Here is a 144,179-nt window from a genome sequence, read left to right on the forward strand (position 1 = left end):
CGTACGTTACTCTATTGTACTATGTTATTTTTTAACTATATGCTATTACCCTTGGCAAAACCTGCAAGTTTACTAGGTCCCTGAAAATGTCATTCTTGAGTGTATATCTTAGATATTCCCTTGTTCTTCTTCTGTGTATAGATATGACAATTCTGTTGACTGTATTACGTTGTTTACCTTATGGAATATGTATTGTGGCTGAACTGAATGTATCTTGTGTGAATGCCCACTCGGGTAATGTATTAGCTAGAGTTTGTCAGGTATACCATATTCAATCATATGTAAACTGTTGTATATCGTCGTGTACCTTGGAATATGTATCGTCACTAATGTTGTACATGTATATCTTGTGTAATGATTCCATATCATGTTCATCTAATGTTCTTCACGTATATGTACCTCTACAACTGACAGTAAATCTTCTCTAATAATTGATTGTAAACATTCTATTGTTGACATTTTATATTTATTCTGTGGCTGTCTAATAAACTGACTGTTTATTCACTCAGGTCGTGTGTTGTTATGTGGTTTGGTGTATAGTGAAACCTCTACTAAGCGAGCTGATTCCCCAAATCCACGCATCGTCAATACTTCACAAGCATGTAATACGCTATACATTTTTGATCAAATACATCGTCAATACTTCACGAGCATGTAATACACTATACATTCTTGTTCACACACATCGTCAATACTTGACGGGCATGTGATACACTATACATTTTTGATGATATACATTGTCACTACGTCATGGGCGTGTAATACACTATACATTATTGATCACATACGTCGTCAGTACTTCACGGGCATGTAATATACTATACATTCTTGATAACACACATCGTCAATACTTCACAGGCATGTAATACAGTATACATTCTTGATCATATACATCGTCAATACTTCACGGGCATGTAATACAGTATACATTCTTGATCATATACATCGTCAATACTTCACGGGCATGTTATACACTTTACATTCTTGATGGTATACATCGTCAATACTTCACGGGCATGTAATACACTATACATTCTTGATGATATACATCGTCAATACTTCACGGGCATGTAATACACTATACATTCTTGATGGTATACATCGTCAATACTTCACGGGCATGTAATACACTATACATTCTTGATCATATACATAGTCAATACTTCACGGGCATGTTATACACTTTACATTCTTGATGGTATACATCGTCAATACTTCACGGGCATGTAATACACTATACATTCTTGATGATATACATCCATTATTCGTCAATACTTCACGGGCATGTAATACACTATACATTCTTGTTCACACACATCGTCAATACTTCACGGGCATGTAATACACTATACATTCTTGATGATATACATCGTCAATACTTCACAGGCATGTAATACAGTATACATTCTTGATAACACAAATCGTCAATACTTCACGGGCATGTTATACACTATACATTCTTGATCATATACATAGTCAATACTTCACGGGCATGTAATACACTATACATTCTTGATCATATACATCGTCAATACTTCACGGACATGTAATACACTATACATTCTTGATGATATACATCGTCAATACTTCACGGGCATGTAATACACTATACATTCTTGATGATATACATCCATTATTCGTCAATACTTCGCGGGCATGTAATACACTATACACCCTTGATGATATACATCGTCAATACTTCACGGGCATGTAATACATTTTACATTCTTGATGATATACATCGTCAATACTTCACGGGCATGTAATACACTTTACATTCTTGATAACACACATCGTCAATACTTCGCGGGCATGTAATACACTATACATTCTTGATCATATACATCGTCATTACGTCATGGGCATGTAATACACTATACATTCTTGATCATATACATCGTCACTACGTCATGGGCATGTAATAACCGGGTGCGGGTGTGTTAGCCTAGTTGTTAAAGCGTTCGCTTGTCACGCCGAAGACCCGGGTTCGATTCCCCACATGAGATCAAAGTGTGAAACCCATTTCTGGTTTCCACCGACGTGATATTAGTTAAATATTACAAAAAGCGGCGTAAAGACACACTCATTTACTCGTACATCGTCACTTCTTCAAGGACATGTAAATACTCAAAGTTCATACACATACTGAACACGACAATTCACGGCTTCTCAAGTCAGTTTCAAGACTTTTTGTGGGGTTATCAGAGTTAGTGTGTCAATATATTCCTCAAAGAGTGGACATCTTGTGTAGTTCATTACAGCTGAAATCGCTACACGTGTAGTCGTTTACTTTTAACATGGGAACACAGATAACGTGACACGTGTCATGTGTATGGGGCAGTGTATTGTAATGCAGGTTGTCTACCGTCATACTGCCTTGTATAGTAACATGTGGATCGCGGTTTGTTCGCCAAGTCCTAATTTCCAGTGGTAATCATAGGGAAGAGGGATTGGCAAAAATCCTTAAACGCCGGAAATGAAGAGATGAGTGCCATTTTGCCTAAGGTGTAATCTGTCAAAAGGATTAGCAATGACATGTGTAGTCGTTTACGAAGGTTTTGTACATAGTTTACCGAATTTCATTATTACTACCTTTAAAAAAGCTGAATGAAATAAACACTCAAGTTGTCGAGCTTTACAAGGTAACACAAAACACTAAGAATTGCTTTCTAAAAAATCAAATATTATTTTGGTTGGGTATACAGGTAAGTTCCTGTCGTGTGACATGAGAAATGTATTTTGTCAAACGTGCCCAGTAGGCACACGACATTGTTTCAGGGTTGAAATTTGGTTGAAAAACATTCCAGCTTCATTATTATTTTAACATTGTCCTTTCCATATATGTAACTACGAGGACTGGCTGAAACGTTCTAAGCCTAGCTGTGAAAGACCCGTACCAAGTCGATGGTTTTCATTTATATCTCCACATAGTCCCCTTCCAGGTTTACACACTTTTGCCAGCGATGCTGCAAGGCCTGGATGCCAATCAAGAAGAAATTTTCTTCAGCCACCCTAAAAAAGTCATTCACAGCGGAAATGACGTCATCATTACTAGGAAAATGGCGACCGGCTAGTTCCTTTTCATTTTGGGAAACAGGTGGAAGTCTGACGGTGCCAATTCGAGTGAATAAATGACGTCGAAGCCACAATCATGGATCGCTGACATGGCAACCACCGATTTGTGAACAGCAGCATTGTCTTGATGGAACAGGACTCCTTTAGTGAGCATTCCCCGTCGCTTAGCTTTGACAGCTTCACGCAACTGTCTCAGTAGGTCAGCATAATATCTTCCATTGATAGTCTTGCCTTTTTCAAGATAGTCAATCAGCAGAATACTCTTGGAATCCCAAAAGACGGAAGCCATCACCTTTCCAGCTTGGCCTTTTTAGTGTGTGTGTGTGTGTGTGTGTGTGTGTGTGTGTGTGTGTGTGTGGCTGGTGATATTCCGGATGCTTCCATTGTTTAGACTGTATTTTGGTTGAAAGTGATGAATCCAGGTCTCATCAAAATCCAGGTTACAAATCGGGTCAAAAAATCATCGGGATCTGTTTCAAAACGGCATAAATTGTCACGGGACTTCAGGAATCTGACACGTTTCTGATCCGCTGTCAAGAGCTTTGGCACCCATCTTGCAGAAACTTTTGTCATTCCCAACTCGTTGGTGATAATGTGCTCAACCTTCGCATGAGAGATGCCCACAACACTGGCAATATGTCGAGTGGCCAATCGTCGCTCAGCCATCACCATGTCATGCACCCGGGTACTGTTTTCCGGAATGGTTGCTGTTGAAGGCATTCCTGGACGCGGGTCATCGTCAAGGCTCTCTCTGCCACGCTTGAATTCCGCAGCCCACTTCTTTACAGTGGAAAAGGAAGGGACATCATCCCCTAAAGTGGAGACCATGTCAGCATGTATCTGTGTTGGAGTTAGCCCTTTCAGTTGCAGGTACTTGATGACTGCCCTATAGCCAATTTTGTCCATTTCTGGTGATATCAATGGGTAGGTTCACAAGATGGTCTGGTACAAAGACAATAATAACACTACAGTTGCAGTTCTTATGTCTATGATTCATTAAATGATTGTACTTGTTGGTGGCAAAAGTTTGTTTCAATCCGATTGAGATATCCCACTTAAGCTTAAAGCTTTTCAGCCAGCCCACGTATGTTGAAATCTGATATTGTTTACAACATTGATTCAATTTGGTCTTTCGATATTTATAAATGTGTTGCAATCTGACATTGTTTACAACATGGCTGATAGATATTTTAAAATACATGTATGTGGAAATCTGACATTGCCGTCAACATTGCTTCAACAGTGGCCTTTTGATGTTTGAAAATATGGTGAATTATGACATTGGATGATCGATACTGAAAATATGTTGATATCTGACATAACTATTGCTTTCAACATTCATTAAAAAGTGGCCTATGGATATTTGAAAATATGTTAAAATCTGACATTTATTTTCAACATTGATTATTCTGTATTGAAAATACGATGAAATAAGACGTTATTGTCTTCAGCATTGGCCTTTCGATATTGAGAATATGTTTAAAACTGACATTACAATTACTTTTCTTAACCACAGGAATTAATATTGACATTGAAAAGATTATTTTTACGAAACTGCCAGGACATCTCGCATTTAACCTGAACATTTCCGGCGTTTATTTAGGCATTGTAATAACTGTCGGTAATAATTGTATCCTTTAACTTCGGTTCATTCAACATCATGGTTGGTTGGTTTGTTGTTTAACGCCGCACTCAGCAATATTCCAGCTATATGACGGCGGTCTGTTACTAATCGAGTCTGGACCAGACAATCCAGTGATTAATATCATGAGCATCGATCCACGCAATTGAGATCGATGACATGCGTCAACCAAGTCAGCGAGCCTGACCACCCGATCCCGTTAGTCGCCTCCTACGGCAAGCATAGTCGCCTTTTACGGCAAGCATGGTGATGCTGAAGACCTATTCTACTCCGGATCTTCACGGGTCCCATCATGGTTGGAAGTGCAGAAAGCTTAGTTTAACATTTCAAATAAATTAATACGGCAGTTAATTATAATACTTTGAAATGGTAAACTGAAGACTAAGCAAGACTCTTTAGTGAAACGGGAGCACGGGTGGCCCAGTCGTCTAAGGCGCCGCGATTCGCTGTGCAGCATTGCGTCCCTTGGGCACGCCAGAAACTTATGATTGTGGGTTCGAATCCCGATTATGTTTCTAGGTTTATGTTTCTAGGTTTGTCAGCACCATACTCGTGCTCGTAGGTTTCACGGAAGTGGTAATCGTCCGAGACCTGCATCACTTCTGGCTTTCCTCCCACATCAAGCTGACACGCCGCGATATAACTGGAATACTGTTAAAAGCGGCGTTAAACCCAACTCACTCACTCACACTTTAGTGAAACGGACATAAACTTGGACAGAGAAATTAATCATTTAACAGTACTGTGAGTCAGGGTGCAAAACCAGTTTGCTGGCCAATATGTTTCAGCTTTATAGTAAAAGCCACATCCTGGCATCTGACCACATGACCAGATCACATGATGACGGTGGGGCAGAAGCCTCCATGTTTGGTCCAGACCTCACGGTTTACTTCATGTGGCAGAACACAGAGATGTGTTGTATTCTTTACATCATTACTGTTTCAATAAACACATGTTCATATTCGAATGAAGTAATTGTTAATGTAGAAAAATTTGATATTTGTGTACTATGCAAAGATTTTTTTTCTGTTTGTATTTTTCTGAACCTTATAATCATCTACCATGATTTAGTATTCAACGATATACCATGTATATTGTAATAACGCTATAACCCTACAACGGACCATTTTTTGCAAACGAAAAATGGAAATAAACTTGATGAGAGAGAAATGTGATTCTTGCCTCTCTCTCTCTCTCTCTCTCTCTCTCTCTCTCTCTCTCTCTCTCTCTCTCTCTCTCTCTCTCTCTCTCTCTCTCTCTCTCTCTCTCTCTCTGCAATGGATTGCACTTACTTAATTGAGAAAGTGTAGTGGTCACTTGTAACACTGGTCCGGACCTGGTGTATTTCCATAAGGACAAGTAAAATTAAATAAATGCTAGTCCAGTGGTAAAGTGTCGTTTTGGGGACAAACAAGTAATCTAAGTTTGTACGGCTTTTGAAATCAGCTAAACCAGTAACCTAAACAATGTGTGTGGTGTAGTGGTTACCATCTTGACTGTTTCTCATTCTAATCTCACGCGCTCACTTGTTGTATGGACATGATAAAGTATCTACAATTTAGAACCTTATTTTGTCTTGTAAAGATCCAACAGGACCAACAACAAACAAACAAACAAAAACAAACTCTGCTGCGACTACAAGAGGCCGGGCAAACTGTGGTTACAATATCAGGCGGGAAAGGGAAGACGTACTTAAGCAGACGTGACTGCTTCTGTGTGTCGGACGAAGCCATGGAGAATGTTTCAGCAGGGGACCTCTGCCTGGATCACACCGGGTGGGTTCTGCCCTGATTACCTCCGATGGGACAAGAGATTGGTGGACCTGGTCCGAAACATGTATACTTCATGGCGGCCAGAGGCGTCCATAGAGTGAGCAGACCATGGGCAGGGAGCAGCGTCCTGGGTGTTCTCGACCAAGACCCTGAAAGGGAAACGAGCGACTTGCTCACGTTGCTTGATAGTACTACATACATCCGTCCACAACATCGCATGTTCTTAAAGTGATTTTATGGCTGATTCTATCGATAATATAACTGATATATTAACCTGTACCGGTACCACGGTAATTTGATTTAGCAGAGTAACGCAGGGGACTTGCTATCATGGAAAGCATATTCGATTATCAAGCAATGTTTAGAATTATTTTCATGTTTTACAGATAGATATGTATGTTATTCGTGCACACCAGACAAGCAGCTGGAGTTCTTGGGATGATATTTACTCTGAACCATAACTGTCTTGTGTTCCAGAATTATTCATTGTACTGTTCAATAGCTGGGACGTGAAGCACTGTCTTCATTCTTCTTGATTTCCCAGTTCCGTCAGTTCTTGTTATGCAATGTTCAAATGCAATAATGTCTATTTTCATATATCTGTGTATTAAGCAGAACGGCATTAAAGTTGTGGAAAACTCATCTGTTGTAGGCCGGTGGAATGTCGACTCATCTGTTGAATGCCGGTGGACTGGCCACTCATCTGTTGTAGGCCGGCGGAATGTCCACTCGTCTGTTGTAGGCCGGTGGACTGTCCACTCAGACATTGTAGGCCGGTGGACTGTCCGCTCATCTGTTGTAGGCCGATGGACTGTCCACTCAGACATCATAGACCGGTGGAATGTCCACTCATCTGTTGTAGGCCGGTGGAATGTCCACTCATCTGTTGTAGGCCTGTGGACTGTCCATTTATCTGTTGTAGGCCGGTGGACTGTCCACTCAGACATTATAGACCGGTGGAATGTCCACTCATCTGTTGTAGGCAGGTGGAATGTCCACTCATCTGTTGTAGGCCGGTGGAATGTCCACTCATCTGTTGTAGGCCTGTGGACTGTCCATTTATCTGTTGTAGGCCGGTGGACTGTCCACTCAGACATTGTAGGCCGGTGGACTGTCCATTTATCTGTTGTAGGCCGGTGGACTGTCCATTTATCTGTTGTAGGCCGGTGGACTGTCCACTCAGACATTGTAGGCAGGTGGAATGTCCACGCATCTGTTGTAGGCCGGTGGACTGTCCACTCAGACATTATAGACCAGTGGAATGTCCACCTGTGTGTTGTAGGCCGGTGGAATGTCCACTCATCTGTTGTAGGCCGGTGGACTGGCCACTCATCTGTTGCAGGCCGGCTGAATGTCCACTCAGACATTGTAGGTCGGCGGAATGTCCACTCATACATTGTAGGCCGGTGGAATGTCCACTCAGACATTGTAGGCAGGTGGAATGTCGACTCATCTGTTGAAGGCCGGTGGACTGGCCACTCATCTGTTGTAGGCCGGCGGAATGTCCACTCATCTGTTGTAGGCCGGTGGACTGGCCACTCAGACATTATAGACCGGCGGAATGTCCACTCATCTGTTGAAGGCCGGTTGAATGTCCACTCTTATGTTGTAGGCCGGTGGACTGGCCACTCATCTGTTGCAGGCCGGCTGAATGTCCACTCAGACATTGTAGGACGGCGGAATGTTCACTCATCTGTTGTAGGCCGGTGGACTGTCCACTCAGACATTGTAGGCAGGCCGAATGTGCACTCATCTGTTGTAGGCCGGTGGACTGTCGACTCATCTGTTGAAGGCCGGTGGAATGTCGACTCATCTGTTGAAGGCCGGTGGACTGGCCACTCATCTGTTGTAGGCCGGCGGAATGTCCACTCATCTGTTGTAGGCCGGTGGACTGTCCTCTCAGACATTGTAGGCCGGTGGACTGTCCACTCAGACATTGTAGGCAGGTGGAATGTCCACTCATCTATTCATCATGTGTAAAATGCTGACTGTATTTATCATTCCAATACTCAGTCGTTTAAATCGCAGAGTATCAGAGCGTTGATCAGGGTAATTCATCATTTCATTTGTTACAACTTAGCACTTCAGTTCTGATGTATAGTATAGAGTGCTGGGTCGGACTAGGTCGGACTGGGCCAGACTGGGCCGGACGAGTGTCGAGATTACTGACGTGGAGTCACTCGGATCGTCAGTCGTGGTTTACACCAGTTATAAAAACTACGTTGTTTGCCTGTACCGACACTGTAATAAATTATTGTCACTGTCTGCCTATCGTTGACGACATCTACGTAGAAGTGTTTGTTGTTTGTGCACTTTTGTTTTCAGGAATAATTAGAACATGAAGTCTTACTGAAGTGTAGTTTGGATAAATAGATTTATGTGCATGCATGGAGAATCTACCTTTTTAATTTTCGCTGACACTGCAGTCTCAGTACTGTCTGTGTATATGAACAAAAAAACAAAACATTCATTTCGTTCGAAAAATTATTTTGAGTGATTTTGTACATGTTTGAAATAAGGAAATACGGATTGTTGAACTTACGTAGCAATATATTCCAGCTCTCGTAGGGACTCCTGTAAACAATCCGTCCTGCCATGCAGTTCAGTTGTTAACAGCACGGACAACTACCAAAGCCGTCAGGGTGCGATGACATACAATCTGTCAGGTCACACAGTGAAACCTGCCGATCTTCATTTCAACCGAGGGGACACAGGTGGCCCAGTCGTCTACTAAGGTTGCGTAATTAGCTTAGCACAGTTGATCCCTTGGGCACACCAGAAACCGTATGATTGCATGTTGGTTCGAATCCCGGTCCGCTAAGATTATGTTTCTAGGTTTGTCAGCACCATACCCGTGCTCGTGGGTTTCTTTAAAGTGGTAAACGTCGAAGACCTGTATCACTTCTGCCTTTCCTCTCGCATTAAGCTGACACGGGGTGGCATTACTGGAATACTGTTCCAGGCGGCGTTAACCCCAACTCACTCACTCACTCATTTCAGTCGACTATTACGACAAGCATGAGGTGTTGAAGTCCTATGTTACCTTGGTATCCCAACGTAAATTTGAACTGTTTTTTTTTAATTTATTTTTTTAAACAAAACATGACATTTTATTTATAAGGTGTACCACAGATCGACACGCCTATATACAGCAAGGTCGTGGTGATGGCTACTCGAAACTATTCTACAACTATTCTACAGATTAATTCAGTCTTATAACGTCTTTGATATGTGTACGCACGCACGCACGCGCGCGCGCGCAAACACACACACACACACTTAGAGAGAATGTTACTCTTTGTTAGGTTTAAAGGGACTACATCAATCGTTATATTTTAGTCTTTGACGTATTTTAAAAATTGTTTTGGATATTTTAGTCATAAAGCTACTTAGGATTTATAAGTATCGGTAAGTATAAATGAAATAAATATTAACCAATGGCAGTTAAGCAATCCATTATCTCCGCGCTGCAACGAGGCCGGTATTGACTTCCGGACATCAACACATGCTAGGAGATAACACGGAATATTTATCAAAAGCCGCCTAAACTGACGTTTTTACGGTTTGTTCTGTCATGATTTATTTTTCCCTTGTTTTTAATAATCATGTACTTGTGTCTGTTGGTGTGGATCTGTTACTGTGGTTAAGGTTAAATTGTTTCGGGTTATTACGGCCGCCGCAGTGAGATCTTGAGTTGATGGTGCCATTTTTGGTGTTTTAGAATTTGGTTTATTTAATTTTTGTAACCTCATTCCTAGTCCGTACAGTGTGGGCAAATGCAGGATGTACTTATAATATTTCAGGTCGGTGATACCAGCTGATTTAGAGGTGTATTTTGTCCAGCATTATACACACTAACACTACAATTATTATAATTATGAGGCTATTTAAAATATTAAATCCGTTTGGAAGAGTTTGATAACATAATCATATTCGGAAAAAGTGTATGCTGTGTTCAAGGCGACAAAACACACCTTACCAAAATTACTGTTACCATTGTTACAATCTCCATGAACTACCAACTGACCAAGATTGCAGTGTCTACTATTTGTCCTGTCACAGATTTCATAATCACAAAGTCTTTCTCTGATTTCGTTACTAACTAAGTACAGCAATTATTTTTTTCCTGAAGAACACACACACACAAATCAAACGGATCTTTGAACACAATCATACTGAAATATTAGTATGAAATCAGTCTAGGCAGATGCATTCATCTTTATCAGCTGCTACATTTGAGAGCACATAATAAAGAGCTGTGACTATCGTATGTCTATGTTAAAGTATGGGAGTTACGAATGTCGTAGCGTTAAAATCGCTTTGTGCAAGTGGACTCTGAATTATTTGTTTTCCAATCTTGCTGTTCCAGGAGCACAATGTCGACATGTTTAGTGTGCAATCTCACTGTCAATTCCCCGGAACAGCTGCAGCAGCACATGAAGGGAAAGGCTCACAAGAAGAAGATGATGGCTGCAGGAGTGTCTGAAGAGGGTAAGATCAGTTGTCTAGCACAGTGTTTGAAACAGTTTTAAGATCTATCAAGACAGTAGGGCGGGTGACCCATAAGTGTTGCCTGCCCATCTTCACAGTTACCTGCCTACAGACATTATGAATATTGAAAAATCGCAAAAAAATAAAAGACAAATTGTGTCTTGATTCAGTTGAAATAATGTAAACAACGACTTGAGAATAACATCAATTTTCACAGTTTTCAAGTTAGGCTCCAGAAACAAAATACAAACAGATGATGACCATAATATATCTGAATAAAACTGAATACATAAGTAGTCTTAAAATGATCTACCAAACAGTCTGGCAGGTGGAGGAAATGTCATGCAGCATGTCAAGTTACCAGCCTCAGGCATGCAGATCTTTAGGACACTGGTCTAGCATTGTTGTGTTGGCAGAACCATGTTCCGTGCCCCTCAGGGATTGTGGGGATGAATGGGCCCCCAGTATCCCATACTGGTTGTAACAGCTCCCAGTACTCTTATCTTTGCTTATCTAGAGTCTGCTGCTGAGCTCGGTGGTTTGACTGACCCCCTGGTCTCATAACTAAAGACTTTAGAATGGTACTTGCTGACACACACACACACACACACACACACTGACACACACACACACTGACACACACACACACACACACACACACACACACACACACACACACACACGTCGCTCAACACCTTGAAGATGTCTCCCTATAGTGAGTGGGGGCGGTAGTGTAGCCTAGTGGTTAAAACGATCGCTCGTCATGTCGAAGACCCGGGTTCGATTCCCGACATGGGTACAATGTGTGAAGCCCATTTCTGGTGTCCCCGCCGTGATATTGCTTGAATATTGCTTAAAGCGGTGTAAAACCATACTCACCTATAGTGAGTGAGTGAGTGAGTTTAATTTTATGCCGCTTTTAGCAATATCATATTATGCCAGCAATATCAAGGCAGGGGACACTAGAAATGGTCTCCTTGTAATATCTCTGACTGGTGTAAATCAAAATTCACTCCCCCATTCACTGTTTTCTTGGCAGAGTACTCTGTTGCTTTGGTATATCCACAACAGTCATCCCATTTCCAATTCAGTACATGGCTGAAGTAGGGCAGAGTCATGAGGTGGGGTCAGATACAGCATCATTACCTGTATGGTTATTAATAATCAAGTCGTGTGTGCACTAGTGCAAATATCAGTTCACACGCTTCAGCATATTGTGTTTGTAACCCGGACCTCATTTTTGACGTCATTCGAATCTTATTCGGACATAAGGTTTGAATTACATCACACAAGAAACTACATTACAGCTGAACATGCTCAAGGTTGTTGATGTTATTTAATAATTGTGGTTTTCCAAGATGGCGGTCGTGATCAGTACATGTTTCTAAAGCTTTGATATTGTTTCTAGGATCGACAAGTGCAGCAGCAGTAGGCGCAGTTTCACAGGGACAAGAGGTGAGCCTCCCCGATAGCAGCAATGGGGCTCCGCCCACACAAGTATTGCAGGGCGACTCTCTTACCGGTACTAATGGAGTAAGTTCAACTTTAGGAGGGTTGAAGATGTGATGGCCTTTCACAAGACACAGGGTCTTAAGCATTCAAGCACTAACACTTGCTGAAAGTGACTGTGTTGTTGTCAATTGTGGCTTCTTTATACTGAAAGTGAAGCCTTATCTATATCACAGCCACAGTATTTCTCACCAATTAAACTTTCAACGTCACTTTATATATGCAAGTACAGTAAGGGATAGTCCCCATTTACTAGGGCTAGTGAATGTTTCTAACTGCCATCTTCCCAGCCAAGGGATTTTACTGAGTATATACATCCAGTTTCCACCCTTGCTGAACCAAACTGGAATTTATGGGCTCAATCGTAGCGCCACCCATGGCTATTACGAGTTGTCCCTTCTATGTCCCTTCTGACTAAGATCAGATTCAATCTCTCGCTTGCATTTGCTTAAAACAAGATGGTGGTGCCCAGTCAAGACGATCTGATTGTGATCAAAATCTGTATTGTGTTAAAACAGGTCTTACTTTGTGAAATGCTTCAGATCATGTGAGCACCTTGATTGAAAACATGAAAAGATCTGGTATATATCTGTTGACACCGAGTTGGCGGTACACATGTTTTTCAAATCCTGCAATTGACCAAATATACACGTCAGCTTACGAACCGGATGTCAATTTCGTTTTGCGAATTTGATTGGACTATGCATAGACTTGTTAGACTCCATAATTCCAACCTAATTCGGCAAGGGTTGAAGCTGGACTTTTATATAGTCAGTTAACTCCCTTGCCTCGGTAAGATGCTAACTTCTGGTCAAAAAGTTTTCTCCTTATGGTGGGATGTGGAATAACCTACCTTTCCACTCATCACTCGAAAGGCCTGGCTTCAATTAACCACATTGGTACAATATGTGAAGCACATTTCTGGTGTCCCCTGTTGTGATATTGCTGGAATATTGCTAAAAGTGTCATAGGATCCTATTCACTGGCTCACTTTGTAATGCTGTGGTGTGACTTATTATTTCACTAATAGTCTGGCAGTGTGAAGAAGCGGAAGTCTACAGAGGGGGCAGAGGCAGGGATGTGTTCTCTCTGCAACATCGTCTTCAATTCCACCGTGCAGGCCCAGCAACACTACAGCGGCAGCAAACACTTCAAGAGGATGAAGATCGTCCATGGCAACGTAGAGAAAACACAGGAAGAAGGCAGTGGTGGTAAGGGAGATAACCGTGCAATAACTTTGTTGAAAATACAGTTGAACTGAAAATCTAGCTGGTTAACAAACCATGTTCAGCATGTACAGAGTAACAACTCCGGTAAACATGGTTGGATTAACAAGACCATCTACACATTTAATGATGAGGAATACAAATAACCATATACTTTTATACTGTGCTACAGACTCGTTAAATTTATGCCACAAGTACTTAAAACTTAGTCATATCATGAAGAACATCATGATACATATATGCATATATATAAGATAGCTATGTGATAAATCACAAAGAACAATGAAGAATGAAGTCTGCTTTGTTTCATAATAACACATTGTTCTATCTTTATGTCATTTCTTTGTACGGTTTTCAAAAGCTATACAAACTTTGATTACTTTGTTCGTCCCCAAAACAACACTAGACTAGCAATTATTTAATTTTACTGGTCCTTAAGTAAATACACTAGACTCGGACCAGCAGACCAGTGTAAGTGTCAAACACTGCTCACGTTACTATGTTCTGACTAAATGCTGAGGACTAACATTAACATCACAGTGACCATAAGAAACATACGTGTCAAAGTTCACCTCCCACATTCTGGTAATTTCAGAGACGTTTACAGAGGCAGAAATGCATACTTGCAAGTCCCTTGGTAAAAGCCTGGCGAACACTTCTACCACTGATGATATAGTTAAGTGTTTCTGACTGTCATGATACTATTGTAAGAGTAGAAATATGTTGATAGTACATGAATCATACATGTACCAGTGTCTGGTGTTGCAGAAGCTGTGTCTACCAAGACGAGCGGCATGTTATACTGTGGCTTCTGCAAGATACAGGTCAACTCGCAGGAGCAGCTAGACAAACACAGAGAAGGTGGGGAGCAGCAAGCTGCGCATGTGTTGTTAATGTCCCACACAATCAATCCGGTCTCCCAAGTTCTGTACACCTGTAAAATGGTAGCATTCTGTTCTGTTATTCTAACAAATATTTGGCTCTTGGGCAATGAAGTTTAAGATGTATTGTGGCAAATTTGTTTGTTTAGTGCAACCAGGGTCAGGCATTGTATTTATTTCTCAGAGTGAGTGAGTGAGTGAGTGATGTTTAACGCCGCTTTGAACAGTATTTCAGTTATATCACGGTGTGTCAACTTTATGTGGGAGTGAAGCCAGAAGTGATGCTGACGTTTAAAACTTTATGGTGCAGACAAACCTAGAAACATAATTTGGGCAAATCAGGATTCAAACCCACAATCCTAGGTTTCTGGTGTGCCCAAGGGACACAATGCCTTTGCGATGGCTTAGCCATTTGTGCCCCCTTCTCTTCAAGAGGTAAGATGATTCCATGTGAGGGTAGAGGGACCGAGAACATGATTAATGAATAGGTTTCCTTATTTTCCGTCAATGGACATGAATGATTAAAGTACACCCCCAGGGGCCGGGTTAGAATAGGTGGCCTCCACCCCATTGCTGGTTGTAAGACGGGTAGTCAGGGCCGGTGACCTGGCTGATGGCGTTTGGAATGTTGCTAATGTTTTCAATCATTTCAATCCTTTCAATCATCTGTGGAAACAGCTAAAATATTGCTGACTAGGGCATTAAACAACATTCACTCACTCATTTCTTGAAATAGACACCCGTCTTCAGCAACCCATGCTTGCCGTAAAAGGCGACGATGCTTGTCATAACATGATAAGAGGCGACGAACAATATCAGGTGGTCAGGCTCGCCGACTTGGTTTATGCATGTCATCGATCCCAATTGAGTGGATCGATGCTCATGATATTAATCACTGGATTTTCTGGTCCAGACTCAATTATTTACAGACCGCCGTCATATAGCTGGAATATTGCTGAGTGCGGCATTAAGTAACAAACAAAAGTAAAGAAATAGACACAATTTAGACCTTGATCCTGCTTTCACAGACAAGATAACTTTATCCTGCAGGTGCCAAACACAAGAAAAACCTTGAAAAGTTAAAGACAGTGGCTCCAATTAAGAAGGGGAAAGCGACGCCGGACCCTACTGCTGTCAAGGAAAGTGACATCCCGATGACATTACCATCTTTTGAAACATATCTCTCTACAACCTTCGTGAAGGCCAAGGATCAGACCAAGTCCAGTATGCCATCTCTTGACTCCTATCTTAAAAGTTGAACCTGCGGCAGTGAGGTTTGTACTGATATAGTGTGTCATTTCACTGCCTGAGCACTGAGACTGTCGTATGTCCTGTACCTTACAAGGGCTGTAAAACTAAGATGGCTTTTTCAAGATTGCCTCCAGTTTGTGAACAGCTGGGTTTGTACTGGTTCTACGGTTGTGTGCCTAAATCAGCAGGGACCTGATTTCACTGTGTAAGCACTGACTGTCGTACTTCCTGTACTTAACGAGAGCTGTAGAACTGAGATGGCTTTTTCAAGATGCCTGCTAGTTTGTAAACTGCCAGGTTTGTAGATGAAGACTGAACTAAAAACAAGAACCCCCTTTCACAAACTGATCCTAGCACCACGATGATCGGAACTCCTATACTTTAACACAGACTTGCGAGAGTCTTAGTGCTACAGTTGACATGGTTAGACATGTAAGAGTCCTCGGTCCTTCAGCACATATTTTTCACAGGCTGGAAGAAGTCCCTGACCTGCCTCACTTCCCATAGGCTGACAACTGAAACTGAAACACTGTCAAATCACCATCACCAAACCCTATCACCCCAGCTGTAGTTTTGTTGTGGCAGTGATAGTGTGACTCTTTGTTTAACTTGAGACTTCCATCTGTTCTTACAGGAGACATTACTTAATGTGAGTTTGATCATTCCTGAATCATTGATAGTCAGTTTTATACAAGCTAGTACAGCCTTGATTGATCTCATCAGTACTTACAATACCATGTTCACCCATAGTTTCCAATGCCATCAGACCACTTCTGTGGTGTAGTGGATTGAGTGGAAGGTTGGTGGTTCGATCCCCAGCTGTGCCATACCAAAAGACTCTGAAAGATGGTACTTGTTGTTGCCCTGCCTGGCGCTCGGCATAAAGGGGCTAAAACAAGGATTGGTTGGCTCGGACACAGTACACTGTGTCTTAGTGGGGTATTCATTTTAACAAGCAGCATGGTATCTCAGTGGGTTAGCGCTATAAAACTGACATTAGTCAAAATTATCACAAGCAAAAATACCACACCACACTACACACCACTCATGCATGCGTGCACATCACTATATAGGTGCAATAGTCTTGAACGTAACTTTACACCCCATTTCATGTCCCCTTGCCTCCATGGCCATCAATATCTACATTGCGATCTATATTTGTATTCTGGTAAATTACAATATTTGATTTGATTGTGTTTTTCTGGTTGCTTTTGGGAATATTCTAGTTTTAAAAGATATAGGTTTTTATGAATTGTTGATAAGAAGAAAAGACGAGACTCGTGGGTTTACCAATTTATTTTCAGATTATTGTTAAATAGTTTTCCCATGTACAAATTCAACCTCTTGTCATAATTATGGTTCCATACAGATCAACTCTTCTCCTTTCCAGATTTGCAAGATTGTGATATATATTGACTCAAACAAGACTTTGATCGTGCCATTCCTGCAAAATTTTGATGTCAGTGACAAGTTCCAAATGGCTAACCAAGGCAATTAACATGAAGACATGAAGAGTGTGCACAAGATCCCAGGAAACCCAGTAACCACAGATACCTTCAACCTATGAGACAACAGTTACCCAGCTAGTCATGGGGCCACACAGACTGTCAATGCAGTGGTAGTTCTCTAGGGTACCAGACGACCTTCTTGTCTGATGGTATCTCTCCATCTTTGTATTTTGATCTTAGAACAAGATTTCTTTGAAGTATCATGTCGCTGTGTCAGTTTTTCATGAACCCCCTTTCAATCTCACCGGCCCACCACCCTTTGTAATAGATGATTAGTGCATAAGGCTGGTTTGTTGAACAAGTCATCTAAGGCACTGAAATTGCCAGAGTTGCATCCCTTGGACATGCCAGAAACCATTGAGGGTTTCGAATGCAGTCATGTTAAGTTTCTCAAGGCCCAGTGGAATTAATTCAATGCTGGCCTGGTGATCTACTGTTATTTGTGGGGTACTATGGATTAGTTTTCGTAGAGATGGGAATCTGGCGCACACTGGTTTTCCTGTAATAATTTTATTTTCATTTTATAAATCGGTAAGCATTGAACTTGTGGAATACGAATGTAGAAGTATTGATAATCAGTATTAACACGTTTTGGTCAGGGCTAGCAAGATTAGTTATATTTTTAAAGTGACATATTCTGGATGGTGTCAGACACTGCATTTAGCATGTTTAGAAAAAAATATGATTTATACTTTTTAAGACGCATTTGTTCATTTTTTGTTCTGTGCACAAGTTTGCCCTTAATTTTGCAAATTTTATAACAAGGTGTTTTGTATAAGTGTAAACACTCTTTATACAAGAGTGTTCGTTTTAGGGAAATAACTTCAAACCACCTCTTACAACATTTTAAAGATTTTACCTGCTGTCTACATGGTCTACACCAAGTTCTGTAATAAAGCAAGAAATTAAACTTGTTTGACCTTTCATTAATGTATCATGCAAGTTTTATTTCTTGTTGTGCTCATTTGTTGTGCAAACTTGAAAGTGTGACAAACACATAGTTCCATTTGAAAAAACACATTTATCAGGATTGTTGGTTACAAGACAAATTCAATCTAAAATGTATTTTGTTTTCTTGGACTTGCGAAAGTTTTGAGACTGATCAATACGCAAAGACCCCCATTGTTCCGACCTTGCGAAAGACAATACTGATGGCTCTGTCAGCATCTGCAGCTCCTTCCATTCTGACAGTATTCTCATGTCATCTGATTATCAGCTCGCGGGTTTATCAGCCTCGACCACTGCTGCTCGCGGGTTTATCAGCCTCGACCGCTGCTGCTCACGGGTTTATCAGCCTCGACCGCTGCTGCTCACGGGTTTATCAGCCTCGACCGCTGCTGCTCACTGGTTTATCAGCCTCGACCGCTGCTGCTCGCAGGTTTGATGGAAGGGGAACATGTCTCCATGGTCTCCAACCTGCATTAATTTGGACACTCCTGGCACTCTTGGTTACTACTGGCACAGCATTTAACAAACTCACAACACCCAGGAAACTTCCGATCCCTGATAACATTGATTTATCCAAACTTGTTGCTGACAATCAGCTGCATCTTAACGGATGAGAATTGTTTTAACATTCACAAACCAGTGGATGGATTTTTTATATTTTGCCATCATATTCCTTCAGAGTGAATGTTATTTGACTAAGAACTGTGAACCTGATAAATACATTTACTATCTGTGGAGGGTCTTTTAGCGCCAGAAGCATGAGAAGGATGGTGTCTTAATTGTGATGACAAGCTTTTTTGACTGAACATTACTCTTGTATGTTGTATAAGGAGCAAGATCCTCGTTTGTAATTGGTTATATAATTATTAATTTATTACCAGTTTTACCTCCATATTTCAAGAAGACATTTGGAAACCATGCACATCTTTTATATGAACAACTACATTGACTGCCTTTGCTAGTGGTTTATATACATATATATATATAGTTTTGATCGACTAAGATGACATTTTATGACAAATGTTTGGCTGTATCTGCTTGATTCTAGTACCACTCTTTGGGGATTTTTGGTGAGAATTTATTCCTGTTAACTCAAGCTTGTAAGAGTTGACTAAAATAGTCCAGTGCTGATTGCTCACCATGAGCCCTGATTGCTTGCATCAAACACTAATTAGACTGATCATTTACAGGCCACAGTTAATATATAGCCGGAATAATGCTGACTGCAGCATTGAGCATCATTCCCTCGCGTGTCTCACAGTTATGTCAGTAATGCAGATCATACCTTCTTCCAAGTGTTCAAGACTATACAATACATACTCCCTGAGACTTCACTGTGACGATGGGGGGCACGGGAGGCCCAGGGGCCTGTTCCACAAAGCAATCTTAGTGCTATGATTGTCGTAAGCCTATGTTAAAGTATGGGAATTACGATCATCTTAGGGCTAAGATCGTTTTGTGGAACGGGGCCCAGTAGTCTAAAGTGCCACAATTCCCTGTGCAGAGCTGCGTCCCTTGGGCATGCCAGAAACCTATGATTGTGGGGTTTGAATCCTGGTTTGCCTGATTATGTTTCTGGGTTTGTCAGCACCATACCATGCTGGTGGGTTTCACAAGAGTGGTAAACGTCCTGCATCACTTCAGGCTTTCCTCCAACATTAATCTGACATGCCATATTATAACTGGACAACTCTTCACAGCAGTGTTAAACCCATCTCACTCACTCGAAGCGTTCATGTCATGACAACTTATCTTCTCATGCATAAGATCCTACGGTGTATGTGTTGCGTAAGTTTACCCTCTATACATTGTGCTGGGATTGACACCATTGACATCATCAACATCACTTATCATGACATGCATTGATATACAGTAACTAAATGCATTCATCTGTTGATCACATTCTGCACCACTTACTCTTCTATGGTATCTTATAGTTAAGACTACAATATATGCATGTATTGTTACAATGTCAGATATTGTGTACAATAGATAGTTGTTACCATGGTTACTTGGTTATTGAGATAAAAGAATGTGTACTTGAGAAAGAGTACCCGGTAGTAGACTATCGTTGTAGTATTCTGTGAAGTTCTATTCCCTTGACATTTGCCCTAATCTTGTGTCTTGTTAAGATGCTTGTATTCTTGAAGCTTCCCAGACACCTAAATCATTGTTACACTTTATAGCATTAATAGTGTATTAATAAGGAAAGGAAATATGTATCAGATAAATAATCTCATGAACATGATGAAGAGAAATAAACCAAATTTATCCAGATTGGTGTATTTTTTTAAGACTGATTGGATCATGGTTGAGTAAGAGTTTGACATGCTCATGTCATTTACCACTTGCAGATGGACAGACAAGACTAAAGGAGCAGCTCAAACCTCAACTATCCAGCGTATTGTCACCATTCTGTCATGATAAGTACCTGGACCCATTCACAACACTTCTTTTTCCATCCGTTATCAGTAAATTTGCACAGCATTTCTCGTACCAATGCGTGTCATTTGGTTGGACGTGTAAGTAGCTATGGTGGCAATTGGGTCCAAGGTGATTATCATAACAAAATGGATATCTAAATATACACACTGGGTTCTTGAGGATGAACTATCACTTGCAGTGGTATGGAGACCGACAAGATCTGTTCCATACAGTTGATGTGTCTACCTATACAACATGGACATATGTGCAAATAGAAAGAAAATGTCTCAACGTTCATACATTACACTGTGATATGACTTGAAATACTGTTCAAAACCTCGTCAATCTCTACTGACTGTTCCATTACCACTGATAACAAAACCAGAATTAGCTGGCAACAAACATTTATTTGTCATTTAGATGCACACTGTCACAGCAACATATTGAAAGTTGTAAGGCCAATAGTATCACAGGCTTTCTCACATAAATAATATTGTACTTGCTGGCTGCACATACAACTTGGAGTAGCAAGATAACTCTTTACCATTTTCTCGACAATTAACAATTAAAATGTTCAATCTTTGTAATGAATGGTATCCAAACTACTATCACGAGGAATTAAAAATACATAATGAAATCAATTGTCTCTAAAATCTAAATAAGGGACACTTAAAAGACCATTCTTATTTAGGTAATATTGCCGTCTGGGAGGGCAAGTCATCTAAAGGGACATAACTCTGGCACCATTATAGCTTCATGACCTGGCTGTATATATCTTGCCACTCCAATTTGAACTAACAGCTGAGCAGAGCAGAATTATGCATAAATAGATTCATTGCTACTTGAGATAGAAGGAAGGTCATTGTCACAGTCTATTGGCGAACCTGTTTGGAATCTGCACACCTATTGACAACAAATGTTTTGATAACTGTCAGAAGAAATAAATGCAACAAATGAATGAATAATGATGTCGGAAAGAATGACTTATGAGAATGACATGACTATAGTTTAATATCCTTTTTCCATGAAATGATCTTGATGTGAATGAAACATTTACACAAATAAATGCATATTTATGCAAATAGTTATAAAACATTTATTTTACAAGCACTCTTTGAGATGAAACTCGGAGATAAGCACTATTTGATCTGAATAATGAAAACATTGTGTCACACAACAGGATGCAATATGACACACAATAGGATCCAGTATGACACAACAAGATCCAATATGACACAATAGGATCCAGTATGACACAACAAGATCCAATATGACACAATAGGATCCAATATGACGACGACGACAACAGGATCCAGTGCAACTGAAGCACTAGCTAGATCACAACAATGAAGTGTAGAAAACAATGTACATTTTTACAATAAATATTTGTTACAAAAGCATTGGTCATCGCAGGAGTGTTAAATGGAAACAGCTGTGACAGACGGGAAGCTTTACAGCTAAACTCTGAAAGACCCACAGCTGTACTGGGAGCATTAGCCTGGGCCTCACTGGCATATCTTCAACTCTACATCTAGGGTTTATACACATAAATTAGGTCAAAATCTACATATTCACAACTCTTCACATACAACCATAAATTCCATCACAAAATACCTTAGTCCTCTTTCTCATTCCTACTTTCCCTACTACTTACTCGGGTATACTTATTGTCAGTGTAACCTGCAAAATCAATCTGGCCATGTCTTGTAGTGTGTTCATACAGTTTGCTCAACTAGTAACACCAGCACATTTCTATCTGTTTACTCTGGGATATGATGATGCAGATTCTACAATTAGAGGTGTGTGACAAATGCATGGTGTTGTCCTTGCCATTTCATGACACTATATATACAATGATATATATTCATGTTTATTTTAATTAAAATTGAAGAAACAAGACAGGTCTCCATCAACAGTGAATAATTGTTAAAACCAATTAAAAAATTCTGAACCATCTCAAATACAAACCTTTCACTAACATTTCAATTTGAATCGGTTAAAATCAATATAGAACAGCAGTAGTAATCATGGCAATATGTAGTGTAATATATTAAAATAATTTAACAAATGAACTAGTTTGGCATCAGCCACTGTGTATAGGCTACCAAGCAGCATATTAGAAGACTTGCATAATTCACATTTCAACAAAGCAGGTCCTATACTGGATGATCAGAGTAGTGGCCGATGGTGTTTCTACTTACTGGGATTGTTGGCTGGGATATTGCTTGACATATTTCGTCTTACTGTGACGGCAGACTCAAGCCCATCGGAACATATCCTATATATTAGCAGTTTATACAAAATCTATATCATACTGGGACTGGATCTGGGAAGTGTCAACAGCAATTGCCTGTAAATCATATTTCTAAATATATTGTCATTCTTGACACCATGTAACCTTTTTATAAAGATGATGAAAATATATTACTTTAAAACATAATTCAAATCGATCAATCACACTGAATCTTTGGTTACAATTGAGAAAGTACTGAATGCCCTCAATACAAATCTAAATGTTATTCATGAAAATGAACCATGACCACTATAAAGTTTTCTAGGTGTCTAATTGGGCTAAAATTAATATTCATATCAGTGAACCATAACATTAAACGTCCTTATTTCAATTATTGAAATAGGGCTTCAAAGCAGCATAGAATGGTCCATATAGAAGAGAGCATAGTAAACTTGCCATTACCACAAAAGCTGAGAAACTTCCCAGACCGAAATAATAATTCACACAACTGTCATAACATTTGAAGCACAGCTCTGTGCCAGGGGATGACTATCTGCAATCCAGATGGCTGTTTGTGACTTGCTACAATGATGGCTATCTGTGTCCTCCTCTCTGTCAGGAGTCAGAGATCAGTGACCACACCAGAACTATTTCTTGGCAGCGCCGGGTTTGCTTGTCTTCCACAATGCATTGTGCACAACAACAGCATCAATAGACACAGATATATGCTTGGTAGACTTGACCTCAGTGAAGCTTTTGGCACCCGAATTGTATCTGTAAAATAATTACATAATCGTCAAGTGTCAGTAATATCACGCATGTACTTCAGTCTTGGACAACCTTTGACTTTTAATTGGGGCAATACTGGAGACTTACTTCCTAAAATGATCATTTGACTTACTTATAAAACTTTTCCACCATTTTGTTGGTGATTTGCTTTGGTCCGACTCCATGTATTTTGAAAATTTCTTCTATTTCTGGTGCATAGGTGTAAAGGCCCTTGAACTGACAGCCTCCGTCTCGGAACAGGATGAGGAAGTGCTTGGCATCACTCTGGGAGATGATCTAGAGGAGCACAAGTGAGAAACATCAAACTCAACTCTGAACTACACGCTACAGGTGATGTGATGTGGAATGGGGTTAAATGTCGGGTACAAGATTATTTAATTGGTAACTTTGGTAGTAGCTTAAAATCTTTCAATGACAGGAACTCATGTCACGAGAAACGCCTGAATAAAGGATGTTGTAAGCAAACATTACAATATTTTTGGTATCCCAGTTTAAATGTCAAAGTTGATCTTACCTGAGTGGTTCAAGAATATGTGTGCATTTGTCACAAGAGGGTGTACAGTATTTTACGTGCTGAATGAGCCTGAACACTATACGTTGAGGGGTGTACACACTCAGCTCATTAAACAATATACACCCCACTTGTAATTATAAGTTTGTAACAAATACAGAGGCCTACTTAAATGGGAGTTCGCAAGATGGCAACTGACCAATCAAATAGCTGGATTTTATTTTGAGTAACAATAACATACAATGCATGTATTCCAAATATTTTCAAACAAGCTTAAAACTGTGCTTTATAACTGTAACATGACCCTATGAAAACATTCAGATGTTGGGGGGACTTTAATATCTGTGATAAAGGTTCATGTTTATTCATCCATACCTCCAAGACTTTGTTCTTCGTGTCAGTGTTGACGCAGCCGGCCAGACAACAGTGACTGATGGCGTTCATGATGATGTTGCGGTTAGATTTCGAACTAGGCTTCACAAACAACTTGGGACCTGTGATAGAATTGATATTAGAGAACTTCCCCTTCAACACTTATATTGCATAAGGACTAGCTAGAGATAACTGTTCAGTCATTCATTTTGATGTTGGAATAGCTTTTAATTACATTACAGTGATTACACATTGAAGTAAGTGTGCAGAGCGGCATCAGGATGTCTTTGTAGAGATTCTGGGCAAAAATATAGGCCCCCAGCAATCGTTGCATGTCAGAGGCGACTAAATTTATTGGGATTTATTTCATGTCATTGTATCCCATCATGTGGATGTTCATGATATCAATGACTGGCCCAGATTTGATTATTTACAGACCGCTGTAATATAGCTGGAATATTGCTGTGTACAAGCGATCCTAACACACATCACTGTACTCACAAATACAGTTGACACCTTCAGTATAACTGCATTACTGACATGTCAGTGCAACATCAGAAAAGGCCATATTTCAAGGTGATTTTTCTACATAATTGATTTTGTTTTTGAAGGCATTACAACAAGGAATTCAAACTCATCCTCATCCACTGAAGTGAACCACTGGTCCAGGGATTAGTTTTGTCACTTTTGTATTGATCTGATTTAAACCCTGTACAGATAAAACAGATACACTTATTTCTTCTTTATGTACTTCAAGTTCATCAACTAATCTATTTTCATTTGGCTGAGATTACCCTTTAGATCTTTATGCAGAGCAGGATTATGAGTGTTACATGTCAAATATTTGTTTGTCAAGATCAAAATGACTCGGGTAGCCTAGTGGTTAAAGAGTTTGCTTGTCACGCCAAAGACCCGGGTTCGATTCCCGACATGGGTACAATGTGTGAAGCCCATTTCTGGTGTCCCCCGCCATGATATTGCTGGAATATTGCTAAAAGCGGCGTAAAACCACTCACTCACCCAAAAGGACTCACTCAAGTAATAGAAGAAGAAAAAAGCTGGTTCAAATATATAATTTTTTGAAAGTAGAATCTTGAATAGTTCTCACCAGTATAGTCCGATCCTGCATTAGATCCTGTCTCACTGCTGTCGTTGCTACGGTTACGCCGTTGCTGCAGTCGGTACAAATCTAGAGGAACACAGGCTAGATACATTACAACTGAATCAATGACGATTGTGGCATTGATGGAAGTAATAAAATGTTGGAAACAGATATTTGAGGATAATGCTATTCACTCTCAACTACAGACTTTCATTACCTGGAACTATCTGGAGAGTTAATCCATGTCCATATATATCCATATATGTTACTTGTTACTATGATACCAAATTCTGGTCCATGTCATTTTATTGAATGAAAATGCCATGAAATGGCATATATATGCAATTTGTGTATATGTCAATCCCAAATGAATCAGACTTTCAGTCTCACTAGCAGTACCAAAAAAATGACAATTTAATGCTGAAAAGAAAAACATTATTGAAATTCAGTCGTCTCAACGCAATACATCTCAAGACAAACTTTCATAACAGACACTAATAAAAACAAGTTGCATGGAATGTAGCTTGTTTGTGTGTAAACCAGACTAGTTGTCAGGAAGACAGATGAGAGCTGTGCTACTAGCAAACAAGAATCACCACACAAAGTTTCACACTGCACATGAGCAAGCTGGCGAAGATGTTGGAAGGGGACAATGATACCATCAACCTACTGTACAACATGTTTCTAAAACAACTACATTCACCGTACCTGGCAACATGTTAGTGTATTAAATCACTCCGGATGCATTATTGCAGGGCACACATCAGTAAGGTCTCGTGGGTAACAATACATAAATGATGTTAATCAATGGCTACTTGTAACTTATTGGACCATGGTGTAATTCAAGAAAATGGCCATAGCTGCCTTCAGTCATCAAACCAAAATTCACAATTGATATCAGTGCAACTATTTTACATTTTTCTTCTGGAAGATTAATGACAAAGATGAAAGCAAATTTTCAACTCAAGAAAGATATTTCATAGATAAATTTTCTGGCTTTCACTATGATTTTTTCGCAAATAATATTTTGATATTTCAAAACACATACCTTTTTTCAGATGTTAAATTCCATTATGATAATGGATTTTCAAACATAATTCTACTTCCACTGGTAGTAGGTCTGGGATTCTAAATTTCTTTGAACTAATATTTGAATGTATTATCAAATCAATATTGCCACCTATTCTGAACAAGTCATTCTGACAATGACAGTGACCTTCACTACTGATTACCACAGGTCAAAACATAGAAACATGTTACCATGGTTACATAGAAAGTTTACATCTCTTGCAGTAACAGTACAACATCCATCTGTCTTGTAATACCACACAGAATATAAGACGTCAATATGGCATTCGTGATTACACGGTAACGTGAACGCTGTTCCAGTACCCACCTGGTGAGGGGGGTCTCCGATAAGTCATTCCTCCCGGGCGGCCATTTTGTGTTAGAGTGTTGCAAGAGACTGTGTAGGGAGAAATGATGCATTATGGCAAACGTCCACACACTGTGTGTCAGTAATTAAGGCATCGGTTAACAAGACAATTCCATATCAAGAGGGCATTCAGAATAGAAGAGAGCTCATCCAGAAGAGATTCCTGAGAACATTCACAAGCCGATCGGCTGATTTCTAGGGCATTCACAAGCTTGTCATGAGCACAAGGCAGCCATGACGTCTATGGTCATCTCTACGATCACAATGCACATGGATGCAGTTAGTTCACTGTTCACAGTATCCTATAACAATAGTTGGTATGAAAAAGGGATGTAACCAAGAAAATTCCTTTTCTATGCCTTACTGACTGAACAGATTTCAAGCTGCTCTTGAATATAAGTCATAGCAAGGATTGCCTGAATAGGTTTAATGTTTTCTGTGAGACTACTGAGAGATCAAAGTATGGTAAGTTGGAATGAGCTTACAGTTACTGATACCCAAGTTACATACTGATTAACTTGTAAAAACACTAAATGTTATATGCTAAAATAGTTACATTTTCTGTACTTAGTTATTGAATTTTCTTTTTTTATGATATATCTTAGGTATAAAAGGGTTTGAGAAACTTCTCCAAACATTATCTTAAGCTAGACATCAGGTCATGGGGTAGTGAGTTGTTTTCTAATATTACTTTTTTAGATTTCTAAATATTCTTTTCTGGAATGTCTAAGTTGAAAAATATGTGGTCTTCATTTCATTCAACTATTTTACATAAATACACAATAATTCAAAGAAATTGACTTCACAATAAAATAAGAAGATTCTGATCTTAAGAAGACAATGGCTGGTCCATGAATATTAAGAGTCTGCAAATGTCTCCACACTGAAAACTGCTGTCTTGTTGTTTAAGGTTAATAACCATTTAGTTACCCTGGGCTAAGGTTTGATCAATAAGCTGGCAGTGCAGTATTGAAGGTTCCCATCACCAAATCAAATCTTGCTATTGCAAACTATTACCACTGTCTCCTGCTGTGAAAATCCACATTTTCTTTTAAGTGGGTCTATTTAGATACTTTGGTGGATATACAGATGACATGACTTGATCGTACAACATGAAGCTACAGCATTAATTTGTGATCCAATTCAAAACTTTGTGCATGTAAACTGAAATCACTTCTTGTGTACACATATATTACTGTGAGAGTGGGCCAAAGAACACTCGTGTGATGTGCTGTGTACAGTGGACCTGATAGGGCAGTACCGGTATATCCCTGCAGCTTTCAAACTGATTGATACATGTTTAAGAACATTTCCCTGATCAATCAGTTTTCTCTGTTACCCTAATTAGTTATTTTGAACATGTAGGGAAAATATGGATAGAGAGGAAATATATTTCTTGTATTTCCAATAGACCTTAATTAATTGTACCACCTGTGGGAATTTAACACAGCACAGGAGGTACAATAGCTGTGGCAACATGAGCTGTTGGTGGAACAGCCATAAGGTATATTTCACTGAGCAATCACAGTGTTGCTATTGACTCAATGACTGTGTCAAAAGATTTAGTCACCGCCCTAATGTCTCTTTGTGAAACTGTGGCAAGTATTAGGTGTATCAGGGCACAAAGTTTTGAATTGCGGGACTCAGGGGTTAGTAGTACAGACCTGCTTTTCTCAACTTTCCTCGTGTTTGGGGAATATGAAGAGTGGGGCGAGGAGAAGAGGAGGCTGAGGCTGAAAAAAGCAAACTGGATGTGGGAATGATGCAACAAAACATAACTAGAGGGCGCCACCTGCCAGCTCCCAACCAATCAAATAGGAGTAAACAAGCTTCCAATAGAATCTATTCTACTTGTTAGTGCATGGGGGCAAATATTGCTGTGGCAATTGCTTCTAAATTTTAGATATGAATTTCCAGTGAATAAAGCCTTTTAGTTACGACGCTTATTAAAAAGAAATTTCAAAGTTTCCTTTCCATTTCTTCAAGGCAATTGTTAACAATCACATTAAGACAGGCAACTTGAAATGTCAACTTGCAATACAGATTTGTCAACATATAAATCCAAAATGAGCAAAAACATTTCAGCCAAATATTCAACAAACACAGATTACACTTTCCATGATACAAAATAGAGCATAAACTTAAAAGTTGTGAAACTTTAAAACAAATAAAAACACAGCAACATTTCTCATATGCAGTCTAAACTAAAAGACTGAAAACAAAAACAAGAATAAGGCTTTCATGCTGTTGAAGGTTGTGCAGTTCCAAGCAGCTGATCATCATGCTCATCTTAATCATGTTAATGCCTTATCCACACAACACAGTGTTGTACTTGCCAAATTGGGCAATGAATTCCCCCTTGAAGGAAGGAAACAGCACACCCTCCATCATAAATAGCAGATAAAAATCATAAGGTGTTACTGATGTTTCAAGCAATCTTGCAGGCATACTAATCACCTTTACAATAGGGTAATTGATACAGATAAATAAACACAAAACCAAGAAGTAACAGGAAATTCCTGAAGTAATATGTGCAAAGACTGTAGCATGTTGTCCCCACAGCTGGGTCATCCAACATCAACACCAAGTTGTTGTTGTGGCCCCAAGCACTATCCACTGTAAAGTCACTCTCTTGGTTTTCTTTAACAAATGTTGATCTTCAGCACCAATAGATGTAAGCGCTGCTAGCGTTAGTCAGGATAGATAAATACAGGTTCATAGCTTGTTCAGCATCTTATTCAGCATGGTTAATTTGATTGCATCTTATGGAAGAGGATCTAAAAGGTCCACAATCTCAAGGACAGCCTAACAGTTCTACACTGTGGGAACAAGGTCTGTAAGCCTGAGCCACTGTGGCAGATGCTGGACGCATTCCACCACCATATCAAAATGCGCTGAATTCTTCAAGCAGACTTTGGCAAAGGGAGACAGACAAGACACCACACTTGCATGTTACAGATTATAGAGATAGTGGTACAGGCAGTGTATCACTGGAGATACAAACAGGCAGCTCATATTTTGTTTTCTACCTAGATACATGAGTGTTTTCAAATACTAATCCTGAAACTTAAAAGCCTTACAGCTAAACTTCCCAAATTTCTTACAATCATAAATCTACCTTAAATGCAAACTGTTTTCATCTGCAAATACTGACACATAGGCAGTCAAGCTGTGACCAATGTATCAATTCTCTGACAGTTTAGACAGTTAAGACCACATGTGAAGTACTGTATTAACACCGTGGTACGTGGATTATCATTTGAAGGGCGGTTTGTATTTAGTTGATTTTGTTTTATGTTTTACTGAAGCATTAGGGTATCTCAAATATGCTTTTGTTGGGATGATACACTTTGAAAACACAGGCACCTGGGCACTACACCTGCCAACACACAATCACTCTTGATACAGTGTAGTAATGTCCATGTACAGGCTGTGTGGCAGACATTACACCAGCATACATCTAGCAGTATATTGTACATAACGTCACTAAAGCATTCTTCATATATCCAAAGCAACATTTATATATCAAACCAGCCAAGATGGATACTCTAAGCTCAACTAACAAAAAATGTAAAAGAATTAGCTGCAAAAAAAGAGAATCAAATTAAGCTATAAAACCGCATAGAAATGTTTCACTTACCTTTGTCTCATTATGTAGATATTTAGTATTGAACAAACATTAACTGCATGCTTTCTAAGGAATGGCATATTTAGTCCATGCTCATAAAATAATTTCAGTATAATGTTAATATTTTTACATTGATCAGAATAATTTCCGTATCAGTATTGATTGAATTTCAAATCAAATGAAAGAAAGTATCATTAATTGAAAAGGTGGCCAAATGTCCTAGACAGAGTCAATATTGTCTCTCATTGCAATTGCAAATTGAGAAGCTTAGCCTAACTTTTGAAACTTTCAGACAAAACAATATATTTGTTTCTAAATTTTTATATTTATGAAATCAATCAATATAATTTATTAACTCATTTATTCCAATGACAAATTAGAACAAAATAACACATGCATCTTAGCAAACACATGTAACTATGAAGCCATAATTTCTTTTTGATATATATCTGAACCACAGAAAGGAATCATTTAAAACAATGGTACTATCTTTATAAATCTGCCTTGACATAAAAAAAACCACCAAGAAGTTTGTTCCAAATGTATTATACGCCATTGTGAATCAATGTATTCATCAGATCAAAATCTCTTCCTTTAAATCAAGTTGCTGCGATGTGTTTGCTAGATGCACAAGAACACAGAACCCAAAAGAAGCAACAGCGTGCACACACTTACAGGCAGCACCACCTGAAGAAGGGATAACAAAGGCTCGAGCAGAGAGATCGTCCAGCGAGCAAACCAAACCTTCGTCATCATGAGGGGGTGAGTTGGTGGCTTTCACGAACATGGACTTGGGGCGTGGTTTGGACTTGGCTGGTCTCTCTTGGGGTCTTTCTGTACCATTCTCCTCATCTTCCTGATGTTGTTTCCGATGTAGATATTGTTGGTAGATCTGCTCCCTCCGCGCCTTTTCTTCTGCCTTCTTCCTCTCGGCTTCCTCTTGCTTCAATCTAAGTACACATATCACAATAGCTATTTTCCTGAGCTGACAAGGTGATGTGTATCAACTGTCCTGTGTGTTAAACATGTTGACCGGCTATACTTCATGCTCCAACAACCTGTCTGATTGGCCAAACTTCATGCCCACCAACATGACTGCACTGACATGAGAGTCTGTCTCCTGGCCTTTGTGCAGCGATAGAACTAACACTTTTAGTCCACTAGTCCTTATAATGATAACACATAGTGAAACCCTTAAAACTGGCAAATTTCTACTAGTCCTTATGATACCTTAACTATTAGGCAATTTGGCGAGGACTCTAGGAATAGTGCCAATTTCTAACACTGTTGTGTGTCATGTGTTTCATGCTTTCAGGCTATACTTTGTGCCCACCGACCTGACAGAACTGACAGTGGTGTAGATCTACTGAACTCAGTGCTCCTTACTGTTCCCACCCATCTGACGGAACTGACAGTGGTGTAGATCTACTGAACTCAGTGCTCCTTACTGTTCACACCCATCTGACGGAACTGACAGTGGTGTAGATCTACTGAACTCAGTGCTCCTTACTGTTCACACCCATCTGACGGAACTGACAGTGGTGTAGATCTACTGAACTCAGTACTTCCTGCTGTCGGGCTATACTTCATGCCCACCCACCTGATGGAACTGACTGTTGTCACATTTGCTCACCTCAGTGCTTCCCGCTGTTTGGAAGCTTCATCCTCCTTTTCCAGCCTCTTCCTCTCCTGCTCCTCCTTCCTCTTCACTTGCATCTGCAGGATCCGCTCCCTCTTCTTTGCCATTTCATCATCAGAGTTCTGAACCTGAGACAGTCAAATTCATATGTACAGATTGGTGCTAGAACTTACTTTGCCTAACCAGCAAACTTATAGGACATTGTCACTGCACGTTACTAAACTGTCATTGGGAAAATTAGAATACAGTGATGTAAAATATTTTAATTATTGCAACATTCAATCATGTAACTCATGTAAATGCCAACTATTATCTATTTATATGATGGTAGCATTCATTCACCTGAACTACTGATAAACTTTATCATCATGATCATACTGTACTGCATGGACAACTATGCTTACCTTATCTGGAGTGAGTTCCCGTTCTTCAATCACAAAGCCAGTATTTGCAGTGTGATGGTTTGTATGCACACTGGGTGGCGGCTGTGATGGTGCACTGGTATTGGAGAAAGATGGTGAAGCAGAGGCTGGCAAGGAAGAAGATGCCAATGCTGCAGGTGCTGCTGCTGCTTGAGGCGCTGCTGATGCTGGATTGGAAACAGGTGTTTCCGGTTTTTGCTCCTTCTTTGTCCTGTCCTTGCCAAGTTTGGGTTTTGCTCTCTTAGGTGTCTCATCCCCAAATGAAACAAAGAATCCATTCCCATTGGCCATGGTGTCCTGGGTGGAAGAGCTATCTTCTGAGGCAGTGTCAGCATTGGGCTGGGCATCTGGAGAGTGAGGGGGGAGAGTATAACCAGGAGGGGTGGGGATCTTTCGCTCTGTCGACAGTGCCGAGGGTGGGATGGGGGTAGAAGTAGGCAAAGGATGGTGGGTAGAAGTGGGCATTTGAGATCCCATTGTCGAGTACTGAGGAATATGATGGCTGGAGGTGGGTTGGGAAACCGGTTGGTAGCTCGTAGCCGCCATGATGGGACTGGCATATGGAAGTGACTGAGAAGGCTGGTATGGCACATGTTTCTGTGAAGCTGACTGGGCTCCGTACATCTGAGACGTTGCAGGAGCAGGGAACCCTTGACTACCAGCTCCTGGCACAAACTGGTTCTGACCGGTGTGAGCTGGTTGCATCGCATATGGCTGATGAGGTCCTCCCTGCCCCATCTGTGTGACTTGCTGAGGAGGTGTGGTGTAACCAGTCTGTTTGGGAAAAGACTGGGGTGGGATGTTGGAAACATTTGTCATGGGTCCACCTTGTAGGTGCATCTGCATGTCGGCTTGGGCATAGCCCTGGGGCGACTGAAGGAATTTTATCTGCTCCTGTTGTAATGACAGCCTTGCTATTTCACCCTGGAGATCTGTTAAACTCTTATTGAGCTTATCCAGAGATGAATCGTAAACTTCAAATGACTCAGGTTGGCTGCCTGTGCTGTGTTGACTACTAGTGCTATGCTGACTATCTGTCATTGCCTGTGAAGGAGGAGAAGGAACTGGCTGAGATTGTACATGTAAAAGTGGGCCCAGTTTTTCCTCTTGGCTTAAAGTCATACACTCATCATCTGGAGGTCTTGCCCCACCAACTAAATCATCCTCCTTGAACCACTTCTTTCGAACATTGTCTATAGTTTGTTGAATTCCTTCTCGTGAAAATGGCCTTGACCTCTGAGCAGCATGTGAGGAAGGATCTACAAAAGATGTTGGCCTGTGAGCATCAGTGGCCCCAGGGACTTGATGTCCGAGCATCTCCCCGATCTCAGATGCAGTTCTATCACCAGGAACCGCTTGAGCTGTTGTGCCATCAGGTACATCATCCATGTGCCGTGACACTACCCTGTAGAACGCATCCTTCCCCAGCCTCCGTCTCATCTTGTTTTGTTGCATCTCCATTCTTTGTTTTTTCTTCTCAATCTCCTTCCTCTTCTCATCAAGCTTCATCCTCAGCTGAGAGAGTTCGGATGACACAGGCTGGGATTCAGCTCCATTGCTCTGAGCTTGAGCTGCTGAGGCCTGCGATGCTCTCTGGGCTATCCATGTGGTTTCATTTGGCAGTGTTGCAAAAGTTGTTTTCTTTCCCCCTGGTTCATTTTGTTTCCTATAAAAAGCTGATTTGAGCGTATTTGTATTTCCATTTCCTTTTGGTTCTTGGCCATTCTGCATATACACCAAACCAGAATTATCAATATTTCCATAAGTCTCCTTAATTCGTTTGATTTCAGCAAAGTTTGTAGTAAGAGGCCGTTTATCTTTGTTAGCCAGTGTTTGAGCCAATGTCTTTGGCAGTTGGTCAGTGATCACAAGTTTAGGTTTTTGGGTGTCTACAACGTCTGGGGATTGACGATTTCGTGAAGGAAACGAAAGAGAGGTTTTCAAGTCAGCTGTCTCTCTAGCTTTATGATCAAGATGTATCTTATGTGATTCATGATCCGAGAAGTCCCCTGAGCTTCTACTGCTCGACACTGAACCATCCCGAGAGGTTGTCCTCCGAATATGAACACCATCTCCACTCTGAACAACAGGAATCCCAGCTGCTCTAGCAGTTTCTAATGTATGAGTTTGGTCGATTGTGTAACTAGCAGTCACCTCACTTTCGTCCGAGTGCGAACCTGCGCTAAGTGCCCTGGGAGACTGACTTGACACAGGAGGCAATGAAACCTCCACAGAGATCTCTGGATTTATATAGAATGCTTCGAAACCTTTCTGCTGAGAGTCAGGGCTATCACAGTCCCCATCCCCTGACCGAGCTGTCAGCAGGTCGTCAGGGAGAGGTGTCACAACAGTTTCATCACTACTCATCACTTGACTACTATCTCCTGGAAGAGTCACCACAGCTTCAACAGTTATGTCCCCTTGACTGGGTGTCACCGAGCTGCTGACAGGTGAACTACGGGACTTTCTTGGCTTTGTTGGTGATGTTGATTTCTTTCTTAGAAAAGGATCACCTCTTTCTTGGGCTTTGGTGTGATTTGAATGTTTTTCTTTTGCAGGACGAATAATAGCTGGCATTAAAGGTTCCAGCTTTTCACTCCTTGAACTGTTCATATTTGACTGACGCGAGTTGACACTCTCTATCTCTAAATAATCAGGGTGACTTGGATCAAGCAGGTTTGATGGCACAGTTTGTCGATCACTAAATGTTGGCTGTGGCGACTGACTTTTGTCCAAGTCAAAATTCATGCTACCAAGCTGGTCATCAGTAAAGCTTTCATTGAGTTCCGAGTCAATGCTGACATTTGCCAGGAGTGCACTACTTTGACTGTCCTGACTCTGGTTAACTGGTGTCTTCATGCCTTGTTGCCTGTAAACAAAACAGTATTAAAATATTAAATTGATAATAGAACTATGTTGTTGTTCTACAGGTCATCATGCCTTGTTACAATGTTGGTAAACTGTGAAATTGGAGAAATCAAGAGAATGATTGGAAACGTGAAATCAAAAAGATAATAGGGTACATCTCTGAAAAACAATTATATTGAAACCACACTCCAAAATATGCTGAATTTAGTTCTACATCTGATTACAATATTCATCACATTGAGGCTTTGGGCACGCTTAACAATTTTTATTTAAAATGGCTGAGAGGTAGTAAACAAAGAATAGCTTGAAAAATGTTAAATACATTATTGAACTATTTGACTAAGCTGACATGACTGATGCTAATCCCCAACTACTATATATTACACGTCCAGCCTACCTGTGTGTTGGGGACACAGGGTCCTCCCAGGCTATCACAGACTGTCGGATGGTGTCTCTCTCCTGGGGTGAGCTAAGGGAGTGTGCTCTACGAGGGTGTTTCGGTGGTTCTATATAGCAGTAATTACATAAACATAACATCAATTTGTTCCAGCTTGGGCCAGACTGCCTACGATCATGAAAAAGTAACACATGATTAAGACAAGAATTTAAAAAAATAAAATAATTAAATGCCACTTTAAACAATGCTTGTCGCCTGTTTCTCGACGTGCGCAAATTTCTATGAAACAAGAAATTAAATTGGTCTTGGTTTGTTACCATCCTGAATCCTTACTTATTATATTTTCTCAACTGAAAAATGAAACAAACCTAAGTATCGAACAGGTTCTTCTTCATTGACACCTGTCTTGCCTTGGTGTCGCTTGTGTAACAATGGTCCCTGTCTTGGTGGAATTCCCGATCTAGAAACAGTAGAAATGGCATCTGGAATTTCTTCAATCAAAACATTCTACCCCTGGTAAAGTTAGTCAGATTGTTACAGGTGATAGAGGGTAATGTCAGCAGAAATGAATGTTCTACTTCTCACAGTTTATGATCTTTCCAAATAGTTTACAAGCTTTTGTTATGTCCCAGTTCTCTGTGTGATGATATATTCTGACACTTGACCGCTGTGCTGTCCCAGCTTTGATATCACTGAGTGGAACACATCCTCAGGAACCTGGTGCCAGAAAGTTGACCTTTTTGGTTAGTTTTTCTTTCCAAACTGCACTTAATATTCATCTAATGTAATAAAATCAATAACTAGAAGCTTAAATTTTCTCTTCCTCATGAAGCAATAAAAGCAATCAAGATCTAAGGCTTGGATTTTACACCATTAATTCAGCAGGGAGGGCAAATCCATAATATCTCACAGCATGCTCTCTTGATCTCAATCCTCCCAATTCCAAAGAACAATAAATTATACTTTTATTAAATTCTCCCACAAACCCTAAACTTAAGGAACATCCATGATTCCTTTGTCTTTGTTAAGATTGTCTGAGGCAAATTGTCTCCAATACAAGCTGCATGACTCACGATGGACTTGTGGCTTTGTTGAGCTCCGGGGTACTGGTTAATCGTGTATCCTCTGCCTGGTGGAAGCTGCGCTTGGTGGCGTTGCTGACTTGTGGCACACCTGACAGAGCCTGGCCAGTGCTGGGCCGGGATCCTGGACAAGGGGGAGACAAGCACATCCACTTTAGTACACACTCACACTCACACACTCACAACTTAGTTGCAATACTGTTTAGTTTCAACAACCTACCACTGACATTTATCAAATTGAGTGAACGTAAGCAATATTGCAGCTATATGATGGGATCCTGAATTTAATCAAGTTTGGGCCTGCGAACCAGCCCTTGACAGCAGGATCAATGATCCCTTCCATCAGTGGGCTATTCTGACAGGTACTATGGAGGTACTACGGAACTTTTTTTGGCCCTGGAATTGCTAAAAGTGGAATTAATAACAGAACAATACGGAGTTATACAGTGATCAGTCAATCGGTATAAGGGTAGATCTTTTGCTTCATTATGCTATTCAAATCAAATTCTTCATTTGTATAAATCAGGCACTTAGTTTATAGTAACTGGTGAGGTGAGGTGAGGTGAGGTGAGGTGAGGTGAGGTGAGGTGAGGTGAGGTGAAATTGGGTTTAACGTCGCGTCCAAGATTATTGCACTTATATCGCGACGTGCATGCACGTGTGTCTGTGTGGCTGCTTGTACTAGTCCGGACTGATGCGGATGTATAGTGCTAGCACACTGAGATACCATGCCGCAATTTAACATGAATACCCCACTCAGTCACAGTATACTGACTCCGAGCTGACCAGTCCTTGTTTTAGACCCTTAATGCCGAGCGCCAGACAGGGTAACAACAAGTACCATCTTTTAACATCTTTTGGTATGACGCAGACGGGGATCGAACCCCCGACCTTCTGCTCTCTGCGTGGGGGGGGGGGGGGGGGGGGGGCGCTCTACCTCTGGACCACTGAGGCGGTCTTTAGGGTAACTGAGACATTTCCCAAATACATGCATAGCTAAGTTCCCACATGGTAAACAAGAGTCCTTCAGAAGATGACAAATAACCCCCAACCCCCACAATAACAAACGGCACCACATCCCCTCACATTATAAGCCATAAGCCATAAGCCATATCATGGGGTGGGGAAAAAGAAGAGAGAATACAAAAATGAGTCAGAACATTTACATCATGCAATGTACGAGTACTGACAATTACCATCAAACTTTTGTATTTCAAACCAGTAGAAGAGTTCTCCCAGAAAGGCTAGGATGTTTTCTCGGAGTGTGTGGGGTGTATATAGGAGGTCTTCATAGGTGAAGGGGAAGCACCCAGCCGGCATGTTGTGTTCACAGAACGTCTTCACCAGTCGCAAGTTGTACAGCGAGTCCGCAATACCCAGGTTCTCCTTCAGGCAAATATCTGAATAAACAATGGAATGGGAAGAAGTGAATATATTTTCATGATTTCACTGTTACGTGTGACTCTATTTTTGTGTGAGCTTAAAACACTGGGTGCAGTTTGGCTCTATTGTTTTGTGAAAAGGCATGTACTGAGTGAATGTTGTTTTGTGCTGCAGTAAACGATAAACCCAAGAAGATTCGGGTTAGAATAGGTCTTCAGCAATCCATGCTTGTCGTAAGGGGCTACAAATGGGATCGGGTCATCAGGTTCGCTGACTTGGTTGATGCATGTCATCGTATCCCAATTACATAGATTGATTCTCATGTCAATCACTGGATAGTCTGGACTAGGAATCAATTATTTAGAGTCATACTGCCATCATACAGGTAGAATAATGCTGAGTATGGCATTAAACAACAAACAGTCAGCCATATGTGACCTTTAGTACAACCTGTAAATAACTGTGTGCAAGGCAACCAGACAAAAAGAATGAGCAATGTCCCTGACAGCCTGACCCAAGTTCGTCACCCAGCAATACAGTGCTGGAGACAAATTCATACCCAGGTCCCCATAATTCATACCCAGGTTATGCTGCACTCAGCAATATGATGGCCGCCTGTAAATAATCAAGTCTGGACAAGACAACCTGGTGAAAGATATTGTGAGCAATGATCCATGTGTCTCTGACGCTTTTAACGAATACACCAATTCTGACCATTTGGTCGCCCATTACGACCAGCATAGGTTGCTGGGGACCAGTTCTACCCCGGAATCCCAAAGGGGACACACAGGGGTAAGGATGCACCAAGTGCAAAAGGAAAACCAGTGGTTGATATGATGAGCAATGACCCACTCGGCGTAAGCTACCTTGCAGTGGGTCAGGTCATGCATTGTAGCTATGGGTCTTCCGTCAGCTGTTACAAGCATGGAAACAAGAAAATGAAGAGTAAAGTCATTGATTTCTGACCACATTTGTGACATCAATCATGGATATACTTTAATGAGATGGTAAACATGACAACCTTGTCTTTCACATACATCCATTGTACAACAAGCATGGAACACTGGGACACTGTCCAAGGATTCTAAGAGGGACGTATGTTAACTTACCACTATAGCTGAGCAGGTTTGGGCAGTAGAAGCTGACCAGTACAGCAAGAGAACAGCCATCACTGAGGTCAGCCATTAGATCATGTATCACAGGAGCTTGTGCTGGCTCTCCCACAGGTGTTCGACTCACAATACGCACCTGCAAGTAAACAAGGTTATAAATAATAATTTCAAGGAATTTCAGAGCTTCTGTTACCCTAGGTTAGGTAAAAGGGTCGTTTGAAGTTATACAACAGACTTTTTCAAGCTGATCATTATTAATCATTAATCTTGACTTGCTCTATTTCAAACGTGAAGGGACAAACCCTTCATGTTAGAGAAATCGTGTGATTCAAGGCACACATAGAAAACATGTAACCAATATTTTTTTCAATTCCTTATTCTCACCATCCTCAACCATGATAACTTCTTTCAGTGGCATTTAGAAGTTGGAATGGTAACTAAGACAAAATTGTTATGGATGAGCAACTTTTTTATTACAATTGGACGACGTTTCGGTGTAGATTCTAACACTGTTATAATTTGCTTGATAACGGTGTTAGAATCTACACCGAAACGTCGCCCAGTTGTAATAAAGAAGTTGCTCATCCATAACAATTTTGTCTTACTCGACCATGATGTTTTCACAGCACATAGTAACAACCATGCATCATTATATATTTCATGTAATAGCATATTTTCATTAAAAAAACTGGAACTCATAAACAATGTAAAAGTCGGCGATCAAAATCCACTAACACTTTCTGATGCACGACGCCTTTCCAATCAGCCATGTCAGTGTCAGCTAAGTTACATTCACCCCACATGAAAAAGCAATGCAGTTCCATTCACTGAAGCAGTTAAGCAACCTTGTCTGCTTGAGTGAGTGAGTATGGTTTTACGCCGCTTTTAGCAATATTCCAGCAATATCACGGCCGGGGACACCAGAAATGAGCTTCACACATTGTACCCATGTCGGGAATCGAACCCGGGTCTTCGGCGTGACGAGCGAACGCTTTAACCACTAGGCTACCTGACCGCCCCTTGTCTGCTTGAACTCAGTTTACCTAATCCTTGTCTTTTCTAAGAATCTGCCATTGGCTTACCGTATTTTCTTGAGTATAGTGCGCACCCATGTATAATGCGCACCCCCCTCTAGCGGGTTCAATATTTTGGAAAAAAAGAAATTTGTATATTATGCGCAGAAAAAATTTACACCGTACCCTTTCAGCGAAGTCCGGCAAACGAACGGGTGCTGAGAAACTTCGTTAGTACAAATTCGAAATTTGAGATAAAAAATCACCAGACATGTTTATTTACCGTTTAAATAGTATTTATTGTTCTGCTAGGCATTGTTTTATATCTAGGGATTTAGATTACCTTGTGTATTTTCTCGTAAACTAAGCCGGAAACAGCAATCAGCTGTACACACGTTTTCTTGGAATCGACCGGTGATTCGGTCAAGACACACCCAGTGATATAACTTTATAGGATTTTTAATGCAAGGATCGGCAACAATTGTATCTGAAACTATTTTATTTATCAGGAATAATATATTCCATTATTTTCTTAATTATATGCAGCCTTTACTAAACATATTTAAAATAATAATAACCCTAAGCGAAGCAGCTGATCGCTATTCCCGGGTATTATTTTTTACATGGAACATGTCTGACCAGTCACCGTCAAGGCTCACGCGCACGTGAGCACGTGAGCGCGAGAATTTCATGTTGACATAGAATCGTCAAACAAAAACAAATATGACTTTTAACGAGTCAAAGTATGTCATTTATGATATATGTATCCATTCTCTGTCAACTAAAGTTCGTTTCAAGGCGTCAATAGCGGTATTCTGACCGTGGTTGCTGTTAATAACGGTGAGTTGTGCGATCTTCCGATCGCTTCACACACGATTTCGCCGAAATTAATAAAAACAATATTATAAGGAATTTTGAATAAAATTAATGAAGTAAGTTACAAACATAAGTCCAGAAATACAAAGAACACTTTTTATAGACAGACAGTGTAATTACATAATTATTTTGCGTACTTCAGTATGGATTTGTTGACATGGTATTGCCGGTGTTTCGTGCTCACGGTACGTAATGTCTTTCCATGGGAGGAAAAAACATCCAAACTCATAATTCGTGTATAATGCGCACCCCCTTCTACACAGCTGTGTTTTTCCGAAAAAAAGTGCGCACTATACTCAAGAAAATACGGTAATCCTCACCGGGCAGTTACTGATTGTGAAAACATCATGGTTACACCTGACAATGCCCGATTATCTTGTGATCATTGTTAAAACCGATCATTGCTAATCACGCTAATTGAACACATTTTACCAAATCATCAAAGAACATTAATTCATGTGTATGTTTAGCAATAGTTAAATTCTGAACTCAGTGTGCTTTCAATGATTGTTTTTGTTACAATGTATTGATGAACTAGGACATTGTGTACATGTGAATTAATTGATTCACATAAGAAAGAGAATATATGGATGTCAACTTCTTTATAATGAGGAACACAACGTTTCGGAGTATATGCTTACTCCTTCACTCCGAAACGTTTTCCTCATAATAGAAGTTGACATCCATATGTTCTTTTCCTTACTTCAAATGAGGTTTGAATAATCATTACATTTTTGGTTGAGGAGTTTGAGGTTGAGGGAGACTACTGTAATGGACTTTCAGGCTAGATTGAGCTGATTTCTATCAAAGTATATGGTATATTTTTTTTCAAAATTAAGATTCAGTAATTTGTTTAAACCTAAACCACTAGGCTTCAATAGTGTGCTTCAAGTTATGATATAGCCATCTTCAGACACAACAAAGTTGAACCTAGCACAAATTGCAATGGATGATATTTTCCAACAATGACTACCAAGTGGCCCTTTCTGAAGGCACAAAACAATAGGGGTCCCGTTCTACCAAGACATCCAGTGGGCTCCTCAACTTACTTTCTGGCTCGTCTCCCCTTGGAGCACATGCTGAGACTTGGGGTCTCGGCTCTGGGCCACGGAGCACACCTTGTTGATCCAGAACATCACAGTATCCTCAGCACCTGACGGTAGCTCACTTGAAGCATTGAATGTCGTAAGTCGTCTTGAAAAAGCAAAGTTACTGAATTATCTACATTATCTCAACCCATACAGCTTGAAGTGTTTTGACTCAAACATAAATTCTTTTAAAGAAATACAAGCCTTTATTCATCTATGACCATTATAGTGCCTCTTGTCAATACAACTAAAAGGTACCCTTTACTTCCAAAATCATATTTGGACAAGAATACAAAAAGGAAATAGTTCAGAAACACTGTTCTATTGAGATAATTGCACAATTAACACAGCTCCACTTAAACTGAGTTACATACCTTACTGCCTGCACGACCCTTTCAACTGTGACGTGTTCACATGTGTAGGCCACCATGAGTGAGGTCATCAGCGACACATGGGCATCCTGAACAAACATCTTCATCTCAGTGTCATGGAAACACAATTATAACCAGTGATACATTTTGACAAGAATGTCAATTAATTTTAATAATACTTCAAAGATATTTTGTTTTCACATCAGTTAACATAAGTGTTAACACCAATGAAAGGTATATTAAACAGGTGTCCTTAACTAAATTAACTTCTTAAATAACTTAACCTCCATGTATTTCACTGATGCGAAACTAATTATGCAGTTCAAGTTAGTGTAATATTTACTCTCACACTTTTATTTATAAGGGATTTTACTCAATTTCATCATATGGTATTGCTGATACAAAATTAGAAAGGGAATGACTGTCAAAGAACATGTGTGACTGTATGGTTTGTTTGTTGTGATACATCGCAGTCAACAATAATCCAGCCACATCCCGGCACCATGAATATGTGTTGGCCAGACAAACTAGTGGGTGACAGATAGTGATAGCAATGTCCCATTAAGTCACCCAATCCATTCTAGTAACAATAACCAGCAAAGCTTACTTAGGATCACTCTAACCTTGGAACCCCTACTAAGAGTGTAAGTAAACAACTACATGTACTTACCATATTAAATGGGGCTGTCTGGATGAGAACAGTTTCAGTGACTGTGGAGTCGTCTGAGCCAGTTACATAGATGCCTTTCCGAGACAACACCTGGATGATGCTCCAGTGACCTGCTCAACATTCAGTCAATTCATGAATACATAGACAAGATAGGTATAGAGTAACCAATCAATCACCTGTAATCAAGTTCAGTTGGATTTTACCCCCCTTTGAACATAATGATATTTCAGTCACATCGCGGCCTATCAGCTTATTGAGGTAGGAGACATTTACCAAACACTCAAGCACATGTATGCATGGTGCTGATGCTGATGCTGATGCTGAAGAGTGTTTGAAATTAAGCCTGAAAGTCAGGGGGTCCTTGTCAATTTTTACCACCAAAAGTTGAAGACTGAAGTGATCCCTAGATTTAAACTCAAGAGGCGCAAGTCTCAAGGATATAATAACTGAATACAACATCACACAAGTGTTCAAGGACAACATTGAATCTGGGGGTATAGTGAAAGATTTTTTCTCACCCTGCCATTGCGATGATCTGTTGGGAAACATATTGGTGCATGCTTGACAGTAAATCTCGCTGGATGTCAGAAGTCGAACAAGGTGAGGTTTCATCTGCCATGCTCCCTGAAAAGACATACCACATAAGGATGTTACATGAACAAGGTAAATGTCTAACATTAGATAGAAGTATAATTCTTGATGTAATCAGCATTCTGTCAGCTTCTTCCACAGTGGCCACAAGGGTTAGAATAAGTCCCCAGCAACCTATGGACTTACCATGCTCACATTCAGGGCCAAATCGACTGGTTGATTTACGTGTTATCGTACCCAGACAGTGTGGATCGTTGCAAACATGATGGATCACTGGACTGTCTGGTTGAGACTCAATTATTTAAAGGCAGCTGTCAAACAGCTGGAATATTACTGATTGCAGCGTTAAAAAAAACCAAAAAAACAAACAACCCAAAATCAATGAGAGTGGCATGTAAGGTTGAGATGAACTCACAAGAGATTGATAATATGATCATTCCCAAATCTTCACTTTAAGTTACTTGGATCAGCTGCTCTCACAATTACATATGCCTTTCCTCAAAGCATGCGTGAAAAATATGAATCAATCTCTACCAGGGTACCCACATTAAAACACAATATACAGTTTAGAGATGACTGTAGGAACACTGCCGACAAACTTCACCACAAATGTCTGACTCAATAAATCAATTTAAAGCACAAACAAGAACTGAAGAAGGCTCAAGCAGGACCGTTTGAATTATATATGGGTAGGTGAAGCATAGAGACTGACAATATTAGCTAGAGAGTCAGGCTATGGAGACCAAAGTTCAATTACATCAACAATGATATGACTAGCATCAGGTGAAAGGGTTGGCACCTATCTCTCACAAACCGTCTAGTCTTTTTTCTAAGATAATGTCATCAAGCCTTGACCAGAATATCCAGAGGGCAATGATATATAAGAATTTTAAACCACTTATCCACTTGTTCGACTGCAATCACACAATGATAACGTATGATCAAAATTAGGTTCAACACTGTTTTGAACAGTACTTCAGAACTTTTATCATGGAATGTGGGAGAAAGTCCAAAGTGATGAAGGTTGAGAGTGTTCACCACTTTGGTTAGACGGACAAGTCTGAATAGAATGCAGACAGACTAGTGATCATTAGCAGGTTGAATCTGAAATCCATGACCAGAAGATCCTGGCAAAGGTGAGGCATGCAACTCTGTCCTTGAGATGGCTTGCTCATGTGTCCCGCAAGTAGGTAGAAAAGCAAAAGAATTTATCAATGCATGTGACAATATTCTAAATCATGTGCAAGTCATACCTGATCTGTTTCGTAAAATGGATCCTTGAACTCGGCCGGTATGGAATCCCGATATGCCTTATGTAAAATCCATGACAGTGAAGCTCTCAGCTTGGCCTGCAAACAAAAATGTACGGGTTTATAAGTATGAAACAGTTTCCATCCACTTGTTTCTTGTAAAAGAAGAATCTACTGAAAACACATAATCAACTTTAACTCAATGAAACACATCGAATGAGATTCGAACCCGTATGACATTGTTGTGTTTGATTATCTTATGAGTAAATAACCAGAACAACTTGAATTTAGTTTTGTGCCCAGTTTGCTAAATATATCCATAAATTCAAATATGAGTTTTCAAAGTATCAGTATTCTATTCAACTTTTTATAAGGATATGGAGATATGTCATTCTACTTTTAGGCAGTCCTTCCTGAATTATACTAGTCTCTGAAAAAGTTACTTTCAAACTATGATTATTATTGACAGAAAGACATATCAAAACTTGACAGATTCAACAGTCACCCTATATCATTTCGCCTTGTGTTGTCATCACAAAAACAGATTTATTTCTTAGGCCTAGCTAAGTCAAACCTGTGTATTAAACACATGGTTACACCCTGACATTAAAGTCAATCATACTTATATTCACAATTTTTAGCATGCCATCAGCAAAACTGATACATCAAGGTAACATATATTCAACAAGTGTCATTCATCATTCCACCATATCGGCAACATCGTAAATTGAAGGAGGGCAGTCTGAGACAGAAGTTGTAAATGATGTCAACTTGTGACACATCAGGATCAAGGATATGACTGTTGACTGTATGTCACACTGACAGTCTTGTGAAGTCAATAAACATGTGCAGTAGCTGCAGGCCAGACAAGGCCTTACACCACCCGGTATTGATCATAAGCATCACTGCATGGGTTAATGGCAATTACTTGGAACCCTTCATAATACATAGGGTTTTGTGTGCACGAAAACATCAGAATGATAAAGACACGTCTTGCATAACAGACATCACTCTTGACATTTTGCTTGGAAATGTAGCAGTGTTAGAAATGAAGGGGGCCTTGTAGTCCTCAAGGGTTTGGATGCCTAAATATATCCCTTTTAACATTAGGACTATGACTAGTACCCCATCCTTACTTTCAACAATGTGAACCAAAGGCTTTCTAGTTCATTTGTTCCAAATATAGCTGGCACGCAATTTCTAATTAATCCGGAGTTAAAACAAAATCAAAGTATCAACAACCCAATGGTGAGGATAGACATCCAATTTTTTGGCCTCACAGTATTTTCAAGTGACTTGTCGGTATTCATTTCTTGGCGTGTATTGGTAAATCTACCCTGTTCCACAAATAAGCTGGAATGCTTACACCAGTGTGTGGGTGTTTAACTAGGAACACACTACCTCCTCCCATGTCTCTGACACAGCTGTCTCTGACACAGCACTCAGCAGTCACATACAGGGTGTGGTGTGGTGGGGTGAGACAAGAGTTAAATGGGTTGTTATATATACATATCTATATATATATGTGTCAGATCTTGCTCACCAGGAGCAATGATGCATCCTGAAGCAACCATAACTGACTAATGCTTTCATCCCTTTTGTGGCTGAGCTTAGGCATGAAATATCGGTTTAGTCTTTTTTGTACAGAAGGAATGGGGGTTGAAAAATTATAATCTAAAGCACTTCCTAAAGTGTGTGCTCTAAACATTATTGTCGGTTATAGAAATGTAGAAAATCATGAAATAAAGAAAAGTTCTTTAGACCTGTTAGACAAGTGACAAGAACGAAAACAATACTTGTGAACATTTTTAGTTTAAGACCTGGAAATCTAGCTAAACATATTAATGTAGAAAGTATTTTATTTCACATGTATTTAAATATCCATTTCAAATTTTCACCCTTTCTTCCTTCTATTTGCATTGAAACTGTTGATATAAATAAAAAGAAAAAAGAAAATGGTTTTAATTAAACCGTTGTCAGTAAATAATTTCATTTATCAGTTTAACTATGCATTGCTTTGGTTACAAAGTAGTAACTGTTTTATTTATGGTTAATTCCTGTGATACCCATATATGTGAAAAAAAAGAAAACTGTTAAAACCATTCACCCTACCTCTGAAACATTAACATCCGTAACAGTTTCCTGCACACGCCTTGAATCATTGTCACTGTAACTGAAGTCACTCATGTCCAGGGAGTCTTTTAACTCTTCATTAAAGCCGTGTTCGGTACATGGATCTGTCTGATCACACAGGGAGTCTACATAGATAGACTCATTATCATCGTAAGCTTCATTGGCTAAAAACATGTCAATGTCCAAGGAATCAAATGAGCAGCTCATCCTCTCCCGCTGATACCTTTGTGGAGTGACCACACTGTTGTTCACCACAAACTTCAGCTCCATGTCCCCATCCATCACCCTATCACCGTCATCGCCCATTTCAGAAATGTTCAGAAAACTTGTCTCAGTGGCTTGGCTAGATACACTATCACTATCAGAGTCAAAACGAAATCCTTCCAGATCAAGATGACCATCTTCATTATCTAAAGTTGATCCTCTAAGTTCTGTCTCACAATCTCTTTGATCCGTGTCACTGTTCTGTTTGTGTTGGGACATTGCATTAATAGCGGTGACAAAATTCAGTCCGTCAGTAGGAAGCTGGTCATCATCTTCAGCTGTGACATCTGTGTTATGAATGCCACCCTCACTCCGCTCAGGGCTAGTGTTCGTTTTAAGTTGAGCTATGTTATCAGAACACAAGGTTGAGCTCAGCACTTCTGAAAAGTGAAGATTGCCTACTCCAGCAGATGTATCATCTTTCTGGATAGTTTCACCCAAGTCATTGGCTTCAATCTCAGGCTCTTTCTGCCAGGCCATTTTAAACATGGAAGTGACCAGATGCAAATCTCCCATCAATGAAGAACCAGCGTCATCATTTGTGATACCTTCTTTGTGAACAGATTGTACCCTTCTTTTCCTTTTTTCTTGTGTTGTTTTATTCAGAGTAGTGACAAGGTTCAGGTCTCCTGTAAGTGAATGACCACCTTTATCCACCATGGCGGCCTCATTGCTGAAAGTTCCTTCACGTCTGTCCCCATGAAGGTCACAGTCTTCGTCCCTGATCTGTTTCTGACGGGTCAATCTATTCATGGATGTGACAAAGTTTCCCCTTGCAAATAAATGGGCAGGTTCTATAACTGTAGGGGGAGTGTGAGCAGCAGCTACTTCTCTGTCTACAGTGTCATTGTCCTCTCTTAACTGTTTCTGTTGTGTCATTTTGTGAACAGAAGAGACAAAGTGCAACCCACCCATAACTGGACAGCCACTTTCAGCTGTGGTATCTTTGTTGCCAAATGTCTTACTACCTTTCCTCCTACTCAATCCAATATCACCTTTCTGTGCATTGTGTCTTTGATGAGCCATCTTTGTCATGGAAGTGACAAACTGCAACCCTCCCATAACTGAAGGAGTTCCTTCCTTGGTGGCAGGGCCTTCTTTACAAACAGTAATTCTGTCACCAAGAACGCAGATGCCAATATCATTTGGAGTCTGTTTCTTCTGAGCCACTGTATCAAGAGACGGGTTTCTCCTATGTGTGGTACCAGAATGAGCAGTTTCACCATCTTTCCATCCACTGATTCCAGTGTCTTCATCCTCATTTAACTGTTTCTGGCGAGTCATTCTATTCATAGAGGTGATGAATCGCATTTTTCTCAGGAGGGGAAGACCGCCTTCTATACCCATGGTAGTGTGTTGACTAGCTGTGTCACAACATTTCCACTTGCCAGTTCTAACGCCAGCCATGGAAGACTTATGTATCACATCCCCAGCCTTTGGATTTACATTGATATTCTCATCTTCCGCATCCTCATCTTCTTCATTTACCTGATACAAATTATGAAACCTAACCCGATGGTGCACAGTGTGGTTTCCCTTAAATATATTTCCAGTTCTATCACAATTCCTTGCTCCAACTTCTGAATAATCTTCTCCAAAATGTTTCAAAATTGTTTTCCTTGCATTTTTAAATCCATGTCTCTGTCCTCTGTTTAAATCAGTGTTTTGTGGATGAGCTGAACCAACTGTAATGTCTTTTCCATGCATGTATCCCACAATTTGCTGTTTAGTATTGGGTCTACTGTTCGCATTTAAGTACCTTTCGGAACAATTATCAATTGATTTGGTTCTGTGCGTCTGGCTTTTCCCTCCATACTGTTTGTTATTCAACTTTGTGATGCAAACTGACTGCTTGCTCTCTGATTGGTCCTTACCAACAGATTGTTTGATGTTTGATTGACCCTTGGAAGCAGTCTGATTGTGGTCTGACTGTGTTATGGCTACCTGAAGATTCTTGTCACCATCAGTCTTACCTTCGGATTGCTTTATGTCTTGCTGCCTTTTGTTCCTGCCTACTGATAGATCCTTGTCAGATTCAGACCTGTCAACAGGTTGTTTCTTGTCTGTGGCACTCTTGTCAATGGGATGTTTCTTGTCTGAGGCAGGTTTATCAACTGGTTGTTTCTTGTCTGTGGCACTCTTGTCAACTGGATGTTTCTTGTCTGAGGCAGGTTTATCAACTGGTTGTTTCTTGTCTGTGGCAGTTTTGTCAACTGGATGTTTCTTGTCTGAGGCAGGTTTATCAACTGGTTGTTTCTTGTCTGTGGCAGTTTTGTCAACTGGATGTTTCTTGTCTGAGGCAGGTTTATCAACTGGTTGTCTCTTGTCTGTGGCAGTTTTGTCAACTGGATGTTTCTTATCTGAGGCAGGTTTATCAACTGGTTGTTTCTTGTCTGAGACAGGTTTATCAACTAGATGTTTCTTGTCTGTGGCAGTTTTGTCAACTGGATGTTTCTTGTCTGAGGCAGGTTTATCAACTGGATGCTTCTTGTCCGAGGCAGGTTTATCAACCGGATGTTTCTTGTTTGAGGCAGTTTTGCCAGCAGGGTGTTTTTCATCTGAGGCTGTTTTGTCAGTTGGATGTTTCTCATCTGATACAGTCTTGCCAACTGTTTTTTTCTTGTCTGATGCAGTCTTATCAACATGTTGTTTCTTGTCTGATGTTGTCTTGGCAACATGTTGTTTCTTGTCGGATGTTGTCTTGGCAACATATTTATTGGAAGGTGCAGTGTCAGTAATCGGTTGCTTCTTGTCAGATAGAGTTTTAGCTGCTGGGTGTTTCTTGTCAAATGCAGGCTTAATAACAGGTTGTTTCTTGACATCCAACTTGCTATTTTCTACATGCTGCAAGTTTTCTGAATCAGTCTCTTTTTTGGAATGCTCTTCATATTCAATCGTGTCTCCTGACTGATTGACTGATTCAGACTTGCCTCCTGACTGATTGTCTGATTCAGACTTGCTTCCTGACTGATTGTTGTCGGCTTCAGACTTGCCTACATTCTGACAGCTGTCTGTCTCAGCCTTCTTTTCAGCCTGGTTATCATTGGATTCAGTTTTGCCAATAGACTGTATAAAGTTTAAGATGGTCTTGCCAACAGATTCATTACTATCCAACTCATTCTTGCCAACAGACTCCGTATTATCGACATCAGTCCTGTCTGCAGATAGGTCATCACTTAACACTTTCTTTTCTTCAGATAACTTGTTACTGTCTTGTATGTCTGTGCCACTCACCTCATCTTTTTCTCGATCTGAAGAATTTCCCATTATATTTGTAATACAGCCTTAAATTATAGGATGGTTCCAAATATATCAGGACAAAATATTCCAACAGTATTACGCCTTGTGATGACAATTTGAAGTGTTGTTTCGCAGCATCATGGTTGTGATGATCAAGTCTCTTACAAACAACAGAAGGATGTTTCACACGAACAAGGTCACATCCAGCAAAGTGCCAGCCACGAGATGATTTCAAAGTATACTAATCCATGAAATCCACTTCAGGATCACAAAACAGAGACTTCAAGCTTCCTTTCCACGTCATGAATGTTTCAAAAGGTATAGAAATCAACAAACGTTCCAGTACCATCACATGGAGTTGATTTTCAAAGAAAGAAATCCATCATGGACACTATTTGTTATCACAGGTTGATGCATTTTCTCCTGTCAACATGATAATTACTGAGCAGTCGTGACTGTAGCATCCACTAACATAAATGTGCATGACTCCCTCCAACTGACGGACACAATATATTAGAAGCTAGCTTTCTCACCTGATCAATGTATTTAGGTGTTACACAGTTGTAACAGGTGTCCCTAGCCTTGTTGATTTTCAATAACATTTCACTGGAACCCTTTACTTCTGAAGCTGACATGCGCAGAGGAATATTGTGAACTACTTCAAAATACCAATAATCAATGACTATAGTCAGGCAAACTGGAAAGCGTTTAAAGGTTATAGAAAATTGACAGTTACAACTTATGGCTGGGTTACCGAAGAGAAGACATCGTGTTCAGGTAGGTCAGTTTCAGAAACACTTAACCATGATAACCATCTTAAATATAACCTCTTGAGAAGTACAACTTGACACCATAGGCCTCACAAAATGATGTGTTGGTACAATGGTGTCAACAAAATAACAGTGAATGGTGTTAATGGTAGAGCTAGTAACACATGGCCTAATGTGTCACACACAAGCCTGCATCACAACAATGTCAAATTTATTGCAGTTTTCATTTTTCTCAATATTAGACAAACAAGAACTCTATTTGTAACTTTATATATAAAGATGTGATGAGAGAGTTACAAATTTTCCTTACTTTGCTTCATTTAAATTTATCGCTTCTCTTTGATAGAAATAATTAATACCACAGACCACATTATTGAGAAATTAATCAAAAGGGAACACCCAACGCAACGAACAGTTATTTATTAAAGATACCTCTATCTGTCTATTCTTATGATAACTTTTCCCACAAGATATATTTCTCCACATACATGTACTGAAATATGCCAACTGACAAGAGACCATGAATAAACCTCTATGGACACCCATCTTCATCACTGTTGATGAGCTTTTGAGGGATCCATGTCAACAAAAAATGTGACACTAGGATAGTGTGTATGGCAGTGTTTTTTAAAAGGTGGGTGCTTTCCGTATTAAAACAAACAATTCTACAGACCAGGGATAGAACTAATACTCAAAAACAAAAGATAAACTCCTCTTGTAATGTTAAAACAATAGAGAGATTTGGAAATTTTTACCAGCCCACAGGTATTTGTACTTGCCCCGGGCTAGTGTCAAGTTCCAACTGTTTTCATTAAGACCCACTGTACTGATCGGCAGAATATGCAAAAATCCTTTTGGCCAAAAGAAGTATTTCCCTTATAACTCTGAATTTACATATTTATCTCAATCTTGAAAAAACTAGCAACAGCAACATGTTCGGAAAAATGTTACATGTCATATCCTTGTACAGTAATTACAGTCAAGTTGCTGGCATCTAAGGCTAAAGGATTTAACATTTAAGGACCTCAACACTTGTTGAATTCTAAAGCTTTTCTTCTGTGTGTAATTTTTACGTGAACGTATATGGATTGATGTGGCAAACTTCTTATGCTGCTATAGTGAACTGGTTTAGCCTTGCCAGTAGAATGAGCATAATGAGGGGGGAACATATTCTTGGGTAAGTAATTCATTAATGACAGGAAGGGTTAAGCACTAGTCATACATATTCTCAGTGTGATTTTTCTAAAAACAAATTGTCTGTAAATGTGACAATTTATATGAACAAGTATGAAATTTTGGTCTCGGGTAAAAGGACAGTACCAGACTCACAATAATTAAGGACTCCCTCTAAACTTTTACTAATTCCACTGCCTTGAGTGTCAGGTAAGGCAGATTGAGGCACTGTCTACTGTGTTATTGAATGTATTCAGTGCTGCAGGTGTTCATAAAATATATTGTGGTCCTAAAAAAACAATAAAGGAAGCCAAGCTGAGGCTGTGACAAGAAGGGTGTCTCTTACAACATGTCACATAATGCCATTACTTGTGATTAATTCATTGACAATCACTCAACTCTCAGATGTTTAAGAGGTTATTCATTTTATCTAAAACAACTATCTCAGTCAGATAATCTATCAGGGAACAAGCTTTTTTGGAAAGACACACATATTGCTTTAATGGTTTATTTATTGATGATTATACAACTCACAGATATTTAAGAGGCTTTGTCTCCAACATCCATTGCTGTTGGGCAACAACGTCAGGGTTACCAACTATTTGGGGAAAACACATGCCTATTGGTATGATACTGCTTCATGGTGCACTGAATAGGACAGGGCGGAAACAGGATGAAAGCATCTTGACATGTACATAATGTATATGCAGTGTTCAAAATTAACCATGAATGTCAAGGGGTCCTTGTCATAGCCCTTATGTTAAAAGACAAAGATTTAGGGGTCCCTAGATTACATATTACAATATTCGGAGCAAAACTCAAGGACCCCAGGACCCCCTTTAATTTCAAACACTTATACGCATAGCCTTGTTGGCTCTTTTTTAAACCATATTGATTGTTCTTCTTCAGTTCTAGCATGTCTCGATGTATCTACATCATTGGCCCTATGTGATGCTGGATAACTGATCCTTCACAAATAACTTGCACAGCAAGTAGTAGTGAAGGGTGTCTTCAACCTTGGCCAATAACATCACTCCTCTTTGCCTTTTACATAAGATTAGTGGCAAAACGCCTCCGTGAATCAAACAATCTTCAGTGGATTGTCAAATCAAAAGTACCCAAACCTACCACACGCAAACATGTAGTACATGCCTGCAATTCTCAATCATTTAGATTATAAAAGATGATTCTTCTGGGCTATCCATTCAAAGCCTTATCTGTGTTTATTTTGATATGGTCTTGTTCGAGGCACTCTTCCTTTCGAGAGGCCACCTGCACAGTGCAGCCTGCATTACACACTACACACCACATGTAGGGCAGACACAGTGGCATCATAGCAGATTAAGCATCATTTAGCCTAACATTCCTCTTCCAATTTTCCCTCTTTAAGATAACACTAGTCCTTAAGCATGTTTAGAGCATCACGCTTCTGTCTATATCTAAATTACTTTAACTAATCACCAAGGTTAAGGGAAGATAAACAGAAGTTTCTTTTCTTCCAGTCAAGAGTGATTGGTATTCTCATTCTGTAAAAGTCCACTGTTTACAATACCATGCAGTGACAGTGAGTAAGCGAATGTTGTTTAAAACCCAAGTCAGCAATATTTCAGTTACATCATGGCACCTTTTATTATTGCATCAAGTCTGGACATCCATGCATGACACACAACCAACCAAGGCACAGAGCCTGACCACCCTATCAATTAAGCCACCTCCTCATAACAGAGTGCACATATTCTAACATGAGACTCTCCCTGGGGTTTAGGCACCAATATCCCATATCCAACTATAATATCAGTACTACTATAAAGCTTTAAATTTAACCATTGGCTGTCCAAAATGATAGCCCTTATTCAAGAGTTAAAGGCATAATGGGCCCATATTGTTCAGTAATGGTATCTCATATTGTTTTCCATGGGTCAATTACCCAGGCCCCTGCCAATCTGCAGCACTTGTACCGCAGGGTTAGAACTTAGTGACCATTCTGATAACTACAGAATCCAGTGAGTGAAGAGGGTAGATGATTACAACATGACAAGACTGAGAGTACCCACTTAATTTGATCAGTTAGTAATCTGCATGATCATGATTATAGTCTAAGCATACTCAACACTGAACTGCTGTTGGACATGGCCTTCCCTCAACATGAATGGGATAGGAACAGACCGATGATGCACACAGACTGCACACACACTTTCACTCAACAATTCCACAGTATCACGGCAATAAAAGGAAAGTCAGCACTTTCACAAACAGTCATCCCCCATCTAATGTTTTGCCTCAGATTCCCATGTTAATGTCAGCAGTGTTATAACCACAGGGATGAACACACTGGTGACCAATACCACCTCTGTTGTTTGGCTGTTTTTACTTCAATTATACTACCATCAACTCCTGCAGGATATTAACTGTTGGTTGGATGTCAGGTTTCAAGACAGCATGTGTGCAATAAAGTAATGGTGGCTTCTAGCACTGGAGCCCCTCTGAAAAAACCAATACACAGGAGATAGGAACCAGGGGGAGGTTTCTAAACTGCAACATACAATGTACATTTGTCTAAACTAGCAGGTTCACTTCAGTTATACTACCATCACCGTGTGAAGCGTATTACCTGCTGAGCTACATTTGATGAGTACCGTATTTTCTTGAGTATAGTGCCCACTGTTTTTCGAAAAAACACAGCTGTTTAGAAGGGGGTGCGCATTATACACGAATTATGAGTTTGGATGTTTTTTTCCCCATGGAAAGACATTACCGTGAGCACGAAACACCAGAAATACTATGTCAACAAATCCATACTGAAGTACGCAAAATAATCATGCAACTAAACTGTCTGGCTATAAAAAGTGTTCTTTGTAGATCTATATCTGGACTTATGTTTGTAACTTATTTCATTAATTTTATTAAAAATTCCTTATAATATTGTTTTTATTAATTTCGGCGTAATCGTGTGTGAAGCGATCGGAAGATCGCACTACTCACCGTTATTAACAGCAACCACGGTCAGATTACCGCTATTGATGCCTTGAAACGAACTTTAGTTGACAGAAAATGGATACATATATCATAAATGACATACTTTGACTCGTTAAAAGTCATATTTGTTTTTGTTTGACGATTCTATGTCAACATGAAATTCTCGTGATCACCTTGATCACGTGTGCGTGAGCCTTGATGGTGACTGGTCAGACTGGTTCCATGTAAAAAATAATACCCGGCAATAGCGATCAGCTGCTTCGCTTAGGGTTATTATTATTTTAAATATGTTTAGTAAAGGCTGCATATAATTAAGAAAATAATGGAATATATTATTCCTGATAAAAAAAAAAGTTTCAGATACAATTGTTGCCGATCCTTGCATTAAAAATCCTATAAAGTTATATCATTGGGTGTGTCTTGACCGAATCACCGGTCGATTCCAAGAAACGTGTATACAGCTGATTGCTGTTTCCGGCTTAGTTTACGAGAAAATACACAAGGTAATCTTCATCCCTAGATATAAAACAATGCCTAGCAGAACAATAAATACTATTTAAACGGTAAATAAACATGTCTGGTGATTTTTTATCTCAAATTTTGAATTTGTACTGACGAAGTTTCTCAGCACCTGTTCGTTTGCCGGACTTCGCTGAAAGGATACGGTGTAAACAATTTCTGCGCATAATATTCAAATTTCTTTTTTTCCAAAATATTGAACCCGCTTGAGGGGGGTGCGCATTATACATGGGTGCCCACTATACTCAAGGAAATACGGTAAGCAAGGGTACCATAAAGTACTATTGGCCTTTAGCACTGAAGTTCCGGCTCTTGTAATACTAATGCTTACTGGAAGGTAGGCAACTGCTGGAGCTCCGGCTCTACATGCTCTAGTAATACTAATGCTTAGTGGAAGGTAGGCAACTGTCAAGTGCTTCAAGCACATTTTCTAAACTAGCACTTCAGTTATACTGCGGACAGACAACATTTGACTTCCTTCTTCTCTCTTGAATATACTTCCCAATATATGAGGATCAGAATGAGAGGCTTCACCTGTGTTATACATCTGACCTGACAGGTAATTACACTTCATCAGGTGTTATCTGCCTGGCAGGTATTTTGGCACTATTTTCCTGTATCAGCATGCATGTAGTCTTGTCAAGATTGAGATGAATGGAAACATCGGCATTAGATGTTAGTAGGAAGGGTTCAGTTATTCATCCTTTGATAAGAGTTAATCATCAACATGAAACTAAACATGTATGAAGGAGGAACCTGTTCCACAAAATAATCATAGTGCTTAGAAACCTCCCATACATCAACATCATGACGTACTATAGTTGTAGCATTTTCACCACTTTCTACTTTGTGGGTCCAGACTTGATCATTTAGACCGCTGTCATGTAGCAGGAATATTGCAGAGTGCTGCGTTAAACAACAAACAAACAAATACTTTGTTGAGAGGGGCCATATTTTGTTTGTTTCACCTGTTTGTTTAATCTGTCTGGACCGGACAATCCAGTGAACGATATTGTGAGAAATGATCCACGCCATCATGGTATGACGACATACAATTAACAAAGTCTGACTGAGCCTGACCATCCGATCCATCCGAGCAGTTGTAACCCAACATACCAATAGTTTCGATACCAGTTACTAGACGGTTGCAAACCCTTTCTACACTGATGTGTTTACTGCAAAATGATCTGCAATATGCACAAGAAAATGTGGATTGTAATGTACATTTTCAGGCTTAGTACTGTGCAATGAAGATAACTTACAGATTGGTCTAGGGTTTGAAAGGATCTAATACGACAAATATCCTTGGTTCCATATTACTAACACTGTCACATGGAGTATTTATCAAGTTAAGATACAAGGGATAGCAATTTCTTTGAGTGTAGGTGCATGGGGGCAATAAAGGGATATGAGGAGGAATGTTTGTTAGTGAAGTGATCAGGTATGAAAATCAAATAATTAATTTATTTTGGCCCACTTTTTAACAGAGAGATTCCTATCATTCCATCAGCAGTGATGATACTGCAAACTGATTGCTCATGTTTGTATCTGTGACTGTGTGTGAAACAACTCAATAGCCCTGTCAAAGGTTGAGTACATATCCTGTGCATAATAATAGAGTTTGGGTTCACGCTATGCCCACAAGCTCAACTCATCATCACTTTACAACCTTATATGGGATACAAGTAACCTAGCATATCAGACACCAACGGAACTCATATTATCAACAATTCTCTTTCTGTGAAACTCCATCCTTTCAAGAGATATTCTAATGTGTAACTACTAAGCACTTATTCAGTAATATTGTATCAAATAGTAAATACACACAGTTCTTCATACATCAGTCAGAGTGGTGTGCTCATGGCCTAGATCCCATTCAGGACTTACATACAGAAAAGCCCACCACAGTATAAAGGTCAGGCCATAACAATATATTGATCTGCCATGTATCTTGCTCCTACATGATACTTCACCACAAACAGCCCCAGGCACTGATACATCATCTTCTGGACTAGCTCAAATACTGCCCTACCTCTATGTTAAACACATTCATAAAATAATCACAAATATGCATATTGTAATTTTGTCAAGGGAGACTTCTTAAATACAATTATCACCCTATTACAGTCCTGATCATCTAGACAGAGAAAGTAAAATGAGCTTGTCAGTTCACTTTCACATGCATAAGCCACACTGAGAGCTTAACAATGTCACCATACATGCAAGAGTAAGGGATTAACATAGGTGCACGGAAGTACAGTAAACTATGGTTATAACATTAACTCCAAGGACCACTAGTTTCAGATCGTTATAACCGTAGTTCGTTGTAAGCATACATACAGTATAACTACAGCAAATAGTCGGGACAAAAAAAGAAGAAGTTTGTTTTATCTGTCAGTTCGTTATAAGCGTGTTCGTTATATACATAGTTCACTGTAGTCTCAACATGTAAAATAACATGCTGGGGAAATCCAGAAAGATGAGGTTTAACTTGTAGATAATTACAGTAATCATGAATAATTACACACAAGATCATACAAAAATGTCTACATAAACATCAGGTATAATTTTCTATCTAGTACAATCTCAAATATGTGTGCGTACCGGTAATAGTCCACTTGCCATGCTCGCAGTAGTGCTTCCATTTTCATTTCCTAGAAATACACCTTCAACAAGTCTTTTCAAACACAAAAATGATCTTTTTAGCATACCGGTGTAAGGCCTAAATGTAATTTGGAGGTGACTGTTAATAGTCTGTTATCAGCAAGACAGTGAAAGCCATGTACACGGTTAAAAGCATTAACTTCTTAACCTAAATATTATCTAAATACTGTTCCCTTAAATAGCCTGACTGAAGCACAATCATTTGGATCAGCAGTTTCTTTGTACTGAATGAGTCAACAATCTTAGAATCGTGGTGTTAATCCAACCTGTTCACCTGCCCGGTAATTACAGGTGTAATATTGTTGTGGCTCGGAGGAGCAATTTCACACACCAGTACAATTAAATGCACACTAACTCTTCAGCAATGTGAATGAGCGACGATCATGACGATAGGTACATGGATCTATACTGAGATTAATCCTACTTCAATGGTATTTGTACAGCTCTGGACCAGCATATTTCATTTGAATGTTCTATTGGCAATTTATATGTCCATTATAGCTGACTGAAATGCTGTATGTGCTTGTCAGCATGTGATACAGGAGATATTTTGCAAGCTGGAATCTTTCCTTATCATGGATTTATTTACTCTATAACCCTGTGACCTTGGGATCATACAATCAGCTTATTCAATACCATTAGCCATTTCACCAGTCCAAATTTAAGCTAGAATCTCCATATAGGACAGACACCATAGTTAAATACTACTACTAACTTATTCCTGACTAGAATATCCCCACTAGAATACATGTGACCAGACAACAAGTAATCTGTAATTATTGGCCAGGGTTTATTGCCGCCTTGAACAGTACTTCAGTTTGATCATGGTATAACACTGCAACAACAGCTCCTAATCAATGTATTTCACCCTGACCCTACAGCACCACCTGTCAAGTAAGCCGTATTTCTCCCCTTATCAGGCGTGACCCCATGTATCACCTGAGACCATACCAGTTTCTTCCAACCTACTCACTGCTGTAACCAGCTGATTAATATTCCCTGTGTTTACAGGTGCATGCCAGCAACACATACCTCGACATGACAATATATAGTCAACCTTAAACATCAAACACCCATCAATGTTTGCACAATGTATCAAATGTACTTCTTATATTTTGACTTGTGTAAAATCCAAATCAAAGTGAGAGTTTACGAAGAAATCCACAGATGTGAGGGGTCAGTGTTAGCTCAACAATATTTTTTATGAAGACCCAAAATATTTCACATTATCACCATGATGAGGACCACTTAATGTACATCCTTAATATCAAACACAGTGAAACATGCAATCAATACAACAAGCAACAAGAGACTATTCATTTTTACGTCATGACAAAAACAGAGTTGGAATAACATTTACAACAATAACATAACTACCTTGCACACACCATCAGCTTTAATTTCAGGAGAAAAAATGTTCGCACGATTTAATAAAACTAAAATTACAACAACTACTTCAGCAACACATATCACAAAAACATTCACACCTCATGCCCATTGTTAGACATCCCATATATGGTTGACAGACATGTTACATGTCATTGCTGACCCTACTGTCGCCCTCACTTCTCTGGGTGACTAGAACAAAATATGACTGGCTTGACAACTGCTATTCAGTTTTCCATCTCTCTGTAAAAAATATATATGTGTTTCTAGTTTCACGACTGACCCTAATCTGGAGTCCACGACCCTAAACCTTATTTTCTGATTTTTCAAATGTTGCACTGGTTTTGTTCATATTTTATGCTTCTAATTTCTTGAGTTTCAAATTAGATAAGCCTGGACCTTACAATGCAAATTGAGGATACTAAACTGATTGAAAGTTCTTGAAAAACAAAATACACTTCAAGCACAAACAACCATGTAAGATTTCAGTCTGTCACTAGTCCATAGATAATTTCTTTTGAGTTAGCAGTCTGCGACTTACGATACTTGTCCGAAGCCTGAGTCTAGTAACATTTTGTTTGGTCTTGTAAGTCAGTAAGATCAGTTAGTAAGACTAGAATGTACTGAAAATGATGCTAACAGCCAAGTATGGGCTAGTGTGCTAGTCTAGAGCACAGACTGGATAGTAAACTTAGGTTATGATGTCCCATATGTTAAGAGTAAAACCATCTGACTGGATGGCCTAGGACAAGTTTGAGCAAGTTGAATTAAAGGGGGGCAATGCTTCATGATCTGGTTCAAATTTTCTTGGTCTAGACGTAATTACCAACTTAGTCCAATGTCCCAATATGGGGCAGTGTGTGTGATATTGGTATATCAACTGCTCCATTGATGTACAGAATAAAATATCATTTATAGACAAAACAAAATGGGTTTTGAATGACTTGAAAATATTTGGTAGGACTGCTAATGGGCACAAGCCAAGTCTCCCTTAAAAGAATTTAATCACAGACTGAAACAGTAATCATAGTACATGTACTAATGTAACAATCTTGAATTGACCAACCAACACAATATGGAACACCCCCCTAAACAATCAAGTCTCGAAATCACCGACTGCAGCTAATATCCTACGAGATAATGGTTTCTGTAGCCTAATTACAGGCCTGAAACAAACCTGCCTCCATTATGTGTCAAGCACCATCAATCTTAATTTGTTCAACACCTCCATCACCCAGAGCCAGAGTGACCTCCCTTTGATAGCCCCTGGAATGTGTTCAAGAGAGTATAATCAATACGAATGCTCTCTGAGGAACGGCTCACTGTCCTGACACAGCGATCAATACATGCAGGCGCTCCAACACCCAGACTACTGTTGTCCCCACATTAACAGTAGTCCAGCCCATTGATATGTCTGATCGGACGGTCATACTCAGTGATTCAGCCACTGAGCTATCACATAGTGATTTGTTGACATTCTTTGGAGACTGCAAATATTGCTTGGTCAGTAATTTATCACGTGTATGTAGAGCTAATTTCATAGATGCCTCCAGAAGGATATAATAATGCTTCCTTGTACATTTATTCCTCGTCTGTATTAGAACTTAAGGTTGAGTCATTGAGGTTTGCTGCCATAGCATTTTAATCTTGGGACAAAATCTTTTAGCAATCTTGATGACAACAACAATATTAACCCATTATATATAATGCTCTTAACTACACATGTCATTCATGAGACCATGATCACATGGTATTTTCCAACTATAAACATAGATATATATGTTGTTTTTGCCATTTTACATGTTTTAGGCACTAGGTAAAGTAATAAAATTGTTAGGAGATTCCACATGACAGCAAACAGCAGATCTCTATAGTTGACAAGTGAGGGCGCATAAGCTCTTCAATTTCTGCGCAATGTTGTGGGTGCACATATTATATTACTTCTTTTCCACTAGAGCATTTCAGCAATGTCCAATGTTTGACTAGCAGACTCCCAACAGTGCCTCAACCTCTGATCTACCATCCTCACTCCTAACACTGGTAAACGTCTAAGAACTGCCCATTTTATGCAAAAAGCCCTGCATTATTTCTAAAAAAACATTATGGATAATTGAATATCCCTAAACAGCAATATATAGCACAATGAAAGACTTCATTTACTGTTGTTCAAAGGACGCAAGAATTACAGTGTATCTACTTCCTGTAAATGGCTGCCATGCTGCTAAGTTCACCTCTGTTCACATCTAAAACATGTTAAACTGTTTGTCAGCGAAATAATATCATTAGTGGTTATACGGAATTAGACAATGACTATGCTCAATCAGCTAGTTTTCTGTTGACTATGATGAAATAATACATACATGAGCTGAGGTTACTTTGACATTTACAGCATTGTTGATCACACACACCACTATAGTCGTCAGTCAACACTCAGTGGATACATGTGACCCAAATATATCAGAATACTGCACCTAATGCCATTAATTGCCACATAAGTAATGTCACCACCTCTCAGTAATTCCCATCAACAATGGTACCAACAGCTGACTCCGCGCATACTCAATGATATCTTGCAGATACTATTTCACAAACATATGTCACAACAATCCATATAGTTATCACGTTATATCATTTTTGAACAAATCATATGACAGTCTAATGTTTGAGACTGAAGGATTTAAAAGAAATTCTTACATAAGTGGGACAAATGCTTCTACATTAACACCAGTACATCAGTTTGTTAAGTCGTCTCATTGGTAATTCCAGGTTAGAATAGGTCCCCAGTAAACCAATGATTGTCTAAAATAAAGACTTAAAAACAAAAGAGGACTGTGTGGTTACATTTGTTTGTCATCTGGCAACACACCAAATGTTGTGGCATGGATTGTTGCTCATGCTATTAACCCTTAGTGTGCCCACGGACCTATATAACCATAACTATATACAAGTCCGTGGTGTGCCTGACCCAGACTTGATTATGTAGAGGCACCCATGATATAGCTGGAATATTGCTGACCTCAGCAGTGGTAGAAACTAACACTTTCAGTCAAATAGTCCACACATTCCTTATAATGATAACACATAGCAAAACCCCTAAAAATGGCAAATATCTACTAGTCCTTATGATACCTTTACTATTGGGCAGTTTGGTAAGGACTACAGGACTAGTGCCAGTTTCTAACGCTGCCTCAGCTTAAAATACATTCTCTCACTCATTCAGTACATCTAATCTGACCCTCCTCGCCCAATTGTCTATACACAAATCTACAGCAGATGAATATGCTGGCATGGTCATGGAATTATTGATCTGTACTGTACAAGGCAGCATAAACTCCAACAAACTTCAAGCAAACCCTGCATCAATGAGACTATCCACGCATGCACTCCAATCATTAAATGCCAGACTGTATCAGGTGCATTAGTTGTGCATCTTGACTGGGGAACTGTATGGTGCACATCAAAAGTCAATACAGAGACTCTCTGATGACACATCATTGATAAAGGGATGCACAGTAAGCATCCCTAGACTATGCAGGTTGTGGACTGCTCAGTATGTCTGTCTTAGTGCAGACTGCTCTTGGCTGGGAGATCACCATGACACATAGGTCTGGCCGAGACAGTGTCATCATACCCTGATGTCACTGACCGACAACTTTATTGGCCATGGACCATATCTGCCCTGGCTCTATCATAAATCCATATACTGGAGGAAAACAGGCAGAGAGAAAAACTAAATAAAAAGAAAAGGATCAGTTATTCTCCATCCCAAAAGTCAGCCCTTAGATTATCCTGAACCACTTATATGTTTTGACAGTTGAGTAATCATGGAAATAATGTAAGTCTCCTTTCTGTTTTTCTCTGCATAAATTATCATAATGAAACACCAAATTTGTTAATTATCTGAATTAAAATTTTGAATTTTACAATTTCACAATTGAGAGTTTTGGTATGTTAAGTTTGATATTCAAAACAATGAATACAAACTTAATGAAAAAAGTATGCAATAACAAGAATTCCTATTTGTTAAAAGTATTATTATTCTTAACCACTTGTGATCAGAACATCAGATAACACATTTCCTCAAAACCTCTCACACTCCTTCCTAATGGTAAATGAATGTTTACATTTATAGTTTAATAAAAGGTACCATTTTGTTTGCATTTATCAGAAACACTGGACAGCAATAGAAACATTTTAGTCCACTAGTCATCATAACAACATATAGCAAACAAAATGGCAAACTTCTACCAGTCCTTATGATACCTTAACTATTGGGCAATTTAGCAAGGACTATTTGAGGACACAGTGCCAGTTTCCACGCTGCTGGACAGGGAATCATTTAAATGACTTTTGGCCGGCAGCCTTGTTGGAGAAAAGTACTAATCTCGGCTATTGGTCTTCTCATCAGTTCATGTTTAGTTAAACATCTCACACTTTAGCTCCTTTCTTATAGTAACACAGAACCCTGTAAATGTCACCACAACATGGCTCCAGCTGGTTGATGCTGAGAGACTGATCATGTTGATGACCAATATTTGCTACAGGTTGGGACTAGCTACCACATGTATCCTGTCCATTGATGTAGGCAATGACCCATATCACTCTGTGATAAATACTGTCCAATACTGGACCAGCCAACTTTGCCCCACAGACCAGATAGATACTTTATGCCCTAGAAAAACACTGATACTGTAAACAATCCTTCAGTGAAATCCATGGGATATGACATCTCACCTGCTTTCAGTATCTTGCTGTAACAGGCAGGTGATTTATGTCTCATTAATATCCATAAATGTATATATACCCAAGTACTGGTAGTATACTCATATAACATACACAACTTATCAGATTTGTATAGGATAATTATATTCAATAAATGAGACAGTGGTTAGTTCAAATATTGCAGGCTGCGGTACATATAGAGTGAAACCCTGTTAGTTTGGACCTTGTTAATCAGGAAACCTGCGTTATGGATAAATCTTGTTATGTTGGCAAAAGGGACAGAACTTTGTTTGTTGTTTAACGCCGCACTCAGCAATATTCCAGCTATATGACAGTGGTCTGTAAATAATCGGGTCTGGACCAGACATTCAAGTGACTGACATCATGAGCATTGATCTACTCATTTGGATACGATGACATGCATCAACCAAGTCAGTGAGCCTGACCACCTGATCCAGTTAGTGGCCTCTTACGACAAGCATAGTCGCCTTTTACGGCAAGTATGGATTGCTGAAGACCTATTCTACCCCGGATCTTCACGGGGAGACAGAACTTAGTGTTTTCACTGTCAACAGCACTCACTGGAATAATCATCAGCTGTTCTGTACATGTTGTATGTGCATAAAATATATTATTACCATGAAATGATTGGAGATTCAAATATTGACATTTCACATAATGTATTAGCTAACAACACTGCCAAAGAGAAAACCATTGGTCAATGTGTTAGTTATTCAGATTTGACTGCTTTGACAAAAACCTTAGCAATTTAGTCCACATCAAAAAACTGCTGAACAAAGACACTATTCCACTCTTTCTATCAAAAGGAACCTTATATCTTCAGTAAAGATGCTTGGTCCTATTCAGTGTCAAAGGATTATTCCACATGACCCTCCACTGATTTTATCTAAACACATCCTTCAACTTCCATAGACCACAAAGTTGTCTATTAACTAGACAAGGCAAGAACCTCCCTGTCCCCTCATTCACTGCTACATGAAAGGCATAGCAATGTGTCTCCCTCCAAGCAACAGGTAGTTCTGTACAAAAGAATTGATACTTGGATTCATGCAAATGACCAGTTTCACTCTGTGAGCAAAAGTGTCAAAAGCATTACTGGATGTCAACACTAAATTGCCCATCATATGTCATGACATGAGTATTTTGACTTAGTTGATGACTACTTCAGTCTAGTCATGCTAATCTAGGTAGAGAATGAGTGACTTGGTCCGTCTGTGACCAGCCACAAGTCAGAACCAGAGCCTAGTCTTCTTTCAGTTTATTAAGCTTCTGACAGCTCATATGTAAGGCGTGAGGGAATGTAATCTTACATTTCTTTGAGCAATATTCTAGCAATATCACGGCAGGGTACACCAGAAATGTGCCTCATACCAAAGTGGAAAAATGATCCTGCACCTTTGGCTTGATGAGAGAACACTTTATCACTAGGTTATCCCATCGTCTCTCCCATGTTAGTACCTAAAAGAAGTTAACAGCCACCCGATTCTTTCATATTGCTATAGGTAATATGTCATGCCATGACAGATGAACTATTAAGTTATACAAATGAATCAGGTGGTCCTTAACTTTTCAGCAGCATATACGAGGTAAAATCTACTGAAAGAGATACTGAAGGAGCAGTCAACTAGTAGATTCAAAGGTTTTGGCATGGACTGCTTGCCTACAAAAGGTGTTGCACTTTTGAACTTATCACCATCAACACCATATTGTTGTGTCCCTGATTATGCACTATTCAGTATTAAAGGATTATTCCACATGGAAAATCACTTGGCCCTCGACTGATTCAACCTCAACACAACCTTTAACTTTCATTATGACAATAGACAACAAGGTTGTCCATTTTATCAATCCAAACGATTTTTTCAAAAATGAAAATAGTGAAAACTTGCTATTCAACAACAATCATTTGAACAGTTAAAAGACCTGTCCAATTGACAATTTTTTTTTAAATATAAGGGTAAGTGAGGTCACTCATATCAAAGCAATGCATTTTTTAACACCTGATGTCCTAAATAAAAATGACTCATAATCCATCTGATTTATGAGGCTGTCATTAAATGCTACACTTATTTGATTCCTTACACCCTCTAAGTGTGAGTAACAACATATCCGATCTGTTCGGAATTTAAACACAAGCAAAATAATTATTTCCAGTCAGGCCTTGAATAAAAGTTCTGCCTTTTCGAAGCTGCAACAATAATAGAACCCTACTTCTACCCTAGCCTCTGAACCTTTCAATCACATGCTATGTGAGAGGTCGACAGAACACCAACTGAGTGATTATACACCTAGTTAGGTTGGCTAACCGACAGCATTATACACTCGGTGCAGTAAGTTTCCTGTTACTCTATCACACTGCTTGAACAGTATAACTTCCCCTGTGAAACAGTGTAACACTGTAACAGAGGAGAGGGGGAGTCTCCAGGGCAATATTTTTCAAATATATAAGCCCACCTTATAGTGGCATTTCTTCACACACAAATATTTTCTCTCATTTTCCTCATACTGTCTATAGTTGTGCGAGATATATTGAGAAAGTTTTGTCTCTCTGTTTAGAGATACCACTTGGCTGTAACATTCATATTTTCACAGTTGGATTGATAAACATAACATGATATGGAAATATTGCTCTGCATAATCAGTCTGTGCCAATATGTTTTGAGTCTGCTAGCCTGAACATGGTTTTCAACATCTTTTTTAGTATATTTTAGTGTACTATATTGAGTTTTGTTTACAGAGCTTACTATACCAAACAGTATTTACTAGACTCAGGCTTCGGACAAGTGGCAGACTGCATTATGTTCCCATGTTGCCTGTTCAGACATTTACAAGTGCTGAGGAATCACAGCTATTACTATATCACATGCATACATTAATATCTGCCAAGTTGAAACATGGTGATACAGTTATTAAATATGATCTAGTGTAAATAATGACATTATGTGTTGAGGTTAGAGCTGTGCCAACTTACTGAAAAATGACCCTCCAAGTTCTGTCTCTCAGCATCATATTGCGTAGGATCATCCACTGCATCATAAAACTCATCCTCTGGTGAAAGCAGGACGTTAGGTTCAACCTGTGGCTCAACACACTGAAACGACTGACAACCTGCCTGAGCACTATAAACTGGCTGACTTTGCACATTTCCTTCAAATTGGTAATATGTATTTCCATTTGGAGACTGTGGAAGACGATGATGGGATTGGCAAGTATTTGCTCCAATTTGATTTTCAGGAAGTTGTGATCCTTTCAAATCTTGTGGCAATGGTTGAATATTTGGTTGGGGAAGTGGATGAAATTCATCATACACATCTAGGTATGTTTCTGAAGGTGCTGAACCGTCTTCTGGCGTAACACTTTCCTGACAGTCAAGAACCAATTCAGGTTCACAGTCAGACCGAACCTGAGTAAAGTAGGGTTGAACACGGTGAGGTGATTCATCAGCACCTGGATGATACAAATGGTTGACTGGTGACTGATTTACAAATAAACGATCTTGTGATTGTTGATGTATGAGGAAAGGTTGAACACCTTCACCATGGAACTGATAGTGATGACCTTCCAATGAGTAAGCTGGAATGTACACAGACTGCTGTTGAGGATGAGCCTTATGTTGAGGATGAAGATGGTATGCCTGAGGTTGAGGATACGGAGGGGACATCTGAGGATTGGAAGGTAGCACCATGTTTTTCCCAGTTCGGTTATGGGTTTGCAGTCGTTGAAACTGCTTGTTCAAAGAATCTCTCCAGGTGTCACCCCCTCGGTCAGATGACACCAACATGGGCTGCTCTTCATCAATACTTGACAATGAGTTAAATGTGTTCATATCCCTGGAATGTAAATGTGTATGGAAGGTTTCACGAGTATTAGAAAATGGACCTCGACTGGATTGCAAATTGTTATTTCTTTGATGAATATAAGAATCATAATGGGGATTATCAGTCAGATTGTACTGGACAGAACTTTGACAAGACTCCACCTGGGACACATCCCTCATATCACAATGCACATCCTGATTGTTGTTGTGGGAAGTGTCATGATGAAACTGATTGATTAGAGTCCTGTCTAGATATGGCTGGCCTTGTACTGAAATCCTAGGCGACGTAGCAGTCATGTCTATGTAATTACTTCCAATGCCAGAGCCAGATTCATCACAAGGTTGTCCAATATTGTAGTATCCAATTTTCATCCCAAGTTCACCATGGTTTGGGCCATCACTTAACCCGCCACCATTCTTGTCTTCTTCGTTCCAAGAATTACTGAAGCAGTTACCCTTTTTGTGAAAGCAATTGTTTTCATGACACAAGCTCCTGCTTCCTTGGCAATATTCATGAGTGTCAACCACATCCTCCTCTCCCCCGGAGTCTCCTCCTAGAGAATCTGCATCATAGTCAGATGTCCAGTCTCCATGCCGCTCCATGTCTCCCATTCCGTCAGACTACAGCTGTTTCATGTACAGAGGATAGTATATCCAGAACCCACCGCTTGAAATGTTCGATAAAATTTACATTAAATATCATTGCCCATGATATTCACAAAACCTCTAGTGAGACAGCAAATGTTCCTTGAGAATATGGCCATGTACCTATATAAAAGCAAACCATCTTCTTTCTTCTAAACTAGATCATGCAGATGTGTAAAATCAACTGCAGTTCAACAGTTTGTTCTCACAATAACCAGATTCAGTTGTGGGATGACACTCCTTTCTCGTGTCAGTTCTTTAATTAATTTTGATATGAAATGTCACACACCTATTTCATGAAATCTAGATCACAAGTCTGTAAAAATATTCTTCTCTAACCTGCGCAGCGTGATTATCATCCCACTATTCAGAATAAACTTCACATACACCTGGGAGTGACCACGAAATCCTCAACTAAACAAAAAATACTATAAAAGCCAATCCTTGTCAACTTGCACTTGCATACAAAACCTGTAACACCTCAGGTGACTGCAGGAGACAATGCTGGAAACCGGACTTCATAATTTAGCAGCCCCCATGCCTGCATTACATTTACTTGTGCATGAGGCTACACACAATTGTCTTGATAGCTGTATCTCTTGGGAAAATCACATGAAACTGATAGGTGTGCAAGTATGCAGTGTCAAATAAACCTCTCTTATCAAAACACCACAAAAACTTGTTCATAAAGTATCTTCTGAATAGCCTCCAGCTCAATTCACAAACATGACAAAGGTAGAAGCTTTCAGCACATCATTCACTGTATATTGTAGTTTGTGATATTGCAGTATGAAGGTCTGCCCATGTAGATGCATGTAATTGGAATCATCACAAATATTCACATAACATTAAAACTCCTCTTTTTCAATCACCTTTAAACTTGTCCATGACATCCCAAACACTTTCTGTCAGTCTCCTTCATGCATGACTGAATGTCTGAAGCCATCCCTTACTTTTAATGGCTATTATCAAATGTTCCTCAAGTCAAAGGTGATTATTTTTCACAGCATGGTCCGATATCGACAGCTCATCAGCTTGTAAGTCCAACGTCACAGTAATATTTCAAGGATAATTTCAACACTCAATCTTGATAGTCCTCAGTAGCACGCGTCTCCCTTTCTTCACTTTGCCACAGCAATAAAAACAAATCTGTGTCACACCGATTATAAAGCCTTGAAAGTGTCTCTACCCGTAAATAGTTACTATTCACCACTGCACCTGCGGCTGTGGAGATTTATCTTGATGGAAGAGGCATCTACTTTCACCAGGAGGGTCTAACCTGCTCCCTCTGCCCTGACAGAAACATGTCACGGATCATCTCCCATTCAACACATGCCCATGATGCAGCGGAAAAGCCTGCACTCCTTCTGACCCTGTGTGTATCACCGTTATCTGTAGAATGTGATTCAGGACACTCACAACACAGTGTCTACCTGAACATGCACAGGTAGGTGATAAAGACAGCCCTCTGTCAACATGGCCAGCAGCACATACTGTGCATTATCACTGATCGTCATCAAAGGGGATCCATTTTATCACTTATGATAAACATAATCCAAGCCAGATCCCTTATCTGCAAAAGTTGACAATATTACGAAAATGCCCTATTGTGATTTGTCTCTAGCAACATCACCGAACTATCATCAGTTTCTCTGTTTTTATCATTCATAGTAACTCTTAGAAATCAGAAATTCTTACATATCTATATGGTTCACATTCTGTTCCGTGCCCAAAATATTGATTTAACTTCATGTCACAACATACTAGAACTTCACAAGCTAGAATGTCAACAGAAAATCAAATACCTGCTCTGCCTGTCAGTCTGTGCAACAGCAGTTACAACAGACGTGGATAAACACTCAACTTACAGCATTATCATAAAGTTACTTAACACTGATCCTCTGTTCTCGTTGACACTTCAATCCTGTTATACATTCAACATGGGCTGGTTCCCAATACCTGGATATAGAAGCCGGGTAAACCACATCAATCCTCCTGCTCATTCGCAACGTCAATGATGTCACTCGTTAACACATGTTAACACCCATGTTAGCATACAAGGCATGTCTACTGATCCCATGATACTACAAGTACAAGTCATTTTTGAAATGAATGCACTGGTCACAAAACCTCCAGGCTCACAGAAGGTACCTGCAATCAATTCCGTGACAAACAATAGTTCCAGTGTGGCAAGAGTACAGGTAATATAGATTGTACTTATCTGTTCATTCCCATAACACTTCAGTTCACACTGACCTCAGCAGGAAGAACCCATTAGTAGACACCACAGATAGAGAAAACCTCTCCAGGATATGGTCCTTGATAATGTTGATCAGTCAACCTGGTCCCAGACAGCCCTTACTTTGCTGACTCAGCGAGAACTAACATTTTCTGTTGCCACATATGGATCAATAGGTTTAAGGTGGAAAGATGAGAAACAGCCATTCCTTGTCCAACAGGTATGTCACTCAAATGTCTCCACGTTGCGTCACAATGTCTTCCAATATACTCCTCATTATGTGTCTCCCCGAACATGAACGTAGATCGATGGGGTGGATGGGTTTGCACTTGATCGTCTGACAATGATGTAATCATGCCAAAGCTGAATATTCTTTCATTAATACAATATTAATTTCCTGCACAAGATCAATACATCTACCACCAGGAGGTTGCCATGTCCCATCTGATCTCACACAGACACAGGTTCCAGGTCTGTGAGTCAAATGAAATTTGATCAATGAAACTTTGGTCATCGTCCAAATACCTTGCTGTAGGGTCAGACTGTTGTGAATAATAAATACTGGAAGAATGTTCCAGGCATCAGACCATCTGAGGAGGCCAGAGTCTCCTGGGTGGTAATGGTCAAGGAACTTCTTGTAGATAGTTTTGAAAAATGAAATATGAAAACTAAACAGGATAAATATTTGATATCTAGCTACTTATTCAGCATCTTCTTCCACGTGACTAATTCTGTCACACTCTTAAGTCAGCATAATGAGAGGAAGTTGGTTGTCTTGGCAACATCAGCTTACTTCAAAACCTTTGCCTTTACTAAATAAAAAATTTATACCTGAAGGCAAGCTTAGACAGACTGTTGTGTGTAATATTTTCCTCCACAAGACAAGATGACCTTCATAAAACTCAGCCTATGCTAAGTGTGTCCTAAGTTGTTCGTGTTGAAATGATAAACAGATTGTGCAGACAGTCAAATATGTCCTACCGAAGAATGTGTCTCTCCTTGACAGTAAATAAGAAAGTCAACAAACATGCATTTACATTCCAAGTGCCTTTCCTCACCTTCCAAAAGTCAATTTTGAGCCTCAATACAAAAGTTGAGCATGTCAAGTCCCATCAAAGGGTTACATTGAGAATTTGCACCCTAAACATGACATACCTTACAGAAAAGCAACCATCATTAAAAAAGCAATCAAACAGATCCAAACTGCAAATATGGTTGAGATTGAGGTCAATCTGAATATATTCATAGATCTTCAGTGGCACCTTCTCCCAACAAGATATTGTGATCGGTGCACAAGCATGACTTGAATGGAAGTCCTCAGAATCCCATGATGTATGCAACGCAAACAATGGATATCTTCTGTGACATGGTCGTCCAAGTAATAAATCCTCACACCAATATAGATAATCTCTTAATCATGAATATCTAACCACAGCCAGATTGAAAACAGGTAAAAGGATTATTCTTCAAAATCCATGAAAAATATTCCTTTTCCAATTGATAGCTGATGCAACCAAACTGTTCACTCATTTAGGAGCACACCAAAGTTTGTATTTGTCCATCATTCCGCACAAGCTTTGACTCGCAGCATGTTGAAGCAAAGTCTGGAGATCAGGAGGTCTGTGGCATCCCCCAACAACTTTACAGATGAGACGTCTTCACTGTATTCCCCTTATACATCACCACAAACAATAAATATTCAAATTAGGCCCTACTCAAATACACAAAGCCTCACAGGATGCCCAACATTTGAATGGACACCTTTGTATGCTCCCAAAAAGCAAGTCATCAGAGTTTCCTTGCATGAATGACACATGTCAAGCAGAAGCAACAAGCGTTTCTTATCCAAAATGAAAATCAAGTCAGGAATGACGACATGAATAGATTTTTACTGAACTGTTTAGTCCCAAGTCTTTGCCTTACTGGGCCACAAACAGAGATGGACAAAAACACACTCGCCTCCTTGTACTTGCAGGTTTTGATGGGAGAGATAAATAAAAACACCTTCAGTGTAGGCATGGCTGGCAGGTTCCTCATGAAGGATCAATAATAGAGACATGTGTTCATGTTAGACATCAATGTCAGCTATCTTGGATGGGGCACTGAACGAATGGCCCCTACAATAACTATTCTTAAAGTATATGATGAGCAAGCAGTTCAAAGTATATGGTATTAGGCTTTTAAATATGGGGGATATTTTCAGCCCCTTCTGGCTATTCAGGTCCTTGTCATAACTCCAACATTTAAAGTTTAAGATATATAGGGTTCCAAGATTCAAACACTATTGCAGCCAACCTCAAGGACCCCTTTAATTCTGAACTGCTTGGTAGGATGATGATTAAATGAACTTGATGAAATCATTACTTACTAACTAATTTACTATGTTATCTTTTACTGAAGATTTTTGCAATAACACAACAATCTGTTCAAGGATGTTTTTCATAGCCTGAACCTTGCTCTAAAGAATCATTTTCAGATTTTAGTGTTATTATATGGACTATTATTAGCTTAGCCTACTAGATCAAAAAAGACTTCTACTAGCCTCAGGCTTTGGACTAGTGGCTAAATTTGGCAACTGACACTCATAAGTTCAAGTAATTTTCTGGCTATAATCTGAGTCAAATTAATAAATAACAAGGTTAAATAACATTTTCAATTCAAGAATATGACTATATTTTATTTGTTCTCGTCACATAGATGGACAGACATCTATGATGTCCATCTATGTGAAAAAAAACCCTGATTTAACTTGCATCAGGTGCACATTAACATAAAAACCTAGCTGCACCAGACACAACCAGGTTGCACCCTCGTCCCATAATTTTCTAAAATTTGAAACACAGATGCATAAACTAGTTTTAATAAATATAATCTGATGCCCCTTATGACAATGTCATGATTTTCCATAAATTAATGTGTATGGCTGTAAAACGTAATAGGAACATGTGCACATAATTTTGAAGTATCGGTACCAATATTTTAATGATGTCAAGCCCAAGAAAGCATGCATCACAAATTACCCAACACAGGGATGCAGTATGGTAGATTCAAGTACTTAGTGTGTTCAAAAGTCTATGTTGTGTGATCAAATAAGGGTTGTTTGTCTTTTTTAATACATGCACTTGGTGAAAGTAGACATAAATATCAGGATGTTTTATATAGGTAGCTCAATTGAGCCCAATGCTAAGAGAGACTGTTTTATTGAAAATACAATGAATTTAAATTAACTAAAATTAAAATACGGAAACTATGTCACAATTATGAGAAATATCAGACGGGTTCATACAAATTGATAATACATGGTTTTAAACCATAGAGAACTTGAACATATATGTGCTGTCTATTTTGAGCTTTCATTGTGACCACTGATGCATGAGGTTCAGAGAAGCAAGCCAAAAGCAACTGACACCAGTAATAAAACTTATCTTGAATTATAGCAGTCATTCAGAACTGATCTGTGTTTACAAATGTCTGAAAGTTTTGCAGCAAAATAAAGCCAGTGTATGTTGGTGATCCTTCACGACACAATAAGCAGTGAGATACAGTCTGATTAACTTCTCCCCATCTGGTTTGCTCCCCTCAATCAACGATATCTAATCTTCAATCATAACAGCAAATTGGAAGAAGGATGCAGATTACTGAAATGCTGAGGTTATTATTGTACTTGACAACATGAACTAAAAAGCATGGAACATGTGTGATTATTCATCACACAAGCATAGAACTAATTAAGTTTGACTTAGTTGATGACAAATATGTATGAGTGACAAGGCAATCCCCTCACAACAGATGAAGATGGAGCAGTTCTGTGATATCTTGGGGGAACCCAGTGCTGTTGGCATGGTGCATAGTATCATCCAGCACACACAGTAGTGGAAAGTATTACTTAGCAGTTCAAAGTTAGTGAATGAGTTCGGTCTTATGACCTAATATTCCAGCAACATCAAGACTGAGAACACTGGGAAAAGGCTTCACACACTATACCCATGCTGGGAATCAAACCAGGGCCCCCAGCTTGCCTAGCCAACTCTAGAACGACATGGCTACACCTACATCCTGTTACAGCTCATCACCATGATAAACAACATATTGAAATATGCTCTCAATGTTAGTACACATACAAGTGTAAGACATGGACACAGTGTTGCTTTGACAACTGCTGGAAAACTTTCCAATCGAAGATATATACAGTGTTCGCGGTTGGTTTTTGTACAGTGCGTGCAGAAATGAAATAATAAATTTTCATTTCAAATATTGTGCGTGTGAAGTTTTTATTTCAATAAAATCAGTACTAGTACAGCTAATAATTATGACCAAGCTTTAACTTACGGTCCAGTTTTGATATAATGAATGTTCTAATGTTCATTAATAAATATATATGACTGTTGTGAGCACATGCCCATGTGTGGAAGTTTTCTACAGTCGCTCTGTTTATGATTGTTCGTATTACCGACTATTACTTGTAAGCTGGGCTCTGATTGGATGAAACGAACGACTTCCGGGGAATTCCATCGATAGTAATGAATGATGTCCTGTGTCTGAGATTAGTTATTCCATTGCCAAAAGACCATATATGGATATAGGGCGCAATTCAAAGCTCCATCTGGCCACATTCTATTTTTAGCAATAGGAATTTCCAGGTTTTGATTTATTTTCGTCTGAACATCGTAAGCAGGCTATCAGCTTTGAATAGTTTTTTAATTTATGGTATTAATACAAAAGTAAGTATATCACAATCTGTGCGTGCAAAACATGCATGCAAATCATTTTTTGCGTGTTTATATGATTTTAATGCGTGAAAAACGCAGGTTTCTGCGTTAATGCGAACACTAATATAGAAAACTGGATATATGCAGTCATGTCTGCATTGCTTTCGATTGCATAAAGAGGGTTACTCCAGATAGTCAGATCAGAGGCAAGTTTGGCTGTAAAGAATCTTTTAGAAAATTATTGGTATCAAAGTCAAACTTGGAAGTACTGTTTCACGATTCATGGATGCATTTTTGTCAATCTTATAAAATGCTTCAAAGCATTACCGCCATGACCTTGATTACCATGACATGTCAGAAATACTCTCTCAAGGACAGCAGATGTTTACAGAGTTTGGAATAAGTAAGCCAATGCAAGGTGTACATGGCTCTGATTTATATTATTGCACCTCAATTAGTGAGAATCAGCTGCATCTAGTACCAGGCACCTACTCTGTACCCAGTTACCACAATACAGCATAGCTGGGCAAAACCAAGGCACATACCTCGTATCAGACAACTTATGCCATGAAAATGTATTCTGGTGTACTTTTATTTTTCTAGGCAGAAAGCTGCGAAAACTAACACAGAGTGTTATTTTCTGCACATAACAGAACACAATGCACAATAGTAGAAAAAGCGCTTGAGTGAGCACATTCCATTCATCACTGGCTGCCTGCCCCATCTCTCCACACTGACCAAAGTATGTGACCATGTTACACATGCACTGGCTACACACTGGAAATACTTGTAGACGTTTCATGTTGACAGTCTGGGATAAAACAAGTTTGCACATCGTCCTTAAATAAGTGGAAGACTTGCTGCCTATTTATACATGCTGGTTCAGTTTACACGGCCAAATCCAGGTGATACCCACTCTGTTGGCACAGGTATGCGATGAAAAGGGTTTTGTGTTGAGAGTTTATATATCTACCTCGTGCAAGTGGGGGAGCCTTCTTCATATGATTCTGGCAAACAGGGAAACGATCATCTTCTATCTTGTTGTTAATCTCTCAACCAGTCCCAGGTGGAAGGGGTGTAAATTCACCTGTGTAATCAAAGCACTCAGTGTCTGATCAGTGTTGGTTTACACTGTGGTAGTGACACACTTTTACAGTGTAGGTATAAAACAAGGTTTACACAACATCGGTATTCTGGTTAATCAACACGATCAATGGCTCAATGCTTGGAATGTACCTATGCCTACTGCATCTAAAAGAACACCTCATGGCTCACTGAGTCATCTTGGGTATAGGGTAAATCAGGGGTCATTGATTTAACAGATAAAGATGTGGTACAACTATTAATAAGGTTATAAGACAGTGTTAGAAACTAAGGGGTCAAGGGGCGCTCATTTCAGCTGATTCAGAAATTAAATCTAGGGACCCTTTAAATATAATTCTTTTAACATTAGGGAACATTAGGATTATGGCAAGGACACTTGGAATTTCAAGCTTAATTTTTAACACTGTAAGATGATAAGAAAATTTTAAAGAGGAGCTTGTGCATAAAATCATCCAAAGATTCATTTCTACAGAAATTTAAGATTTTATAGTGAATCTGAATGCATACATCATCAGGGTTCACTCTAGGCATTTTCTGGCATGGGCCCTTAGAAAATTTCAAATATTCCAGAGGCCCCCAACTGTTAAAATGCCCCATCGTATTTGATAATGTGGGCCATTTTTAACATTTAGGGGCTTAAAGCACAAGGCCCAACCCTAGAATTATCCCTGCATCATTCTTTTGAAACACATTGTGAATGAAACTTAAACAATATAATAGAACTATCAGAATGGAACAATATGTTTATTCTAATAATCACTTTTAGATTCTGTGCACAACATGTCACCAGGATTACACCAGTACTACTAAAACATGTTGAACGTTGAGCCCAGGTTATTATGAAATATGTCTTCAGTGAGTCATAACTCAAACTGTTTACTTCACCATGTGTTCACTTCCCCTCCACAACAAACTGCCATTATCTTCATCTTACAGTCCATGTTGTATCCCCACAACAGGGCTACACAGCTAATAACCTGGTCCGGCTGTGCACACACCTCTGATCACCAGGGGATGACACTTATTGTCCATATACCAGCATGAACACAGTCAGACCCAATCTCCAGGGGCCTCGTATACATACGGGCCTGTGCTGCCTTAGTCTTGCCAGTTACCAGTGTATATATATAATGTATTTCAAAGTTATATTTAGCTCTAGGTAATGTACATTATGGTAGTCAGATAACAAACTTTTGTAACTTCTAATATTAACATGATGTTTGTTTGTTAAAGCCACACTCAGCAATTTTCCAGCTAAATGACAGCGGTCTGTCTGGATCAGACAATCCAGTGATTGACATCATCAGCATCGATCTATGGCACTGGGATGAAAAAACAAACTGACATGGTTAGAACAAATCTGCATCATTTTTTCTCAATGAATCTTCTTAACACAGTGACTGTAAATACAACAGATCATTTACAAAGCAACATTTCAATACCCATTGATGCCTTTTGAGTCCGAACCCTTCAACAGGAAACCCTGTTGTCTCTGCAACTGCTGCTGGAAGCATCTATATTATGCAGGGATAGAAATTAGCACTAGCCCTCTAGCCCAGACCAGTTAAGTTAGCATTAAAGGTATCCTGAGGGCTAGTAAATTTTCATGGTTAAATTCTATCTGTGTATATATATGCTATACATGTATACCATTATTACATATTAAGACTCACTAGTCAGAAAATGTGTTAATCCTGATGATTTCATTAGGAACAGTCTACTCAACATGCTCAAGATTAAAAGGGTTTCATTGTATCACAACACAATAATCATGATACAGTTCCTGGATTCCAGTTATCATGGCTATAGACAAAATTACTCTGAAACATAACACAACAGAACATCTTTAAATAGCACTATCAATAACCCAAACATATCTTCCTCACAGCTCTACCACCATACACGCCATACAACAAGACATAAATATCTTGTGAAGATCTTTCCTCTTAGAGAGATCACAATGTATATCAGCAAGATCACTGATAAAATCAATTAAACATAACACATCACCTTCCTACATCCTTCACACAAATACACAAAGCATGACTTACTTGACACTCTAGATCCAAGCTTCCTTCATCAACATGGCTATTTGTGGGCGACATTTATCAATAATCCACAGCGATCATGGTAGAGCTAACAAACCATCTCAGTTGAGGTTTTGTGTAGTGTAATGGTGTACCACATCTACATCACAAGGAATATGATCCTCCATCACTTTTGATGTTAAGCATGATGCTCATAAAACTTATCTCAGACCTGCTAGTATTACATGACTAACAGTACCTCAGTATAAGGACTGATACCTGGATGAGTTACTTCCCCTTCTTCAAAAATGAAATTTGACACCAATTTGATGATTAGGATACACCAGACCGATAATATTTCATTTCAAATTCATAAATTCACTCTAGTTCAGGACTAGTTACACTATTATATAACCTTCAGTCACTTCACATCTTAAGACTGGATGCTTAATGAACACAAAGTGCATGTGTAGTGGAAAGGAACATGTATGGCACCAAGGGATCATCACAATAACATTTTTAATAATATTTTTTCCCCTGCAATCTGTTGACCATTATAAGAATTTCAAACAACAACCTGGATATCTTTTGAACACATTCACACAAAACTGTGCAATGTCAAATTGGCCACTAACACCACAGTACTGATAACTGTTCTTGGATATTTAGACAAGTGCTAAGCATGAGATGGTCCCTCCGTGTGAAATGCATTCTCACACAAGAAGCACATGTGTGCACCTTCCTTCACATCGCTGTATAACAGAGGAGATCAGGTTTCAAACTTTCCCAGAGGTCTAAGGGTGTAGGAAGCAGACAAAAAAGTTTTTAACCATCTGGCTGGGCAGGATGATTCAGAGGACGGACCATGTGATGCACAGCCTCAGTCTAGTCTCTCACGCTCATCTTCACACAAAAAAACACACAAATATTCCTGTGTCTGTCGCTTAAATGGATTCCTTTTTCAGCCAATGCCATCGGGGCACTGAGTTGAGATTACCCAGTGATAGTAATGCTGTCTAAACAGGAACATGTCTTGTCCAATACAAGAAGAGCGTATTATTGACATATCATTTTTTCTAATTATTTAACATGAAAAATGGCATGATGGTTATTCAAACTTAAAACTGAATATAATTAAGTTTGTAATTGAGCAGAGGCAAATTCATATCCGGAATGAATGCTCACACTGAAAAAGCTTTGAGAAATGTTCAAGCATGAGCTATTGATGTGGAAGATGTTTAGGGCTGATGCAGAGACAGCCAAATTCAGATGTGAAGGCTAATACTAGCACTTCTGTCTGCTGACAGATTATGGAGGTCTGACAGCAGTGAAGCATCACCGAAAACTGAAATGATTCATCTGCAAATATCTTGCGCTTTCAACATGGTCAATATAATATAATCTCGACTTGTCATTTACAGATTCTAGTTGACATCAGCAGTTGATCAGGTTCATGTCATAGCTTCTTCCTACTTTGTACACTCAACCTGGTCTTTCATAATATTTAATGGCATAAGTAGTAGCTACGTATTGTATTCATCTACTTTCAGATAAGCGTGTTATGTACAGTTTAGTCCTCAGGACCATGAAAAATAAATAGCACTGTGGCACACTAAGTAACAAATATCGATACATACCTTAAATGTTTGCTGTAATACGTGTTACATGAAACACTAATTAGAAGTGAAAACGTAAATATTTTCATCAATTGCACCATACTTGACACTGCCAAATGTAAATCGTCAGTGTGCCAGCTATTTGGCCATTCTGTCTATGAAAAAGTTGGCTTACACTAAGAGCACATGCAAGTATCGTGATACATATCAGATCACACAGTATGTGAACTGTCCCAGCCCTAATATAGATACATTGTTTTGAATGAATGGAATTTGAATTTATGCTTGTTTATCATGTTTATGTTTGTTGTTTAATGCTGCGCTCAGCAATAACAAATCTGACAAATGCTGTGAAAGACACAGATGTTAACTGAACCGATTGGACTAAGGACACTTAATACATTCTACACTGTTCACCACACATTCGAAACACAAGGGAAATCTCTACCTCACTACCAAGCTGTCTGTCCATCCTGCTCCAACATTAATGTCCAGAGAGCAAACTGTCAACACCAAATGAGGACACGCATCCCCCAACTGAATTCCCACCCATCTCACAATAACACCAGAAATTCCTGCACCTGTGTTGCCCAGGTAATTTAACTTGCGTCACGACTAGCCCAGTAAACTCCTTTATTTGAACTGTTGATACAGTTCATCAAGCGGTATCATCCCCATCCATGCTGTGACTAATGCAGCGTGTCTCTGCTGTCACAGGAACTATCAACACAAACCTCAGCTCATGTTACCTTATTTGTTCATAAAGCTGTGAGATATGTAAGTTCAAATATTACGTACTGTATTAAGTTGGCCACGCTTTCAGAATGTGAATTCCAGTTTCACAGTTGCAAAAAAGCTGACAGGTACATGGTTGAAAAGAGCATGACCCACCTGGTACATTAGGCTCCTGGACTTGCACTACATCACAGTTATCAGTGGACAAGGTACTGACTTTCTACTGCAAAGCCCTTCAAAACTGAATGATGCACCAACCAAACTGTCAACAACAACCTTTTTGATGAGTTCATTGAACACAGTAAAAGCTATTGGTATGAAAACAGAAAATTTAAAAGCAATACTAATATTGTCAAATCTTATTTGTTGTGAAAACAACATGAACAACAAAATTTTAAACAAAAAATCTCTCAAAATGGCTGCATCTATACATGCATATAACAATGTCTCGAATGTGTCGATAGGGTCACCTATTGCCACATAGAACCTTTAGGAGATATATACTATTTGTATCTACATGATACATGAGGTCAGTCAAGATTTACAACAATATGAAATATGGTATACTGTAATGTTTAAGTATTAACACAGACATTTTTTGTTAGAATCTTGAATGTTGTCCATCTTAGTTTTGTGCATGCCTCAAACATTTGCCACTAAAAACCTTTGAATCAGTTTCAGTAGAGTTTGCTTGATCTCTAGATGGTTTTCTGGCTTATATATATATATATATATATATATATATATATATATATATATATATATATATATATATATATATATGAAAGAGGCTAAAGTTTGAGATTGAAAGTGACACTTGAGTATCCAACTCATAAACTCTAAGACAGATATAAAACATGAGCAAGTTGAAGGATATCATAGAAATAAAGTTTGATTATAACATGGAGGTAGCATAGACTCAGGATTCAGACAGAATGAAAATGGCCTTTGCAAATCAATACAAGCATATTGTATCAACAGCTATGTATTGCCATATCATGTAAGTAGCTACTTTGTGGTTTGAATGAGTGTTAAATGCTAGGTTGTGGCATGTCTCAAGTAAATTATTCATAAATTACGGGTTTTGTTAAAGGGAGTCATATCATTAGTGGAAGCATCTGATTAGAGAATTGAAAACTTTGAAGAGTTTCCAACTTTAACTGATTTTATACATTCGTCTGAAGAACACAAACTCATTGCCCTTTTGTGTATGATACAACTCATAATTTATAACTATGCTGACTATCATGCAGAGAAGTATTTCAAAACAATTTGAATATACCATTTTTACAAAAAAAATTCTTCATTGAGTGAGTGAGTATGGTGTTACGCCACTTTTAGCAATATTCCAGCAATATCACGACAGGGGACACCAGAAATGGGCTTCACACATTGTACCCATGTCGGGTCTTAGGCGTGACGAGTTAACGCTTTAACCACTAGGCTACCCAACTGCCCCCTTCACTGTTGTGAGTGAGTGAGTGTGGTTTTATACCGCTTTTAGCAATATTCCAGCAATATCACGACGGGGGACACCAAAAATGGGCTTCTCACATTGTACCCATGTGGATCTTCGGTGTGACGAGTGAACGCTCTAACCACTAGACTACCCCACTGCCCCAGTGCATTGTGGACACCCAATCCTCATTAGTATGTCCTTATGACCAGCGACTAGAGACCAATTTCACTCTTAAATCCACACGAGGGACTAGTTTCCCTAATAAAATAGAGAATATCACATGTCTGTACTCCAGCCATAATGGACAGAACTTTGTTCTGTGCACCTACTACACTGCACACAAGATGTAAAGAAAAGTCAGTGAATATACATGTCTATTTTTTTCATGCAAAATTGCACTACATACAAATATACCAAAAGTTTATTACACTTGTCATTATTGAATAGTTGAGTATCTGAACATAATAAATACAATTTGACAGCAGTTTGCTATAACTGCCTAGTCTTACATTATCCCTCTATCAATGAAAGGAATAGTTGTATCAAGCCAACCCATGTAAGTGTCCCTCAGTATGTTGGGCATAGAAACTGCAGAGTGTGTATTACAGTACCCCACACCTACCTGAATTGTTACCTGGCTGTGGATAATACCTGTTGATGGCTTACATTACCGGTTTGATTGATTAAGGTCAACACACAGGGCCAGCTACCTGGCTCTCCTATCTACCAACACCATACAACCTTGTGGAATAGGGCTTGAGTTGATGTGGTCAACAGTCCATACCAAATTCAGGCTACTGGCATGGCAGTATGAACAAGGTTCTATAATCAGACATTGCAGCCTATACACATACAAACCGAGAATGGATACAAATAATTTACACTGCAAGTCCTGTCAGACACAAAAGAAAATGGTGGTTGATCAATTAAATTGTAACAATTAAAGTGCTGGGTATCATAATTTTTTTATTTTCTTCAATCTAACACTGATTCCCACCATAATCATGATAATATTAATAATCTTTTGGGCATGTACCAGTAATTGAAACTGGCACTAGTTCTGTAGTCCGTGTCAAAGTGCCAAATAGTTAAGGTATTATATAAGGACAATTGGAAATTTGCCATTTTTAAGAGTTTGGCTATGTGTTATCATTATAAAGACTAGTGGATGTAAAATGTTAGTTTCTACTGCTGTGTACAATGATTTGACACTTCTGGGAAATCAAGTGAAGTGTGCATGTGTCACAAGCCTGGTAACCTTATTACTCCAGTGATAGAAACTGGCACTAGTCCTGACCAATGGTTAAGGTATAATAAGGACTAGAAGAAATTTACCATTTTTAACATTTGCCACTGTTTAAAGGTTTTGATATATGTTAGCAATATAAGGACTAGTGGACTAAAAATGTTAGTTTCTACCACTGTATTCATGGTAATACTCAGTACTGTGAGTCCCCTGGGTTCGAAAAGACATAACCCAGGCATATCAATATCCCTGTACAACCATTTGGAAAATATGGTTGAGATATCAAAAAAAGAAAATTACATTTGGGAATTATATTTCCCTTTCTGAGCATGTTCAGAACCTGTTCAACTTTCATATATACATATGTATCCCTGTGTAAGATACTATCCTAAGGGAATCTGAAACACTAGCCTGCATACAACATGTAAACATGTAAAAACATGATCCTACCTTTCCCTAAATAAAGGAAAGGAGAAAACTAGCGCCTTGTGTTCAGTCATCTTGCACATTTTGTAGTCGTGAAGCCATGGGGTTACAGTTACAACACATGTTAAAGCACTTGCATGAACTCACAATCACTACTACTACCACCTGAGACATCTGACTTCATTGTTGTTGATTAGCGTGTGTATTGTAGGTGTACAAATACAGACATATCATCAATGAATGGATTGTTGTATCTTACAGTGTTACTGGGGAAACAATGGCTTTGTTTGTATGTTGTTTAATGCCACACTAAGCTATATTCCAGCTATATGACGGCACTCTGTAAATAATCAAAGTCTTGAAGAGACAATCCAGTGATTAATATCATGAACAATGATCTATACACATGGGATACAAAGAAAAGCATCAAAATAGATAAGTAAAAAAATCAATAACTTTTCATAAATGGATAAATTCAAATATGTTATAAACCCCAGCCCCAAACCCCTATTCCGGGGTGCTAGCCTGCCATGGGTACAATATAAAATACTATTTCACAAGGTATCATCTTGGAGAGTTTTTAAGTTATTAATGTGCATATTACACAAACAATTGGATGTGTACAGATACATACACAACAGTCTCACACCATGTGTACTGTCAGGACCGCTAAGAATCAATTAGCCACAAAAGCAATTTCAACACCACAGATCAGTGCACCAATACACAACAGGGTGTTTTGTACTGCTTGGACTACAGAAATATACATTCCACTGACAGGATTTTTATATCAAATTAAATATACTGAAACACAAAGTAATCTTAAAAATGAGTCAATATTACACTAACCATATTAACACATTGAAACAAATCTACAATCTATAAATCACAACATACATGACTACAGAAAGCAAATATTAATTGACAAAATAAAAACATACAGTTTGTACCAAATATAAGCATGATAAGCCAATTCATAATTCTTGTATCACAGTGTCAAGGGAAAAGACCCATCTTCGAGACACATGCCCCAACCTCTATTGTCCCCCAAAGGTGAGTGTGTAATATATTCATTAGAAAACATACTATTAGGCACAAGGTAACCTTGCTCCAAGGCTGTACTGAAAGATAAGTATATCTAAGGATGCCAGTCTCTTATACGGACAACTTGTTCTTATTATTAATAAATTCTAGAAATTATTATTTAAACTAATAATTAGACTTGTGCAAGTCTAGGCACAAGGCAATAACACCGGTAAAAATAGTCATGTATTTAGTTTTATCTCAAAAAGTGAATGTTATTAGCATGATTAGTACTGTAGTAATTAATTCCTTCCTGCCTTCCTCATGTTCATCATGTTCATGAAGTTAAACAAGTACATCCATAAACAAGTAATTAAATTGGTCTGGACAAACAACGAATCTTTGAAAACATGGCGGCAAAATGTTGGTGTTAACTGGTTATCCAGTGATAAGTGTTTCGCTCTGTGTCAACTAGTCCTTGCCCCACTTTTCCCTGTCCCATACAGGGTTTAACAGTCTTTATCAGCAAGTCCAGGTTTCTTAGTCATTTTTCATAAGGGTGAATACGAATAGCCAATCTATATATATTTTCACTTAATTTAGATATTAATCATACCACACCATGGTTTCCATTGTTTTTTGTCATAGTCATTGTATTGATTTTGAAGCAATTGGGGTATTGTAGTTTGTAACATTTAGAATAACTGTGCATATTACTATTAGCATGATTAAGTTATATTATATTAAATATGTGTCCTGTTGTCAAATACATTATTAGCATTTAATTTTAGAGTACTTAGAACTTTAAAAAAGTAACTAATAAGGAATAGTACTTGGGACGATAAACCAATTAATCGGTGGATCGCGATTTTTTACTTCTCAAAACACGTATTTATTACCATGATTACAGTTGCACACTAAGTTAAAAATATTGATTCTTATCTTAAACGTTTGCCATAATAACAGTCGCACCATACAGTAATTAGTAGTGAAAGTTAGTGGTGGAAATGTAAATATTTTCATGAAATGTGCCATACCTGACACTGCCAATTATTAATCTTCAGTGTGCCATGTATTCAACCATCTTGTCAATAAAAGAAGTTGGCTTATGCATCACAGATAAGAGCACATGCAAGTACTGTGATATCTATCAAATCATCAGACAGTTGGTGTATCATCCAATCCCTAAACAGTTAGTGAAACAGTAGATCATGGTAGATACTCACATCCAGCAATCATAATAATATTGGCTCGTGTTTATGGAATAAACTGACTGTACTATATCTGTACTATGTACAGTGGTGGTTACATTTTCTTCAGACAGGACCTTATTGTTAATACAACCTATATATATATATACATATGTGAAGGAGCCCTTGTAATAACGTCAGAGGAAAACATATTACAGATCTAACAGGTCCTTAGATCAGGATATCATCGCAAAAAACACGACTCTTCTAAAGTTTTAGATGTCAAATTGTCATTTCATGTACATGTGATACACACATTTCCTAAAAATTAGACAAAGTGACCAGTGTATGTAGTGTGGAAATTAACAATATCTCAGCCTAATTCCTTAATCTTATATATATTAATTACCTAAACAGATAAATCAATGCACAAACAGACCCCAAGGCACATCTAGCCTAAGATTTGGCCTCAGATGGGTGATTTTGTTGTTTAACATGTTTAAAAGACAACAAGACAAACAGTTAATCAGGACCTCATCGAATGATGATGTAAATAGAAGTGCAATACCCACACAACACCAAAAACTATATGACAGCTTTCATTAGCCAAGCATGTGTATGATGAGGCATAGTTTTAAAATACCATATAGATCACAGATGATGAAAATAATCAAACCATGTACACAACTGATGCTTTCCTTCTGTGTTTCAAGTCACTTCACACTGGTATAATCACATGATAATATCAAAATATACTGTTCCCCATGGGGTAACAATTAATTTAAAATAAATGTGGTACAAAATGGTTACCGGTACTTAAAATGGTCTGCGAGCGTCTGGATAGGTACTGGATACACTATTACATGATGTCTGTATCGTCTTAAAGATGTCAAAAGATGTGTAAATACTCATTGAAAACATCCGATTTAAGCTGCAGACAGATATTTGCTAGACATTCATTCAAAATGAAATGTCACAATAACCTGATACTGGTTGGTTACACACTCAACATTGGGTGACATGTCTCGCATGCATGTCATTCTTTCGTCTGTCATTCCCACGATTTACACTTACCCTTTGAGAATCATACTCTGCTGTTGGGATGATTTCAATGACATCGTTGTCAGTGTAATCGGCACTCTGAACACTTGAAGATTCCATAATTACTGTCACTCATTTAGTTCTCGGAACCTCTGCAACATATCCAAATTTATGCAGATTGTTTATGGAAGCAGCGCCATTCTGCAGGCAAACAAAATCGGACTCCCACAAACATTTCATCAGTATCCTTATGTGAACTACCGAGTCATCGCGAACATGAAATAGAAATATTGAAATTAGAAAAGAAAAGATGACACACTATGTATCTTTATCGAAAAATTCCTGTCAAATTGAGTCATCTTGGCCCTTTCAATATTATGGACTGAGAAATATTCACTTCCGCTAAAGTGCGCATGATAGAATGTCACGCATGCGCGGCAAAGCCAAAACATAAACTGGGCTTCAGTCTACCTTTTCGCGCAATATTGGACTTATGATTGCATTGAAAAACCAGCTGAAAATGAAAGTCGGGTATATCCAAACCACGAAACGATATTATTCCGAAACAACTATATTCTTTCCAACAGAACACTGTCCACTGACGTAATGTTTCGGTAGTTGAATAATGAGTTGTCGTATCGAGAGATTTCATGGTATTTTCCCACTTTCAAGTTTTTTTTGTGTGAACACGTTTTTCTTGTTTATGTGTCATAAGAAAATGAAGGTGCATTTTTATACAAAAATACAAACTTATCCGCCAATGATATAGGGTTACAACAGAATATTTCGAACATTTAAATTACATTATTATTCGACCACTTCCACAATTTCAAACATATTTATTATATTACTGTGAATGTGAGTAGCGGGTCCTACTGGTACTGATAGAGCAGAACATGTTTGAACACGTTTCACGAACACCTGTTCTCAATACTCGTCATCACTGATTTCATATATTTTGCAAATTAAATTGGCCTTGGACTTGCACTGGAATCGGTTTCGGAAGATAATATTATCCTTTGGCGTTGGCGCTTTGAACACACTGACATAATACATAAACAATTGACCATGGGCACTAACGAGAGTCTCCCCAGAGTAGTCTCCCCTAACCGTAACATCTAAAGTTGTGACCGCCTCCGTCGGAGCAGGTCAAATCGGCCTCATGATAGAACATGATGACAACAATCCGCCTCGGTGGTCTAGTGGTCTAGCGTCCACCCGGAGAGTCATACTAAAAGATGGTACTTGTTGTTACCCAGTCTGGCTCTCGGTATTAAGGGACTAAAACAAGGAGTGGTCGGCTCGGAGTCAGTATACTGTGTCTGAGTTGGGTATTCATGTTCAACTGCGGCATGGTATCTCAGTGGGATAGCACTATAAATCAGTCCGGACTAGTCCGAACTAGTACAAGCAGACACACACGTGCATGCACGTCGCTATATATAAGTGTAATTATATTGAACGCGACGTTCAACTCTTTTTCACCTCACCTTATTATCAACATTATTAATTAGTTTTCGTGAAGAAGTAGTGCCTTCTATATTGAAAACCTTGTCGAGTAGCTAACAGAGTCAACATGTCAGAAATGACTGGCTTTAAAGTTATCACAGATTTTGTTTGTTTGTTGTGTAACGCCGAACTCAGCAATATTCAAGTTTTTGACGGCCTTCTGTAAATAATAGAGCCTGGTCCAGACAATCTAGTGATTGAAATCATGAGCATCGACCAACGCAACTGGGACACGATGACAAGCATCAACCAAGACAGTGAGCTTGACCACCCGATCCCGTTAGTCGTCTCATATACGACAAGCACAGTCTCCTCTTGCAGCAAGCATGGGTTGCTGAAGACGAATTATATATCTACCGGAACCTTCACGGGTCTGTTCTTTTTAAGCATCTGATTTTAACAATGGTATTTGAATCGTTTCAATTATCCTGTGTTGTTTTGGTTATTTGGCCACTGAAGATATTCACAATATAAATCTTATCAAACCCTATTTATAAAATCAAACTGTACGAAGTGGATTCTTTGTAGTTCCCAAAATCCCATTCCACTACACGATTTACAATTTACATTAAACCTCTTCCCACCAATGAGGGTTTTACCGGAAGATGATGGCTGCTTTTAATAAACAAAAGCCACGCACATGCCGGTCACTATTTCATAACAAATCACCTGTATGTTTAGAATACTCTCTGGCGATGATGTGGACTACGGTTTTGTTAACAGTATCTACATGGTTTCAAATATGTTTGGTGTTTATATCCCAATGTGTATCTGTTGCTGCCCCAGAGTCGGAAGGAATGTTTCGTCTCCTACCATGGTTGGATAACATCAGTACGAGTGAACCCTTGCAGAGAAATTATGGTGTAGCCGCAGCAGATGTCGACTTAGACGGCCAAATTGAATGGCTTGTTGCTGGTTTCACAGGACCAAATTATGTCTTAAAGTACAATGCTGAATTGAATATATTACAAAATATCGCCAAGACAAATATTTCTTTGAAAGGCCTACTCGACCCCAAAGGCAGAGCTATAGGTGTTTGTGCGTGCGACATTGATGGGGACGGACGGGAAGAAATATATTTCCTCAACACAAATGATGCATATGCAGGGAAGTCCAGCTACGGTGACAAACTTTTTAAATACAGAAATGGCCAGTATGTTAATTTATTTGACGATGAACCAAATAGAAGATTGGACGCTAAAAATTACGCAGGACGATCCGTAGCGTGCGTTGATCGCTTTGGCTCTGGTAAATATGCAATTGCCATAGCAACATATTCTGATTCTGGAACTGGTAGTTTTGCACTGATGGAAATGGATGAATCTCACCCGTATAATAATGTAGAAACTGGTTACATCGTTCTTAGGAACGCTGCTAAGGACGCCAGAATAGACCGATCAACCGGTGGTAGAGGAATTGTAGCAGGACCCATCTTAAATAATGATGGGAGAACGGATGTGTTTTTTGGCAATGAAGGGAATAGACATCTAAATAACAAAGGAGAAAATTTTCTATTCCAGAATCTCGGAAATGGCTCTTTTGTTGATGTGGCTGGAGTTGTTGGCATTTCAGATGATAATGAGAACGTTAGAGGTGTGGCCATTGCTGATCTGAACCACGACGGGCTAGTGGACATCGTTTATGGAAACTGGGAAGGAAAGCATCGTGTATTTATCCAGGAAAAATCATCTGGGCAAACCAAATTCAGAAATATCGCCACAGAGGCTTTAGAAGCACCATCTTTAATAAGAACAGTCATTGTTGCTGATTTCGATAATGATAGATCGTCCGATATATTTTTCAATAACATATACGGAATGTCATCAGTCCAACCAAATCGTCTATTTACTGTAAAGGCCAGGAAAGACGCTTCTCCCTTAATCACACCATTGAATCCAGGGGATGCATTAGAAGAGGATGGGTGTGGCACTGGAGCTGGCGTGGCCGATATTGACAATGATGGACAGCTTGATCTGCTGGTGTCACACGGAGAAAGTAGTGCCCAGCCACTGCGGGTATACAGTGTTAATATTGGCGGTAAAAACAGTTGGATAAGGGTCGTTCCTCGAACAAAATTTGGTGCACCTGCACGTGGTGCTTCAGTTTCCATGGAAACATCAAGTGGTGACCAACAGCTGTCTGTCATAGACGGCGGGTCTGGATACCTGTGTCAAATGGAACCAGTCGCTCATTTCGGACTTGGAAAAGACACACCTGTAAAAATGCACGTGACGTGGCCCGATGGCAGGCGAGTATCACGTGACCTAACAGAGAATGATTCAAATACTGTGCATGTAATTGATCACCCAGACTTTGTTCCATCGGATATAGTATCGAGTAGGAAAGTTAATGTGACGTTAACAAAAACCAAGACGCGCGAAGAACTGTAAACGCGAAATTATCAGGACTTTCGTAACGCTCTTCTTTGCCATACATACATAAGATAAATATAAAATAGGTAATACGTAATATTTAGTGATACTACACAGCATGTCCGTCAAATTTAAAAATAAAATGTATATTCTATCATGCGCATTAAAGTTTGAACACACATTCATTATCTTTTCATTTATACAACCAAGTACGTACGTGATGATATGAATAAGATTGATTGGAAGCAGCTTTTCGTCCGATTATATAAAACTGGATTGAGAGTACATTAAATGCGTTGAAAGACATCGCCTTGTGCCTTGTCTACAAGTACGCCTAAAGGTGAAATAAGAGGGTTCATGTCAAAACACTGATTCTCTGATGCGGGCGAGGGGATATCACTCGTAATATCTGATGGCTGTGAGTGAAGTGTTCGTAATATTTCCCTGTGGCGAAACTTGCTTTAGAGTGGAAATGCCAGTTTCGGTCACAGATATTTGAAAGGGAGCTTGATCTGGTCCGATGCCCACATTGCGATGCTATGTAAAGTATCCTCGGTTATAAAAAGTAGTCTATTTTCAGTGATGTTGGACCACGCAATGACAATTACCATCCCTGATAATCACAGTGGGATTCTGGCATTATTCCTTAGTCTGGACAGTTCTTATATGGTTTGAGGTCTTATCGTGAACTACGATGCAAATAGTTTTTTAAAATGGGGAATTCTAATTGATATAGACTGAACAACAAAAGTTCCTGTGACATTGAATAAGATTTAATTCAAAGTTATGTTTTTTACCAAATCTGAAACAATTTCGGTTTGCAACAGATAAAAGACTATGTAAGTGTTCAAATGGTTTAATTTGCCCTACTGACTTCAGAAAATGGTGATTTCATAAAAAAATGAACATGCCAAAATGTCAATTTACAAATCCCTAACGTGTGTGTCCACCTCTGGATGCGATGCAAGCAATGCATCTTCGTCTCATGGAATTGATCAGGCGTCGCACAAAGTCCTGTGGGATATCTGTCCATATCTGTTTCGAAGCATGTTTCGAAGTTCCTGTAGTGTCTGTGGAACACGTGGTTGACGTCGAAGGCGCCGATCCATCTCATCCCACATGTGCTCGATTGGTGAGAGATCAGGGGAGCGAGCCGGCCAGGGGATGACATTCGCCTTGTTTTGTTGAAGAGAATCCTGAACAGGTCGAGCAATATGATGCCGGGCGTTGTCATGTTGAAAGGTACTACCTGGGCAATGACGCAAAAACGGTAGAACAACAGGGCCGATGATCTCGTCGCGGTAGCGCTGTCCATTGAGATTTCCCTCTACCACTATCAAACGGGTCCTCTGTCTTGCTGTAATCCCACCCCATACCATAACGCTGCCGCCCCCGAACCGATGAAGCAATGATTGACGTAACGTTCACCTCGACGTCGGTACGCTCGAATCCGTCCATCGCTGTGGCTGAGGTGAAAACGAGACTCGTCAGTGAATAGAACTTGTCCCCACTGCATGGCCGTCGAGCGTAGACGCTGTTTGCACCACTGTAGACGTGCTTGACGGTGGTTTCCTATCAAAATGGGACGTCTGGCGGGTCTACTGGCGACAATCCCTGCACATCTGAGGTGACGACGTACGGTTTGTGTAAATATTCGTCGAAGGCCAGGGATGCTTCTTGCAGTCACTGTTGCTGGATGGAATCGATTTCGTAGGTGTATTGTTCGAATCCAGTTGCCTTGTCGATTATTGGTTACGCGTGGCCTGCCACTCCGAGGATGGTCTGAATGCATTCGTCTGTTGCCAACGTTGCCATAAACACCAAATGGTGTTTCTGTGGACGTTAAATTGTCTTGCAACATCACGTTGACTCGACCCTGCTTCAAGCAGACGCTCGCAGACGCTCGCAGACGCTCAATGGCTCGCACACGCTCATTTTCGGACAGGCGTGGCATTTCGTAATGTTGAATAATTGCGTAATTCTGATGTTTTTCTGAGTGATTGTTGTCAGCACGATGCTAAACAATGCATATGGAGTCCCGTAACGCACATTTTTATACCCATTCTTGGGTAGTGAAATGCACGGGTGGCCCAGTCGTCTAAGGCGCGCCGCGATTCGCTTTGCAGAGCTCCCGTGCTCGTGGCTTTCACCGAAGTGGTAAACGTCTGTGACCTGCATCACTTCGGGCTTTCCACCCACATTAAGCTGACACGCCGCGATATAACTGGAATACTGTTAAAAGCGGTGTTAAACTCAATTCACTCACTCTAAGAAAGCAACGCAGCTGTGAAAACAGACAACGTCCATGAACGTTATGAAGCATTTATTAAGATGACGGAAAGTCGAAAGTAATATGCATAATGAGAGATCCAAGACGGAATTTTATTGCATGAGACTATCATCGTTCTGCGTATCGAATTGGGGTAAACAGAAGCCGAGACATGACTTGCACGATAACACAAGATTGAACGATAAGTCAAATACGATTCAAATGTGCTATACATGCGGGTAAAAATATAAAATCAATGTAACATAATCGATATATATTTCAAATGAATCATTCTCGAACCAGTGTCTGCATTGGCAATGATTTGTTTTTGGCGAGTTTGGTTTAAGGCCGCGCTAGGTAAATAATAAAAACAACCCTGATCCAACGATTATGCAGTTAGGCGAGAGGATATGGATTCAAACCCAGTGTTGCTCCTGTTGCGGTGATGCGACATGGATTATGAGTGAATTTTACAGTTTTTTAAAATAGCCATTCCAGCATTAATCAGGATGTGGACACCAAGAAAGTGTTTCACTCATTGTAGCAATGTGGGATTCCAACCCGTGTTTCCGACGTGAGACAAGCCAACGCTTTAACCACTGTTATCCCGCCGTTCCGGCACTGACTTGTTCAAGGCCGTTTACTGGTTTAAGGGAGTTGTAGAACAAACTGTCCACTTGTCGAAATAACACTTTATGTAATTATAAACTTGTACAAAGAGGGACATGAGATCCATTACTTGCGTAGACATTATCTTCCGTTCAAAGAGATTTTTAACCCTTATTACAAAAGTACAAAATTACATTAATTTTCTCTTTCTAGAGCAAGGAACTTTCTCTGATGAGTTTGTTCTCGGAAAAAATAAATAGTCGGTTTAGTAATTGTTTCTAAGTCATATGTAAATGTGTAGGGAAATCATGTTTTTATCTTCCTGGTGTTGGTTTCGACAATGTTTTGTTTATATGCATATGTATGCCATATCATTAAAAGCTTCATCCACTCACATTTACGTTGTACTCACACGTTACTCACACAGCGGTGTGCGGTGATGTACCTGAAACAGTTACCCATCTCACTCGGTCACTGCATCCACGGGTACAGCGCGTAGGCTATGTGGGTTTTAATAATTACTTACTTATAAAGTCTTATGACATAACTAAATCGTTGAATAAAGATGCAGCTTCATATAAACATAAATACGATACAGTGTGAATTTAGTGTCTGATATGACTCGGCATTGCCAAACATTATCTGGTCGTCTTCGGTTACGAGCGGAATTTCAAGCAAATGTTTCTTCATTGGTTACTTTTTTCTCTTTCAGTTAGTATCTGTTTATACCAGTGTTGTCGGCTCCTCGATTATCCAGCGTGATATGTCACCATTCAATTGATGAAACACTGGGTAATCGAGGATAATAACCACACGTGATTCCCAACAAAAGCAAATTCATGTTTCAGGTTGTCATGTAACCCCCAAACCTATCTGTTCTAAAAGGACATTCTGAATACAAGGAACTACAACACGACAAGAACCAACAAGGGAAAATTTGACAAGTGGTTCAAGGGAAGTAACTCCATTTGTTGTATTCTCCAATGACAGCCAACCACGTGTGGAGTTGAGCATTACGTGTCTAGTTTTCCAGCATGGCGGCGTTCGTAAAGGAGTTGCTGACTTGGGGTGCTTCACTTTTGTTTTTCTGCGGATTTATCAAACATGTTTTATCAAGAGGTACACACTTTTAATCTTTCATAGTTGCTGATATATCGTCAGTGATATAATCCTTCAGTGTGCTTTATCTGCCAAGATTTCTGATAAGATTGCTAATGACAAACGCTAGCATTGACATGGATAAAAATCCCTGTTCGGGGCAGGTATATGCCAATGATTAAAGGAGACATGTATTGTAGATGATTTATGTATAGGATGAACAAGAAGACATTAAATAAAGAAAATAGAATTATTTGGTTTTAATTAATTGAAAATATTAGGACGCTCGTTTTATGTACCTTTTGGATAAACCAGTTTATAGTCAAGTCTGACAAGGATAGTCTACAATGTTTAGCTTTAAATCTTATTTTGGAAAAATCATAACAATCCCTCTTCGGTAAATTTGTAGTTAAATTAATCATTGCATAGGCTTACCATTTGTTTTAAAATAAGTACTTAATTTGCTCGTCTTTTCTTTAGATAGTCACTCTTTGTAAATACTATCTTGACGTCTGTATGTACATATGGTAGGATTAGCAAGACAAAACTTACATGGTTTATTTAAGTTTTGGTTTGTTGTTTAACGCCGCACTCAGCAATATTCCAGCTATATGACTGCGGTCTGTAAATAATCGAGTCTGGACCAGACAATCCAGTGATTGACATCATGAGCATCGATCAACGCAATTGGGATCGATGACATGCATCAACCAAGTCAGCGAGTCTGACCACCCGATCCTGTTAGTCGCCTCTTACAACAAGCACAGTCGCCTTTTACGGCATGTGTTTTTTGGATCAAAATAAATGTTATTGTGAACAAGGTTGTGATAACCAGTGCAGTCAACATCATTGTTGAAGTTGAAGGGACCTATATGTAAATAAATCATGTTAACTGAGGTTTGACTCCACCGAAAAAAATGAATAAGGAAGGAATATGCAGGGACCAAGTTCAACACAAGGTTCGACACAGCAGTTTTTAACTGTATGTTCTATTTACTTACTCTATTTACCCTATCATGATGTGGCAGTGCATCAATGTTAACATTTGCTCATAAATAAGTCAATACATCAACAGTTCATCAATTATTTGCCCTACCTATGTAGTACCCTTATTGCTTGTGTCATTACTCATGTTATCAACCCCTGGTTTGCACAACTTGATAATTTGAGGCCGAAATGTTGCTGTTATATACTGCTGATGCAAACCCACATTTAATCATCAGTTAATCCTTGAAGTAAATGAAAAGAATGTTACTGATGTTCATGCCTTTGTGTAAAATAGAATGCTGTATAAACCATCTTGTTTCAGAGATGGACTATGAGTTTGTGACATGTGGCTCGACTATGAAGCTGCTCAACACCTACTCCAGTGTCCGCCTACACTCACATGACGTGAAATATGGCTCGGGAAGTGGACAGCAGGTAAAGATGGTGCCCCTGTTCTCACAAGTTGTTTATTGCTATTTGAGATACATGTTTATGTACTCTTTGATTGATTGCCGTAGTTTCAAAGTTGTATGGGTCCCCATGGCCTGCACTTAAGTACAATGTAATATGTCTATTTATTTGTCGCAATAAGATTTGAGTTTTTTAAATGATGGCCTCACCAGTTTCCTTGGGCCCTGCAGCTTATTAAGTCTGAGCGTTCTGATTTTAGCCCGATAATGTTTATTATTTAAAAAAACTAGGCACAGGTAGTCAGGCCATTTGCTGCGGAAAGTTGTGTCCGTTAGTTGTGCTAGAATTTGATGATTGTTGTTTAGAATACTGACTGGGATTCTTGATTTGTCACAAGTGCCTATCCAGGACCTGCACATCTTCAGGATTTCCTCTCATATTTAACTGACTTGCTGTGATTCAACTGAAATGTTGTTCAAAACAGCATTAACCCAACTTTCTCCTTCACTATTTGACTCTTGTCTTGAATAATATATGCTGGAATTTCTGGCCTCTGAGGTGAAAATATTATGTGTCTGGTTGGAATATATCCTCCAGGGGCATAGGAGGTGCCAGTCTGAGATATATATAGGCTTCCAAAATATGTGCCTGTCACACAGAAATTGGGGGAAAAGTTACTTTGTTAGAAATTGTGGAAATCAGAGATATTTTTACATTCAGTACTCTTCCGGTAATGTTAAAATAAGCGTTTGAAGCCTCTTACTGTACACTTGTCCTGTTATTGATGGAATCTATGTCACCTCTGCAAAGCGTTAACATCATTTATCATGGTAATAAAATTAATTTTGGAGAAAAAAATAATCCAATTTCCAGTGTCCAAGTGAAATTGCCTGAAAATTGACAAAGGCGGCATAAAAAATACTCATTCACATTAATGTTAATCACTGATCCTAACAATCTTTTTGTAAATTCATGAAAGTACATCTTTACCTTATTAAATTTTTTAGATGGACATATTTTTGATCTGTGTAAGAAAATGAGAACTTTCCTTCCAAAAAATATACTTCTCAAGATGTTGTTGTTGTTGTACTTGATATTAAAATAATGCCATCTTAGGATTTTTTCCCAAACTATAAACCTATCTTCTGTCTCTGCCTTTTCTGCTGTTTCATGCTGTTTGTTGTTTTGTTAGTCGGTGACTGGTGTCGACTCATCTGATGATCACAACAGCTACTGGCAGATCCGGGGCAAGACCGGAGCTACGTGTATGCGCGGGTAAGGGGAGGCAATCAACTTGGTTGACATGATTTCTGGTTTGACTGTTTTAGACATGATTAATTACAGGCTCCAATAAAATGGCAGGACTTCTGCAGTGTAAAAGAAACAAACTTTCTGAGGAGCCCTTATTTTCTGTTCACAACATCACATGGTGAAAATTCATTCTTCATATGTGGTATAAATGCAGCTTGTGCCACAAGTTTTGAGTCTGGCAGCTCAAACTTTGCTCTTAGCATAACTATTTAATGACTATGTACTGTATGTAAGAAATAAACCACGAGTGTGAGTTGTACAAATAAACACTGCAGGGAGAATAAACCATGAGGGGTGCAGCGCCGAGTGGTATATTCTCTCTGCAGTGTTTTATTTTCGATAAACAATGACACAAGTAGTTTATTTCTTATATGAAATACATATATTATGTACAGCCTCTTTAAGGATGTTATTAAAATATACAAGCTTTAAAAATATTTACCCATATTTCAATAATGACACCCTGAATAGAATCTGACCTCGGCAATGTTGGACAAGTCCATTTTACGAACGGGGTGGCAGGGTAAATTAATTTGGTATTTCCCGCATATTCTCACAATTTGCATGCTGATTATCTGTACCTTTACCCCACATTTGGATGCGATCGTTTGGCAGCTGCGTTTATCTACGCTACCCAGCTACATCTATAGGGGAACAGCTCACTAGATACTTCCCTCTTCAAAATAAAATCGTCCTATTTACAATGTCATGAAATTGTGAGCGCATCTTCGAATTTCCAGAAATGACGTCATGATAGAACAATGTTTTATCATGAAATAAACCATGCTTTGTTCTCCATGATGTATTGCATAGCTATCTTTTATTACGATATAAAATGTATCTGCCACGTATGGACTATTATTCTGGACAAAACAGAATTTTACTTGAATCGGCCTTTGGACGAGTGGTTATGGTTGCAGACTGTAGATGGTATTTTCAAATTGATTGTGATTAAAAGTAAATGCCGTAAACAGCAACCCGCATGTAATTTTCTTGATCAGCTGTTTAAATTTCACTAACTGTTAATCAGCCGAAAAGGAAATGTTATGTTCAACACTTTCACACTATATTTTGGCCTGGCATTGTCGTTTATTATCCCCCTGGCATATAATGCATATAATCATTTCCTTTTCCGGGGCAGAATTCCAAAACCATTCAGTGTATTTGATCGAAACTTGGCAAATCTATCAGGCACATACTGAAGTTGTGCCTTTTGATATTTTGGGATTTTTCTAATTTTTATTTTTTTAAATTTGTATGGAATGAAGTTGGACATAGACTCAGTTGGGGATGGGGTTCGTTTCCGGGGCAGAATTCGAAAACCATTCAGTGTATTTGATCGAAACCTGGCAAAGCTATGAGGCACATACTGAAGTGGTGCCTTTTGATAAATTGTTTTTTAAGAATTTTTATTTTTTACAATTTTTATGGAAAGAAGTGGGACCTAGACTCCATTGGGGAACAGGTTCGTTTTCGGGCCATAATTCGAAAACCATTCATTGGTTATCAATGTATGCTTCTTAAAGAACATTCAACTGTAGACTCATTACATAGAGAATTGCACATTTACTAGTGGTTACTTTACAGACAGCTGCCGGGGGGATATGTCATCTGATGACTCTTGTCTTATTTTTGCAGGAGTCCAGTGAAATGTGGCCAGACAATCCGTCTGATGCACTTATCAACAAAACGTAATTTACACAGTCATCACTTCCAGTCTCCTCTGTCTCACAACCTGGAGGTCAGTGCCTTTGGGGAGGAAGGAGAGGGCGATGAAGGTCAGTGCAGGCGGGAAATTGTTTATAACATTATTTAGTTATGGCCAATCCAAACCCTCTATGACTGTCACCGTAGGGTTTACTTCTACATTATGTAGATACGCTGATAGAACAGAAATACTGATCAAAGTGACCTTAGACCCAACTCATCCATGGACTCCCTAAGATGATGACAGCCCAATAGATTGGATGTTGGCTGGTCTTGCAGGAAGTGCTAGACTTTCATGCACAGAGTGATGGTAGTGCTATATATCATTAATAATTGATATGGGTTTGATTCTTTGTTAAGAAGGGGACATTGTCTTAGCACAACCATTACTTCCAAGTACGGTCTGGTTTGTTTCATAACACTGGTAAAATATGTCAGGTTTATTCATTAATCGTCATTGAGATGATTATCCCATGCCTGGTCTAGTGGATAGAGTGTCTGCCTTGGGAGGGGAAGGTTGGTGGTTCGATCTCTGACCGTGTGATACCGAAAGGTGTTAAACGATAGTACTTGTTTGTTTATTGTTTAGCACCACACTCAGAAATATTCCAGGTAAATGATGGTGGTCTGTAAATAATGAAGCCTGGACCAGACAATCCAGTGATTAATATCATGAGCATTGATCCGTGCAATTGGGATACGATGACATGCATCAACCAAGTCAGCAAGCCTAACCAACAGATCCATTCTTTTTCCCTCTAACGACAAGCGTGGGTTGCTGAAGATACTTGTTGTTTTTCTGGGTGCTGCTTTGTATTAAGGGGATTTAAAAAGATTGGTCAGATAGGAGTCAGTATATTGTCCCTGAGTGGGGTATCCATGTTAAACTGTGGCATTGTATCTCATATTTCACCTCAACATGCCAGGAGATGGTTGTGAAGTTCCCAAATGGCAGAAAACTAACGCCTTTACTCCTTTGTTTATTATTTAGCCTTCTTTGTCTTGCTATTGATATGTTGTTGGGCATGCTGCTGCAGGTGACAACTGGGTGATTGTGTGCAGCACAAAGCACTGGAGCAGGAGGGACAAAATCAGGATCAAGAATGTCGTCACAGAGCAGTGAGTACTCAAGCCACTCCCCCAGGGGAGTTTGAGCAGACCCCCAACACCCATGCTTGTCATAACAGCCCACTGAATAACAGAATGGCTGGTTACAATGTCTGACCTTGCAAATGTGTGCTGTCATGCCCACACTCAATGGATTGTTGTTCATACTATCCACCACTGCTTTGCTTGAGCCTGACTAGGGCGGTCGGGTAGCCTAGTGGTTAAAGCGTTCGCTCGTCACGCCGAATACCCGGGTTCGATTCCCGACGTGGGTACAATGTGTGAAGCTCATTTCTGGTGTCCCCCGCTGAGATATTGCTGGAATATTGCTAAAAGCGGTGTAAAACCATACTCACTCACTAACTCACTTTAGCCTGACTAACTATGGTGAAAAACAAAATGATTATTCTTGATAGGGATATTCCAGTTATTCTATGATACACAAAACTGATCACTTGTATTAAATATGTTTGTAAATATTATGAAATAACGCTGTATCTGCATAACTTATCATGCTTATACTTGCATCAGTTTTACTTGTTTAACTGCATGTCCAGAATGGTCAATGAATTCCTGGCTCTGAATAAACTACAACGTGACGCCATCATGATAATGGTGTAAGCCTCAGTCAGCTCAGGAGCATAGATGCCATGAATCATGTGATCCCAGCCTTTTCACTGATAACTAACAGACTGACAGCCTCAACATAAATAACATATTCAGTCATTTTTTCATGTTACAAATCAAACAGGCTCACATTAAGTCTCTGAAATGAAATATTTTATAGAGAGTTATATGTCAGAGATAAATTGTCTTTGATATATAAGTTTGAAGGAACCCAGAGAATCTCTTCATTTTCTGGAAACTGAGGAAATCTATACTTGCCAAAGTCTTGTAGAACTGCTGGGCAATTTCAGATGTGATTGTTTCAAGGTCTCTATGAGAGACTACAAACCATACTCTATTGTTTGAACTTTACTACTGCCCTCCCTTGAGTGAGTGAGTGAGTGAGTGAGTTGTGTTTAATGCCGCATTTAACAGTATTCCAGTTATATCGCACTGTGTCAGCTTAATGTGGGAGGAAAGCCCGAAGTGATGCAGGTCTCAGACGTTTATCACTTCAGTGAAACCCACGAGCATGGGTATGGTGCTGACAAACCTAGAAACATAATCGGTGCGAACCGGGATTCGAACCCACAATCATAGTTTTCTGGCGTGCCCAAGGGACGCAACTCTGCACAGCGAATTGCGGCGCCTTAGACGACTGGTCCACCCATGCCCCCCCCTCCCTTAAGTGTTGTGTTTTGTATTCCAGTTACTTACATGTGAGCGGTGACAGCTATGGCCGTCCGATCCACGGACAGCGCGAGGTCAGCGGCTACCCCACACCATCTGAGATGAACTACTGGATAGTCAATGAGGGCATCTTTATCAAACCGGCCAATGATCCCAATACAGGGAAACTCATGCATGATCATGATGAGCTTTAATACAACACCATATTAGGACAAAACTTTGTACATTACCATATAACTATATTTGAATATCTACAAATGTGTTGATGAATTAGACTCATATGTTTGTCGTTTTTTATATTTTGTAACCGTCTACAGAAAGTACCGAAAGTTTCTTGTTGAATGAATACTTTGAAATGTGCCACAAAACGGTCTGTCTTGTTTCCCATTGTTGTGGATTATCTCCCTTTGATGGACATGATTGGCTTGTTTCTGTCCTGCAGTGAATGTGTTGTCTGGATTTGATTAATCAATATTTGTATTTATTTTTGAAACAAATATAATAAGATCCACACTGAGTGATGTTTCTAGCACTTTAAAAAAAATAAGGTGTGATGAGATGCAGGTTTAGAAATTCATTTTTATTTTCACAAGTCCACAAGAATCATCTACAAAGTGGTTGTCCAAAAGGAAATGTCATCAGTCCATTCTGAAGTGGATTATTCTCAGACTGGCAGATTTATGTTGCTTTTGAACAGTGGGTTAGTTAAATTTCATATGTGAATTTATGTTGAGATTTAGATAGTTTGTATTCATATCTTAATCTAGTTCCATCAATCATGCTGTTTGTGACACTTGAACTCTGACCTGTGGATATAGAGAGGTAAAGGGCAGATATATGTACATTGGACGAGTATACCAAGGTAACATTAACAGGGCATTTTACTGAAAGATTGGTAAGAATGCAGTCAAAGTGTTGTCAGAGGTGCAGTTGCTTTTTTGATAGCACATGTTTTTATAGAGATATAATTTGTCTACATTTAATTCTGTGAGTGAGTATATTTGTTTATTTTGTGGGATAGCTGAGTGTTTCCCTGTGTTCATCAAGGACAGGTTTGGGGTGTCATACCCTACAATGGTTTCTGCTCAATCTGTGTCCCTGCCTTGTTACAGTACTACAGTACTGTGTTAGCAGCTTCTCTTATTGAAGGTAGGCCTGTAATAATTCAGTTTGTCATGATACAAATCATACAATATACATGTGTATCTTGATATATGTGTCTGCCAAGAGAGGGGAAGATCGGTGGTCTGATCTCTAGTTGTGTCATACTAAAAGAAGTTAAAAGATGGTACTTATTGTTACCCTGCCAAGCTCTTGGCAATAAGGGGATGAAACAAGGACTGGTTGGCGTGGATTCAGTATACAGTGTCCGAGTGGGATATCAATGTTAACTGCGGCATGGTTTCTCAGTGGGCTGACACTATTAAACCGGCATTAGTCCGGACTAGTACAAGCAGCCATATATTTGACCTTATATTAATATATAACTTAGGTTTAAGGTCGTGATACATATTCATCTCAGTATAAGGTAGAGATACGATATACGTTTAAAGGTCGCAATGCAATACATACCTTATTTATTAGTGAATATTTTGATAATATACAGTTGAGTCTAATTCATTAATACTTAATCTATTAACAAACGAAATGTCAGAGGGCTTTGCTCCATCATCATCAGATTCATTTGTTTTGTGTCCATGAGTATCTTATACTTTGTTTCTTTGAAAAGTGATTGTCTCAAAACTCAATAGTACCACCTTGAGAGGATGTAATCTTTGTATCTATGCTATTATTTTAAAAAAGTGGGTATTCAACTTTTGACTGGGGTGTTATGACTAAGGTGTATACATTAAGACCAGGGCCCACTTGCACAAAGCGATCTTAGCGCTAAGATGATCGTAACTCCCATACTTTAACATAAGCTTACAATAGTCATAGCACTAAGATCGCTTTGTGCATGTGGGCCCTGTTCAGTATCTAATTTTACTCCCAGCTATGGTGGAACATACCGGGGTAAGTAGGATTTCAGAATTGGTAATGTCAATACATAGATGCCATCCATGGTATATTTTGAAACCTATCAAGAGAAAGGGCTGATATTTCAGAAGTGTCTTTAAGTACTTTACTAGTAAATGTCACCAGTGACCATTTTGATTTTAAAGTATACTTTTCCAATCATATGTTTTCAAGTTGATAATCCAGTTCACAGCAAAATTAGAAAATTTCATCTTTGGTAAAATATTGGTTGGAATTAGCAAGTCACAGACACAGCTCATACATGAGTCTAGTTATCTGTTTTATTTCATTAGGTGGTTGACCAAACTGAATTAAATTAGAAAAAGACTTATTTTGTTCAGCTATCTCTGGCTCGTCCCAGAACGTGTGGGCAGAACAACTGAAACATGAAACTCACAGTCTTGTCAAGTGTTGTTATCATCCAGTTTTAAATGTATGTGTATTTGGATGTTGATTTCTGTTCTTTTCAACGACCCTGGTACCTATATTGAAATTTGGGCTGAAAACATTGTAAACTAACCAACAAAAAGTAAAAGGCTCTTGAAGGTTCTTGGTGATAACAAATATCTATTTCTTGTTTTGCCTGCAAAGCAAAACTTGCACTGTGCAACATAAATTATTTTGAAATTTCACCTCATCAGATTTGGCATTTCAGCTATAAACATGCCCAACACAAATTATAGATTTTAGTACATACAAAGTAACATGTATACGATCGCTCAGTCAGTATCTGTCAATGTCATCAATCATGAGAATTCCTTAACTGTATTAAAAAGACAAAGTGATATACTAATATGTATGAATTTGGGTGACAGATTTTCAGTTGTTTGCGGATTTTGAGCCTAAATTAGTGATAAAGATCAGAAAGTTAGGCTCATCTTCCGCTGACTTTGTGAACAGGTCAACCTTGGGTGAATGCTGTGTGACACTGCATAGTTGTCATGGATTTGTGGTGCATGTGCTGGATGTGAATGTTAGGATTGTTTGGAGGAAACCTTCCCTCTATCATCTGATGTTGGTGCTTCTTAACCTCTTACGTTTTCTGGTGTATTTATTTCAAGGTTACAACTGTAAATATATCTATGTAGTGATCATGGTGATGATTGTTCTTTTCAACTAATAATGTGTTGGTTGAATGTATTTGTGAGTAACAGAATTGGGCAGAGGGTAGAAGTGGTACTTCGTTTTTCTGTATAAATCTATTTATCCTTGTTTGGGGCTGATACATCACATGACACTGCCCTGCTTTTGAAGATTATTTTTGAAGATTATTTTTGAACTCATTAATTGTTGAAGTTGTGAGGAATCTTTTCAGAAAGTCTTGTTATAAGAAAGAAGGAAGATTTGAATGAAACAGAAACATGATACTTCTGTTCACTGAACATGGGAATTCATCGCCAATAACAGCCACCACCAGACTGAGCCTGGGTACTCAAGCTTCATCATTATAAGCAAGATAGGGGCGGTCGGGTAGCCTAGTGGTTAAAGCGTTCGCTCGTCACGCCGAAGACCCGGGTTCGATTCCCGACATGGGTACAATGTGTGAAGCCCATTTCTGGTGTCCCCCGCCGTGATATTGCTGGATTATTGCTAAAAGCGGCGTAAAACCATACTCACTCACTCACTCACTATAAGCAAGATAATCCTTTTTTGGGGAAAATAACATGAAAAACTTCAGATCCTGGTTAGCAACCCTTTCCATAGTAAATCTACTTTAGAAAAGAGGTCCTCTGCCTCAAAATCCTTCTCAACTACCAGTAATTGCCTCTGGATCAATTGTGCATTGGCCTGTATATTCAAATTTACGTAGACTGATGATCATTCATTAATTTAACTCCATCATGAGTGAAGCTGGATCTTGATGTGCAGAGTTGCATCCCTTGGCAGCCAGGATCTGCTGGTCATAGGCAGACTTAAAGATTCTCCCATGTTGTGATCCTTGGTCTGTCAGTTTGGGGGCTTCTTAGACTGCCGGAGCTTTACACCCAGTGTCATCTTGAGCTTCCTTCACACATGCCTGGTATTACAACCATCATTCAAACCCAACTTAAGATGTATACCTCAAGAAGTGAATCAAACTGAATCCTGGCTTCATTCATTTCAGTGTCCCTCAGAGGACCTGTTTTACCATGTTATGTGTTGATATAGGGATTTAGTCTATTTTGTTGTCATTTACATTTTCTGTTGTTGAGAATGTTTGCTATTGTACATACATGTGTACATGACGAAGACGAGCCTTGTTCAGGATATGTTGCTGATGTTGTAACAACATTCAGAGGTGTGCAAGAGTGAATGAAATAAAGTGTAATTTAAAGTTTCTTGTAATGTCATTCACTCGATATGGAGGGTACTCTGTACCTTACCAAAAGCGGTCCAGCAACCGGTGGTTTAGAGGTGCTTTGATTCAAGTACTGAACAAGCCAAGACCTGGGTGGCCTAGTGGATAGAATGTCTGCCTGGAGAGGGGATGTCAGTAGTTTGATCCTGACAGTGGCATACCAAAAGATGTTAAAAGAAGGTTCATATTGTTACCCTGTCTTGTGCTCGGTATTAAGAGGATAAGTGCAGTGATCTTGAAGGCAATGTTAAACCACATGTCACCTCACCTGCAACAAACCTTGAATATGTGGGTTACTATGGTCATGGATGGATGAGCCTCTCTACAGACTTGCTAAAACAATCACAAATTTGTTCAAGAGGTTAGAGCTATATTAAGACTCCCTGATACTGATCAAAGCAGTGTAGACCCGTGAAGATCCGGGTAGAATAGATCTTCAGCAACCCATGCTTGCCCTAAAAGGCGACTAAGCTTGTCGTAAAAGGCGACTAAGGGGATCGGGTGGTCAGGCTCGCTGACTTGGTTGATGCATGTCATCGATCCCAATTGCGTGGATCGATGCTCGTGATATTAATCACTGGATTGTCTGGTCCAGACTCGATTATTTACAGACCGCCGTCATGAAGCTGGAATATTGCTGAGTGCGGCGTTAAACAACAAACCAACCAACCAACCAAATCAAAGTGTAAAACCAGAATCCCTCACTTCCACATTAACTGACAGGCCATAAAACTGAAAGGCAGTTTCGAGCAGCCTTAAACCCAACTCACCCATCTCAAATATTGGAGATTTAATATTAGACCTGGGGGCGTTCTTCATCCTCGGCTTTTATTCGCAAAGGTGATAATGGGGAGAATTCTGTGTATAAAAAGTAACCATCGTTTTATCGACTGTTGATGTTTAATCAAGGAAATGGTAATCACGATTACTCTGCAGATTAACTTGACACCCCTTATATTAAAAACAGGAGGTATATATAACAACATAAATAAGCAAACTATCAGTTCCACACTCGTGTTGTTAGGTTTGATAAAAATTGTAAATGCCATAACCTGCAACACTTTGGCTTTCATTCCATGTTGAGCTGTCATGCAAAGTTTGTTCAAAGCAGTGTTTAACTCAACCATTCTGTATATGGTCAAATGTACGTTAATCCTTTGTTTATTCAATTTGGATGTAGCCAGTTCCTGACTTCTTGTCCAAAGCATAGATAATCTATTAGTATTGTTCTAGCGAATAGTGAGAATTTCGACATTTTGTTGTCTGTGTTTCAGGTGGTAAGCTTGGGTTTTCTTCCGGCTGACACAAACATAAACAACACAAAGGGCTATATATATTATTCGAACAAAGTTTTATTCACAAAACAGAACATGAACTGCAACAACAAATACTATTTTTTTCTGAAATAACACCATGAAAATCTCCACATTAACTTCTATGATTTTATTAGAATTAGATTTTTTTTTACATATTGTAATTGTATATTGAAAATAATGTACGATACCATAATATCATAGAAAAGTATAACGTGCAAACTAAAATCAAGTAGATATTTTTGAGATATTGGTCTCCATTTAAACTTTCGCATCTTCTTCACTGCATAATGTTCATAATGAAATTGACAAATGTTAGCTTATGTAAGTTTCCCCATGCCCAGTCTTCAAGGAAAGTAGTGTTCCATCAGGTAGTATCCTATTCATATTCTTGTATCCAGCGCATCCAGGGTAGCAGTTCAAAATTTCCATTCATGCAGATGTCAATATCACAACAAAGCGTGTAATACCATCAACGGGTGTCCAAGTCCAGCAAAGGAACAAATGCACCTACAGGTGATCACCAGCCAGCATAAACTCCAGTCACTGACACTGTCACTTTCACAGAAGTGTTTTGGGTGCCCGATCAGTCAGCAGCATCTCTTGCCCTTTCCTCAGCCACTCAGATGGACAAATGCACCCCTAGGTGATGGCATCCCAAATGCTGGGGGAGGGTACTGCCAGCGAGATTATCCCCCTTGCGACATCGACTCGACCTTGAACCCTGTCACCGAGTACTGAGTGGGTCGTGTGGCCATACCACCGTAATAGGCCACCACGTGACTCAGGGAAGGGAACCTCAGAAGACTCGCCTTCCCATCAACGTCAGTGGCGCCCAAAACATCTTTGGCATGGCTGTCCACAACCACCCAGCCACCAGCAGGGTTCTGCAGCAAGGCCGAGCTTCTGCCGTTAAAGGTGATAACTGCTCCCTGGCAGTCTTGGGCACTGAACACCCTCCCCACCGCATCCCCGAAATCCCTGAGGGGCTGACCTGGCATCCATTCCCAGGTCAGCTGGCTCCTTAGGGAGTTCGAGTCCATGTTGCCAGGGTACAGTAGTCCCTGCATTTCGCTTACTCGGCTGCACCGGACAGGCCATCTCGACTGGGAGTCTTCAGGCTCCTCCAACATCTCATCTGCTGCCAGATGTTTGCTGATAGGAGCCTTACTTCCCATCGTGCCGAGCCTGGCGTCATGAAGACGGTCCCCTATGACGAGGACACTGTCCAGTGTGGCTGGAGTCCAGAGACCCACAGGGACAACCGAACTGGCAACAATGGCGGTAAATGCCATCGAGGTGCATTGTGTGCCAGCATGCCTTGATCTGAAAGATACAGCACAATTAAGAACCTATTGGAACTTATTTAAAGTAACTTGAGATGAATCATGTTTAACATATAACAGTATGTCTACAATACTATATACAATGATGACATTAAATATATATATGTCTTGAAACAGAAACTACTGGCCGTAACAATAGTGATGAAAGTTATATGTATGGATCACTGATGACTGATGACAACTATGTTTCTGTTAGAAATGATGGTATTTCTTATAAGTTACAATGATTTAGCTATAACAGTCGACTTACGGGCTCCACACTTCTGGAATATGACCTTGGTGGAAGTGTCCGTGGATAGAGTATCTGCATTCAGGCAGACTGGACACTTCCACCGTGTCCTTGACCTCTGTAGCTGACTGGCTAGACGTGGGTGGGAGTTCACTACAGGTTTGGGCTGCGTGTGCAGACCTTGATGGGAGAAGAGGGTGTTGCCCGGCCGGGGCACCACACCCACACACTCCAGCTCGAGGGCCTATGTTGTAATCCCCTGGGGTGGGGGTAAGGAAGCCCTTTAAGTCCAGAGTAGGCTTCTGTGACCTTTAATATAAAGAGAAAAAACATTTAGGTCCAAAGCAAGAACTTAAACTGAAGGAACGGCTTCAGACACTGACAAAAACGCCAGAACTAGTCTTGTTGAAACTACAACATGTCAGGTATGGAGAATGGCCTACGATTTTTGTCTTCTGTCTGTATTCTAACTGCTACCCAAAATATAAAAAAAGAATTTTACAGTTTTACTCAAACTCGAAAATAAATATGCTGAGAAACATTGGCAAATAAGACAATGAAGGCACGAATAGTTAGCCAGTTTCATACAGAAGTACAATCATACACACAATAATTAACCTCTTACCTATTGAAAGAGCTTGATGCAAGTGCTTTTCTCTGTGTCTCCTTGTAATGGTTAACCTCGTCATCCTTCAAATCAATCAGCTTAATGTCAGTTACGACATAGAAAAATAAATACATTTTTACTGTCTGTGTAATGTGTAACGTGTACCACCACTTCTAATGTGCTGTTCTGTTGCAACTACTTCAGTTACTACGTACACTACTACTAAAACCTACTACTACAACCACCATCGTCACAAATTAGGGATATTTTGATAGTGTGTGTGGGGGGGTGGATGGGGTGTGGGGTGTGGGGATGTGGGTGGTGGTGGGTGAGTGTGGTTAGTTGATCGTTTGATTTAAAAAGCCCTGGGGTCAGTCAGTAAGAGAGATTATCACAGATTGCTATTGGTACATTAATTATTTACAAGTCATTAAGCCTAGCCCATATCATAAAAGAAAGACCGCCCCAGTGATCGGCGCGCCAACGTGTACACGCCCTTTTTGCGCCACAAAACACTGAAAAAACACAGGCACACGTACACTATTACTTACAGCTACTCGAGATGTACACAAGAATCTCCGGGCCTGTCGAGAACACCACTTCCTGAGTCTCCGGAAGTACGACTGGGGAATGTGGATCTTACACGCCATTTAGGCTAAAAACAGATTTACCAGTGTCAGAGCTGCTGCATAATCGAACGTCCCGCTTGGCAACTCAAGGCAACAATCGCGTGACGTCATGAGGAACAGCCAATCAGTGTTCATCACCAAGGGCTGTTCATACTCCATACAGCGACAATAGAGTAACTAACGGTGCAAGGAATTCTTATCAAAGCTCTAACCATTTTACTGAACGATCAATGAGACATTACACATACTTCCTTACAAAGAGTATTTTATCTCTCACGTATTGAATATTCTATGTCAATTACAATTACACAACTGACATCTATTCAAACTACCACTGAGTGTAGATTAGAAAATAAACCCAAGTATACTCTTGTAAAGTTGCAGTTGTAAAGTACATAACTACGGTTATAACGAACTCAAATGGACCATTAATTTTAGTTCGTTATAACCGTAGTTCGTTATTAGCATATATACAACATCTATACAGCAAGTGGCAGGGACCAAAAATTAAGTTCGTAATATCCGTCAGTTCGTTATAAGCGTGTTCGTAATAAACGTATTTTACTGTATAATGTGTGAGTGAGTTGGGTCAGCCGCTTCTCTTTCTCATTGACTGTACCTGCTATGTCCTACTCACTGTACTGGGGAACAGGTCATAGGAGCTTCATCCAAACTAGGATGAAGATATATTGTCCCACTCAAGCAAAGTATAGGAACACATAACTGATGAACCCCCCAAATTTTATTTGAAGGTTATTCGAAGTAGGTAAATAACATTACCGTATAGTTTATTTTTCCACGCATTTTAAAGCCATTGTGATGACGTCACGGTATTGATCTTGCAGTTGATTCTGAACCAGGAATTAATATTTTCAAGTAAAACTGCCACAACGAAAGTTCATTATGCAAATATTTGGAGAAATTATGTATTAACCATAACATGATCAAGTCAGAAAATCACTCGACACGGTTGATAGAATAATTCTACGTAATCTTTTTTTCTTCCGTCTTTAAGCTCTCAACACTGATACAGCAACCGTTAAACTAGGAATATATATCATAATAACCATGACAAGATCTTCTGCAATCGTGGAAAGTGTCTCGATTCACATCGTGACCCATTTTAGCTTATATGTTGATGGCATGCGACACTTCATATACCTGGAAGTGTAACGGAGTTAATGGCGAAATTAAGATAAAAACATAAAACCATTAATACCTCTTTATATCAATAACACCTCGGCCTTAATTAAACACACATCTGTGTGTCAATTGGTGTAATATTTGTTAGCATTTGGTGTTTGTGCGTGTACACAGTGTTACAAAACTCATGAATTATATTTTTCAATTGTATGTTTTTTTGTTGTATTTTGTATTTTTTAAATTATTTTAGGCAATTTAAGAAATAATTTTCAATTCATTAATAATATTAAAAGCTAGACTTTGCTCCAGTCTAATATCGTGCACGAACAGTTCCAGTCGAGTTTAGTTGGTCAGGCTCGACATAAAGGTATTTTTTTACTGTACACAAATAGGCAGGGAGTGCAATAGTGCATTGTGGTGCCATATATATAGGCCTATATATATGCATGTTATATCCGATCCGATCCGATTATATATCAGACCTTGGGGGTCTGAGGCTGAATTCATCGTGACATTATCACATGTTTGCAATATTGCTGACTGTGGTGTAAAACAACATTCACTCACTCGATCACTCGTCCTCCTCAGTGCATGTCATTAAAGTTAATTGTCTCTCGTTTTTTTAAAAATCCCTGCTTTTACATTAAATGCACACGGTGTTTTGTACAACAGGGACCTATTTCCTATGTATATCACAAATAAAACGAGCTAGACACTAAACCAGCGTTATCTACGCGTGGCTCTATCACGTTCTTGGAGTGGGTATTCATCACGGAAATGGCGTCTTAATCGGATCTCTATTGTTTCCTTGTCTGCTCTAAGACTCACTTCACCGGCTTCACGTGATTGCCCACCTTGAAACTACAGAAAAATTATGGCAGATAAAAATTGAAATAAAACCAGATAATAATATGTGACTTTATTTTACGAAATTGGATTTTGGCGTTTCATGTCCGCAAAGAGTTTTTCTGCGAAAATGATAAATGCCACCGCGAAGTGAATTATACAGTTTAACATAGACCTGCTAGATTCTACGACAAACGAAGTTGTCACGACTTAACAAGCTGCAAAAACACACACATTAGGGACAACCTCGAAAGTATCTTTGACAAGCACCACGGCCTTCGTTTTATCGACGTTACGTCACACATTCATATCAAGGGAAGTAATTCTAATGTCTCATTGAGTGCATGAGTCGGAATTATGGTACGAATATTTAATGGTGCACTTACAGCTCTGTCTGAACGTCCCACTACCCGGTGACCCGCATTCTCTCCATTTAACATTTACACTGAACCCTTGGTCACATTACGTCCTATTTGCAACACCTCGAGATCTTTACATAGACACTGTGAGTTTCTTATAATGTTTGTTCGTTGTGGAACTTTTGATGAAAATCGTGATCCCAGCTTGGCACGGTTGGTACTTGGCGATTGTTGAGGGTAGGTACCAAACTATCGAGGACTTGCCTACAGTTTCAGCAATATGACTACTTTATATGTATAGTGAAAGGGTTCACGGGTTCGTGTACTTGTACAAAGCCTTTGGGTGGTCTACGTTTGTCTCTCATTCTTTTTGCCTCCAAATTCATATTTTGGTAGTATCTTTTAGAGTGGTGGAAAAACAATGAAACTCCGTTAATCCGGTCGGTACCGTGCCCAGTGAGTGAGTATGGGTTTGCGCCGCTTTTAGCAATATTCCAGCAATATCACGGCGGGGGACACCAGAAATGGGCTTCACACATTATACCCATGTCGGGAATCGAACCCGGGTCTTTGGCGTGACGACTGAACGCTTTAACCACTAGGCTACCCGACCGCCACCTCCCAGGACCATTATTTAGGCGATATTTGGATTGGAACACAAGACCATCTGCATGGGGAACGCGACTGTAGACAGAGAGTTGTTATGCCTAATGCACCAATAACACTGGACAAAGTTGTGATGGTCATTTAAAAAACCCAAATAAGCTACAGCTGCAACAGCAGCAGAGTGAGTGAGTGAAAATGTATTTACGCAGCATCAGCAATTTGCAATAATCTACGGAAGCAGAGTGAGTGAGTTAGTGACTTAGAGTTAGAGTATTATAAATATACCAAATGAATCAAGGATCTGACATTGCATATTATCCAGTTTCCATCCCGCCTGTGTCAAGAAAGTCCTTAACTACGTCACAAGTGTCTGGTGTGTGTGAGTGAGTGAGGTTTTAGTGCACCAACAAGCGTTTCACGAAGTGCCCATCAAATCTCTATACACTCCTCTCCCCGCTCAATGTTACTGTCGGTGGACACACCTCGCAGGACCGTTACAGATGACGGAGAGGGACGACTGACCCGCCTGACTACGTGAGATCACCATCAGCAAACGTCGTCAATGCTGCAGCAAACATACCAGGGCATCGTGACATTCTCCGAGTTTAATACACTGTGTCCCTAGGTGGACTAACAAGTGAAGGAGGTGGTCTTAGCTTGAAGGGTAAAGATTCATACCATCCATCAGGTTAAAAGGTTGAATAGTGTACAAGTCGACAAACTCCGAAGCTATGATGGTACCTACGGCCTAGACGTCTAACATACAACATATAATATATGTACAGTGTATGTATTCATATATCAGCAGTCTTTACTTGTATTTTCATTTAATTTTCTAATTTGAGTAAGTCATGATCATGACCTGTGGCGCTTTGCAACTCGACTCTCAGCATCATTGAATGGTTACGTTTGACGTCATAGTCGAAGGCGAACAATTATTATTTCCGACAACCTTTCTTGAACTTCTATTTATTGCACAAAACAACAGTTTAAAACCAATGTTTACGAAGCTTTTAGCTTTTGACACATCTGCTAAAGGCGTGGAAAGGTCTTGATCTAGTAAACCACTTTATAAGGGGCTGAATTTAAGAGTCTAATCACAATGCTTTGTTTAGGGCCTGAACACACCTATTTCGTCGTTGTAACACAACGATAGGTCTAGCGTTAAACAGCGACAACACGAGGAAAACTGCTAGTGTGTGAGAGGGGATTGTCGACCTCTCAAACTCCATTGTCACTATATTGCCGGAAGCCTGGATTGTGTGACGAACATTCACTTGTGTTCGCAAAGCTACAATGAGTGATTGACACTTTGATGCAATCAGTTGAATTGTTTTCCAAAGCGTGTTAGACATGTACAAAATAGCACTGGACCATTAATTGGTTTTGTTTGGCAGGGTTCATGTTAAAGCGTTCATGGATTGATGTGGCAGCTCTACGTATGCAGCAATGTTCTTTTGTACACATCAGAGCTGTGGTTTAGGACATTTTTCAATGCCTCTCTGAGGTGTCGAAACACGGTTTGCAAAACAATTGGTATATTTTCAGGGCGACGTAGAACCTCACATGCACTGACTTGGAAATAGTTAGGCCTTCATCGTAAGTGGTGGGAGTGGTCCAATGGTTCATGCTTTGGATTGACACGAACTAGAGTAGTGTTCTGTTTCTGAAAAGGAAGCACAGTTTAATACCCATTCATAGTAGCCCCGTTCCTTAGTAAATGGTTAAAGCGTTCGCTCGTCACGCCGAAGACCCGGGTTCGGTTCCCGACATGGGTACAATGTGTGAAGCCCATTTCTGGTGTCCCCCGTCGTGATATTGCTGGAATATTGCTAAAAGTGGCATAAAACCATACTCACTCACTCACATTATTAAATAGCGTATTGAAAACTGGGGCACGTGTGGCACAGTGGTTTAAGGCGACACAAAACACGGTGTGTAGCATTGTGTCTTTTAGCTATCAGGGTCTCCATGGGAATTCAGGGTTAGAATAGGCCCCAACCTATGCTGTTCGTGAGGGCCGACCAAATGGATCGGGTGGTCATGCTCGGTGACTGAGTTTGACTGTGGAGGTGTCCTCTGGGACTATAGAGATTGATCGTGCCCCGGGGACGCGGATAAATGCTCATAACACCAATCACTGAATTGTCTGGTCCACACCCAACTACTTACAGGCCGCCGACATATATTTGGACTATTGCTGAGTTCGGCGTCAAACAAAACAAACCCCAACAAACATACAAGTGCAGGGATCCTTGGTTCGTCATGCAGTTCTACCCCTGTGTCAGATAGTTTCGTCAAAATTGTTCACTTCCCGACATGCGTTACACCCCCCTAACCCCCTTTACCCCCACCCCCAAACACATTTATACCTTTCAACTATATCTACCTATGGACTGCATAAGAGAAGTCTACTGCAGCAGTGGTCTGACATCATGACTTTGTAGGATTTGTAAAACTGATTGTATTGAAGATGAATATCACTTTTTATGTGTATGTCCAGTGTATAAAGATTTAAGAGCAAAATATCTAAATTACAATTTCTACCGCAACCCAAACTGTAACAAATTTTGTAAATTAATGACTTTTGATTGTACAGAAACTATTAGAAAATTATCAGTGTTTGTTTATCATGCTATGAAACTAAGAAAATGTATGAATTTGTAACACGCCCCAGACAATGTACTATAGGCCTTTGGCCTCATATGTACCATGAATAAAGATTGATTGACATCATGACAACGATCCCCGCCTTCGAGGTACGAAGCCAGTCTGACCATCTGATACATTACAGCGCCCCTAACGACAAGCATTGGTTCCTGTTGATCTATTCTAATCCGGCTTAAATACAAGCCACTCACTCACTTTCTTAATGTTACACTTATGCTATAACTGACTGGATTGACAGTGGCGGATCCAGGAGAGTGGGGTGGGGGTAAGGGGTCCACTGCAAAACCATTACCTACCATGATTTGGTTGTTAAAGTAAAATTGATAATGGATTTCATGTCGCGTTTGTGACGCAAGTGGACTACTCACCCACCCTCCCTTTAAAAATATAATCTTGGATCCGTCCCTGATTGACGTCAAACAATGCATGTTACATGGGCACCATTAGGACGCACTGACCCCGGTAATTTACAATTATGTCGTGAGCGTTCCTGAAAGGATGCGATGTCCGCCTCAAATACCACCAAAAGTTGACGAAACTGGTAAACTCAGCCTTAATTCTGGCGCAGCTTCACATGGTGTCGACAAGAGGGTGGGAGGGTCCAGCGGTCGTTGACTAATTGACTGACTGTGGCGCAGTGTCAACTACTCCGCGGCAGCTTCGCCCGGGTATATTGGTTGACAAACACTTTAAACATGACCGCTGGGTTTGGATGTCATAATTCGTGTTGACTTGACACCCGATGTAAACCAAACCTCGTGTTTTGCCGGGTGTCGTGAGCACATCTGCTTTTTCTCTGGGCAGTTTTGTCGACGCCTAACTTGAATACTCCAAACCGTGGACAAGAGACTTGACGAATCGTTAGTGAGTCAGCGAACATTGTTCTACCCTGCGGTATCCCAGCGGTCAGTTTCTGGTGCCGTCAAACCGGAAGTTCGTGATAGGAGGAATGCTGCTCCCCACCGTGGTTTGTTTGTTTATTTGTTGTTTAACGCCGCACTCAGCAATATTCCAGCTGTATAACGGCGGTCTGTAAATAATCGAGTCTGGACCAGACAATCCAGTGATTGATATCATGAGCATCAATCCACGCAATTGGGATAGATGACATGCATCAACCATGTCAGCGAGTCTGACCACCCGATCCCGTTAGTCGCCTCTTACAACAAGCGTAGTCGCCTTTTATGGCAAGTATGAGTTGCTGAAGACCTATTCTACCTCACTCTACCCCACCGTTGTACGATCACAAACAGTGTTGAGACACACATCCTAACCTACTATTCAGAATACAATGTAAATGTAGATTAGCATTTATAGTCAGATTTAAATTCTAGTTTTGAGGGATTATTTCGGCATTATTAGTATTACTTGTTTACTTGCTTTGTTCGGATGAAAACATGGCGAATAGCTGCGAAACGCTCTCTCACATACTCACTCATTCGCCTGGCCGCCCGCTCACCAATACACCCACCCACACCAAAACATATACCCACACACTCACTCACCCAACTACTCTGTAGCTAGTTTAATCAGTCAGGAGTGGCCGATTTGATATGTACGATCTTTATTCTTGCATATGGTACCCGGGACAACAATTGAATCCTCTACGGGTGAGTGAGTTTGGTTTTGGTATTCCAGTTATATCACTGAGTGTCAGCTTAATGTGGGAAGAAAATCCGAAGTGATGCAGGTCTCAGATGTTTACCAGTTTCAGTGAATCCCATGGGCACAGCGATGGTGCTGACAAACCTAGAACCACAGTCCGGGCTAACCGAGACTCGAACGGCCACAGGTTTCTGGCGTGTCCAAAGGAAGCAACTCTGCATAGCGAATCGCGGCGCCTCAAGCGACTGGGCCCCCGTGCCCCCGGGTCATTACTAGTGAGTGATTTGGGTTTAACGCCGCTTTTTATAGTATCCCAGTTATAACTCACTCACTCACTTATAATGGCTCGGGGAGGAACGCCCGAAGTGATGCAGGTCTCAGACGTTTACCACTTCGGTGAAACCGAAGAGCTCGGGTATGGTGCTGACAAACCTAGAAACATAATCGGGGTGAACCGGGATTCGAACCCACAATCATAGGTTTCTGGCGTGCCCAAGGGTCGCAACTCTGGACAGCGAATCGCGGCGCCTTAGACGACTGGGCCACCCGTGCCCCCGGGTCATTATTAAATTATGTTACTATTTATGAACCTTTAAAAGTAACATGAGTTTTTAGTTTTGACGATTCAAATGAAAGAACAAGTACTTATGTTATGTTCTCATGAGAGCGATAGTGATCAATACCACTGACATCTAGAGTTTATCACAAAGGGAGGTAACTGCTTGTAACGCAGCTTGTCATCAAAAATCCATGATCTATTTTCTGACCAAAGTTAAACAGTTCACAGGTGTTATTCCGTCAAATACGACTTCGTATACCTGTGATGCGCAAAATGGCTTGTCCTCTTTCGTCCTCTTCAATCCCCCACACGGCGTCTGTCATCTTGCATCTGATTGGCTGAGACAGGATCGAGAGGGCGTGACGTTCCAGAGTACTTAATAGGCTTAAATAGCTCGACAAGCAGAATGAAGAGTATCGCAGTTCCCGGATACCTTTAACGACGGAGTTTACTGGAGTGGGTTTTGTTGTTTAAGACCAAGTGCTACAAGGTAAGAATACACGCTTTAACGTATTTTTGTTATATTTACATACTTGGATTATTTTTATTCAACGGTACCAAACAAAATCTTGTGAAATGAAAATATCAGAAGATTATTATTTTTATCATTGCTTATGGCAAAATTGGTATATAAATGCAAGCCATTTGGCTACAAGTCACATCGCCATATGAATATGAAACCGATGCAGCTATCGTAGGACAAAACATGTACCTTGGTATAAATGATATATTTCAAATAAACTCAAATATTTATTATTTTCAATCAAATGGGAAAGTAGCCACTGTAATATCATTATTGCTCGGGGGCGGTGGGGTAGCCTAGTGGTTAACGCTTTCGCTCGACACGCCTAAGACCCTCGTTCGATTCCCCACATGGGTACAACGTGTGAAGCCCATTTCTGGTATCCCCCGTCGTGATATTGCTGGAAAATTGGTAAAAGCGTCTTTAAACCATGCTCGTTCATTATTGCTAACACAAGCCTGGCGTTAAAATGTCCAACTACCTCTGAATAATGTACGTAAATGTAACAAGGGTTACACAAACCAACTGCCCCCGTGTCCCCGAAACCCGTTGATGAAAGTTGCAGAAAGAAAATGTTTAGACCAAATGTCAACTTAAATTTGTAGCATTCTGAGAGTGAATCACTGGGTTTACCCGTATACTTATATACGTAAACACTTTAACCTTTTAAACAAGTTTTCTTACGCCGTGCAGTGTTTGTCACAAAAACGTGTTACGCACCGTTGTTACATTAGTATAAGTCAAGGCTAATATAATTAGTTGTTGTACAAATACCATCCCCCCTCCTGTAAATATTAGCTGTAAACAACTGTTTTCAGTTACCATTTATCTGTATTTACCTTAATATGGAGTTTTTGGCTATGTTTGTTTTCTCCTACTCGCAACGATTTGACTGGAATTATATAGTCGGGGTACGGGGGATGTGACATTTATGTTCAACGCTTTCCCAAAATGCCAGTAACCATGTTTGTAGTATGAAATGTGGCATTAAGAGGCGACCAACGGTGGTCAGGCCCGCTGACTTGGTTGGTGACTTGGGGCAAGTGCTCATGACATTAATCACTGGATTGTCCGGTCCAGACTCAACTATTTAAAGACCGCCGTCATATAGCTGGAATATTGCTGAGTGCGGTGTTAAACAACAAACATATCGTTTGCTGGAAATGCTGTTTTTATGCTTGTTGTCCTGAGAGTGTTGATGAAATATCATGTCTACCTTTACACACCATTCTCTCGACTCTGTACACTTTCATGTATAAACCAACACTGTATTAACGGGGGAATGTAATTATTATAATTATACAGCATTGTCTCATTCTCGTTTTTTTTCTATACGTTTGTTTCAGGTTCCACCATGAGGACATACATATTGGTGCTCCTGGCCTTGGCGTGTCTCGCGCTGCACGTGACAGGTAACCATGGCGACCAACACGTTCCTCACGTTCGACAGTCGTCTGGACACGCACCTAGGAAACACTCCAGCCCTACACGTCCTTTTCACCGATAATTAGGTCAAAACAGATCGCAATGTCAAAGGCTAATATTTCGTGAACATGAACCGTAAATTACAAAGACAAATAGGACGTACTAGATCACAACAAAGTATAAAAAGAGCTTGTTGAATTAGTTAACAAAAGCAACATATGTCAAACATATTTTTGATTTATTAATAACGTTTTGAAATAATGTATTTGTAGCTTTTAAACGTGTATATTCAAGTTCAACTTTTAACAACAGCATATAAGAACATCATGAATTTACCCTGGCCTCATCGAGATCGTAAGACTGCGTTAACGTATGAGAGTATTAGCGCTAAAACCGATTTGTGAAACGGGTCCGATATAATAAAAAATATCTTTGATTGTGACATTCATCAGTGACATCATCTGAAGGAAAAACAAATCGGGAAGAAAGAGGCATATGGTCAATGTAAACAAGGGCTCGACTGTTTTACTTCACGATATTGCACTATATATACAGGGTCTTTAACGACGTTCTTCTTTTGGTAAGCGTGAGTGAGTGAGTATGGTTGTACGCCGGTTTCAAGCAATATTCCAGCAATATCGCGGCAGGGGAGACCAGAAATGGGCTTCACACATTGTACCCATGTCGGGAATCGAACCCGGGTCATGGGCGTGACGAACGCTTTAACCACTAGACTACCCGACCTCCCCTTCTTTTGGTAAGAACTTCATCCGGCAATACTTCTGCTTTTTTTGTAATGTGAGCTACACAATCAATGTCTTGTACCTAGAAAGCTCCCATCGAGCAACATGCCGCCTGGATTATTCGAAAATGTCATTCATTTCCCATTACGTTTATTGTGTCATTATAGCCTAGAGCGTTTTCTCCATATTGCACATACATGTATTCATTGCTAACACTTTAATAAGGTAAAAGCTATGTGCAATAAGGTGAAAACGCTTTACAGGGAAAATGATATTTAAAACGTGATAAGAAGGAGAGTTCATGGATGTCAACTTCTTAATTATGTTTCGGAGTTAAGCTTACTCCTTCATCAGGCGACATTGTATCGATCCCAATTGCGTGGATCGATGCTCATGATATTAATCACTGGATTGTCTGGTCCAGACTCGATTATTTACAGACCGCCGTCATATAGCTGGAATAATGCTGAGTGCGGCGTTAAAAGACAAATAAACAAACAAAACATCAGGCGAATGATGACCCGACGAAGGGGTAAGATTAGCTCCAAATCATTGTGTTCCTCATAACAAAGAAGTTGACCTCCATAAATTCTCTTTCTTATGTGTATCACTAAATGCCACTCAAACCGTCATGATTTCTCTGTGCGTACATATGTAGTTAAAGCTCACTGTAGGTACTTATATGGTTATATGTTCAATATGGTACTAAAGACGTGATGTATTCTCTGTACGTACACAGACGCATTCATTAATACCATTTTATATGGTAAAATCCGTATACGTTCAGAGAAAACATATATACGTTAAAACTGATTGCGTTTTAGGGGCTTGTTCTTAACGTCACACTGACGTTGTTTTATACGACAACACGCAAGCGCCAACGTTGTGGTAACGCCATGACGTGATCGTTTCAATACACTACCACCATCATCATCGCACAGACAGAGGGTACGTCTGTTTCATCAGGGTGACCCACATGCACGTAACATTTGAAGTTGTACCAGCTTTCCTAAGTTTAATGGAAACCTATGTCAGGCACAAAAGACGACAAGCGGGCATGTTGACTAAACGATACTAAAGACTGCAATGAGTATTTAAATTAAACTTTCACAAACACACCAGTTTAATTTGTAGGTGTTTGCCCATTTTCGGACCTTCGTGCTGAAAAAGGTAAGTATTTTCGTGGATGCTTAAGTCTTAAGAATCAGGTTCATGAAGCGAAGTGTTGCACTTACATGTTTTGTTTATTCAACTCTCAAAAAGATATACATTCTTCTTATATCTAAATATTTTGTTTCTGTTCGTGTTCGATGTTAAGTGTAATTTTCTCGACGTTGACTCAAAGAACTGAATGTCCGTTGTTAACGATAACCCGAAATTTCATAACGCATATAATATACTATCCCACTGACGGGGATAGTTTCAGATTTCACATCACCATGTTTTTGTTGCAAATTTAATTGAATATTGTACACAAAGATATCGAATGAGTTTGGATTTGTAAAGAGTTATGGCACAATGAAAATTAAACATTACTCTCAAAAAAGAAATAAAATGCAATATATTTAAAGACTTTTCCAACGACTACCGTACAATCATGCTAAGTAGTCCGACTGACCACGCTGTCGCTATTTGCCCACATGCATGGCCAGTCGGATGTCACTGACCCTCTCCAGGAATGACCGCCACGTTGATGGAGGGGACAAAGCAAAGACTGATTTAATGGTCAACGTAATTCCTGGTATTTACATTGAAAGGATCAATGACTACTGACTACATAAAGTCAGAGAAGCATGTTCGCAGCTCGGGTACCGCCCTGAACTGCCAAATACACCATGTCCTTGTGATAGACGTATAATCTGAGGGTTAAATGTTGAACTAAATTACCGCAAAGACTATTTAGTTTTTTTCATCTATCCTTGTCACCTGCTGAAACACCCCAACTCACCCTCATCCCATCTCCATCCCCGTTCTGGCCCCAGTTGGAGATGAAGGAGTGTGAGATCATCCGATATAGTAAAACGTCGTTAATTCGAAATCCTCTGCACTGTAGAATATGTATGTTTTTAGCAGTGTGAGACAAACGGAGTTCCGATGGTATTTAATAGGACCGATAAACATTCCGTACGGACCAATATCATTTTATGGAATTCGATTTAAGGATGAGGTACCGAATACTAAAAAATAAGGACTTACGGAAGAGAAGAATGTCGATACTTGACATAATTCATGAAGTAAACTTTACATTGTAACTGTATTCATATCAACAACAAAAACTATAAAAGGCCAGAAGTTCCAGTTAAGACTTAAGTGTAAGTTTTAAACTATACATTCTTCAAAGGTGTTTACTAAAATTATCAGTTCTCGTGGTTTGTGTATGTACGAATCTCTTTTAGTCTGTCTCACAGTCCCTGAACCATATATTTTTCCCTTCCGACCACCCCTTACTGTAATGCTATAAGGCTTAAATGAAGCAAGCCCATGTTATTGAGGGTCCTTTTCAATTTAAATGTTTGTGCTTGTTTCTATCAAAATAGAAACAAGTCCTACTTCAGATGCACACATTTACCCAAGGGGCAAAATGTACCCTGAGGGGTCAATTTCGTCATATAAACATTCATTTTAAATTTACCCCAGGGGATTAAATACCCCAAATCGATAGGTGGGGCACATTTCGTACTCCTGGAAGTAAAATACTTCTCGGGCAAAGTAGTGCATATGAAAACTAGACTTTAACGTTTGTTTAGACCGTCTTATATATGGTAATCTGGTATCATATATTGTTCTCAAAAGCCAATAATTTGTAAATGCCTGTGGCATCTTCAAATGCACATGATGTTAAACAGCTGGCTATGTTTATCAACAATATAAATATCCGTGAAGATCCGGGTTAGGAATGGTCTTCAGCAACCCATGCTTGTTGTGAGAGGCGACTAACGAGATCGGGTGGTCAGGCTCACTGACTTGGTTGATTGATGCATGTCATCGTATCCATGTTGCGTAGATCAATGTTCAAGATGTAAATACTGGATTGTCTGATCCAGACTCGATTACATACATATAGCTGGAACTATTGCTGGAACTAGTGCGGCGTTAAAACAACAACAAACAAAATACTATACAAGCTGTTTATCTGGTATACGAACTGGCCACACTAAAAAGAACATGGCCGACGACATGTATTCTTCATGTAATAAATAATATACATAAAATGGTTGTTGCAGGACAGGATAAGAAGATGTTCTGCTACTACAGCAGTGACGCCAGGTGGCGTAGCGACTACGGTCGGTTCCAACCCAGCGACATCGACCCCTTCCTGTGTACACACGTCATCGTGGCTTTCGCAAAGGTGTTGCCATGGGGACTAGGACCCAACGTTGAAGGGGATGAAAAACCTACTGGCTGGAATGGTCAGTAAAATAATTCTCTTAATTTTCGGTCAATTATATATATATATATATATATATATATATATATATATATATATATATATATATATATATATATATATACCATGTCTGTCACTATAATTCTTCTCCGAGTACTACAACTACTACTACTACTACTACTACTACTACTACTACTACTACTACTACTACTACTACTACAACTGCACCTGTGACTTCTACAATTGCTTCAACTTTATTTACAGATGTTGAATATTTTCAGTTGGTACTTATTAGGAATTCACCAACTATAATACATGTACCGAATAGAAAGTGTAGCACTGGGCCATATTGTCGCAATTCACATATTTCCCGTTTGAATGTTTCGAAAGTCGAATTGCGTCATGCGACCGTAGAAAAGCTTTCGCTGATTGGTAGTACATGATTATTTGAGTATTTAGACTAAAATACCATCTTCGCTACACCATCTTCAATAGCAACACGTATCTTCAAATTATTTTTTTGGAAACTATGTTTCAGGTGTTTTTCTTGTTGTGTCAGTCCCGTTATTTTCATTGTTTTTTGTACTTTTATGTATCTTCAAAATGTTTCATTTCATCATAGAGACTATTCTAAGAAGTTTCTCTTAAAAACATATGACTGGCTTTCCTGGAAGTCGCCTCCTTTCGCCAGCACTCTATTGAGGTGACTCAATTAATATTGTGGTCAGTCTCGTTGATTTGGTTGAATGCGTGTCAGGGTACATTAACGGCATGGATCGATTCAAACAATATCCAATATCTAAAAGTGTGGTTTTGTGTTTTTGTCACATATAATAACACCAACTTCAATGTTTTCAGCATTATACGCCAAGACCGCTGCTCTTAAAAAACGAAACCCTAACCTGCGCGTGTTGCTTGCGGTGGGGGGATGGAAGGAGGGATCGAAGCCGTTTAAGAAAGTCATAGAAACCGAGAACACGATATCCAAGTGGGCCGAGAACGCTGTCACTTTCCTCCGCCAGCACAACTTGGACGGGATGGACATGGACTGGGAGTTCCCAGGGGTCAGAGGCAGCGTCCCTTCCGACAAATACAAGTTTACCATCTTATTGAAGGTACGCGTCCATATCTAGTGTCTCCTCCGACAAATACAAGTTCACCACCTTATTGAAGGTACGCGTCCATATCTAGTGTCTCCTCCGACAAATACATGATTACCACCTTACTGAAGGTACGCGTCCATATCTAGCGTCTCTCCAACAAATACCAGATTACCACCTTATTGAAGGTACGCGTCCATATCTAGTGTCTCCTCCGACAAATACAAGATTACCACCTTATTGAAGGTACGCGTCCATATCTAGTGTCTCCTCCGACAAATATCAGATTTCCACCTTATTGAAGGTACGCGTCCATATCTAGTGTCTCCTCCGACAAATACCAGATTACCACCTTATTGAAGGTACGCTTCCATATCTAGTGTCTCCTCCGACAAATATCAGATTACCACCTTATTGAAGGTACGCGTCCATATCTAGTGTCTCCTCCGATAAATACAAGTTTACCACCTTATTGAAGGTACGCTTCCATATCTAGTGTCTCCTCCGACAAATACAAGATTACCACCTTATTGAAGGTACGCGTCCATATCTAGTGTCTCCTCCGATAAATACAAGTTCACCACCTTATTGAAGGGACGCGTCCATATGTAGTGTCTCCTCCGACAAATACATCATTACCATCTTACTGAAGGTACGCCTCCATATCTGGCGTCTCTCCGACAAATACAAGATTACCACCTTATTGAAGGTACGCGTCCATATCTAGTGTCTCCTCCGACAAATACCAGATTACCACCTTATTGAAGGTACGCTTCCATATCTAGTGTCTCCTCCGACAAATACAAGATTTCCACCTTATTGAAGGTACGCGTCCATATGTAGTGTCTCCTCCGACAAATACATCATTACCACCTTACTGAAGGTACGCCTCCATATCTGGCGTCTCTCCGACAAATACAAGATTACCACCTTATTGAAGGTACGCGTCCATATCTAGTGTCTCCTCCGACAAATACCAGATTACCACCTTATTGAAGGTACGCGTCCATATCTAGTGTCTCCTCCGACAAATACAAGATTTCCACCTTATTGAAGGTACGCGTCCATATCTAGTGTCTCCTCCGACAAATCCCAGATTACCACCTTATTGAAGGTACGCGTCCATATCTAGTGTCTCCTCCGACAAATACCAGATTACCACCTTATTGAAGGTACGCGTCCATATCTAGTGTCTCCTCCGACAAATACCAGATTACCACCTTATTGAAGGTACGCGTCCATATCAAGTGTCTCCTCAGACAATATTTAGTGTCTCCTCCGACAAATACCAGATTTCCACCTTATTGAAGGTACGCGTCCATATCTAGTGTCTCCTCCGACAAATACCAGATTACCACTTTATTGAAGATACGCGTCCATATCTAGTGTCTCCTTCGACAAATACAAGATTTCCACCTTATTGAAGGTACGCGTCCATATCTAGTGTCTCCTCCGACAAATACCAGATTACCACCTTATTGAAGGTACGCGTCCATATCTAGTGTCTCCTCCGACAAATACAAGATTACCACCTTATTGAAGGTACGCATCTATATCTAGTGTCTCCTCCGACAAATACCAGATTTCCACCTTATTGAAGGTACGCGTCCATATGTAGTGTCTCCTCCGACAAATACCAGATTACCACCTTATTGAAGGTACGCTTCCATATCTAGTGTCTCCTCCGATAAATACAAGTTCACCACCTTATTGAAGGTACGCGTCCATATCTAGTGTCTCCTCCGACAAATACAAGATTACCACCTTACTGAAGGTAAGCGTCCATATCTAGTGTCTCCTCCGACAAATACCAGATTACCACCTTATTGAAGGTACGCGTCCACATCTAGTGTCTCCTCCGACAAATACAAGTTTACCATCTTATTGTAGATACAATGTCTTTGTAAGTATATTCCCAAATAAGTAATTTAACGCCCTTTCCTTCCATATATGAACAGTTTGAGCACAACTAGTGCTTGCTGCCTTGTTTTCTCCCATGACCTCCCGGCTGCATCAATATATACTACATGTATCCTTCCAAACAAACTGACAAAAACCTGCTAAATAGTTTATTCTCAATGTTTAGTGTCAAGCTGGATCCAATTAACCAAATTGCTATTGAAAATCCGTAAACAAACAGAGGATACAAGCGCCTTCTTGTAAAAGTCACGTTTCAGGGCGGGGTAGTGAGAGAGAGGTTAAGATGAGGTCGAGGCTCGGTAAACATGGCGAACAGGTCTCACCTACCGAAAACCGTCTGTCAATGTCGTAAAATTGACGGGATGTAAAGGCGGCCATGTGCGTTTCACACCTAATCACCAAATTAGGTTCTCTGTTGCTAATCTCGCAACGTGATCCGTCGAATTCGATTAATTATAAGAGTTATTGAAAGCAAGAATTCCAATAAATCTTTGATAAGTAGTAAAGCTCCAGAAAGAAAAAATCTGAAATAAATTTAAAGGAAATTAAGAGAGAGAATGAAATGAATAAAATGAATTAATGTTCTCGTTTAATAAATGATTTGGTTGATTTTTCATGTTCACAGTTTATAGTTAATATCTGTTTTATGTTATGGTTCGTCATGATCAGTTAAACATTAACAAATCGCAAACATAACGTTGGATAAATGACGGGAAATTTCCGAAAACCTGAGGAAGTTATTTTCTTCCAAAATATGACAAACATCGGTTTTGTTCATTTGAGTATGAAATTTCGGTTTCAACTACAACGCTCGTTTATGTCTGAGGTAAATGCTAATTCGTCAATGGACGTTTTTCGTTTAGACGTTTCAGGAAAAGCTCCAAGAAGAGGCTAGGCTGACAGGGAATGAGAAAATGATACTGACGTTGGCTACTGCTGCGGGGCTTTTCTTCATTGACAACGCCTACGAAACGACGAAAATACACAAGTGAGTTATACATTAACTGTTGAAGGTGGTATTCAACATTAAGCCTATTTATATACACATTTGTTTATGGGTAAGAATTCAATGACAAGTTGTATATGAGTATGTATGTGATGGCGTCAGTTGTTGGTTTAGGAGACTGAATTCAACTATTATTGAGCCTTGTATTGCGTTGTTGTATGTATGTGATGGCGTCAGTTGTTGGTTTAGGAGACTGAATTCAACTATTATTGAGCCTTGTATTGCGTTGTTGAAAATATATATCATTACTTATCTTTTTTGTGTTCAAATAAATACATAAATATATCAAGCTTTCGACCTTCGACCTTCCTCAGGCACACTCGACCCGTGAAAATCCGGGGTAGAATAGGTCTTCAGCAACCCATGCTTGCCGTAAAAGGCGACTATGCCTGTCGTAAAAGGCGACTCACGGAATCGGGTGGTCAGGCTCGCTGACTTGGTTGATGCATGCCATAGACTCCACTTGCGTGGATCGATTCTCATGATATTAATCATTGGATTGTCTGGTCCAGACTCGATTATTTACAGACGCCGTCATATAGCTGGAATATTGCTGAGTGCTGCGTAACAAATCAACCAACCAACCAATCAGGCACACTCTGTTGGTTTCGTATTATGGTTAAAGAAGGCCCCGATTGTCTCTGATGAAGGCCAGGAGGCCGACAGATTGACTGTGTATATTTATGTATGTATTAGACTGTGTATATTATAATTGTCATTGTGATATGTTATTCCACATATCAAACGCATACATTGAGCGGCATGATATTCTTTGTATCGGATAACATAACGTTGGTTATGTAATAATGATTATGACATTTTGGTGACACTATCTATTTCAATAATAAAATAGTCTTGACTATATACTGTTCATGGCATCTTCCCGAGTCAAGAGAGTTAACTGACTTTAAAAGTCCAGTTTCCACCCTTGGCGAACTAGGCTGGAATTCCTGGCCTCGACCGTAGCGCCACCAGTTGTTATTATGAGTTATGTCCATTCTGAGCCTCTCCTATGGACCAATCCGATTCCATCACTTGTATTTGTTTCAAACAAAATGGCGGCGCCCAGTCAAGACGATCTGATCGATAATCAAGATCTATATCAATCTCATTAAAATCATAACCTATTCCTAATTGTCCTATAAGGCTAAGAAGATATTAGTCTTAGTTCTCAGGCACCGTCCGCATCACCATTAAGTTCGCCGCAGGTTCCGTTTTTATTCAGTCTCTTTAAAATCAGATCTTAGTTCTCGCTATCGCTAAACAAAGATCTGAGGACATCCCATCACGTCAGAACGACTTTTCATCCGACCAATCAAAGCGTCGCTTACCAGATCATGAAAGTGACAGTCGGAATGTGTTTTCTAATCATGCAACCTCGAAAACATTAACACGGGGTATTCCGTTCAGTATTTGAACGGAAGCGGCGTTGCACAGTACGTGGGAAGCACTGCCATACAATTTCAAGTATATATTAGACATTCCGGAATGTTCGTTTGTTCAGTTTTCAAATTTTAATCGAGAACTGTGTATAGACATTTTTCAAGCCTAGTCTGCAATGGAAGTCGCCAGGTCGCCAGGTCGCCAGGCTGCCGTAAAGCTCGAGAAAGCTGGTTTCTAATTGGTTGCTGTTGATTTCTGGTTAGTCATTTCAATGGTCGGTCACAAGTTCGCGGAAAGGCCGTTCTGACGTGACCCGTAATGGGATGTCCTCAGATCTCTGTTTAGCGATAGCGAGAACTAAGATCTGATTTTAATGAGATTAGATCAATATTGTGATAAAACGGGTCTTACATCGCGAAGTGTATCAAATCACGCGAGCACCTTGATTAAAAACATGAAAAGGTTTGAAAAAAATCTGTTGACAACGAGTTGGCGGTTTCACATGCTTTGCAAATCTTGCAATCGACAGAAATCTGCACGACAGTTTACGAACCGGATTTCGATTTCGTTGTAAGATGTTTTCATGGCGACAAATATCTCGAACATATGCTGTTGATGACGCTATGCTATTCATCCAAATATATCACGAATACATGCTGTTGATGACGCTATGCTATTCATCGAAGTTTATCTCGAATACATGCTGTTGGTGACGCTATGCTATTCATACAAATATATTTCGAAGATATGCTGTTGATGACGCCATACTATTCGTGCGTGTATATCTCGAATATATGTTAATGATCACGTAATGCTATTCAGTTATGTCGATTATGTGCTGCTGATTATTATATACTGTTGATGGCGCCATTATATTTAGATATCTCGATTGTAAACTGCTGATTGCGCCATGTTATTTCAGATATATCTTCGGTAAAAACTGTTAGTGACACCGTTCTGTGTCAGATATCTCGATTATAAACTTTTCATGACGCCATGCTATTTAGACAACTCGATTTTAAATTGCTGATGGCGCCATGTTATTTTAGATATCTCGATTCTATGCTGCTGATGGCGCCGTGTTATTTCAGATGTCTCTAGCATAAATTGTTTGTGAAGCCCTTCTATGTCAGATATCTCGATTATATGCTGTTGGTGACGCCCTTCTATGTCAGATATCTCGATTATATGCTGTTGGTGACGCCATGCTATGTCAGATATCTCGATTATATGCTGTTGGTGACGCCGTACTATATCAGATATCTCGATTATATGCTGTTGGTGACACCGTGTTATTTAAGATATCTCGATTATATGCTGTTGGTGACGCCGTGTTATTTAAGATATCTCGAATATATGCTGTTGGTGACGCCGTGTTATTTCAGATATCTCGATTATATGCTGTTGGTGACGCCATGTTATTTCAGATATCTCGATTATATGCTGATGGTGACGCCGTGTTATTTCAGATATCTCGATTATATGCTGTTAATGACGTACAATTATCATGGACTGTGGGAAAAGAACGTCGGGCACCATAGCAGCATCACTCCTAGCGAAGCGGACGATGGGGAGAGAAAGAGTCTGTGTCAGGTGCGTCAACAACGTGGGCTACTGAGAATAATAAAATAAATTTACAGTTTTCAAGATTGGAGATGCAATTCTTAAGTGCGAACAGTTACAACGAAATACTTCTTTGTCTGAACAAACACTATTTCTTTACAGTGACCAAGAAATAAGAAAGACATATTCATGATATTATGTACGAGTGCCCTTTGTGAAGATCATACTTCAGGATTGAAAAAGTATTGTTCTATCTGTAATCGTAGTACAAGGTAAAGATTTACAACTAAGGTATAACGCATGTTAAGATGTTACGTTAGACTGGTAAGTAGGCCATACAGAGGTGTATACAGCAAATGGTTGTTACTCTGAGTTCCAGTATAAGACTGAACTCACAGATGTCTGGACTACAGTATACGGTAGTATCTCCGATGTCCTGTTCCAGTATTAGACTGAACTAACAGATGTCTGGACTACAGTATACGGTAGTATCTCCGATGTCCTGTTCCAGTATTAGTCTGAACTCACAGATGTCTGGACTACAGTATACGGTAGTATCTCCGATGTCCTGTTCCAGTATTAGACTGAACTAACAGATGTCTGGACTACAGTATACGGTAGTATGTCTGATGTCCTGTTCCAGTATTAGACTGAACTCACAGATGTCTGGACTACAGTATACGGTAGTATCTCTGATGTCCTGTTCCAGTATTAGTCTGAACTCACAGATGTCTGGACTACAGTATACGGTAGTATCTGTGATGTCCTGTTCCAGTATTAGTCTGAACTCACAGATGTCTTGACTACAGTATACGGTAGTATCTCTGATGTCCTGTTCCAGTATTAGTCTGAACTCACAGATGTCTGGACTACAGTATACGGTAGTATCTGTGATGTCCTGTTCCAGTATTAGTCTGAACTCACAGATGTCTGCACTACGGTATACGGTAGTATGTCTGATTACAGAATTGGACAGTACAGTTCTGGAAGCAGCAGGGCGTGCCCAATGAGAAGCTAATCCTTGGCCTGGCCACCTACGGAATGAGCTACACCCTCATGAACCCGAGCAACACGTGGATCGGGGCGAACGCCACTGGGGGAGGCAAAGGGGGCAGGATTACCAAGGAGCCGGGGATCCTTGCCTACTATGAGGTGGGTAACTGACACGAGCCTCGGCCTATATCATCTATCATCAAGTCTTCCTTCAGAAACAAAGCAATATTTGATGCTCTTAGACCCATGTCTGGATTGTTCATTCGGGTCCATTTTGAATTTAAATAAATAAACTAAAAATAAAATGATTGGTCATTCAGCATCTTCTCGTTTGATAAACTTCTTTGCGGCAAATTTTTTCTGAACATAAACCTTTTTGGGGTGAATTTTTCAAAAGGCTTATATGGCCATAGTTTCCATCATTATTTCCCCCTGTGTTCCATGTGAAGATGCTGCACAGTGGGTAATAAGGAGCATTGCCACCACACTGGTTTTCCGCATTGTATTTCAGATCTGTGAAAACATCAGATTCAACTCGTGGACGAAGGAATGGATCGAGGAGCAGAACTCCCCATACGCCTTTGGCGGGGACCAGTGGGTGGGATACGATGACGTCAACAGCATTGGGATCAAGGTGGGCGACGCTTCGGCTAATATCCAGCACTATTCACTACTCTGAAATTACTGATGTCTCAGTGACAGTTAACCATTATTGCTCATACAAACCAAAAAAAACCCCAAACGACAGGCGTCCCCAAAATGAATGCCACTGACTGTGGTTAAACTGGGTTCCCGGTGTTCAACGCGCTGCGCAATTTCAACAATTATACCGATAGGGCCGACACCCAGCCTGCTCGCTCCTGCCTTTGGTTTGTGAATATATTACCTACGTTTTTTCATCCTTAACTGTGATTACCACAATTGATTACTGCGTCCGCAACTTATGTGTCCTCGGTAGGTGATGCCTTCAGTTTTTTACTCAGGGGATTAATGCCTGACTGGTATTTATTGCGTGGAATCGGGTCGAGGGCCGCTTGGTGTGTTTTTTTATTCAACAGGATGTCAGTAATAAAACGCAAGTTACCGATTGTTAATTGTTATTTCAATTATTCACAATATCAAGATCAAGGTTCGTTTCACACATTCAACAATGTATGCAATGTTGTTATATTTGTAGGATTACTTGAAATAGCTGAAGAATACGGGCTGAGAATCATAAGATAGATAAACGCGCCAAAAGCATCAAACGTAGAGAACAGTTGTCGCTGCTGCGCCGGAAGCTTAGGGCCACGCCCCCAAATACGCTTGTTTTGGAAGTCGATTACGGAGCGTGTGATTTCGACACATTCACTTGGACATTTAAGTACTTTCTACGAATATTATGATTTTGTCTCTCTCGGAAATTGACTAAATGTACCCTGGAAAATTGAAATTCGCAACAAAACCGCAATTATTTTTTTCACTTACTTTGAAGATTGTTTCCCTTCATTGCGATAAGCAATGGTTTTTATTTTAAAGTGAAGAGTCTGAGGCGCCACATCTCTCTGTACAGAGTTGCGTCCCTTACCTTCATTGTCTGTCGGTATAAATCCTAGTTTTGATTCTTGACTTTCAGCACCAACCGAGCACGTGGAAGTCGAAAGCATCAAAGTTGGCCAACTTGGGCTTTCTTATTCATTTTTTGTTGCTAAAAGTTTTTGTTATTGTGGTTGGCAAATTTCTGATAAACAGAACCGATTTTTAAGTGACGTTTATTTTGTCATTTAGAGAGAAAAGAAAATAAGGAGAAAGGAAATTGTTTATTAACGCGTCACTGGTTGTACAGATTAACACTATTCAGGCATATCTAACCTATGAGACACTTGGTAAAACATTAACTTGAAGACCACCAAAAAATGATTTAAAAGACAATATAATACATCGATTGAAGTAGTATGATAAATATCAGTATGTTCACACCTCACGTGTATGCATGCTCACGCATGTACACACATGCATGCCCAGGTACATACGTATGCATGACTACATATATACATGCACGCACACACAAGTCAACATACTATATACATTATTCACACACACGTGAATCCTACATGTGCCCGCACATTTCACACTCGTACACTCATCCATGCACACAATTTACCTCAAACAAACTCTCAAGTTCCTAACTGAAAATATAGGTCGGCTCTTATGATATTTGGTGTTCTCGTTCGATGACCTTCACCTTGGCTATTATTTCCTCTCCCAGGCCAACTACATCAACAGCCAGAACCTAGGTGGCGCCTTCATCTGGTCCGTGGAGATGGACGACTTCACAGGGAAGGGCTGTGGACTCGGAAAGTATCCACTGCTTAGACGAATTTCCGAGATAATCCGTCCAGCCAATGAGTTCCCGAATGAACCGCCTATTAAGAAGCCGTCACCAGTCACGGCTCCCCCTGCTTGGAAGCCACCGACTAGGAAGCCCCGCCCAGAGGGTGTGTTCCCTTCAATCAACCGCATTGGTACGTTACCCGTACTTCTGGACTAACGCTTAGTTTCTAGAAATACATAATTTTGGTAGAAACCAAAAAAAAATACAATTAATATGAAAAAGGAGCCTCGGTGAGATTCAGCTTGAACCTGCGGAAAAATCTAGACTTGCTTTATGTAGAGTTACAACATTATAGTAGGACTGGGGATAGGACTGGGGCTGGGAATAGGGCTGGGGATAGGACTGGGGCTGGGGGATCGAGCTGGGGCTGGGAATAGGGCTGGGGATAGGACTGGGGCTGGGGGATCGAGCTGGGGCTGGGAATAGGGCTTGGGATACGACTTTGAGATCGAGCTGAGCCTGGGGCTGGGGATCGAGCTGGGGCTGGGAATAGGGCTGGGGGATAGGACTGGGAGATCGAGCTGGGGCTGGGGCTGGGGATCGAGCTGGGGCTGGGAATAGGGCTGGGGGATAGGACTTGGAGATCGAGCTGGGGCTGGGAATAGGGCTGGGGGATAGGACTTGGAGATCGAGCTGGGGCTGGGAATAGGGCTAGGGGATAGGACTGGGGCTGGGGGGTCGAGCTGGGGCTTGGTATAGGGATGGGGATAGGAATGGTGTGAGGTTAGGTTGGATGGAGGGAAGGGGGCGTTGAACGTATTGGCAAGTGACAGAATATGTTTTCGGCCACTGCTTACATACAAGACATGTTTCTTTTCTCTGGCAGACGGAGCCAACGATCAAATCAATGGTCGGTATCTAATATAAATGCGACCCTGTATATGCATAGAACATATAGTTATCTAGTGTTGGTTCAATCTCATTAACATCATATCTTAGTTCTTAGTTCATATCAAAGACCTGAGTACGTTCCATTACGGGGCGCGTCAGAACGACATTTCATCCGAGCAACGAAAGCGTCGCTTACCAGATCAGGAAAGTGACAGTCGATATGTGTTTTCTAAACATGCCACCTCGAAAAGTTTAACACGGGGTATTATGTGCTTTACGACTGTTTCCGTCAAAATCATCGTCTATCCCTTGCTTCAATATGGTAAACATTCGAAGGGAAGAACCATTGCCTTGCCCGTGGTAAGTACTGCCATACAATGTATGCCACATAATAGATTTTGAATGGAGACTTTGTCAAAATATTTTTCAAATCTCAGTTCCCAGTTTGAAACTAGTGCCGTATAGCTCGAGAAAGCTGCTTTCTGATTGGCTAATGTCGATTTCTTGTTAGTCATTTCATTGGTGGGTCACAGTCGTCAGATCTTTGTTTTGCGGTAGCGAGAACTAAGATCTGGCTTTAATGGGATTGGTGTTGGTAACACTGTATGCTAAAATGTCGATGATGCTAATCAAGACTATATAGGACGCGCTCTGCATCGCTGTGTTTCAGAACTTCCTGATAACATGCCCCTGACGTGTGCGGAGAATGGAGCTGGATTGTGGGCCGACGAAGAGGACTGCCACGGCTACTACTCATGCACCGACTACATGGGCTCGCGCATGTCATGTGGACCCTACATGGCCTTTGACCCCGAGTCAAACAACTGCGGGTACACGACAGATGAATGTCCGCCAATGTAGCTGAAAGGCCCAGCTGAATTGCGAATACGTTCTATGTTCTATCTTCAGTACGAAGCGAATCATGCGTAGATACGTGGGATGGTCGGGTTCATAACGGAAACTGCGACTGCATTTATCTATATTGGTTGTGAATAGTGTTTGAAATAACTATAACATGTTACGACCCCCAGATTGGTAGATTTCCAAACCTACTTCCCCTCAACCGATATATCTACACACAGTTAAACCTCGACAATCTGGACTGTACCATTTCAATGGTAATCATCTATATTATGTCTCATCAAGATTGACCGGTAGGCGGGGTGTCCGGATTCACGAGATGTCCCTGTACATGTCGTCTGGAGAGTGAGCCAGCAGCTAACTATGTTTCTAAACTGATGCTCTGCTTTAGACCTTCATCTTCTATTTATATTTCAATTGTGTAAAAGTTAAAATTGAATTCAGAATATGACCAAATATGGTATTAAAGAAGTTGGAAATATATTACTGGACAGACTTGATTGATAACATGAATGAACTATAGTCTGTCACAAATATTACTTGCAACGGGATAACGGAGAAGTGTTGAGAGCTGGTTTCATGTCAGTCGCGAAAGGAAATGCGAATTTTCAGACCTTTAGGTAAGAAGAAGTTAAGCTAACTATTTAAGAACGAGTCGTAGCCAACACATGTTTTTGTGTAATTGTTTTGTATTGCATTGTTACCATAAACAAAACGGTATGTGCTATTCAATGATACGTGCATTGTTAACATACAGAAAACGGTGTGTGATATTCAATGATACGTGCTATTCACAGCAATTAGACATCCAGCTGCAGTCCTGTTTTCGTACACCGCATAATTCCTTATCATCAAGCTCATTTCACTTATATTTTATAGATGTGTGGAAATTAACTTATTTGTCATATTCATTAACACATTAAAGTTTTCAGTAGATTTTTTGTTTTATTTTATTTTTCTGTCCCTGCCTTCCGGTACATGTGACAATGAAATTAACATGGTATTGAGTGTGATGGGGTTTAACGCCGCTTTGAGAATTGCAGTTGTTTCACGGCGTGGCAGCTTAATGTGGGAAGAAAGCCCGATGTGATGCAGGCATGTGAGTGAGTGAATGGGGCGGGGGACACCGGGAAGTAGATATCACACATTGTTCCCATGCGAGGAATCGAACCCGGGTCTACAGGAATTTTGATGAAACCCACGACCTCGCCCCTACAGGAATTTTGGTGAAACCCACGACCTCGGGTATGGTGCTGACAAACCTAGAAACATAATCGGGGAGCACCGGGATTCGAACCCACAATGATAGTGTTTTTTTTGGCGTCACCCAGTGACTGAATTCTGTGGCACCATAGACGACTGGGCCACCCGTTTCTTAAAAAATGCAATACGATGAGTCAAATACGTGGCATCAGCAAAAGGTTACAGGCCCAATAAAAGCCTGTTTTTCTGGATGTGCTGTGTTGGCACCAGCATACCCAGGGAACCAGACTGGCCTCATAACAAATGTCAGTACTCACGAACGTCCATGTGGCACGTGCTCTATTCTTGATAGACAAACTAGAAACCTTATTTGTCCAAACACTGTAAACATACATTTAGACATATTAAAAAGGTGAAACTTGGCAAAACTGATCATCAAGGTTGTAATTAAAGTGTCAAATGTTCTTAAAGTGAAACACAACACTAGGCTCTGAGAAAATGGCATCACAAGTCGATATCTCGTGTGTCCACCATGTGCATTGATGACTGCCGTGCAACGTCGATACGTCGAATGGATGAGGCGGTTGATGAAGGCCATAGGCGCTTGAGCCCACACTCTGAGGAACGCCTGAAGCAGTTCAGCTGTAGTTGTTGGCCACGATTCTCTCTCAACAGCACAAGCATCCGAATAACGTTTCCAACGGCGTCTCCAGACTCTCTGTCATCTGCTGTTGAGATACAGTAACGGTAAGATGACTCTTCTCCACTGCTGGTGGCGTCAATGCTGATGCTGTGTTGCCCACTGAAGAGGTCCCCGGCGATGACGTGGTGTCAGAATGGGTCCTCGGTGTGGCCTGTGACAGTGGAGGTGTCTGCTCGTCAATCGTCGACGCACGGTGTCCGCACTAATGTGTCGCTGGTGTTTCCCCATGGTCTGTCGAGCAGTTTCGGCAGCAGTAACAAAGCGATCTTGAAGATGCTGTCGCACAATCTGACGATCGTGACGTCGGGTGGTGACCCTTGGTCTTCCACTACGTGGTCGGACATCTGTAGTGTTGGTGGTCTGGTACCGTTGCTGGAGCCTGTATATGGTCCTTCCGTGGGCTTGAAATGCATTGGCTTCTTGCCGTGCGGTTTGTCCAGCTTGCAATCGTCCAAGGGCTTGGTGTCGCTGATTTCTTATCAATCTCAGCATGTGGTAGCAATTCAATAACGAATTAATGTAATCTGATCTGGGTGGATTTTTATAGGGCAAGAAATGGGGGAACGCATTTTGCATTTCAAATTACTCACGTGCATCGGGTTACCATAGCCGTTGTCGTGATGCGTTTGGGCGATCGGTTTTATTGTCATCTGCTTTGTTTATATATCATCAATTTTCACTTTTCCAGACGAGATAGTGTTAAATTTCAGAAACTTTGACAAAAATTATCCAGATATTTAAATGACAACTTTTAATGCAATGTTACTTGTAGTGTCGTTTCTTTTGCGGTTCAGTATAGAACATTTATCTAGCAACAACAGATCATTCATAATCATCGTTTTGTTCACTGACACCACACAAAATGATATTCCCATAACTATCATATGTTTTGTTATGGCTATTAACTCCAGACCACTTAAAGAAATCCAACCAAAAGGGCAAAACATTTTGGCAGTAAAATAGTTAAAGCCTCATGGTATCTACACTTCCAAAAATTCACACAAATTACTGTCCTTGACATGTCAGTATCATATTGAGGTATACATTACACGGAATAATGGAATGCAGTATCTTAAATTAGATTGTTTGTATTTATATTCCAAGTAATTTCAATTTAATGTGATCTTCATTAATATTTAATGTGCGTTCAACAGGTATACGATCATTTATTTCTTCTTCTTTAACTTCAAGAGGTAAATTTACATTTTTAAGAGGATCCATGCCCTCTAAATAAACACGTTGCCCAACGGTTTCCTTACTGTGTTCACATGCAAATTACATTTTCTGTTTGTAATATTTATACGATATCTTCTGGCTATAGTCTCACGTTTGTAAAACTTCCCCTTGTTATTGAATAATTGTCTGATGTGGATAATACCTGCATTTTTCCATTCTTCAGCCTAAATATTCTTTCTGTTCACCAATACCTTTTTGTTATTTCAAATAATCTCCTTGTACGTATACATCAATATTCAATTTGTCTTTCAAGATAGGAGACTTCCATATATTTCAAATGTCCTGAATTTTCTTTCTTTAAAATATTTTGAAAGCTAAACTAATTTAAATGCCTCATTGAATACTTCAAAATCTGAGGTTTTAATCGCACCATTCTGAAAATTCGGTGTTAGTCTGACCCGAGAAACTTTTTCTGATGTACCATTCCTTATATGGAAGCCAATTTATTTAACTCTTTTCTTTGAAATACCCATACAAATTGTTTGATGAACTTATCTATAAATACCTCATGATATACTTACAAGAAACGCCTGTAAAAGGTTACATTCCTTGTTCTCCAAACATCGACACGCCAACTGGTGCCCTATAGTTGTCATTTTTAAGAGACAAAAAACAGATTTTCCCTTATTTAGTTTAAGTTCTGTGTAAGCGGCTTGTGCCATGTATAACATAAGAGTTTTTCGTATAGATTTATCATTCCCCTATTGTCGTGCTGAGACATCAACGAAATAAATGCCTTTCAGTTCTTTGTTTCCAATTATAATCCAATAATATTGAAATCAAGACGAAATTTATTATTTATCAACTTTCTAGAGATTAAGAATATATAAGGGCTTAAGGGACATCCCTGCCTAGTTCCACTATGATTTCAAACCAGCGAGTATATTGACCTTCAATATTACACATGATCATATATCAGTTAGCCACAATTATACTCTGTCTATGAAATGATGTGAGAACCCAGATTTTCTCAATGAATTAATAATAAACTGAAATTCTATTGAATCAAATGTCCAGGAATATAAAATATGACCTTTTTCTTCATAAGTTTCTAAACTATTTTACAGGACGCCACTTCGTAACAATTTAAAATCCTTGTTGTTGTTTTCTATCATAGTTATGATGCCCCGTTTTTGTGAGATGTTTAATCGCTTTACACCAATAGAGTAATTCAGTGACGACATTTAGTTCAGGCATTTCCGACGTTAAGCTACAGGAATTTTGATTTACGCAGTCAGTGTTGATAGGTTTCGTCAGCACGTCATGAACTCTTGGACAAGAGCATGGAATGGTAGGAGTATGGCGCAAAGCAAAACATAGGAGGCAGGATTGGGTATAAGTCAATTTCTTACTGAGAATGCATGACCGTATAATTGCGTTGATTTTGTAATTTGAAATATGACATGATAGATGGGACTGGGGTGGGAAGATTAAGAGATAACATTTCACTTTCATTTTCCCGAGGCGGGAAGTTAACTGACTACAAATGTTCAGTTTCCACCCTTGCCGAACAAGGCTGGAATTACTGGGCTCGATCCCGTCGATCAGTGGCTATTACGAGTTATGTCCCTTCTACGTCCCCCCTGTTGACCAATCAGATTCCACCTCTCATATCACTTGCATTTGCTTTAAAAAAAAGTCAAAACGATCTGATGCTCGAGTGTACCTCAAAAACTAAAGTCATCCCTCTTGTCAAATAGTATTGTGGAGAGTGTTTTGTCACTCTGAATCTTTAGCCATAGATCTAAATATGAAACAGATGAGGCGGACTCACTGGTCTCCTTTATTTTTAGTTCAGGCGGGTAAATCATTGGAAGGGAATCGGCTATTTAATGGTGATTGAACGATATCTCGGGAAGGTTCTTATTGTTGTGCTAAAATGAACATTGGGCGGTTACAAGGATTCTGTTACGTGGATGTAAATTGCCTGGATGTTTATATCTAGCGTCGAGTCTTTCGAACCAGAAGCAAAACGACACTGTGGTGGTAAATGTGGCCATGGTATTTACTAGAAAACAATAGGGAGATTTAATACATTGGATAATCGAGAAAGCATTCTTGCTGCGAGGCCTGATTTATGTTTCTAGGCTTGTCAGCACCATACCATGCTCTTGGGTTTCAACAAAGCGGTAATCGTCTAAGACCTGCATCACTTCGGGCTTTCCTCCCAGATTAAGCTGACAGTGACAAAACTAAGACTTTTAAATGCAGTGCTGAACCCAACTAAGTTTGCCGCTTTTACCATTCAATATATATTAGTTAAAGTGTCCGAGGCAGTAAGATCGACCCCTTCTTGTTAACAGTTCATAACTTTTGAGAAATACATTTTAGTTGAAACACTTTGTGTAGTTAAAGATATCTATGGGATATTAACAATTACACGGTATTCTGAAATATGCACTCTGACCGAACTTGTGAAGGTCGGTGCAAATTCACCATGGGATTCCATTAGAACGTAATCTGTTGAGTTAATTGTAGTTATGTATATATTTAAAAAATGCATAAATATGTTCTTTTGCGATTATCACAAACTGATAAATGGTAAAGGGGGTTGATGATTGCATATAAAATCGCTTAAAACAAAAAATGTTCGATGGATAAAAAAATGTACAAAATAATTCGCGAAACAATTAAGAAACAAACAACTGGTCAATTAAGTTTTATTCATGTTGACACGTTACCCGCTGATTCTAAATATGTTAATTACACACTAGTATGATAAGTATGCTTTAAATTGACATTTGGAGATTGGTGAATGTTGCGAGGCATTTCAACGTGTCCTAGAACAGCTATAACGTGTACCCACTCATTAGTGCAATGGGTGTTTGGTTAATGAATCATCCATAAAATATGACCATTCATACTGATTCCATACCCATTGTTTTCGACTGTTTGCGAACTGACTTAAAGAGCAAAGTATGATATGGGCCCGTTTTTACCCACGGGATATGCATAATTTAAGAACTGAAAAAAAACGTTTGTATGCCAGGTATCACAATGGGAATTATACCATGTACATTTCAATAGCTGCATGTTTGGGACTTATAACAACACTAAATACATAGGTAAGGCTGACAATGTGCCAAGCAGGCTGATTTTAGGGTTTTTTAAGGAATCGTTTTTCTCATACGATCATCTTTCTGCGAATCCTGTTATCATCACTAGAGATTCATAAACGGTACTTATGATATGGTCGGAATCGTGAAAGGGACTCTAATGATATTTTTTATGGTCAATGAAATGGTTTTGTCGTTTAGTTATATAATATGTGAACAAGAGAC

General features: G+C 39.7%; 6 protein-coding genes and 1 pseudogene across 13 annotated transcripts; 4 read left to right on the plus strand and 3 right to left on the minus strand.

The window, feature by feature from the left end:
• Positions 1 to 8,035: 8,035 nt before the first annotated feature.
• On the minus strand, positions 8,036 to 8,452 carry LOC139455467 (uncharacterized). Its single transcript, XM_071237020.1, has one exon. The coding sequence runs from the start codon at positions 8,450 to 8,452 to the stop codon at positions 8,036 to 8,038; it is 417 nt and encodes a 138-aa protein (XP_071093121.1).
• A 1,519-nt stretch (positions 8,453 to 9,971) lies between these two features.
• On the plus strand, positions 9,972 to 20,570 carry LOC139463758 (zinc finger protein 346-like). Of its 2 annotated transcripts, none has more exons than XM_071245039.1 (7): positions 9,972 to 10,051; positions 10,859 to 10,980; positions 12,389 to 12,513; positions 13,520 to 13,700; positions 14,484 to 14,576; positions 15,647 to 15,870; positions 17,238 to 20,570. In XM_071245039.1, the coding sequence occupies exons 2-6, from the start codon at positions 10,866 to 10,868 to the stop codon at positions 15,853 to 15,855; spliced, it is 723 nt and encodes a 240-aa protein (XP_071101140.1). In that variant the 5' UTR covers positions 9,972 to 10,051; positions 10,859 to 10,865; the 3' UTR covers positions 15,856 to 15,870; positions 17,238 to 20,570. The 2 variants fall into 2 exon arrangements, with proteins under 2 accessions (XP_071101140.1, XP_071101150.1); XM_071245049.1 differs by having other exon boundaries at positions 12,389 to 12,435.
• Positions 20,571 to 21,123: 553 nt separating this feature from the next.
• LOC139476502 (calmodulin-regulated spectrin-associated protein 1-like) lies at positions 21,124 to 89,100 on the minus strand. Of its 7 annotated transcripts, none has more exons than XM_071259418.1 (20): positions 88,738 to 89,100; positions 45,563 to 45,658; positions 44,237 to 44,342; positions 43,719 to 43,828; positions 43,052 to 43,137; positions 42,639 to 42,783; positions 39,698 to 39,836; positions 38,402 to 38,605; positions 37,197 to 37,329; positions 36,492 to 36,583; positions 36,124 to 36,232; positions 32,841 to 35,727; positions 32,431 to 32,564; positions 31,473 to 31,747; positions 28,834 to 28,902; positions 27,131 to 27,199; positions 25,741 to 25,821; positions 24,636 to 24,754; positions 23,862 to 24,025; positions 21,124 to 23,734 (listed from the first exon to the last, which is right to left on the minus strand). In XM_071259418.1, the coding sequence occupies exons 1-20, from the start codon at positions 88,822 to 88,824 to the stop codon at positions 23,608 to 23,610; spliced, it is 5,232 nt and encodes a 1,743-aa protein (XP_071115519.1). In that variant the 5' UTR covers positions 88,825 to 89,100; the 3' UTR covers positions 21,124 to 23,607. The 7 variants fall into 7 exon arrangements, with proteins under 7 accessions (XP_071115519.1, XP_071115516.1, XP_071115512.1 ...); XM_071259415.1 differs by lacking the exon at positions 88,738 to 89,100 and adding an exon at positions 68,399 to 70,844; XM_071259411.1 differs by lacking the exon at positions 88,738 to 89,100 and adding an exon at positions 47,672 to 51,391.
• Positions 51,888 to 107,710, plus strand: LOC139476578 (stromal cell-derived factor 2-like). The gene is made up of 7 exons (XM_071259419.1): positions 51,888 to 51,973; positions 96,312 to 96,582; positions 97,871 to 97,983; positions 99,152 to 99,234; positions 100,909 to 101,048; positions 102,015 to 102,096; positions 103,400 to 107,710. Exons 2-7 carry the CDS (start codon positions 96,498 to 96,500, stop codon positions 103,572 to 103,574), a joined length of 678 nt encoding a protein of 225 aa, XP_071115520.1. The 5' UTR covers positions 51,888 to 51,973; positions 96,312 to 96,497; the 3' UTR covers positions 103,575 to 107,710.
• On the plus strand, positions 90,819 to 92,755 carry LOC139463768 (cartilage acidic protein 1 pseudogene; annotated as a pseudogene).
• Positions 107,711 to 109,736: 2,026 nt separating the features above from the next.
• Positions 109,737 to 111,879, minus strand: LOC139463776 (uncharacterized). Its single transcript, XM_071245072.1, has 4 exons — positions 111,781 to 111,879; positions 111,248 to 111,312; positions 110,644 to 110,931; positions 109,737 to 110,373 (listed from the first exon to the last, which is right to left on the minus strand). Exons 1-4 carry the CDS (start codon positions 111,877 to 111,879, stop codon positions 109,737 to 109,739), a joined length of 1,089 nt encoding a protein of 362 aa, XP_071101173.1.
• An 8,181-nt stretch (positions 111,880 to 120,060) lies between these two features.
• Positions 120,061 to 138,476, plus strand: LOC139463781 (chitinase-3-like protein 2). Its single transcript, XM_071245086.1, has 10 exons — positions 120,061 to 120,136; positions 121,516 to 121,581; positions 125,562 to 125,747; positions 126,584 to 126,840; positions 129,609 to 129,733; positions 132,604 to 132,727; positions 133,664 to 133,849; positions 134,202 to 134,324; positions 135,939 to 136,194; positions 137,566 to 138,476. The coding sequence occupies exons 2-10, from the start codon at positions 121,524 to 121,526 to the stop codon at positions 137,754 to 137,756; spliced, it is 1,506 nt and encodes a 501-aa protein (XP_071101187.1). The 5' UTR covers positions 120,061 to 120,136; positions 121,516 to 121,523; the 3' UTR covers positions 137,757 to 138,476.
• Positions 138,477 to 144,179: the final 5,703 nt, after the last annotated feature.

The sequence above is a fragment of the Haliotis cracherodii genome, unplaced genomic scaffold (genome assembly GCF_022045235.1).
Source record: "Haliotis cracherodii isolate W230 unplaced genomic scaffold, xgHalCrac1.p SCAF_1, whole genome shotgun sequence".
NCBI classification, from domain to species: Eukaryota; Metazoa; Mollusca; class Gastropoda; order Lepetellida; family Haliotidae; genus Haliotis; species Haliotis cracherodii.

Excerpts from the sequence above, each read along its gene's own strand:
- LOC139463758 (XM_071245039.1), top strand. The coding sequence starts at position 10,866 with ATGTCGACATGTTTAGTGTGCAATCTCACTGTCAATTCCCCGGAACAG. Across the intron at positions 12,514-13,519 it reads CTCTTACCGGTACTAATGGA|TCTGGCAGTGTGAAGAAGCG; the intron begins GTAAGTTCAACT and ends TTTCACTAATAG. Across the intron at positions 13,701-14,483 it reads ACAGGAAGAAGGCAGTGGTG|AAGCTGTGTCTACCAAGACG; the intron begins GTAAGGGAGATA and ends CTGGTGTTGCAG.
- LOC139455467 (XM_071237020.1), bottom strand. The coding sequence starts at position 8,452 with ATGAGTGGACATTCCACCTGCCTACAATGTCTGAGTGGACAGTCCACC.
- LOC139476502 (XM_071259411.1), bottom strand. The coding sequence starts at position 51,223 with ATGGGAAATTCTTCAGATCGAGAAAAAGATGAGGTGAGTGGCACAGAC. Across the intron at positions 36,233-36,491 it reads AGAACCTGTTCGATACTTAG|AACCACCGAAACACCCTCGT; the intron begins GTTTGTTTCATT and ends ACTGCTATATAG. Across the intron at positions 23,735-23,861 it reads ATGGTGGAAAAGTTTTATAA|ATACAATTCGGGTGCCAAAA; the intron begins GTAAGTCAAATG and ends ATTATTTTACAG.
- LOC139463781 (XM_071245086.1), top strand. The coding sequence starts at position 121,524 with ATGAGGACATACATATTGGTGCTCCTGGCCTTGGCGTGTCTCGCGCTG. Across the intron at positions 132,728-133,663 it reads AGAGAAAGAGTCTGTGTCAG|AATTGGACAGTACAGTTCTG; the intron begins GTGCGTCAACAA and ends GTCTGATTACAG. Across the intron at positions 134,325-135,938 it reads TCAACAGCATTGGGATCAAG|GCCAACTACATCAACAGCCA; the intron begins GTGGGCGACGCT and ends TTCCTCTCCCAG.
- LOC139476578 (XM_071259419.1), top strand. The coding sequence starts at position 96,498 with ATGGCGGCGTTCGTAAAGGAGTTGCTGACTTGGGGTGCTTCACTTTTG. Across the intron at positions 99,235-100,908 it reads GGAGCTACGTGTATGCGCGG|GAGTCCAGTGAAATGTGGCC; the intron begins GTAAGGGGAGGC and ends TTATTTTTGCAG. Across the intron at positions 101,049-102,014 it reads GGAAGGAGAGGGCGATGAAG|GTGACAACTGGGTGATTGTG; the intron begins GTCAGTGCAGGC and ends ATGCTGCTGCAG.
- LOC139463776 (XM_071245072.1), bottom strand. The coding sequence starts at position 111,879 with ATGGCGTGTAAGATCCACATTCCCCAGTCGTACTTCCGGAGACTCAGG. Across the intron at positions 110,932-111,247 it reads GCATCAAGCTCTTTCAATAG|GTCACAGAAGCCTACTCTGG; the intron begins GTAAGAGGTTAA and ends TTTATATTAAAG. Across the intron at positions 110,374-110,643 it reads ATTCCAGAAGTGTGGAGCCC|ATCAAGGCATGCTGGCACAC; the intron begins GTAAGTCGACTG and ends TGTATCTTTCAG.